The 136,711-nt window shown below is 49.3% G+C and overlaps 35 protein-coding genes across 40 annotated transcripts in view; 13 read left to right on the forward strand and 22 right to left on the reverse strand.

The window, feature by feature from the left end:
* The window catches only part of L3040_003124 (uncharacterized protein), a gene marked incomplete at both ends in the record, with an annotated part of 3,109 nt that extends 171 nt beyond the window's left edge, over nt 1-2,938 (forward strand). The window contains 2 exons of the mRNA XM_007293603.2: nt 3-545; nt 596-2,938. Of these exons, the coding sequence (XP_007293665.2) occupies nt 3-545; nt 596-2,938 (2,886 nt within the window). The remainder of the gene's footprint in view (nt 1-2; nt 546-595) is intronic.
* A 2,952-nt stretch (nt 2,939-5,890) lies between these two features.
* On the forward strand, nt 5,891-6,811 carry L3040_003125 (uncharacterized protein; the record flags this gene model as incomplete). The annotated part of the gene is made up of 2 exons (XM_007293604.1): nt 5,891-6,173; nt 6,234-6,811. The coding sequence occupies 2 exons, from the start codon at nt 5,891-5,893 to the stop codon at nt 6,809-6,811; spliced, it is 861 nt and encodes a 286-aa protein (XP_007293666.1).
* Nucleotides 6,812-9,168: 2,357 nt separating this feature from the next.
* On the reverse strand, nt 9,169-10,323 carry L3040_003126 (uncharacterized protein; the record flags this gene model as incomplete). Of its 2 annotated transcripts, XM_066154348.1 has the most annotated exons (2): nt 9,795-9,824; nt 9,877-10,323. In XM_066154348.1, the coding sequence occupies 2 exons, from the start codon at nt 10,321-10,323 to the stop codon at nt 9,795-9,797; spliced, it is 477 nt and encodes a 158-aa protein (XP_066012320.1). The 2 variants fall into 2 exon arrangements, with proteins under 2 accessions (XP_007293667.2, XP_066012320.1); XM_007293605.2 differs by having other exon boundaries at nt 9,169-10,323.
* A 3,740-nt stretch (nt 10,324-14,063) lies between these two features.
* Nucleotides 14,064-16,107, reverse strand: L3040_003127 (uncharacterized protein; the record flags this gene model as incomplete). Its single annotated transcript, XM_007293606.1, has 6 exons — nt 14,064-14,237; nt 14,305-14,682; nt 14,769-15,404; nt 15,527-15,557; nt 15,608-15,661; nt 15,716-16,107. 6 exons carry the CDS (start codon nt 16,105-16,107, stop codon nt 14,064-14,066), a joined length of 1,665 nt encoding a protein of 554 aa, XP_007293668.1.
* Nucleotides 16,108-18,112: 2,005 nt separating this feature from the next.
* On the forward strand, nt 18,113-19,525 carry L3040_003128 (uncharacterized protein; the record flags this gene model as incomplete). Of its 3 annotated transcripts, none has more annotated exons than XM_007293607.1 (1): nt 18,113-19,525. In XM_007293607.1, one exon carries the CDS (start codon nt 18,113-18,115, stop codon nt 19,523-19,525), a length of 1,413 nt encoding a protein of 470 aa, XP_007293669.1. The 3 variants fall into 3 exon arrangements, with proteins under 3 accessions (XP_007293669.1, XP_066012321.1, XP_066012322.1); XM_066154349.1 differs by having other exon boundaries at nt 18,242-19,525; XM_066154350.1 differs by having other exon boundaries at nt 18,554-19,525.
* A 105-nt stretch (nt 19,526-19,630) lies between these two features.
* Nucleotides 19,631-20,623, reverse strand: L3040_003129 (mitochondrial 54S ribosomal protein uL10m; the record flags this gene model as incomplete). The annotated part of the gene is made up of 1 exon (XM_007293608.1): nt 19,631-20,623. The coding sequence occupies one exon, from the start codon at nt 20,621-20,623 to the stop codon at nt 19,631-19,633; it is 993 nt and encodes a 330-aa protein (XP_007293670.1).
* Nucleotides 20,624-20,927: 304 nt separating this feature from the next.
* L3040_003130 (uncharacterized protein) lies at nt 20,928-22,231 on the forward strand (the record flags this gene model as incomplete). Its single annotated transcript, XM_007293609.1, has 2 exons — nt 20,928-21,254; nt 21,302-22,231. 2 exons carry the CDS (start codon nt 20,928-20,930, stop codon nt 22,229-22,231), a joined length of 1,257 nt encoding a protein of 418 aa, XP_007293671.1.
* Nucleotides 22,232-23,031: 800 nt separating this feature from the next.
* Nucleotides 23,032-24,494, forward strand: L3040_003131 (uncharacterized protein; the record flags this gene model as incomplete). The annotated part of the gene is made up of 5 exons (XM_007293610.1): nt 23,032-23,072; nt 23,194-23,411; nt 23,565-23,705; nt 23,816-24,078; nt 24,156-24,494. 5 exons carry the CDS (start codon nt 23,032-23,034, stop codon nt 24,492-24,494), a joined length of 1,002 nt encoding a protein of 333 aa, XP_007293672.1.
* A 988-nt stretch (nt 24,495-25,482) lies between these two features.
* On the reverse strand, nt 25,483-27,849 carry L3040_003132 (uncharacterized protein; the record flags this gene model as incomplete). Its single annotated transcript, XM_066154351.1, has 4 exons — nt 25,483-26,375; nt 26,526-26,883; nt 27,221-27,277; nt 27,349-27,849. 4 exons carry the CDS (start codon nt 27,847-27,849, stop codon nt 25,483-25,485), a joined length of 1,809 nt encoding a protein of 602 aa, XP_066012323.1.
* Nucleotides 27,850-30,356: 2,507 nt separating this feature from the next.
* On the reverse strand, nt 30,357-32,372 carry L3040_003133 (uncharacterized protein; the record flags this gene model as incomplete). The annotated part of the gene is made up of 1 exon (XM_007293612.1): nt 30,357-32,372. One exon carries the CDS (start codon nt 32,370-32,372, stop codon nt 30,357-30,359), a length of 2,016 nt encoding a protein of 671 aa, XP_007293674.1.
* A 181-nt stretch (nt 32,373-32,553) lies between these two features.
* On the forward strand, nt 32,554-33,897 carry L3040_003134 (uncharacterized protein; the record flags this gene model as incomplete). The annotated part of the gene is made up of 3 exons (XM_007293613.1): nt 32,554-32,617; nt 32,695-32,717; nt 32,809-33,897. 3 exons carry the CDS (start codon nt 32,554-32,556, stop codon nt 33,895-33,897), a joined length of 1,176 nt encoding a protein of 391 aa, XP_007293675.1.
* A 281-nt stretch (nt 33,898-34,178) lies between these two features.
* On the reverse strand, nt 34,179-34,466 carry L3040_003135 (uncharacterized protein; the record flags this gene model as incomplete). Its single annotated transcript, XM_007293614.1, has 2 exons — nt 34,179-34,203; nt 34,261-34,466. 2 exons carry the CDS (start codon nt 34,464-34,466, stop codon nt 34,179-34,181), a joined length of 231 nt encoding a protein of 76 aa, XP_007293676.1.
* Nucleotides 34,467-34,905: 439 nt separating this feature from the next.
* Nucleotides 34,906-37,107, reverse strand: L3040_003136 (uncharacterized protein; the record flags this gene model as incomplete). The annotated part of the gene is made up of 5 exons (XM_066154352.1): nt 34,906-35,161; nt 35,211-35,455; nt 35,552-36,704; nt 36,767-36,981; nt 37,075-37,107. 5 exons carry the CDS (start codon nt 37,105-37,107, stop codon nt 34,906-34,908), a joined length of 1,902 nt encoding a protein of 633 aa, XP_066012324.1.
* Nucleotides 37,108-38,076: 969 nt separating this feature from the next.
* L3040_003137 (uncharacterized protein) lies at nt 38,077-39,132 on the forward strand (the record flags this gene model as incomplete). The annotated part of the gene is made up of 1 exon (XM_007293616.1): nt 38,077-39,132. One exon carries the CDS (start codon nt 38,077-38,079, stop codon nt 39,130-39,132), a length of 1,056 nt encoding a protein of 351 aa, XP_007293678.1.
* A 3,309-nt stretch (nt 39,133-42,441) lies between these two features.
* On the forward strand, nt 42,442-43,449 carry L3040_003138 (uncharacterized protein; the record flags this gene model as incomplete). Its single annotated transcript, XM_007293617.2, has 3 exons — nt 42,442-42,564; nt 42,635-42,740; nt 42,803-43,449. The coding sequence occupies 3 exons, from the start codon at nt 42,442-42,444 to the stop codon at nt 43,447-43,449; spliced, it is 876 nt and encodes a 291-aa protein (XP_007293679.2).
* Nucleotides 43,450-43,737: 288 nt separating this feature from the next.
* Nucleotides 43,738-44,750, reverse strand: L3040_003139 (uncharacterized protein; the record flags this gene model as incomplete). Its single annotated transcript, XM_066154355.1, has 2 exons — nt 43,738-44,263; nt 44,314-44,750. The coding sequence occupies 2 exons, from the start codon at nt 44,748-44,750 to the stop codon at nt 43,738-43,740; spliced, it is 963 nt and encodes a 320-aa protein (XP_066012325.1).
* Nucleotides 44,751-45,707: 957 nt separating this feature from the next.
* Nucleotides 45,708-47,050, reverse strand: L3040_003140 (uncharacterized protein; the record flags this gene model as incomplete). The annotated part of the gene is made up of 5 exons (XM_066154356.1): nt 45,708-45,839; nt 45,980-46,225; nt 46,285-46,452; nt 46,502-46,846; nt 46,934-47,050. 5 exons carry the CDS (start codon nt 47,048-47,050, stop codon nt 45,708-45,710), a joined length of 1,008 nt encoding a protein of 335 aa, XP_066012326.1.
* A 720-nt stretch (nt 47,051-47,770) lies between these two features.
* Nucleotides 47,771-49,707, reverse strand: L3040_003141 (uncharacterized protein; the record flags this gene model as incomplete). The annotated part of the gene is made up of 2 exons (XM_007293619.1): nt 47,771-49,141; nt 49,198-49,707. 2 exons carry the CDS (start codon nt 49,705-49,707, stop codon nt 47,771-47,773), a joined length of 1,881 nt encoding a protein of 626 aa, XP_007293681.1.
* Nucleotides 49,708-52,744: 3,037 nt separating this feature from the next.
* Nucleotides 52,745-53,995, reverse strand: L3040_003142 (uncharacterized protein; the record flags this gene model as incomplete). 2 transcript variants are annotated; one of them, XM_066154357.1, is made up of 4 exons in its annotated part: nt 52,745-53,121; nt 53,187-53,460; nt 53,555-53,799; nt 53,989-53,995. In XM_066154357.1, 4 exons carry the CDS (start codon nt 53,993-53,995, stop codon nt 52,745-52,747), a joined length of 903 nt encoding a protein of 300 aa, XP_066012327.1. The 2 variants fall into 2 exon arrangements, with proteins under 2 accessions (XP_066012327.1, XP_066012328.1); XM_066154358.1 differs by having other exon boundaries at nt 53,555-53,802.
* Nucleotides 53,996-56,175: 2,180 nt separating this feature from the next.
* Nucleotides 56,176-56,610, reverse strand: L3040_003143 (uncharacterized protein; the record flags this gene model as incomplete). Its single annotated transcript, XM_007293621.1, has 1 exon — nt 56,176-56,610. The coding sequence occupies one exon, from the start codon at nt 56,608-56,610 to the stop codon at nt 56,176-56,178; it is 435 nt and encodes a 144-aa protein (XP_007293683.1).
* Nucleotides 56,611-59,220: 2,610 nt separating this feature from the next.
* Nucleotides 59,221-61,953, reverse strand: L3040_003144 (uncharacterized protein; the record flags this gene model as incomplete). Its single annotated transcript, XM_007293622.2, has 2 exons — nt 59,221-60,170; nt 60,219-61,953. 2 exons carry the CDS (start codon nt 61,951-61,953, stop codon nt 59,221-59,223), a joined length of 2,685 nt encoding a protein of 894 aa, XP_007293684.2.
* Nucleotides 61,954-63,723: 1,770 nt separating this feature from the next.
* On the reverse strand, nt 63,724-64,690 carry L3040_003145 (uncharacterized protein; the record flags this gene model as incomplete). Its single annotated transcript, XM_007293623.2, has 2 exons — nt 63,724-64,548; nt 64,670-64,690. 2 exons carry the CDS (start codon nt 64,688-64,690, stop codon nt 63,724-63,726), a joined length of 846 nt encoding a protein of 281 aa, XP_007293685.2.
* Nucleotides 64,691-65,661: 971 nt separating this feature from the next.
* On the forward strand, nt 65,662-67,470 carry L3040_003146 (uncharacterized protein; the record flags this gene model as incomplete). Its single annotated transcript, XM_007293624.2, has 2 exons — nt 65,662-67,314; nt 67,366-67,470. 2 exons carry the CDS (start codon nt 65,662-65,664, stop codon nt 67,468-67,470), a joined length of 1,758 nt encoding a protein of 585 aa, XP_007293686.2.
* Nucleotides 67,471-68,478: 1,008 nt separating this feature from the next.
* Nucleotides 68,479-69,129, reverse strand: L3040_003147 (uncharacterized protein; the record flags this gene model as incomplete). Its single annotated transcript, XM_007293625.1, has 1 exon — nt 68,479-69,129. One exon carries the CDS (start codon nt 69,127-69,129, stop codon nt 68,479-68,481), a length of 651 nt encoding a protein of 216 aa, XP_007293687.1.
* Nucleotides 69,130-70,059: 930 nt separating this feature from the next.
* Nucleotides 70,060-71,516, reverse strand: L3040_003148 (uncharacterized protein; the record flags this gene model as incomplete). The annotated part of the gene is made up of 4 exons (XM_066154359.1): nt 70,060-70,594; nt 70,777-71,299; nt 71,346-71,415; nt 71,466-71,516. The coding sequence occupies 4 exons, from the start codon at nt 71,514-71,516 to the stop codon at nt 70,060-70,062; spliced, it is 1,179 nt and encodes a 392-aa protein (XP_066012329.1).
* A 3,334-nt stretch (nt 71,517-74,850) lies between these two features.
* On the reverse strand, nt 74,851-77,294 carry L3040_003149 (uncharacterized protein; the record flags this gene model as incomplete). The annotated part of the gene is made up of 3 exons (XM_007293627.1): nt 74,851-76,236; nt 76,359-76,439; nt 76,491-77,294. 3 exons carry the CDS (start codon nt 77,292-77,294, stop codon nt 74,851-74,853), a joined length of 2,271 nt encoding a protein of 756 aa, XP_007293689.1.
* A 324-nt stretch (nt 77,295-77,618) lies between these two features.
* On the forward strand, nt 77,619-79,227 carry L3040_003150 (uncharacterized protein; the record flags this gene model as incomplete). Its single annotated transcript, XM_066154360.1, has 7 exons — nt 77,619-77,647; nt 77,701-77,716; nt 77,771-77,829; nt 77,889-78,006; nt 78,055-78,516; nt 78,724-78,782; nt 78,834-79,227. The coding sequence occupies 7 exons, from the start codon at nt 77,619-77,621 to the stop codon at nt 79,225-79,227; spliced, it is 1,137 nt and encodes a 378-aa protein (XP_066012330.1).
* Nucleotides 79,228-81,748: 2,521 nt separating this feature from the next.
* On the reverse strand, nt 81,749-83,303 carry L3040_003151 (uncharacterized protein; the record flags this gene model as incomplete). 2 transcript variants are annotated; one of them, XM_007293629.2, is made up of 5 exons in its annotated part: nt 81,749-82,061; nt 82,243-82,262; nt 82,510-82,696; nt 82,751-83,206; nt 83,260-83,303. In XM_007293629.2, the coding sequence occupies 5 exons, from the start codon at nt 83,301-83,303 to the stop codon at nt 81,749-81,751; spliced, it is 1,020 nt and encodes a 339-aa protein (XP_007293691.2). The 2 variants fall into 2 exon arrangements, with proteins under 2 accessions (XP_007293691.2, XP_066012331.1); XM_066154361.1 differs by lacking the exon at nt 82,243-82,262 and adding an exon at nt 82,364-82,398.
* Nucleotides 83,304-83,786: 483 nt separating this feature from the next.
* On the forward strand, nt 83,787-84,816 carry L3040_003152 (uncharacterized protein; the record flags this gene model as incomplete). The annotated part of the gene is made up of 3 exons (XM_007293630.1): nt 83,787-83,936; nt 83,994-84,041; nt 84,094-84,816. 3 exons carry the CDS (start codon nt 83,787-83,789, stop codon nt 84,814-84,816), a joined length of 921 nt encoding a protein of 306 aa, XP_007293692.1.
* A 1,329-nt stretch (nt 84,817-86,145) lies between these two features.
* Nucleotides 86,146-87,140, reverse strand: L3040_003153 (uncharacterized protein; the record flags this gene model as incomplete). The annotated part of the gene is made up of 3 exons (XM_007293631.2): nt 86,146-86,265; nt 86,354-86,910; nt 86,966-87,140. The coding sequence occupies 3 exons, from the start codon at nt 87,138-87,140 to the stop codon at nt 86,146-86,148; spliced, it is 852 nt and encodes a 283-aa protein (XP_007293693.2).
* A 3,924-nt stretch (nt 87,141-91,064) lies between these two features.
* Nucleotides 91,065-91,920, reverse strand: L3040_003154 (uncharacterized protein; the record flags this gene model as incomplete). Its single annotated transcript, XM_007293632.2, has 3 exons — nt 91,065-91,489; nt 91,615-91,702; nt 91,804-91,920. The coding sequence occupies 3 exons, from the start codon at nt 91,918-91,920 to the stop codon at nt 91,065-91,067; spliced, it is 630 nt and encodes a 209-aa protein (XP_007293694.2).
* Nucleotides 91,921-111,316: 19,396 nt separating this feature from the next.
* On the forward strand, nt 111,317-114,428 carry L3040_003155 (uncharacterized protein; the record flags this gene model as incomplete). Its single annotated transcript, XM_066154362.1, has 5 exons — nt 111,317-111,478; nt 111,731-112,141; nt 112,193-112,553; nt 112,604-112,911; nt 112,959-114,428. 5 exons carry the CDS (start codon nt 111,317-111,319, stop codon nt 114,426-114,428), a joined length of 2,712 nt encoding a protein of 903 aa, XP_066012332.1.
* Nucleotides 114,429-121,409: 6,981 nt separating this feature from the next.
* On the reverse strand, nt 121,410-121,805 carry L3040_003156 (uncharacterized protein; the record flags this gene model as incomplete). The annotated part of the gene is made up of 2 exons (XM_066154363.1): nt 121,410-121,717; nt 121,799-121,805. The coding sequence occupies 2 exons, from the start codon at nt 121,803-121,805 to the stop codon at nt 121,410-121,412; spliced, it is 315 nt and encodes a 104-aa protein (XP_066012333.1).
* A 1,665-nt stretch (nt 121,806-123,470) lies between these two features.
* On the forward strand, nt 123,471-127,079 carry L3040_003157 (uncharacterized protein; the record flags this gene model as incomplete). Its single annotated transcript, XM_066154364.1, has 2 exons — nt 123,471-123,488; nt 123,633-127,079. The coding sequence occupies 2 exons, from the start codon at nt 123,471-123,473 to the stop codon at nt 127,077-127,079; spliced, it is 3,465 nt and encodes a 1,154-aa protein (XP_066012334.1).
* Nucleotides 127,080-131,303: 4,224 nt separating this feature from the next.
* L3040_003158 (uncharacterized protein) lies at nt 131,304-134,430 on the reverse strand (the record flags this gene model as incomplete). The annotated part of the gene is made up of 3 exons (XM_007297623.1): nt 131,304-133,084; nt 133,174-133,432; nt 133,720-134,430. 3 exons carry the CDS (start codon nt 134,428-134,430, stop codon nt 131,304-131,306), a joined length of 2,751 nt encoding a protein of 916 aa, XP_007297685.1.
* Between the last annotated feature and the right edge of the window lie 2,281 nt (nt 134,431-136,711).

Here is a 136,711-nt window from a genome sequence, read left to right on the forward strand (position 1 = left end):
AGCTGGCCCAAAATTCCGTGTACGCCAGTTTGGGAACGTCAATTGGCTTCACTCTCCTCCTCGCCATTGGATTTTCCGCCCTCCGACCCTTCAATTCCATCGTATACGCGCCGAAGCTCAAGATCGCAGATGACAAGCATGCGCCGCCGCCGCTGGGGAAAGGCATGTTCTCCTGGGTGGCGCCCATTTTAAAGACGAGTGAGCAAGACCTGGTCGTCCTGATTGGTCTGGATGCCGTGGTGTTTATGCGGACCCTGAAGATGTGCCGGAATATCTTCCTGGTCATGACGGTTGTGGGATGTGGCATTTTGATCCCGGTGAACTTGGCCAAGGGGCAACAATTCTCCAGCTCGACTGCACTTGCGCGAGTGACGCCTGTCAATACCTTTGGAACTGCCAACTGGGGGATGACGATCTGTGCATGGATTTTCAACGCGATACTTGCGTTTTTCCTGTGGTTAAACTACAGAGCAATTCTGAGGCTGCGGAGGCAGTATTACGACAGTCCAGAGTACCGGGCTAGCTTGCACGCCAGGACACTCATGGTGAGAGAAGCACTGCATGATCTGACAGCAAACGGCTAATACAGGAACAGATCAATGACATCCCCAAGAATTTCTGTTCGGACGAAGGGATTGGAAGGTTGATTGATCAGGTCGTGCCCACGTCATCGTTCTCGAGAACAGCTATCGCACGAAACGTGAAGGAGTTGCCAGAGCTGATTGAGCAGCATGGCCAAACGGTGCGAAGTCTCGAAAGATACCTAGCGAAGTATCTCAAGGATCCGCACAACTTACCTCCCCGCCGACCAGTGTGCGGTCCCTCGAAGGATGATCCTAACTGGGGTACATATCCCAGGGGCCATAAGCTGGACGCTATCGAATACTTGACAGGTCGTATAAACCAGTTGGAGACGGAAATCAAGGAAGTGCGCCTCACTGTGGACAACCGAAACCCTCTGCCATACGGATTTGCCAGTTACGAGGAAATCACGGAGGCCCACAGCATTGCCTATGCGGCCAAGAAAAAGCATCCCCAGGGGACAACGATTGTATTGGCTCCTAGACCCACAGATATTATCTGGAAGAATATGCCCCTCACCAAGTCCCAAAGACGCTCGAGACGATTCATTAACAACCTCTGGGTCACCCTCTTGACTATAGCATGGATTGCGCCAAACGCTTTGATCTCGATTTTTGTTATCAGTCTGGCAAATCTTGGTCACGTCTGGCCCGCTTTCCAGACATCTCTAGAACGACACACAACGTGGTGGTCGATCGTCCAAGGTGTGGCTTCACCAGCTATCACGTCTTTGGTCTACTTGGTTTTGCCAATCATCTTCCGTCGTCTTGCTATCCGAGCAGGAGACCGAACGAAGACTGCTCGCGAGCGCCATGTTGCTGGCAAGCTTTATACCTTCTTCGTATTCAACTTCTTGATTGTCTTTTCAATGTTTAGTACCGTCTGGACGTTCGTGTCGACCGTCGTTGAAAATACAGCGAACGGTACAGATGCTTGGCAGGCTATTCAGGATGCCAACTTTGCGCAGGCACTTTTCATATCCCTTTGCAACATCTCGCCCTTCTGGATCACATGGCTACTGCAGCGAAATCTGGGAGCTGCTGTCGACTTGGCCCAGTTATGGACTCTGGTTTGGAGTTTCTGCGTTCGAAAATTCTCCAACCCGACTCCTAGGGAGATAATCGAATTGACGGCCCCGCAGGCATTTGACTACGCATCGTACTACAACTATTTCTTGTTTTACAGCACTGTAACGTTGTGCTTCGCGACAATACAGCCGCTGGCCATTCCAGCCTGTGCTCTGTACTTCATCATCGATGTTTTCCTGAAGAAGTACTTGCTTCTCTACATTTTCGTCACAAAGACCGAGTCCGGCGGCATGTTCTGGCGCATGTTTTTCAACCGGATGATTTTTGCTGCCTGCCTCTCAAACTTGGTAGTTTTCCTCTCAGTCTGGGTCCACGGAGACGGCTCCCACATGGAGGCATATTTGATAATTCCCCTTCCGTTGCTCATGTTGGCGTTTAAATGGCTCTGCAAGAAAACCTACGACGACAAGATCCACTACTTCGTCCAGGCCAACACGTCCAAAGACCCCGAAAACGAAAACTCCAAGATCTTCGATGCCAAGCGTGACAGACTCGCGGCCCGATTCGGCCATCCAGTGCTTTACAAACCACTAATCACACCCATGGTGCACGCCAAAGCACAGAACATTCTCGCTTCCGTCTATGGCGGTCGTCTCACAGACAGCAACGCAATCGGCGCCAGTGAATCAGCTTCCATTTCCGGATACACTGACACCTACACCCTCGATCCTATGCAAGCAGGGCATGCCGGCAAGAAATCTCATGCCGGCATTCCTGGTTTCGAACTGGTACCTGAGAACAGGCTCGACTTTGCGCATTTCAAGGGTCGTGCCGAGTTTGGCGAGGAGCACGGAGGCGGCGGTGGTCTCTATGGGAGAGCAGAGGATATGATCCGCTCTGACACACCCGGTAACTCGACCGCATACGGTGACTCGTTACCTGGGACGCCTCGGACGGCGACGTTCTCGAATTTCGGGGGCGCGCCTTCAACAACTGCTCGCGCTGACCGCCAGGCGTCGAGCGGGTCGTATGATGCGCGTAGTGATGCTGGGAGCAACTACAATTCTATGTATGGCCACCGGAACGAAAGCGAAACGAACCTCATGTCTGGAGCGGCGGAGCCCCCCGTCTCTCACGCGGGAGTGCCCAGTAGCGCCCGAGGTAGAGACCCGAGTCTAGAGCGGCGAGCACATGGGTTCCTGGGTGGCGGACCGCAGGGCTACGGGGGCCTCCCGCAGGAAGAAGAGGAGCACCACCAGGACCCGATGAACTATGATTATTTCCGCACCCGGAGGCAGAACGCCGGGTGGCAGGGCTGGGGCGCGTAGGCAGGGTTTCATGTGCAATACCTTTGAGGTGTTTTTATATATAGGATAGGGGTGTAGATAGGAAATCGGGGGGCGGGGGCTCATAAGGATACAGATGGAGTCGGTGCATTGGGTATGGAGTTTTTTAGATTGAAAGCCGAACGAGCTTGGGAAGTTCGAGGGCTTGGCCTGGAAAGGAATGGCATGACATGATTGATGACGAGAGTGGCTATACCTACCTAGCTACTTCCCTAATACTACACTTCAAGACAAGTTTTTCCTTGTGTATGTTTGCTTTTGTTTTTGTCTAGTTTGTGCTGAGCTGTCCTGCCCCCCTTCCCCTCCCCCCATTTGTGGATAAATGGCCGGTATTCATATTTGGTCTGAGAGGGAGTCCGGGAGCGATTGAATGGGGAGGGAGAGAAGGGGTTGAATCTGGATCTGGATTTGAGGCATAGACCGGTTTGTCAAGTATTTACTCAAATGCATCGTTCCCCCTCTATCCTTCTCCGTCGTGCTTCTCTGATACTTGAAACGCTCGTAATGATCTGCTAATTTTTTGTCTCTCCCCTATCCATATTTCTCCCCCCTATCCTTCTACTCCCCTTGGACACCTCCTCCAGTCCAGTACCCCGACCGTACTAGGCGCCGCGGGATCACGTGTATTTAGCGCGGACTCGTTGCCGTGGTTACCGCAGTCTCAGTTAACGGCCAGGATGCGGCCGTCCCCAACTTCAGGGTACTTCCCCAAGCCAACATCGGACGCGCTCTGATCTGGAGGATCTTGGATCCATTCCTGCATACTACCGGTATCCTCGATAATACTGTATCCTGGACCCGACCAAAGGTAAGCCCTGCCCCCAGCACTCTCTCCCTCTGTCAACACCTCCCAGCCTGTCACAACACTTCCACACGGTGATTTCGAACATTCAATTCAAGGCCTTTGTTCGAGGGTCCGTGCCGCACTGGGTAAGAAATTGGGTGTTCTCTTTGCGCCGACAGCTGGTGCACCAGCGGCCCTATTCCAAACTCTCCTACTCTGGTCGAGGGGGCTCGCACATCAGCCTGGGGACTCGCTGTGTGGAAAGTGTGAGAAGTTCCAATGTTCAGCATCACCTGTGCTACCCTCGGGTCACGGGTGCGTGTGCGCACCAGTGATGCCGCCCGGCCCCTCCTGGTTGCTCGATTGTGCTTGCAGTCTACACGTGATACCTAGCTGGGCCTACCCCCAGATTCGGAGCCTCTGCTGTGATTTGGATCTAACTAGTGATGCTGGTGTTGAGGAGGGGGGAGTGTGGTCTTACGCAGCCTCTTTGGCCGTACGCATTGAAGCTGACTTGGGGGCCCTACAGATACCGGTAGATCTACTTGTATGATCCATCGAATGTCTCTCGATCTGACGCTGTCTTTTGACACCCACGGTATGTATGCTCTCGAGTCTCTCCTCCCCATCAGTACGTTCATCGACTAACACCCCCAAACACAAGACCACATGGTAGAGCTGATACCATGGGTACGCACACTCGATAGCTAGGTAGGTAGGTAGGTAGGTAGGTATCTGCGACGTGAAATCAGTTCGCTTACGGGTTGTGCTCTATGGAGGGGGAGCGGTGAGGTATAATTCGACGGTATAAATTTCTTTGTGTTTACTTGGGTGCTGGATGTGTGGGGCGGCCCCTGGAACTATCTTTGTTACTATATATTGAAATTGGTGTTTTTGGTAGATACGGTTGGAAGGAAATATAGTATAGCTGTTCGTGATTGATTGGCTTCTGATGATAGTTTCGCCATATAGGGATATTCGCACTCAAGATACCTCGTTGATATACTTCTTTACCTAGGATCTTTTTTGAGCCCTGTTAATGAGGATAGAGTTATGTGTTTGGATAGGTATATCCTCAGATAAATGGAAACGGAGGAGGATTTACTGTGTAGAGTCACTCGTGCAGCCAGCATATCTGTCCCCATGCGTTGATCTATTTAAAGCGGAGAAAGCGTTTGCAACGCTCTGAATGGCTAGCTAAGCGCGAATTTAGTAGTAACAGTTGTAGATTGGATTTTATATTTAACATGATTTTCGCATGGGGACAGATATGCCCGCCTGACTCATCTCTCCCCTTTAAATAGCCAAATTCCATCCGTGCGGTCTTCGAGATCCGGCCTTCACAGAGTAATACAATGCACAATTTCACTGTACCACCACTAATATCCTGCATCCTTTATCTGGATGGCGGGGTAGCCTTTTTTTTTCGCCATGACCGAGATTCCTTATTTCCATTTATATATTTATATATGTATACATGTATTTACTTGTGTTTATTTCTCTCTTTACTACTATTTTGGTTCATCATCAGCAAATCTTAACCGAACTGTATCAAATTACTGTTCATCCTGTGATCAATTATAGCACCTCCAGCATCGCGCATATGCACCAATGAGGAGGGCCAAAGGTCCCCGGGGTGTTCGCTGTAAGGGAAACGCCATCAATCTCGAACGCGACCCGTCCTGTGCGACTGACTCTTGTCACCTTCATTTTCAGCTCTTCTTCATCCCTTCCAATCCCAACTTTTTTCGCTCTCTGCTTTTGCTTTCTCTGCCACCCTCCTGGTTTTTTTTTCTCTGCCTCTTCCCTTTGTTTTGCCATCCATTGGTCTCTATCCTATCTATCTATCTTCTTCAACTTAACTTGAACTTCTATTTCCAATTATCAAGTCGGCCGCGCCTGGCCCTATTTTCCCCAGACGAGAACGCGCATTCAATCATCCATCCGTTCGAAAAACCGGCGCAATACGCATTTGCGCTTCATTTCTGCTTCCCTTCTTCACGTCGTCTTCGGAATATGTATATGTTGTCGCGATACTGCAAATCCAACTACCGCTTTATAAACAGATCAGCGCGAACGGTCATTCTTTGACATTTGCACCCATCAATCTGTGATCATAATACCACGCTCATTACCAATATAACCTCAAGATGCTCCCAACATCGCTCCTAATGCTCACCGCGAGCCTTGTTACGCCCATCATTGCGGCGACCGCGCCATCTTGCGTCGCAGGCCCGGATGCGACAGGCTACGCAGCGCAAAAGCTGCCCTACCTGTACAACAACCTTTGCAAAGAGCTGTCTACAGCGAACTTTGGCACCAGGGAGAAGCTCTATGACGCGCCAGTGATCGCATTGAGCTTTAGTGCCCGCTCAGTAGGAGAATGCTCTCTCGCGAGCTGTCTCATTGGCTTCAAAACGCTGGTTGATGGCTGTGAGTTCTACTTTCCTCAGGTAGCGTGATGTCAACAGGACTGATGCTAACACCCCGCAGGCGACAGAGATGACAAGTCCATCTGGGGCAGCGGCAGCTTTGAGTCCAGCTGCGGCGTCTTCTCCTTCTCGGTCTGGGCACCCGAGGCGACAGCCTCTCTCGGGAAGCCCCGGGCGACACTCACCGCGGCGACGATGAAGACTTACGACATCGCTTCCCTGCTGGCGTCAACATCCACCTCTCGGCAAGCATCGACATCCAGCTCCCGGTCGAAACCGACGTCCTCCGCCTCAAGGTCCAGCTCCCGCCCAAGCAGTACCCCGTCCCCGACATCAACATCGTCCTCCGCACGCATGACTTCGTATTCAGCGCAGCCCCCGACCACCACCACGCACGCCACCCTGACGAGTACCTATGCTAAGTCGAACTCGACCTCGGGCCTCGCAGGCTACAACTCGACCGCGAGCGCGACCTCGACCTACATCGGCGTCATGGGAACCGGCAGCCAGACTGTGCCGGGGACGAAGCCCGACGTCGGCGACGGCACCGCGAACGTGGCGAAGAGCGGCGCGGGCATGATCCGCGTCAGCGGACTGAGCCTGGTCGCGGTCGCTAGTGTGTTTGGCGTCTTCCTCTAGAGGGGACAAGCGGCACCTACTACCCATCCATCTCCATCTCCCTTTCCACCATCGACCGGCAGGATATGCAAAAACTTGAATGTATGACGCCTTGATGCCTTGATGCCTTTCACCACAAGCTAGATATAAATGCTTTTTTGACGAATCGAGAAGGGGTCGGTTTGGCGCAAGCAATACCCGGCGCAAACCCGGCGCAATATGGGGGAGTCGTAGTGTGGGGTTGGTCACCCACCCCACTTTTTTGTTCCTTTTGTTCTCTTGGGTTTTTTATTTTTCCTTTTTGTCGAATTGATATTTCCTATCGTCAAACATTAGATTATATTTTTATCATTAAACACTAGACAGGAAAAAAACATATATAATATAATATGTCTCTCTTTCTCTATCTCTCTTTTTTTTTTTTTCCTTTCCTTTTTTTTTCTTCTCTTTCCCCAAATATCCATTTCAAATTTCAAAAGGGCCGCCAGCCAGTAGCAACGAACGAGGCTGGCAAGCGCGGATCTATTCTCATTTCATTTTATTTCATCTCATTTTATTTTGTTTCATTTTGTTTCATTTCTCATTTCATCTCACTTCACTTCATTTCATTTCATCTCACTTCATCTCATCTCATCTCATTTTATCTCATCTCATCTCATTTCATCTCATCTCATCTCATCTCATCTCATCTCATTTCATAAATGATTCCTCGTCGACGGCAATTCAGATGCCGGACTTGGGCATGGGATTGGGTCTAGGCTTTTCTGTATATATTATATATGCATAATATACGCATAACGTATATGTATAATTTTTTTTTTTTCAGATTCAGATTCATTTCATCTCACTTCATTTCATCTCACTTCATCTCATCTCATCTCATTTCATCTCATCTCATCTCATCTCATAAATGATTCCTCGTCGACGGCAATTCAGATGCCAGACTTGGGCATGGGATTGGGTCTAGGCTTTTCTGTATATATTATATATGCATAATATACGCATAACGTATATATTTTTTTTTTTTTTTTTTTTTTTTTTTTTCCTTTTCCAGATTCATATTTCTTCCTGGTATGCGCCTGCGGTTTAGACAAGTCCAATCGCAAGTCTGTATCTCAATTCGGGTTCGGTTTGGTTTTCCTTGCAGAGAGAGAGAGAGAGAGAGAGAGAGAGAGAGAGAGAGATCTACTGGGTATTGTGATGGGTGGGTAGATAGATAGATGGATAGATGGATAGATAGATTGATAGATAGATTGATCGACAGATTTGGTTAGTAGACTTACTCCGCGAGTAATTAGTTATTAACTTTGTTGATCTACCTAGGTACTTCGCACATAGATATATACTCTACGGAGGAAGTGAAATCTTTTTTCGGGAGATTCTTTTGAAGGGGAGGTAAGTATGTAGATGGGTGGATAGGTAGGTATTTGTTCTTTTCTATTTTATATGTTTTGTTATGTTATGTTACATCATGCTCTACTATACCGTTCATTGTTATCTTCATCGGTACTTACTTACCTATCTATTTATCTATCTACCTGGTATTGGATAAACAGGATATTTACTTCGTCTTCTCTCCTGATTTCCGCTTATCTGGTAGTGGATTATCTGCTAGTGGAAAAATTGGGATCGGAGGGGAGGAGGGGGACGATGACGATGGCGCTGCCTCTTGATGACTTTGCCGTGACACGATAATAATTTAGTATCGTCTTATCGTCCAGAGCTGAATCTGGGTTCGGATTTGGATTCGAATCTAATCTGGATTCGCGGTATGGATAAGTGAGAGGTGTGGTGTGAGCGCTGAGCATCACGTCGGAGTTCCCCAATTGAAATTGGGCTAGAATGGCACAAGAGAAAGATTCCGCATGCGCAGCGGAGCTTTCATTCTCTATCTAGATTGGCGGCATCTGGATTTCTTTCCATCGAAAATCAACGTAGCCATGTATTCCCAAAGAACGTAAACCACGAGTTGCTTTTCGCGAACAATGAGTGCCTGGCATCGAGGCTTTCTGGACCATGCGAGAAGTAGACCATGCGTAATGCAGTAGAGCAGAAAGGAGACCCACGAGATCACTCAGCAGCCGGTAACGCAAACGCCCAAAGACCATGCAATATGCAAAAGAGCAGGAAAACCAAACCCAAACGGCCCCCGGACATGCAAATACAACACCCCTGTTTGCGGGCTCATTTCCAAACCGAGTATTGAAATCTGCAAAGAACTCGCCTGTCGGGATTTGTCACAAAAACACCGGCGCTGAAGCAAGACAAAACGTACTGTGCCAAAAGCTTTGGGGATGTTGAGAATAGCCCGCCCGTCGAAAATAAACGTGAGCGCATCCAGTTGATGCCGTTACCAAGTGCAATCAGGTACTTCTGCCCTAAAGGCTCTTCTCTAATGCGACGAGCTCGCTGAAACTTTCCTTCCACTTGGCGCTCTCGTCGCTGGTCGGGCGCGGTAGGGGACTCCGTGCATATCCGCCGTAGCCCAGCCAGCTCTCCATGCCAGACTTGGTAGACACAATGCCACCCTGGATCGCCGCCCAGTCACCACGCGCAACAACCTCCTGCAACTTCTGCGCTTCGGCCAGCTTCCCCTCCCGATACAAGCGCAGGATCTCAATACAGGCCTTGGGCGCGATATTCGCGAGACCGGCAAGGATACCGTGACCGCCGCCAATCAGGCTCTGCAGGGTAAAGTCTGCACTTCCTCCCAGTACCAGGAACGACGGAGCAGCACTGAGCGAGTGGGGCTTGGCGGACTTGGTTGCTGCTACAATTCGGTTCAGCTTTCCCGTGTTACCGCAGGTCAGCTTGACACCGACAATGTTCGGGTGGGCCGAGAGCCGAATGATGAGATCCGAGGAGAGGTCCATTCCGGATACAGCGCCGGGGTAGTTGTAGATCAGGAGCGGGATGGGCGACTGATCTGCGACGGCGTGGAAGAATTCGATGACGCTGGCCGAAGAGGGGGAGAAGAGCGGGGCGTAGTAAGAAGGGGGAAGGATCAAAGCATAATCGCCGCCAGTGGCATATGCTTCCTGGCAGTACTGGATCGTTTCGCGAACCGATTGAGTACCGCAGCCTACAAGGATGGGGAGATGGGCGAAGCCTGCTGCATTCAGGGCAGAGCGCGTGGTTTGTGTGACGGTCTGGCGTTCGGAGTGGGTGAGGTGGACGGCTTCACCATTGGAGCCCTGGGTTGCGAGGCCGGTGACACCCGCTTTGGCCAGACGCACGGCATGCGTGCCTATGGTAGCGGTATCGAGGTCTTCGGTGACGGGATCGAAGAAGCAGACTGTCGGGACGTAGATGCCAGGGACCAACGGCCGGGATACTCCACGGTCGTCGGTGTCAAGAGAGGTACTGCTGTTGTAAGAGGAGCCTTTCTCATTTGTTGGAGCCTCGGAGTAGACGCTATTGTTGTTGCTACTCGAGCTCTGAAGGCCAGAGCCCGGTGCAACAGGGCGGAAAGACATGTTGAAAGATTGAGTAAAGCTTCTGGCGGGAGAAGGGGCGTCGCTGTGAGGAGACATGATGCTTGGTGGGCGTACCGCTCTATATACCGTAGCAGCTAGGAGGTATGTGAATGACGGTCGTACTAGTAGGATAGTGCAAGCCGATTCGAAACTAGGGTTGACTTTCCCAAGATCCGCCTTTGTAATGGATCGGAAGGGTTGAAATGAATGGGAGAAGATCTAGTGAAGATTGAAGTAGAATATATATAAGTAAGTCAGAAACAAGGTTAGCAAAAACAGAGCGAGCTTAAAGAGGCAGGCAAGGTAGTGATGAGTAAGGAGGCGGTTGTGTTGCCTTGTTGAACAGTTTTATTTTTGGCGGGGGATGGATGGGGAGGGGTTGACAATGGAGGGACGTCCTTAGGCTAAGATTAAGTATGAATACCATTGTCCCTAGGGTGGCGCATCTATGTATATGTAGCAGTAATATATATACATGTATATACGGAGCATATGTCCGAAAAAGTAAATAATATACATATATCTGTATATGTTTCGGCGAGTTACCGATGTGGTGAAGCCGGGAAGGGGCGAGACCATGATGCGTCGTTGTGTGGGGGTGGATTTGCCTCGCACCGACCGGACAACAAGACAACAGGAGAGGAGAGGAGGCCTCGTGGCATTGGGTTCAGCCGCCTGCAGCGCTTGTGCATTTCGCTTTGATGCCGGATCTGTGCGCAATAGGTATGGCGAGATTCGCTGGCGCGCGGAGCTGAGACCGGCAGCTGACCATTGGCAACGACGTTACACGTTACGTGGAAGCGTAATTGATGAATGGATGAATGAATGAATGAATGTTAGAGGCAGGCCAAAGAGGGAGAGGAAGTGTGCTCTGGTTGTGCATGGTGAGATGCGTGAGATGATGAAGATGCGATGATGGAAATGAGAAGATGAGAAGGGGAAGAAAAGAAAACAAAAGAAACTCCGAAAGAGAGAGCCAAGACCCGCCAATGCCAAGCTGACAGTCACGGGACTGCCGACCTAGCCCGCGTTGCCGCGTTGCGCTACGGTCGGTAGCCAACTACGTAGTACTGACTAAGTACTGTACAGGTAGTAAGTAGTACTACATGTAATATGTGGAGATCCGAACGACAACTCTCTTCTTCCCCAGACTTGGACTAATTCCGTGATACCCTCATCAATACCAACTCCTCCACAACTGAAGTCACTCTGGTCATTCTGCTCACTCTGCTCACTCTGCTCACACTGCTCACTCTGCTCACTCTGCTCACTCTGCTCACTCTGCTCACTCTGCTCACTCTGCTCACTCTGCTCACTCTGCTCACTCTGCTCACCCTGCTCACCCTGCTCACTCTACTCACTCTCGTCAATCTGGTCATTCCGCCCGTTGCAAGATTTCTTGTCACCCATTATTACATATTACATATTCCCTTTACCGTGTCAAACCGACCAACGAGGCGTGGGGGTTTGTTTTGCCTTCGCCGATCATCCCAGGGCAGGGCCCAGTATCATGGGGACAGAAATCCCACGCTCTCCAGAATCTTGGCCATGGCGTTCTCGACTTCCGGACTGAATACGCATGTTACTGTTACATCTGGCAGAGCTGCTTAAGAGGCGCTGCGGTATCCTTCGATCCTCCCACGCACGCACCTTCTTCTTCACTTGAAAGTACCCGCTCCTGTAGAGCTACCGTATATGCTGAATTTTGAGCATCCATTCTAACCTTCCGAACTAGACAACATCACCGAACATCACCGAACATCCACAATTTCTACTTCCGACAAGCTGACACCGACCGGGTCCGATGATGTTATTGAAGAAAGGAGATGATGCATGTGTCGTTTTTCAACCCCCTCTGCATTATAAGCGGATAGGTCAGCAAAAGATTACATCCGCCCCAACCAACCCAATAGCCCCTTCTCATGCGCCAGCTCTAAGCCTTGGCGTAACACCTCCGACCCTTGTTTTCCTCTGTGCACATAAGCAATACGCTCAGATTGGGTTTCGATGAAATACAAAGTATATTTGCGGCTTCTCAAAATTTTCTGCGTTTGATTTTTACGTTTGCTGCTTTCGTGACTACCCTTTTTTTCTCTTTGTTTTTCTTTCTTTCTTCTTTTTTTTGTTTCCAGTTTTTTCTTTTTTTCTTTTCTTTCTTTCCTTTTTTTTTCTTCCTTTTTTTTCTTCCTTTCTTTTTTCTTTTTTTTTTCTTTTTTCTTTTTTTTCTGTGCCGAGCTGAGATCATTTCTCTGGGGAAGCGTTCGCAATGTCCTCTTCTCTTCGTTAGACTCTTTGAATTTACGTGGGGGTCTATTACTCCAGATTCGGAGCTTCGCCGATATTCTCCTGTAGGGGATGTGGGGGGTCGAGAGGATTCTAGCGTGTATCGATCGGCTTGACCCACTGGCCTGCGCTTGTCGAACACACGAGAATTTCGAACTTGAAGCGGATAGCACGGCATCACCTAGATGGCAACGACCGATATGGATTCAACGTTGGGAACAAGTGGGCTGAATACATGCCTTCGGTGCGACTTCTCAATGGAAGTCCCCACTCTCGCCTCCAACACTCCACGCTTTGACATAGTCGCGAGACTACCTGTAGGAGGCTCTCTCGTTGTACTGTATCTGTACGTTATTGAAGTGCCCAGTGCGTATATCAACTTCAGTTCCCAACAGTTTCACCAAACAGCAAAAAGGGGCACCACCACCGACAATCTCAATCTACGCCTTGAAGACTGACTCGAATAGATTCAGCCTCTCATGGATATTGTCGTTGAATATCCTCTTTTCTTTTCTTTTCTAAGTCAATGCCGTTCACTAATCTGTAGATCCATTGCCAAGTACATCTGGAAGAGGACTTAGGCGAAACTCAAATCTTGCCAAGACTTCATCCCAACAAGAATGGTCTACTCTCAGCAACACGTCTTTCCACACTCTGGGTTTCGATTACGTCTGTCCGAAATATAATTCAACCTCGTAACAGCGCCTTCATCGCCTCTCTTTGTTGCTCACCCTGTTAAGCCCACATATCGCCCGCTTAGTCTAATTTCTAATAATTCGCTGCAGTTGCAACATGGCCAGTTGGCGACGTTCAACTCCATAGTATCAACAAACCCACGCTTACACAGAACTACAATGCACGAGAAGAAAAATTTACCATCATTATTTCAAGGGAAAATTCCACAAGTTTCTGCAGATAAACACTTTCCACCACCTCACGTTTCAACGAGCCATATTTGCCGATACATATTTGAATTCGCCTGAGCACTCAATTAGACAGGTACCGGTACCTTCTACGAAACATTCCCCGCCAGACGCATATCGTATCACACACGCTAGAAAATCAAACCCCCAAATTCTTTCCCTTATATGCATGCTGCTGTACAGCAATGTGATGAGCAAGGGGAAAGAGCAGCCGAGTTCGTACACCATTGTACGCTTGCGGGCTTCAGAACTGGACAAGCACTTGATCGTCGTGAGAGGGAGACTTCGGGACTATAGTTGCTCTGCTAGCGTCACTTTCAAAAAGCTTCTGCGTAACATGGAGTATGTGGTGTGTTGACTCGCTTCAAGACACCGATGCGTGAGTGAGATAAGAGGAGGCTGTTATGGCGGAAGCGAAGTGCGAGTACGGTACACAATATTGTCTTCTACGCCTGTATGGCACTAAAATAACCCACAGTTTCATGACCATGCTCTGAACGATTTAAAGACTTTGGAATGGGCATTTCATACAAACTTATGTTATAGCGGTGGAGGAGCTATCTTTAAACACTGTTTTTTTTTTTCAGACTTTTACCCTCTGCTTTTCTCCTCAGATCCCAAAGTGTTATTGCTCGTCGGCCCAGGAAGCTCGTCCTCCCCTTCAGCTTCGATGATCGGTCCGTTGTAGAACTTGCGACCGCTCACGTACCAGTAGATATTGGAAACGCCCAGGATGAGAGCCAAGAAAGCGGCAGCGTAGTTCATCTGTATAACGAGTTCAGTTTCTCGGTCACTGTGAGAGAGGTGTGGGTGGAGTGGAGCTCAGGCTTACGTTGAGAGCAGTCACTGGCCTGACAGTCGGCAAGATGAAGATGACGGTGACGAAGATCGTCCAGAGACAGGCGTAGGCGTTGACGAAGAGGCTCGCCTTGCCCATGTGCCAGGGTCCCGGCTCGAACTTTTCAAAGGCAAGCTTGCAGAAGATGGGGATGCAGTAGCTCCAGTCGAGCGCGATGGCGCAGACGTTGAAGACGCCGGCTATGGCAATATATGAGCCGAGGGCGATGAGGTTGATGGCGATGCACCAGAAGACCGAGATCCAGACTGCGTAGAGTGGGGTACCGGTCCTAGAGTTGAGCTTTGTCCACACGCGTGAGAAGGGAAGGAGGCGATCACGGGAGAAGGCGAAGACGGTCCGTCCGAGGGATTGCTGTGTGCACGTGTTGGCTTTGCAGAATAATACTTGGGCTTGTAGAGGAGGAGGGGGAGGAGGAGGAAGAGAGGTGGCTCGCCTACCATAGCCGTGAAGCAAACAAACTTGAGAATGATGAATCCGCAGACAGTGTAGAAAATACCGCCCGATTTTCCAAGACTGTTGTAGAATATTTGGCCGACAGGCTGGAAAGTGACAGTACCAAGGACATCTGCAGGCTCCCCCATACAGAAGCAAAGAACAATGTTGAAGAGGAATCCTGCGACATATGTGAACAGCATAGCAGCTGAGATGGCCCATGGTGCCTTCACCTCCGGCTCATCGATCTCCTCCGTGATGTGTGCAGTAGCATCGTAGTCCGTCATAACCCACGAGACGGACAGGAAGCCGAAGAGATAAGAGAAGCCAACAGGCGTCCATCCGGAAGTCGAATCGACGTGTGTGAATACATATTTGGCGGAGTGCTTGTTCTCGGTTTTGGCCAGCAAGGCGATGCAGCATGTGACCAGAACGAGAACGTGGAAAATAACGTAGGTCTTGGTCATCTTTTCCATCCACCAGGTGGACAACGAGTTCACTAGCCCAGTGAAGACGATCAGGGCTGCCATGACTCCGACGGTTGCATTCGTCGTAATCTCATACTTGAAATCCGAACCCATGGCGACCGCAGCCAACAGCATCTGAGCGGCGCCGTATTCCGAAGAAGCAACGCCCGCGACCTATAGAAGGAGTGAGCATTGCGATTGAAATATCTGATAGGAGACCAAGGAACTCAATATCCAAACTGGTAACGAAGCATAGATCAAAGCAGAATATACGATGCAATGACGAGGGCGCAAACCTGTCCAAGCAAGTTGATCCATCCCACCACCCTAGCCGATTTTAGCATTTTACTACGGTAAACCAGCTATGAAGTACTTACCACGAGACGGAAGGAACCCAGTCCTCAGGAGCTAGTCTAGATATGGTAAAGTACCTGGAAGTAAAGTCAGATCTCAACGCGATGACAATCGAGGATAGGGGGTCGTACAATCCCCCAGAAGTCGGATAGGCAGAGACTAGCTCAGCGACAGAGCAGGCGATACACATGCACCCAGCACCGGATATCAGCCAACACCAGATAGCGGCTGAAGATCCTCCAGCATATAGCGGATAGGAAAATGTAGTCATGATGGTTGCGAATAATCCACTGATACTGACAGCAAAGGAAAATGTCGACAGATAGCCGAATTCTCGTTTGAAGACAGGCTTATAGCCGAATTGCGCAGCGAGATGAGCATCGGATTCGTTCATTTCTGCAAGATTGGTGGATCTGCGTTGGCCATCGGGGCCAGTGATCTCGACAAGGCCGCCCTTCTTCCGGGAGTGAAGACCATCGTGGACACCCTGCGCAACTGCAGTATCATACTGTATTTCGGTCATGCTGTTAGTCTGGGATCAGGACTGTCGCGATTGTTTTGACGACAACTTAGTGACAACAAGTAAGTGCTGGAGAAGCCCAGGGACAGCAGAATTCGAGAAGGCGAGTGAGACGTGTTTTGTAGAACCTCAGAGCTGAAGTTGTACAGCCTGAAAGACATGGGTATGAATCTACTTTGAGATAAGAGCCTGTAAGGGCAGCGCAAGTCATCGGAACATGGGAGGAATACATCCTGGCTGAAGTCCCCTATCATCTATGATTCCTATCATCTACGATATCTTAGCTCGGGAGAGGGCTGACTTCTGGGAGGGACTGGGGAGATGGATTGGCAAGGAATCGGGGTAGAAGGTCGGGGTCTCGAATGGAAACCGTGAGTTGAGATAGGCAATTAAGCATATGCATGGACTGATAGCTCAGGTTGTACCAAATGATTAAGTTAAACCATAGCCAGTGGGAAGAAATTAGCAGCAGCCATTGACCAACCCCCACCGGCTTAGAATGTGGTAAGCTGGGAAGAAAGATGCCATTCAGTGAACATCAAAGCTTGTTTCAATCGATCAGATTAGGAGTATCTCGCATACCCTGAGTTCGAAGTTCTGTAGATGGGGGGACGTCGTCGTCGATGATACTAATACCTGGGGTAATGTCTAGCGTGCAGATGCGCCCTAGCGGAAGCTTGTGTGACAAGCGAGCTTTGCAAAGGTCTCTCTCTATTCTGATCCTTTAAATTTCATCTCTACCCCCTTCTACTCTCTTAATCGAGAACAGCTTGATCAGTTCGTGAAGTCACCTGTTGGCGACATGACATGATTTCTCACAAGATTCTTATTCTCGCAAGCGGAATCGTGAGAGATCGGCATCATAGCAATATTTTAATGGACTCTCTCTCGCCTACCAATTACTAAAGTTCGTTAACTCACTTGGATTTCCCAAAGGCCCCTATGGCGCATCAAGCTCCATAGCCTCTCCTGCACTCAAAAACGCAATCTATTCAGAATCCAGAATCGTATCCAACCCGTGCGCCATAGGAATAACTGTAAGATCCCCAAATCCCCTCCCAACAACCTCCCGCACCAACGGATCACTCTTCGGATCGACATTTCTCGTAGCCTCATCTAGCACGGTGCACCAGCTTACTCCTATTCGAAGTAGCTCTCGCAAGATATAAAAGCTGGCGTTGACCGTGTGGGTTTGTGACCAGTACGCCTTTAGAGACGATCCGCTATCAGCCCTTTTTCGGGTACGTTGAGAGAGTACTCATGGGAAGAACGATTGGAAGTCATCTGATTAACGATACTGTAAGTGCCAAGAGAGTCAGGACATTCGAAAACTTAAAAGAAGGAAAGGGAAGTATATAGCAAGATATTAGATATAGCCAATATATATATATATTTATATATTGACAAGGGACGGGGTTGAGACGGTGCCGAAGGTATAGTATGTGGTAGGTGAGATTGTATAGATGCACTCAGACAGGAATGACCAAGGGCTCAGAAATTGGAAAGTGCAGAATATTCGAAGATGTGAATGATATGTGAACTTTCATGATCATGATATAAGAAGTAGAATTTGCCAAAAGAGGTCCGACTGGCACAGCGAAGCTGCTCATTCAAGCCACATACTTGTAACTTGTACTACGTCGCAGGCGTAAGTATTACCCCTCGAGGGTAGGGAAAACAGGGGGTTTAAAGTGGAAACTAAACTTTTAAGGCACCCTCGAGGGGTAATACTTAGGCCTGTACCATGGTATTATTACCTTGTCCTGCAGCGCACTTGCTAGATGATCAATATCATCGGGTTGCCGTTATGTTGTCTGTGTTGATTCCGCCTGGTGACATGAGCTTTGACTCGGGTCGGCCCAACAACCGAGCCCGAGCCCAAGCTCGAGCCCGAGTCCAAGCTCCTCGGCCCAAGGACATATTTTAAGCTTTGAATCTGTCGACATGGCCGACGGGCATTGACAACAAGCCGGCAACGATTTAAACTATTATTGTACTGGATCCCAGGATGTCCGGCCCGCCTCTGACAATCCGAAATGTCACCGCCAATCCAATCGAGCTGAAGGTCGTGGAGCGCTTCCAAAGTGCTAACAATAGAGGAGGAGCTTCAAATATCACAAGAGTCCTCAGTGGGCTGATGAATAACTGCACGAGTCCGTCATCAGCCCAGCTTGTTGCAAAATCTGAAAGCTTCAGTACGCAAGACGTATCGATAACAATTGGCCCGTTCGAGAGCAAGACGACGGACATCCAGCCCAATGCCGACGAGGTCCTGCGGTTGACGATTGAGGCAGATGGACAGAGGTATAGGATCGACACACCGATTCTCTCCCAGCGGTCTACTATTCTGTCGCCGCTGTCGCCCGATCCGCGCCTCGAGTTCACAGGTGTTTACCTTCCATCGGCGTCTCATCTGGCGCTGTACTCGTCTGCCAAACTCGAGTCGTGGATGAGCACGCTCAGGGACGAGACACCTCTCTCAGCGCTCAGCATCCCAGGTACACACAACTCGCCCACCCACCATGCAGCCCTCCCCTCAGTCCGCTGTCAGGCGGTGAGCGTCAAGGAACAGCTAGAGAACGGGGTGCGCTTCCTCGATATCAGAGTGCAGCCGCAAAACCCCGGTGATCCCTCGAAAGATGGCCTCATCCTCGTGCATAGTGCATTCCCCGTATCGTTGACTGGCAATAAGTACTTCCGTGATCTGCTCAATGTAGTGCACTCCTTCCTCGACGCCCACCCCAGCGAAACAGTCATCATATCACTCAAGCGCGAGGGCACAGGAAATTCGACCGACCAGCAGCTCAGCAAGATCCTGCATACGCACTACGTCAGCAACGACGCCTCGCGCTGGTTCGCAGAGAACCGCATTCCTACCCTTGCCGAAACGAGGAGAAAGGTAGTGTTAATCCGGCGATTCGCGATTGACGACTCTCTGAAGGGGGAGCAGGGCGGCAGAGGCTGGGCTATAGACGCAGAAAGCTGGCCTGACAACTGCGCCGATGGGACTTGTACGAGCGGCGACTTGCGCATACAGGATTTCTACGAGGTTGGTCAGCATGAGAACATCACCAAGAAAATAACGTATTCGACGGATCAGCTGGAGAGAGCTGCGCAGACCGTGTGCGCGTGGCCGGGAGATGCGGATGCTGCTGCCGTAGAGGCGGCAAGTCAGCCATTCTTCATGAACTTTCTAAGCGCGTCCAACTTCTTCAGACCGAATTGCTGGCCTCACAGAATTGCTGCGAAGGTGAATCCTTCGGTTATCGAGTACTTGTGCAAACACCACAACTTGACTGAAGTTAGCAAGACGGGGGATGGGAGTACTGGTATCGTTGTTTGTGACTGGGTCGGACAGAATGGAGACTGGGATCTCATTCGCTGTATTGTAGGTATGAACGCCAAATTTCACTTGAGATAGATAGGACGCCTGGCGAGGTGGAATTATGTAGGATAGGTACCAGGTGTACTTTCAGCATATTCCATAGATTTACACATATTACATAGCCTTCACGGGCTTCCCCCATCATTCCGATTTCGTCTCCTCCTTCGCCGGCTCGGACACGCCCTTCGCTTCATCCTCTAGCATAGTCCGTCTACCTTCCACGGTAACGTACAAATTCTTCCCAGCACTCTCCAACGTATTCGTAAGACCAGCTCCAAACGCTTGCAGCATAGCCACAAGCTGCCCTTGTAATCCTTCTATTCCACCGTCAATACCTCCGACCCATTTCGCACCTTCAACATCAAACACCTTGCCCTCCACTCTAGCTCCCAGCAAAAGTAACTTTTGAAGCCCGCTCTGCACCGCAGGATCGTGCCATCCGGGATTAGCTCTCCGTGTTGGAGCTTTGAAGTCCGGTGAACTGGGCGAGAGAATCGACAACGCGACTTTCATGTGCTGCGGGGAGACATTGGGGAACGTCAATAGCATCAGCGGTCCAGACAGCAGCGGTGCCAAAGCATGCGCCGTCCTTCTGTCCACCACCGCCTCATGAGCAGCCTTCGACAACGTATGCGTCAGCCCAGCCTCGTCCTGAATCGGCGTCGCCTGTTGCTCCCCTGGCTTGTAGAACTCGACAACTCTCAACGCGGCAGCAAAGATTCCCGTCTGGATAATCTGGATCTTGATCCCGTCCGCCAGATTCTCGGCTGGGTGTCCAGCCGCTACCCGCGCCTCGTCCACTTTCTGCAGGGCTTTGGAAAGTTCGCGGCGAATGCTGACCCATTCCATCGATTTCAGGTTGTTGTGCTGGAAGAGGAGCATGAGGGGCGTGGAGCGCAGGAGGGAGGCGTACTGGCGGAGGAGCTGGGACTTGCGGAACTCGGGGGGCTTGTAGGAAGGTGGCTGCGTAGAGGGGTAGCGGGCTATGGGAAGGGGGGATCTAGTCATCTGCTCGTGAGAGGCCGCCGGGGTGATTGCTGCTGCCGTTGCATATTGGCGGTGGATTCCTAGAGGGCGTTTGGAGCGGAGGATGGACGCAATTGCCTTTGACGGCGGATGTATTCGGGGTGGCATTCTGAAGGTGGATGTTAGTTAGTAAGACTGGAGGTATATGCAGAGACGAGACGCGGGATTTTAATTGGGTAACTAACCTGGCGGAATAGGTGATGAAGAAATTCGGGACGTTGATTTTTAAGCCTCAAAATATCCGATCCACTACTGTAATATTCCTAAGAGGCTTAGCGCGATCGTCCTCCACATTGTTCACCAGGGTCTTCAACTTTGAATCACCACAGCTGGACACAAAGTCCCGATTCGTCATCTTCCGGTCTTCTGTCTCTATCATATTTGGACTCGGCTGACAGATAGGAACAAGACAATGGCTTCAGAAGGAGAGTCAGGTTCTCCTGAAAAAATCTCAATTACTCCTTTGCTCAAGCGATTGTGGCCTGAACCTGACCACAACAATGTCACGGCGGACGAGATCGCTTCGGCTATCTCTTACATATTCACAGACCAACTGTCTCCGGTTCAGACGGGAGCACTTTTGACGTGTCTGCATTTCACAGGCTGGGATCGGAGAGCGGATGTTATTGCGAAATGTGCTGCTGCTATGAGAGGAGCTGCTTCTCAGATTGACAGGGTGGCTTTGGATAAGGTTGTCAAGGCACAGGGGAGATCCGAGGGAGAGTATCATGGAGGCCTCGTGAGTTTCGTTGATATTCTGTAGAGAAATCTGCTGATTGATCCAAGTGTGATATTGTTGGCACGGGAGGCGATTCACATCACACCTTCAACATTTCCACAACTTCATCGATTCTGGCCTCCTCTTTACTCCTCATGAGTAAACATGGAAACAAAGCCTCCACTTCAAAGTCGGGATCAGCAGATCTACTCATGTCCACTCTTCCCACGGCCCCGAACCTGCATGCTGTCACTCCAGAAACACTCTCCAAGATCTACGAGAAGAGCAACTACTCTTTCCTTTACGCACCTGCCTTCCACCAAGGCATGAAATACGTAGCTCCAATCCGGAAAGAGCTCGGCTGGAGAACAATCTTTAACCTGCTCGGCCCCCTTGCCAACCCCGTCGAAGGCAACATCGAGGCTCGTCTTCTAGGAGTAGCTCGCCGAGACATCGGGCCTGTCTTTGCCGAGGCCTTGCAAATGAGCGGCGCTAGAAAGGCAATGGTCGTCTGCGGTGAAGAGGACCTTGACGAGATCAGTTGCGCAGGTCGGACGTACTGCTGGAGATTAGTCGATCGATCCACGTATTCGGATAAGGCTGCGTCCCCGAACGATATCGACATTCAAAGTTTCACAATATCAGCCTCTGATTTTGGCCTGCCAGCTCACGCTCTCAAAGACGTATCACCTGGGAAGGAGCCACATGAGAATGCAGTCATCTTGACCGACCTCCTTATGAACCGACTCGCTCCGGACAACCCGATTCTGGAGTTTGTTCTTATGAACACTGCAGCGTTATTTGTCATCTCTGGTATCTGTGAGGCAGATACTAGCGATATGGGCCATGGTGACGATGGGAAGGTCATCACGGAGCGCGGCCCCGGTGGTGGACGATGGAAGGAGGGCGTCCGGAGAGCTCGATGGGCCATCGAGAGTGGCGAGGCTTGGAGACAGTGGAGGAATTTCGTGGAAGCGAGTAATAGCTTCGGCCTCTAAAGAACGTGGTCTCGGTCAATAGAAGTCTTGATTTTCAAGGTAGGCTAAGTACGACTCGGCGTTATCGAAGTGGTGCTCTTTGTTACACTGTAGACCATCACATATTCGCCAGTGCAATCATGGATCCGAGATTGGCTTCTATTGAAAAGATGTAGAAATAAAACCAATAAAGATTCCAAGTTAGAAAGGCAACGCCGCAAGAGTGCCGACGATATAGGCTTGGCAAACTCCTCGCTTCGCTCATCATTAGTGTTGTTACCTCTCTCTGTCTCATTCACCAGACTGTACGGAGTACTCTCTGCTTCAAAGGCTGGAGGGATATTGCCCATGAACAACAGCATAGTAATATACTGGGCGTCTGTAGTCGTTCGCATACTTCTTTGTGCTGTTCGCTCATCTGTACTCTGCTGGACTTATCGCTCTGCAATTATATATAGGTAGCCACACCGTCTCAAGAAGGGCCCCCCAAAAGTGGCGAGGTCAACTCCCACGATGAAGTAATTTTACTCGCGAAGTACAGAGTAAGTAAAGTAAATATTTACAATCTCGGGCTTTGATGGCCCTGTGTCTGCCTCGCTAGTCTAAATCAAGGCATACTTTGCCACTTCCCAGCTCGAACAAGAACAAACGCGGGGCAGTTCTTACCCCACCATCAAGTAGAATACTTTCTACAACTCAACAACAAAAATAAACAACAACAAGCAGCACACGGTTCAGATGCACCGAACCGAAAAAGAAGAAGAAAGAAAGAAAGAAAGAAAAAGAAGAAGGAGAGACAGAAAAAAGAAAGAAAGAAAGACATGTCCAAGCCAACCGTCCTCCTCCTTGGAAAAATCGATCAGTACCTCTCTCCCAGATCCTCCCCCCTCCCCTTCATATCCCCCCCTTCCATCCTCTCCCAATAATCCCCCCACCCCTCCAATGTGAACGTACCGTCACTGATTCAGCTCTTAACAAAACAGCGCCCACGAGCAGTGGTCCACCTCCATAGAATCAATCGCCACAGTCCTCCTCCCCAAAGCGCGTTCCCGCCCAGAATTCATAGAAGAATGCAAGTCTGGCGCCTTCGACGCGGCGGTAGCCGCGTACAGGACGTTTGGAAGCGTCACTGTCACGGGGTTGATAGACGAGGAGCTGGTCGCCGCGTTGCCGAAGGGGTTGAAGTTCATCTGCCATAATGGTACGTCTAGATGAATGGAATTTTTTTTTTTTTCGGACTTTACATTGGACTGAATAGGAGAGGGACTTGTCGCGCGGGGGGGAAATGTGGGGAAGGAAACAGGAAAGATAGATGGATGTCTTGCTGACGAGGTTTGCTTTGCAATGAACAAAGGTGCGGGATACGATCAGATCGACGTACATGCCTGTACGGCAAAGGGAATCCGGGTTTCTAATGTTCCAACGGCGGTGGATGACGCAACGGCTGATACGAACATGTTTCTGATCCTGGGAGCGTTGAGGGGATTCAATACTTGTAAGCTTACTCTCTCATCTTTTGCCCCGTTGGGGCACCTTTCCCGAGGGTGTCTGTGGCATGTAATGTATGTATGTGTGTACTTAACTGACTCTTTCTCCTCCTCGCAGCAATGCTCGCCCTCCGCGAGGGCCACTTCAAAGGCTCGACCCCTCCCCCCTTGGGCCATGACCCGCAAGGCAAAGTCCTCGGGATCCTAGGCATGGGCGGCATCGGCCGAAACCTGATGAAGAAGGCCGCCGTCTTCGGAATGTCGACGCAGTACCACAACCGAACGCAGTTATCGGAGGAGCTGAGCGGAGGTGCCAAGTACGTGAGCTTTGAGGAGCTGTTGAAGACGAGTGATGTCCTCTCTCTGAACTTGCCTTTGAACGTAAGTTCCGTCCTCCTTTCCTTATCCTCACTCGGCATTGCTGCTGTATGGAACCCGAGGACTTACGAAAAAACCAGAAACAAACCCGCCACATCATCTCCACGAGAGAGTTTGCGTTGATGAAGCCCGGCGTGGTGATAGTCAACACCGCCCGAGGCGCCGTCATGGACGAAGACGCTCTCGTGAAGGCTTTAGAGGGAGGGCAGGTGTGGTCGTGCGGACTAGATGTCTACGAGGAAGAGCCAAAGGTGCACCCCGGTCTGATTGCAAACCCGAACGTGATGCTGCTGCCGCACATGGGGACTTGGACTGTGGAGACGCAAACGAAGATGGAGGTTTGGTGCTTGGATAATCTGAAGATGGCGGTGCAGGAGGGGAAGCTGGTCAGTCCCGTGTCCGAGCAGAAGGATATGTGAGCGTGAGAGGGAGCGAGGGAAGTGTGCTAGACCGGGTGGATGTACATACTACGGAAGGCGAAACCTGAACATACAAGATTGTATTTGGCTACATGCACGTTCTATTCTTTGCAGATTACGATTGTTGAATTAAAAGATTGCGCTCGGTAGAGGGGGGAAGGAAGGGGGGCGATGAAAAGACAGCTATTGACTACATGGATCAAGTAGCGAATAGTGTGGACTGCCTGGAGAATTGTTGCCAGGAGACGGAGGAAGCCGTCAGTGGATCACAGGAACCCAGACGGAAGGTAGGAGGGGGGTGGGAAAAAACAAGCCGATAAGCTGATCAATCAATTGCACTGGGGGAGTGAAAGCAAAGTCGAGTTCCGAGTTGAGGGCGGCATACTACACCCTATGAAGAGCTCTGAGCAGTGAGAGGCGATATCCTGGGGGCTCTTTTGCTCCTACGTACCCAAGGAAGCCCTCACAAATGGCACAAGAGCCCCACCCCCGGGAAGAAAACAAAGGTAGTCATTAGAATAAAAAAGAGAAAGGTAGACTGCAATTTGTTGTATTGGGATTCCTGAACTATCAGTTCGTGGCGTGTGTGCTAGAGTGCACAGCAGGTAAGCCAAGCAGGCCATCTCTGCAGACCCAATCTCCAGCCGACCTGTTTCTTCATCCATCCATCCTTCCTTCCTTCACTCCAAGTCGAGAAAGATCCTGTATGTCCATCCTAGGATTACATCTGGGCGCTCATCGTAATACGCCTTCCGAAGAAAAGAAAAAGTGGCAAATCACTCTTTCCGTACCTCCCAACCACCCCAAGTGTACGCTCTTGTAATCGTGCAGAAACGTGTGCCACCTCAAGATTGCGAGAGAATCAAATTAGACTCGTTTTGACGCCCTTTTTCCCATGCTATAAAGAACGAGAAGAAAAAAAGCAAAATCCATGCATGCAATGCGACGCCTAGGAACTCCGTTTGGATGAACGCCGGAATGAAAGAAATTAGTGCTTCGGCTCAGGAGAAGCAGTGCTATGTGCGGAAATAGGAGGGAGGGTGGGCATGGTCCATGAGCGAGTGGCAAGGTCACACAGGCGTCTAATGACGTTGGTGGTGCCCGATCCAGCAGCCTCGTCAGCGACAAACTTCTTGGCGACCAGCAGCCTGCTCTTGTTATCGGTCTCATCGAGATGAAGAGGAGTTTCGCTCTCGGTATACTCGGAGACTCGTTGGCCAAGACCTCGGATGACTGCAATCGAGTACAGAATATCGCGGTTCTCACGTCCATCAAGGAGGTTGCGGAGGGCGGAGAGGGTGTCATCGACTTGCTTGGCAAAGCTATTATCCTCGTATTGAAGAGTAACAAAGGTACCGAGGGTGTACCAGAACTGCAACTCACGAAGGCGGTGGTGATCGGTGCTGAGAGGAACCGGGCGGGTGAGTGGGTTGCCAGCAGCGACACGGCCAGTCAAGAGCGTCTCGAAGATGTCCAGGCGGTCGCCGGCTTCGTTGGCATCATCAGAGGCGGGGACAGTCTTATGCTCTCTGACACCGTTTTCGGCGGCACTGGTCTTGACCATTGTAGCTAGAGACCAGACGACTCGACCTTCAACGCTCGAAGTGTATGCGATCTCCTTAGGGTCATCTTGTTGCGTCTTGGCAAATTGGACGAGAAGAGAACCGAAGTCATCAAGATATTTTCGGCCAGTAAGAAGCTTCGTGAGTCCCTTGACGGAGAACCACTTTGACTCGAGGAAGTTCTCAAGACCAGGTGCATAGATGCTGAAGTACAGGTGCTTAATCTCATCGATGAGCTGGGGGTTGCCGGCGACGTCGGGACCTCCCTTGGGAGGAGCTTCACCACCGAGATCAAGAAGTTGCTCAACAGTTCGCTTGGCTGGAAAAATTGAATTAGTCAGGGTGTCACCGGAGTGTGAAAGGGTGCGAAGTAGGGGACTCTCAAAGTGCAGCAGCACCTTGGCCGCACCACCGGTGGCTGAGGTGACGGCTCCGTCTCTTGAATTCCCTCGGGTTTATATACACATACCTGGAGAAGTAGTCTCATATGCGGGTATGATTCTGTTCATTGCTGGGGGTGCAGCAGCCTCGGACAGCGATGGGTCGATGGCGGAAGCGTAGTCGTATTGATTGGGAGCTTGGGGGACACCGGACGAGAGAGCAGGATCGTAGGCGGGCATGTTGGGGTGAGCACCGTAGCCTTGGAGCATATGAGGTTGGTTGCCGTACGGGTTGGAGCTAGCGGGACTGCCACCCATAGAAGAACCAGAACTTGGGGCGGGTTGGATGGCAGCGGGACCTGGGCTCTGCTTAAAGATGGGGTCGTAGCCAAGGCACTCACGCTTAGACTTTTGGCAGTTGCGGCAAGCCGGGTGTTGTTCGTCGCACTGGTGAGAAAGTAATGGTCAGTAAAAATATCGAGATAGAGCAATCACGACATGGATCGACAACGAACGAGGTTGGTAGAGAGGGGAAGGGAGATGATGTTAATATTAGATGTGAGTGATGTGAAGGGTGAAATTCGGCAGTCGAGCGATCGAGGCCAGGTGGGTTTGAGCAAACGAGCACTCGTGAGCAGCTCGCCTACTTAGACCAACTCGCTTGATGTTTAACGAGAAGGGCTTTTTCGCTTTGGAGAAACGGGGGCGCAACGTCGTCCCGCATCCCCAACCATCGAGAAACGCGACCGCGAGAAACGAAAAGAAAAAAACACCCTGGACTAACCTTGATTCGGCGCTTGCGGCACGTCAGACAGCCCGTCTTGGTTCGACGCTTGATCTCCTATATGATATGCACACGTCAGTACTGCCAGAATCGAAATGGCGCCCGGTCGCAATCCCGGAACGCCTCACCTTCTTGTGTCGACCACCGCTCATGATGCGCGAGTCGCCGGATGTAGGCAGCGCATAGCGCATTCCTTGTCCTGATGGATCGGAGGTAACGTTGGCATATTGTGAGTGTTGGGGGTGTGGGAGGGCGGAGCCTTGATGGTGATAATAAGGGTTGCCCATCGGGACTTGTTGCTGGAGGTTCGCCATGTTGTGCTGTTGCTGCTGCTGTGGTGGCGGCGGTTGCATAGGATCAATTGATCGGATACCGGGGAGGGACATGGAGCCGTTGCTGCCTGTCGGGCTGGTGCGGTATTGTTGCTGGTCGGGGTCTTGGGGAGGAGGTTGAGGGTAGGCGTATTGCTGCGCTGGGGCGAGCGAGGGAGACGAGTAAGTTGGACTTGGGTAATTGGCAGGCCGAGTTGGAGCTCCTTGACCGTGAGTTTGATTTGCACCTTGACCTTGACCTTCAGGTTGGCTTGCTGGCTGCTGATGCTGTACTTGTACTTGTTGAATGCCCGACATATTTATTGTGCGGGTTGGGATGGGGGTGGAGGGGGGGGGGGGGAGTTTTGGTGGTGTTGATGGGGGATGAGGGATGGGAGAGATGGATTGGTTTTGAATCTGCTGCGGCGCTATGAGTGACGCTGACACTGACCGGTGAATACTCGAGGAACTCGATGACCGCGCGCACCAGAGATTGTGATTGCGTCCGCGTCCACGTCCAGGTCCGACGGGACAGCACGAGGGCGTGAACTTGGAGGATTATTGATGTATCTCACAGTCGCGTAATTTTCGAGGCTTCCTGATATCGCTTCCCCTTGATGTGCAGAAGCGAGTCGAGGCGAGAAATCGCCGGTGTTCGGTGTTCGCAGGTGGTGGAGAAAGGGAGGGATGTGAGTGGTGAGTGGTGAGTGGTGGGTGGTGTGTGGTGGGTGTGTGCGGTGTGTGCGGTGGAGATTTAATAAGGTCGGCAGAAAAAAAAGGCAAGGCAAAGGCATCCGGTAGCTAGTTGAGCAAAATTATTTCAATCAGGCGGAATCGGGACTAGCGCTTGGAAGTCGGTGGAAGCTGCACGTGCTCATGCACGCACCTCTAAAAAATATTCCATCTTCTTTAGGGGCCATCCTTCCCCCGTACGTGCAAAGGTGAGCGGCTGCGGGTTGGATACCAGCTTCTTCTTCTTCGTCTTCTTCTCCTTCTCCTACCGATACTTCTGCTGCTGCTTCTGCTTCGCCTAAGAGAAAGTCAACAGGGCAGGGAGGGCCACACGGACCTGGCATCCGTTTCTCGCCTGGATCCCTCCCGTAATAAGCGATGGAACGTCCGAAGAACATGGAGCATTAATCTTTCCGAAGAACATCTTCGCAGGCACAGGCACAGGCACAGGCATCGGCATTGGCATTGGCATTGGCATGGCACGGCACGGCACGGCTTGGATTGAATCGAACTGGATTAATGGTGACATGGGAGAAGTAGTACCTCAATATTCAGAATCGAACCCGAACATACCGCCACCAATCCGCCCGGCAAAACAAGCAGAGCCCGTTACTGTAAAGCCATAGATGATAATAATATTACCCATGGTGCTCATCGCTTCACCACTGCAGCTCGCCTCCAAAGCGAACTTCAGGGGTAGCGAGGACTCATCCCGATCGCCTAGATCCCTGAAACAAACTCAAGACGATTGATCCCGTTGATACAACATACACGCCCTCTACAGCACAGAATATACTCTACGTGCCTCACTTACTGCCGGTATCCATACCTACGGACTACCCGTGACTCTGAGCACCGCCTCGCGCAAGCTGTTCAGCTCACCTACCACTTCATTCCGACCTCAAAGTCAACAAACAATCCCTCTTCCACACAGACCCTTTTGCTTCCGCCCCTCCCCTCCCATCCAACCGTTTCGTATCAAGAAGGCTTTACCCGTCACTAAAAAAATAGAAACAACCTTAATTACAAGCGAGCGTCCCAACCCAGCACCGCCTATCGACTCCAGATCCTCCAGATCGCACACAAGAACTCATCCTTCTGCAGCAGCCAACCCAGCAAAGCTGAACTCGTACTCTATTGCTCCCTCTCCCGCTCTCGCCCATCGCTCTCCAGAACAGAGAATGCCTTTCTTTCTCATGCCAGATCGATCGTTCATTCATTCGTTCATTCGTTCATCCATTCATTCATACACCCATTCATTCATTCATACTTTCATTCTGCCACCCCGCATCGCATCCAATGGAAAACTTCGAGGCAGGAGATGCTTCACTTCTACCTCGCGGGTCTCGAATCACCGAAACGGGAATCAACCTGGCTCGGTCTCAAATACATACATCTGATTGCTAGCTTATGTTACTATACACTATTGACATCTATTGACAGGCAGCGGCCGGTAGGAAAGACCCAATTCCCGCCCAGCTACTACTGATACCTGCCTACCTACCTACCTACTCTCTTCGCATGAGATCGCTTATATATATATATGTATGTATGTATATATACATCCGTAGCTTACTTATCTATATGTGTGTACATCGAAGCTACTCTACTCTTCTCTACTCTACTCTACATAGCCGACTCAACATGCCAATATGCCAATCGAAGTATACTTTCGCCCGCTGTGGAATGAGGATTGCAGGTCGAGTCTGCGTCGACACGGTGGGGCTCTCCTGACTACAGCGAGGTAAGCCATGGACAGTGATGTCTCGTGGTGGGAGTGCTTGCTTTTACGTGACGCCTTTGCAGGAATCTGGACGACCGACCGGTTCCGCGGCTCAAAGGAAAGGTTTTCGGGTGGCTATGTTACGAGAGAGGATGACGGGCTTGATTTTCATTATAATTGGAGGAATTAGTCGTCGAACATTTGCAGAGAAGCTCGGATTCCTCGGGAAATTTCCAGCTGGAGCTCTGTTTTGAAACCCAGTGCTTTTTGCGGAAACATTTTGCAGAAACTGGGCTGAAAGAGCCATTTGCGGACTAATCCAGGACTCGAGAGAGGTAAGCCCACGTCTGCATTCCCTTCGCATTCTACCCTATCCATCTGTGAGAACTCGAGTCCAGTCAAACTTCCTCCAGCGCGCCCGGAACCCATCAAGTCTCCTGTCCCCTCTCGACCACCTCCCCTGCCTCTTGACAACATCCGGTTCAATATCGAGCATGCCACCAATAATCTCCCTCGCAAACAAATCACCCCTCGGCCACCGGTTCGAATCCTCCACGACATGGCCCAGCCCACCATCCAGGTTGAACCACACGTGGAAATAAGGCATCTCCTTGGCCAGTGTCCTTCGAAAAGCTGATTTGCCCAAACCCTCTCGTGCTCGCGCAGCGGTGTCGATCAGCTTCTTGTGCTGTGTCCACTCCTCATCAGATGACAAGATCGCTTCTTTGAAGAAGGCGGGTGCCGTCTCGCCGAGGCTGTAAGGCAACGGCACCACCTGCATGGCAGCGTGCATCCTTCGGTGCGGCGCAGCGGCGTTCTCGTAGAACACGACGTCGCGGCCTTGGTCGTGGTACATGCGAGTCAGGCTCTTCATGAAGTTGCGGATCTCCTCCCACTCATCGTCGTCGCACTCCAAGAGGTTCGTCCGATGTTGGATGGGCACAATGACTGCACCCCCTTCGCTGAGCTCCGGCTCGGTCGGTAGAGTTAGAAATACCCGCGTGCCTAACGATATAAGTGGAGCGACTGGGGCCTGGTTCTTGTCTTCCTGGTGACAGAGTTGGCAGGAATCCAAGATCTTGTTCATTTTCTGGAACTCGCTGACTGCCGTGTTCTTCAGGTTCGTTTCTGACTTCTGTACTCGCCTGGCGAGCTTGTTGGCGTTGTCGTCCATGTAGTCGAGACCGGTGTCAAATTTGGCGTCTTTGGCGATTCTCTCGGCCGCTCTCATGCCATCTCCACCAGCCTGCCCTCTGGTTCTACGCTCTTCGCGGACCATATCCTCAATGCTCATGTCTTCGTTCTCCTCAACGAGTCCTCTCTCTCGGCCTCGCTTGTTATCGATTGATTTGACCTCGCCACGAGTACCTGCTAACATTCGGTTGTCCATCATCCCTAACACTACTACGCCGTCTGAAGTATCTTGGGAGAAATTTGACATAGCTTCATCGTACTCCTTCTGAAGCCGCTCCGCATCCGGATTTTTCTTGAGCTTCGCTTTCATGAGTTGGGCCTTCATGCGATTCAAGGTAGTCTGGTCTAAGACAACAGTAGATCTAGGTGGTGGCTTTTCAGGCATAATCGTCCCCTGTGGCAAGTCTTTTGGCTCATCGTGTCCATCCACAGTGCCCCTTCGAATGCTCATTTCCATCTTCCGCTCCTGAAATAAGTCTCCACTCGGCTTTTCCTTGCCGATGTAGCCCTCCCCGTAAGTCCGTCGACGATCCAGCTCAGTCTTCTCTTCCCTAGCATCATCAAACTCTTTCAAACTCCCAAAACGTTCCGCAGCGATCTCGTCAACAGATCTCCCACTTGTCTCTGCCTGTGTGTATACATTTTTAAGCTTCGACATGCGCCATTGCGCCCCTGCGTCGCCAAACGTGTACTCCACTTCGTCCACCTCAATGTTCTCCAACTTCTTTCCCTCTGCCAGATCCTGAAGCTGTGTATTAAGCTCATTTTTATGAATTTTTAAATCGTAATCAGCCTTCGGAGGCGGCGCCTTGACTACTTTTTTGATTCCTTTCTGTGTGTAATCGAAATCCATAGCTGAGGGATCTTCCATCCACGAATCGCGTGTTGCTTTCGGTGCTTTGTTCGGAACCTCATCATCTGGGGTTGGCAGAGCCTCGTGAGGATCTGTAGTCTTTGGATGCTTAGAGCTCCTCCTCTCGCCCTCATCCTCTTCATCCCTTGACTTTCGCGATCTCTTGTGCCTATGCTCGTCCTTGCGTCGGTCGTGGTCTTGCCTATCGCGAGATTTATGGCCGGATCGATGGTGATGTCTATGTTTCCCTTCCTTGTCTCGGTTACTGTGCTTTTCTTCCCTCTCCCTAGCCTTCTTCTCCTCCGCAAGGGCTTTCTCAAATTCGTCGAGTCCGTCCATTTTGTTTGTGTTGATCGGTTTCTTGTTTGCGAGAAGCGAAGGGTCGGTAGAAAGCCTCGGGAGCTAGTTAAGCTTGGACCTTCGAAATTTCAACAGCCCACCTCGAGGTTGTCGACCCCACCAATATCTTCCTTTCGATTCGGCACAACTAAATTCAAGACCTCAACTCTCCACATTCAAGATGGCTTCTACCCAAGCTCCATCTGCCTCTCCGCCGACGGTCATCGTCTGCGTCGGTATGGCCGGTAAGTGCTGTGATCTTGGAAGCTCTGTTTGCCATTGCAAATTATATTTTGATCTCTACTGACGAAGGCGTTCACAGGCTCAGGGAAAACTACTTTTATGGTACTATCGCTCTCTCACCCTGCTCTTCTCACAAGACGCTCCTCCGCCTCCGGATATTTTTGAAGACGGACACTGATACGTACATCTATAGCAACGCATAAACTCCCATCTTCACGCAAAAAAAGAACCTCCATATGTCATCAATCTCGATCCCGCAGTTCGCAATGTTCCATTCGACAGTAACATCGATATCCGCGATTCGGTCAACTATAAAGAGGTCATGAAGTCATACAATCTTGGACCCAATGGTGGAATCATCACTTCTCTCAACCTCTTCGCCACAAAGATAGATCAAATTCTCGGACTCCTGGAAAAGCGTACATCTCCTGATCCCGCAAAGCCAGACGCAAAACCCATAAAGAACATCTTGGTAGACACTCCCGGCCAAATCGAAGTCTTCGTATGGAGTGCCTCGGGAGCCATTCTGTTGGATTCTCTGGCATCTACATTCCCAACTGTCATCGCATATATCATCGATACTCCGCGGACGGCATCTACTAGTACTTTCATGAGCAATATGCTGTATGCTTGCAGTATCTTGTACAAGACCAAGCTGCCCATGATTTTGGTTTTCAACAAGACGGATGTCAAGGATGCGGAGTTTGCGAAGGAGTGGATGACCGACTTTGAGGCTTTCCAGGCTGCTCTGAAAACGGAAGAGGACGCCGGTAGTTTTGGGGGTGTTGAGGGTGGTGATATGGGTGGTGGCAGTGGTTACATGGGATCTTTGCTTAACAGCATGAGCATGATGCTGGAGGAATTCTACAGCCATTTGAGTGTGGTTGGTGTTAGTTCCATGACCGGAGCAGGTATCGACGAGTTCTTTGAAGCAGTGGGAGACAAGACTAAAGAGTTCGAGCAAGACTACAAGCCCGAATTAGAGCGGAGGATAAAGCTGAGAGAAGAAGAGAAGAAGGAGAACCGGGAGAAAGAATTGGGCAAGCTGATGAGGGATATGGATGTCTCTGGGGAGCCTTCTACAAAGAAGTCATCTTCAGCAAACCCCGACATGGATACCTTGAGTGACATGGAGGATTCTGGAGAAGACGAGGGCGATGACGGAGAAGGCTTAACGTCGAGGTATAAGCAAGCTTTGGAAGATGAAACTGGAGGACCGCCGACCAACGACGACCACAGCTTTACCAGATACCTTCGCACCAGCCAAATGAACATGGGATAGAGACCAGACAGGGAGGGAAAATAATATGGCGTTGGATGGTGGCATTTGCAGAAGCGCTTTTTGATACCAGGCGAATGGATATTAATTATTTTTTCAGATTGTCAATCAGGACATGGATTGACTTCGTTCTGAATAGAATTCCGGATTGTCCCTTGCTCATGATCACCATGTGGAGAAACCCCGTACGCCCCAGCTATGCCCGAAATCCTAAGCCCGCCGCACTCGTCCCTCCCTCGTCCATCCCTATCGTAGCAACACCATCCCCCTCCGATCCTCTCAGATCATCTCGCCTCGAACTGAACCATTCTAAGCCCAGAGTTAGCCCATGCTCCTTCCTGGCTCCGACGCACACCCCAAACCTACCTCTTCGTCCGCTCCTTGTAGAGAACACGATGTCCACACTCCTTGCAACGAATGGGGTCACCTCTCTTGAGAGGCACCTTCGCGCTGCAGTCGCCGCACGTGTAGAGGATGGCTGGGCCGTGGCCTTGGCCTTCGAGACCACCGCCGTAGGCATCGCGGCCTGGGGTGGGCACTGCCGTGGGAACTTGGTAGGCTTCACGAGACATGTTTGTTTTGTTTGGTAGAGGTTTATTTGTGGTTTCGGATTGTTGATGTTGTTGTAGTTTTGTTGTGGGAGGTTTGGCCGTGTCTGATTGTTGGGGGAGGGGAGTTTCTTGAAGGTCGAGGCTGATTCTTATTGAAATTTTGGCGGGGAACATCGGGACTCGGCTAAACTATTCTTCCACTAGTATGACATCCCGCTTCGATGCTTTCTCATGTTCACTTGCTCACTCTGTCCCATACTTGATCAGCGCTCTGAGATACATCTATTGTACAATTGGTCATTTTTTGGTATTGAAAGAGCTTTTCGAACTCTGATCGTGCAATCTCTTTGAATCATCCTTCGTAATTTGAGAATCTGAGAACTTGAACCTCTATTATCACGACGCATCAAATAATCGGATATCGTTCGGGGAAGATTCGAATTTCCACAAACTGTCTCGATCATAGTTTGCTGCCCGCAACTTGCAACAAACCAGCCCCCCCGAAGATCAAACTTCTGGCTACTCCCCTCAAATACGTCTTCAGCCCGAGACCATTCTGCTTCTGCTGGGAAAAACCAGAGAGCAAGGCCAAGAAAATAAAAGCTTTCAAAACCCTCTTAGCATATTTTTTGAAGATCGCTTTGCGCGTATACTTGATATCCCAATCGCTCCAAGTTGGGAACATACACCTGAGGGTGAACCGTATTTGGGTATACCTTTACTCAAGTCAGCATTCGTAAGCGAGGAATTTGCGACATGGCGTACGGATAGACAGTCGAATTCCAGCCTTTCTCATCTTTGTACCAACTCCCGCAACCTCCCGTTGTCCAGATTCGTTTTTTCAATGCGCTCTGCGTGTCTCTTGCCCATTCGAGCTCTGCACTTTTCTTGATTTCTGCAGTCGAGACGTCTCCGTTCAGGATCGGTCCGATGAACTTTAAGCTCATGTTGACCATGTTCTCGGAAGCTAGCACGACAGAGGAGTGACCTGTTGCTGTATTTGGCCCGAACTAGAGACGGTTAACCATGAACTGTGTTTACTCGTTGGGGAAATGGAAGAAACTCAACAAAGTCAGAACTGAATTTAAACGACGGAAACCACATACGATTGTGAAGAAGTTGGGAAATCCGTCCATGGCTGTACCCATGTACATCTGTGCGCCACCTCTCTCGTCGAATACATCGTGAAGCTTCTTGCCGTCACGACCGGTGACATCGAGAGGGTGAAGCCATTTGGTGGTTTCAAACCCATTTGCAAGAATGATGATATCGGCTGGGGTAGTCAGCTCATGTGATGGAGCATTGCTAGTCGTTACGCTCATGTCAGGATACGAACGGCCGGGTCCCAGCGTAACAGTCTTTTCCCCGATGCTGCGAAGCGGAAGCGTTGTCAACTCAATCGCCGGATCATTGAGACTAGGAAGCCAAGCAGCGTCGAATATGCGGCGCTTACAGCCAACTCCGTAGTTCGGTGTTAGTATCTCGTGGTACTTTTCAGGTACTGTCTTCCTCATGTGGGCGAGAAGCCGAGTTTCCACTTTCCTCCGTTCCTTCTCGTGGTATGAGTCTGACCCGAACAGCCTCCAATCGTACTCTGCTGCACATGCCACTATGAATCTTATCATTTTGCCGAATCCTGGGACATATGTGGTCAACCGTGGTGACCACTTCCCCCATGCTTCATTACCACCCGGAGGAACGATTCGCGGAACCACCCATGGGGGCGATCGCATCAATTGGGTAACTGACTTTGCCCCGTACTCCTTGGTCAAACGAGGGACGAACTGTGCAGCACTACATCCAGTACCAAGCACAATCACATCCTTGTCCCTGAAATCTATATCATATCTCCATCTAGCAGAATGGAAGATCTCGCCCTCGAAGTTTTCGTTGCCAGGGATGTTCTCAGGCCACGTCTTTGGCTCCACGAGTCCGCCAACACCGCTCACCAGCACCTTGCACCTTATCTTCTCCTGGGACACATAGACGGTTTCTCTACCATGCTCCTGGATCTTCTTCGCTCGGTCATACTCTGAAAGGTCGCCAACTCCTGTCATAAGGTGCTGGAGTTTGACTTCCCAGACTTGCTCTGTTTCCAGCCAGCGACACTCTCTGACATCTGTGTTGAGCTGTATCTTGTCCACGATCTGGTACGTATCGCAAACGCCTTGCAAGTACTTTACAATTTCTGGTCCTTCGGGGTAGAGTGCACTCCATTTTGAGTTCGGGCAGAAAGAGAAGGAGTAGAAGACCGCAGGTCTGCATTCCAAATCTTTGTCAGTAGTGATTCGGACTTTGGAAGACGGTCTGGATTCACTTACACATCACACGCCACGCCCGGGTATCGATTGATCCACCAAGTCCCACCAATGCCACTCTGTCGGTCGAAGATTCGGAATTGATCACAGCCAAGAACCTGCTTCAATCTACACCCCATAGCAATACCGCTCTCGCCCGCTCCAATGATCGCCACAGGATAGTAAGTGTATGAGTTGACATCATAGCCGTTATCCTTGCGTATCGAGTTCCCGTAAATCTTGAAAACACAATCCTTATTAGGCCATCATCGAAAAATGTTTCAGGCAATATAAGCAAGAGAAATAAAGAGGCAGGATAGTAGTAGACTCACAACTTTCGGACGGTCTTCCAAGAACCGAGACATGTCGAGCAACCTTTAATTGCTGAATCGTCTATATTGGATGGAAGCTTCACTCCAGTGCGGAGAGAAGAGAGGTTGACAGCTCGAGCTGCGTGGGACCCGGGCTTATCTATCATTACGAAGTACAGGTGATACAACCTTAGACATTCCGATGCTACTCCAGACTTCTCCCCACATTTTGGGACGGATATGAATCATGACGGGGATGCCGAGGCACTTGAAATGGAAGGTTTGCCGGGGCTAGTATTTCCTGCGCACAGTGACCGGACTCAGTGCTTGTTTCGAGCCTCCATATCCAGTAGTCAACAACCAAGATATCTTACAAGATCGCTTGGAGTTCTCGAGCATCACTTAAAGCCGTTAGAGATCGGGCGCCATTATACGAAAGGCATACCCTAGAGCTACTTCACGAGAAGCAGCTGAGAGCAGTGATATTTGCTTACTCCTACCTGCAAATCGTTCGTATCAGCTATCCTTTTATTACTGTTAATTCAGGAGAATGGAGTGGAGTATTTAGGTGGTTCTCAGTTGGTGCAAGCCATGTGGATTCCCCGATCGGCTCTTAGCCGACCGAATTGAAAGACTCTCCCCATATTTCAACCATATTCTTCGAAACCGCGAGTTGGGAATTAGCGCCTGCTGTAGTTGTGTAGATGTATTTACAGAGTAGAGTAATAACTCGATTCGCGAAAACAAGAGTAATGCAAATCAAGCCCAGCTCGGAGGTAAACCACTTGTGTCGAGAATTCAGAATATGGTTCTTCGAGAAAAAATGAGGCTGCGAGTTTTATTTTAACTTACTGTCAACTTGAGTATATATAAGAATGATCAATTGAAAGAACGTGGGAAGAGTCAAGGTTTCTTAACGGAATCGGGGTAGAAGCTTGGTCGCCATGTCGATCCAGGCCTTCAGCCGAGCCCCAGAAACCTTGTCGGCAAACCTGCATCTCGAGCTTAAAAACACAAAACGTCATGATCCGAATAACAACAAACGTCACGGGAGGGTCTCGACACATCCGACGGTTTTACAGCTCCCACCATGGCCTTACACCCGTTCATACTATCTCCGGGCCACTTGCCTCCGTCGACGTCAAAGAATTCCGCGAGAAAGCCTTCGATGCTCAGCAACCCCTCCTGATAGCCGCACCCAATGCACTAAGACCAGATATAGAAGCACCACCGCACTCTATACCAGCGGCAGACAAGTGGTTTACGCATGAAAGAGCCAGCCATGGTGACCAATTCCCACAAAACTCCCGGCGAACAGTCCTGAATCAACCGTACCTCTCCCAATTCGGCGACACCGTCCTGCCCTACGAGCTCGTAACCGCAAGTCCCGTCATCACCGACACCCCTCCCCACAAAAGCTCCCGCCTCATCAGCGCATGGCTTGAGAAACAGCTTCAGCAATCGAGTGGGATAACCTTCCATCGCTTCACCGCGCCCCTTTCCCTCTTCCTGCACGCCGCATGCATTACGCCTGTCCCCTGGCCCCCAGCTCTGTACATCGCGCAAGCCCAAGTCATCGACCTCCCGCCCGCGTTAAGGGCTGACCTTCCAACGCCCCATCTCGTGCTCAAGGCAGGAAAAGGCGATGTGTATGACAGCAATATCTGGCTTGGCATCCCGCCGACGTATACCCCGCTGCACCGCGATCCCAACCCCAACCTCTTCGTGCAGCTCGCGTCTCGGAAACGGGTGCGGGTCTTTAGACCGCAGGTCGGGGATCGTATCTTCCGGAAGGTCAGGCAGATGGTGGGTGTGGGGAGAGGAGGGGGCAGTGCGTCGATGAGGGGGGAGGAGATGATGGAAGGGCCGGAGAGCGATTTGTTGCAGGTGGCTGTCTGGGGAGATTGCGTTCACAGAGGAGGGGTGACAAGCGAGCGTGATATGGATGTTCTTGAAGAAGAGGGCTTTGAGGCTGTTGTGAGGCCCGGAGATGCGTTATTTATTCCGAAGGGATGGTGGCATAGCTTTATGAGTGAGGGGGGTGATGTTACGGGCTCGGTTAACTGGTGGTTTAGGTGATGGGTATATAGATAGTACTTATTGGCCATGCACTTACTCGCACTGTGATTTGTTTGTAAGATGTTGTAGATACAGTTGCGGAGTAAGGTAATAAGAAGATGGTGAATCTTTGGCAGAGCGCCGAATCTGATAACACGATATTGACCGACACGCTTTCACTAATTACATTACGATGCTAATGATATGCATCCTTCAACTATGTACAGGACAGCAAAACTTATATCTTGTCATCGCCCCCTAGTATAGATCCCACACCTCCTTCAGCCATGAACCACCATAACAGGAACGCATCTATCTATGCACGGGACATGTACCTACTAGCAGCACCATTCCCAGGTGACGGAACCCAACTCGCCCTATAACAACTCACAAACCCCTCACTCTATCGATCTGATTCTCCTCCTCCGTCACTATCTAGCTTTGCCACTGATCCGCCTTATATCGTGAACAGGTCCAAGTCGCTTTAAAACCAATAACAGCACTCCGCACTTTGACTGAATGCCATTTCATATCTCTTCTCTCCTCTCCTGAAGCTGTTAAATATAAATGTATAAATATATACATATATGAATAATTCCGGGAATGAAATATTTCAAGTAATTTTCTGTGGCCTTGAAATTCAATGTTGACTTCACAAGGGGCCCTGGATACTTACATCAAAACACTTATTAAACTACAACTACTAATATACGTAGTAAGCCGTAGAAAATGATATCCACATGCTCAGAAACCATTGCTACATAAACGTGCATCGTAGATATAAAGATGCAACTACTTTTAGCAATTTTTTTTTCTTTGAAAAAAAAAAGGGAAAAAACCCATTCCCACCCCCCCCTCCCCCCCCCTTTTCTATATGACCAAATTCACTTGTCCGTTTAAATATCTCAACAACCACAACTTTGATTAAAAGAAATCCCATTTTATAGATCGATAGAAAATAATCGAATGTATTAGGTCATGAAATGAAATAACTATTAAATTAGAAGTTGATGGTATGAAAATGTATCCTTAATGGTTTTTGATAAAAGTTTGCTTTTCGCATGCATCGCTTATTCTAATATGTACACGACAGATCTGATATACGTAGTATACGCTTAGTAGAATAGGCTGCTGCAACCTTTGCATCGCAGCCGGGTTCGCTTAGTTAGCGCACGTACTTATATCATGAAGAAGTATACAGTAGCAAAAGGTACTATTTTTATTACCTTACTTAATTAATACAGCCAGTACATTACCTTAAAGGGGAATGCAAGAGCATTTAGACGGTCAGCTGATCGTCCGATAACCATCTCTTTTAGGGACGATTTTAATAAGTTAGCATGGCTAGTAGATCACTTTAGGCCGATTCTTAAGATTAAATAGAATTTGAAAACAAAAACGATTTAAATTATTTAAATCGTAGCTAAAGTAAAACTATTTTATTCGATTAAATCGTCTTTTTTAAATACTCGTCTTTTCGTATAAAAACCGTTTTAGGACCGTCTTCGAGCGTTTTAAGACCGTCCTATGGCCGTCCTATGGCCCGTCCCTGAGCTTAAAACCGCCCCTGAGAACGTGAATTAGTAAGCAAATACTTTTTCTGTTGCTTGCTGGCCTACCCTTTACTACCTGAACCACCCCCCCCCCCTTATCATGCAATGGCTGTCAAGGCGGTCGTCGTGAGCGGGTAGACTTTTGCTGAATCGATCGATTTCGAGTATAAAAAAATTAAAGCGTTGATATACAAGCCGTAGCAGCGATACCGAGAAATATCTTAGCGTCGAACTTCTTAAATTATTATTAAAACAATTTTATTTAAAAAATAATTTTTATCTATGACTATATCTTCTTCAAAATAATCATCGAACTATTTCAATTTTTTAAAACGAGCTTATTAATAAGCCTGTTTTAAAAATATAGACGGGGACGGCTATAGGACGGCCACAAAACGGTCTCTTTCAATAGGACGGTCTTTTCGATAAACTATTCTTGAAAAGAGCTTAGTACTGAATTTAAGCGGTCCAATGGCCGTCTCTTATAAAAGAGGATCAGAGGACCATTTAAATGACCCCCTACCACCCTTTAAGGTAATAGAATAGTGACAAATGGTTAGAATTATATTAGTTAATTAATTTTGAGCTTCATACGCTGCATACTACTATTTTCATGTAACACTATCTACGATATGATCGGGAGTTGTTTTTCATGTCGAAGGTACGGAATCAGGACAGAATTACTACTAAGTGTTCCGGGTCTCTTGGTCCCCTGGTGCCGACCTGGCGCAGACTTTCTCATGGATAAAATTCAAGGTAACCGGAGATTACGGCAAATTGATGCTGAGGGCTTTTTTGAACCCAGAGGGTACCTTGAGCAGGTCGATATGTTTATCTATGCTGATCATACATATAATTAGATGGAGTCGTACTAAGATAAGATAGGGGTATCTGACTTCTAATCAGTGAAGATATACCGGTACTATCCCCCCCCCCCCCCCCCCCCCCCCCCCCCCCCCCCCTTGAATAAGTGTCGTAAAAATAATTTTGCAAAAGATCTTACCAAGGCTTAAACTTACTACGTACCATAATCCAGCCTTGAAAAGTATCTTTAGGTCGGTATTTAGTCTGTGCAATTGAGTTGACAGGGCTTTGAGCCATGCAGAAACCACTGCTCTGCGATTCATGGGCCTAAACTGGGTCGGTCCGACGTGTACTTATGCATAGGGGATAGTGTCGATTGTGGCTCCACGTACTACGTACGTAGTAGTACTACGGTACGTTGTAGATTCGAGATCAATTTGCCCTTGGCGCAATTAACGCACCGATCAACTACTGTACTTCGTCCCAGGCGTAAGTATTATCCCTCGAGGGTAGGGTAACCAGGGGGTTTAAAGCGGAAACTGAACTTTTAAGGCACCCTCGAGGGGTAATACTTAGGCCTGTACCGTGGTAGTAGTACTTATTTACTACTACGTACGTAATTAAACAGAGAGTAGACGTTATTGGCAGCCCGGGCGCCAAGTTTTGAAGAACTCTGCTGCTCCTGCGCGATTATTTATAGTCGACGTGGGGATTTCACATGCGGTTACTAATATTAGTAGAATGAATATACTACGTAATATCAGACAAGATTAGTTAAAGAATTGTATTATAAAAGAGAGATGCAGATCCCTTTTGGCACTGCGTTGCTTGCCGTCACTTTCCTTACCATCACTTTCCTTGTCATCACTTTCCTCATGATCATCGCCTTCCTTTGCCAGCTTATTCCGTTTCGTCAGCTCGCATTATCGAAAGACTTATAAACCTTGGGGCACCATTTTGGTATTTTCAAATCATGCTACCATCGCAACCTATCTGCTCGGTCTTGCTAGCCTTAAGCTTTCTATTCAGCAGAGCTCATGGGGAGGAAGAAAAAGAACGAATAAAAGAACTTTTAGGTTTTGTAGCGGTTTCCGGAGTAAGTTTCACTTGTTTTATACGTAGTAGTATGGTATCGTATAAGCTTATATTAATTACGCGAATTATAGGATGAAGCCCAATATATCAATAGTCTTCACAAGCCCTGGATTCATGAGGAAGTATTCTACGATGAAGTACCAGTCTACCAACCATTGGGAAAAGGCTATTATCTGTGTAAGTTGATTTACCTTCATAAATCGTCAATTACTTATGACGCGGCATTAATATTTGAATAGCAAGCGACCCTACTGGTTTGGTGTATGAAGATGGCGACTGGTTTTGTGCTTTCACAGTGGATCGAGAGAGGCTTCTAACAATGGAGAAAGCGTGGATCCCAAAATATGACCCGGTACCAAGAGGTACTACATGGCCAATTCCATTATGGGACCAAGACGAAAGCATTATTGCGGAGTATATGAGAACTTTGGGAGTGCGAGACCCGGATAGGGCATTACGCTTTTCGAATATTGCAGGGGCCCCTGGGAAGAAGCAAGTGCTTATTCCAAGCGAAGTGGTAAACGACGATGAGTTAAATATCTATGGTGCATGTTCGGACAATGAAATGTACACGAGAGCTCTTCCTGGACCTCGTTGGCAGTATTATGGCATTGCTGGAGACCCTGGACCGGAAGACGGAAATCCTCCAAGCCTTACATTAGAGCAGCTAATGAGTGGGGCTGATGCATTTTTTGACCAATTCCCGACCCACTGGAGCCAGCAGAGACCGTGGATCGGGTGGAGCAGCCTGTGGGGTCAGCGGATTCAGCGGGTTGGGCGGGGTCGGTATCAGGTGGGCCAAGACCAGCAGGGCCAGCAGGGCCAGTCGGACCAGCAGGGCCAGTCGAACCACCAGGAGCTTTCTGTTTCAGATTATACGGTCTAGATTTCTCAACAGGTAGTCTCAGATTGAGACTTTAATCCAGCGACGCAGCCTGAGATTGTCGGGCCTCATATTTCCAACAGAAGTATCTAGTCGACAAATAAGATCAGGTCAACGCGCCCCAACGAACCGCATTTGTCTGCCTCCGTTCTCCTTTTATATACAGGATAAAGACAGGCTCAATCGAGATATTCGAGAGCGTTCCCAAGAACGCCTAGTCATGCAAAGTTTTCCCTGTTCTAAAATCCTGAACGCCAAATCCATCCGGCTTGTTGTCGCGTGCTTTGGAGATCATATACGAGCAGCACTTGCTTCGTCATGGCTGAAGAGATGCACAAGCCCCATGGCTGAACCAGCAGCCACACTACCGACGACCACCATTTGCACGCCGCCCCAGCATCCTTTCCGGATGTTCCTCACGCCATCCCATCCTACCACCACACAGGTCTTCACGTATCCGAATGCAAAGAGCGCGATGACCATGACCCCGATCGATATGTAGAGACCCTCGTACACTTGGTTCTTTGCGACGAAGAAATAGGGGATAAGAGGAAGCAAACCACCAAGGAAATATGCAAGGGCAATTGTCATGGCTGATGTAAAGGCGCGAGACGAAGCTGGCGGCGATTCGCAGTGCTGGAACTGCATGACAAAGTCGACCAGGTGGGGAGAGTCTCCGAGATGCTGTGTCAGATCCTCTAGCGTTGTCTTGGGCAGCTCGAAGGGCTCGAAGACTTCCGTGATGCCTTGGATTACGGCTCGAGGGTCGGTTGCTACCTGCATCTCGGTCTCTGCTCTTTGCGCATGGTATGAGGCCCTTGGGAATGTTAGCAGATGCTGACGGGCTAGATCTTGTGAGAAAATTACGCTTCGCTCTTGGCTCCAAGATATCCTCCGAGTCCCATTGAAATCGCTCCAGCGATCAGCTCGGCGAATCCTCCATAGATAACTACGTTGGTGTTTCCAAGCGCAGACAGGCCGGCCGTGAGAGCGAACGGAACCGTCAAGCCATCCGAGAGTCCAATGGTGGCATCGGAGATAACTCTGGCGTCGATTCTGAATCCACGCCTCGAGTTTGCCTTCTCAATGTTGGAGTCTGCATCCTGCTGCGACTCGACATCGGTATCGGAACCTCTGGATAGTCTCCGTTGCAGGTTCTCCTCGGATGGACCGCTCGTTGTCTGGCTCAATAGCGGTTGCTGTGATCCATCGCTAGAAGCTGTGCCATAGTTGGTCTTGTTGCGGACTGGGACTGCAGTAATGGTTTGGCGGAAGAAGAGGTTTTTTAATCCCACGAGAGACATGGCTCCAATCGGTGATGGGTCTGGCTCTGGACGTTGTCTGCGAACAACCAACTGTTCTACTTATGAGGATTTTGGGTTGGGGAAGAGGCAATGCTGCTGTCCTCGGCGTTCAATTATTCGGAGAGTGTTGAGTGTGTGTGTATGTTAATTGGCCATCAAGGTTTCTGGAGGCCATGCTGCTGTTATAGTAGTGAGTACGGATGCACCGTTTGTTTAGTTCCGAGCCCAGTCCATGTCGCTACTACGGATATCGCTACAGATGCTCCGGGGGGGGAGTTGGGGGTTGAAGTTTGCTGACCTCTGTGTATATTCTGATTGGCCAAGGGGGGGGGGGGGGGGGGGGGGGGTATGCTTCTGTACTGTATGGGCTTATGGGGCACCTCTGACCGACTGGGCAGCGAGCCAATTATGATGGATGGCCGTGAAACAAGCTTTATCCATGTGGATGTCCAAACTCAACTCACCGTTGTCTTTCAGTACAGTAAGAACACTTGACGAGCGTTGTCTGGGATCTGCATCTTTTCTTACGACTTGGGGTGAATAATACCCATTCACTGATTGGCTACTTGAGAACGCCAGCCTCCGTTGACTAAAACGCGGCTTGCAAATGCCCGTGTTTTCATTGGTCTGTTTTGCCCTGTTGGCCTGCTTAGTGGCATGGCCAGTTGCACTTCACTTCGTACTCTGGGAAAACGCGTGCTACAGACATGGTCAGGATTCTGTGCATCGACCGTAACCCCAGAGTGGGGAGGGATACTACAGCACTGCTATCAACTCCGTAAGAGATCGTGGGACCATGGGTTTGATAGGAGTACATGCTTGGAATATACAGCAAGCCTTTCGTTGCTGAACTCATCTCCAGACTCTCTCTATCCGTATACGCTCGATGCTTATAAGCAATGCATGTCAACCATAACTTCTGGCTATCATACTTGACCACTTCTCATCAAAGCCGCGTCAAACCTTGTACTCCGCCATCTGAGTTTCAACCATTTCTTGGGCGGTTCTCCAGCTATCTTCCAATGTGCAATTGGCCTTCTTACAGAATTTTCTCCAGACCACGCTTTGAAGACTTGCATACGACATCGTCTACGATATCAAGTTTTGTGTAAGCATGCCTCCATTTTTATGTTCCAGAAGCAAGCAGAGAGAGACATGTTGAGACATGGGCTGGAGCATACTGCTAAGACAGCCCGAAACAAGTCACAAAGTTATGGAGTTGTACTTACATAGCCCATCTCGAATGCGTTCATATTGTCCAGACCCTGCTGTAGCATCGAACGGGTCCAAAGATCCGGGCGTCGCGGAGCATCCCTGGACTTTTCAAGAAAAGCGTATGCAAAGTACGGTCCATATCTCTGAACCAGGTCTTCGAACACGCACATACACTCCTGGAGCCAGTGGTCATTATGTAGGTCTTCGACATGAGTGGAGGTTGGTGTGAATAGCCGAGGGTCACTTGTAAGTTGCGTAGGCTGCAGGAGTCAGCTGTCACTGCTATCAGTCTGGGTAATGAGGTCCAGGGGATCCTCACAATGTTGTTCAGAAGCCCAGATCTATGCAAGTCACCTTTGGTCATCGTGAAAAAACCTTCTCCGATAACCTCAACCAATACGCCTATACTCGCCAGATCGATCGAGGAAAGACCGTCGAGAAATTCAGCTTGCCGAGATCTCACAACATTTATCTCGGTCAGTCCTGCCTGGTTTCGGGTAAGCATCCATTCAGCTCATCTGGGGACCAATACATACCGTATAATCCACTAACTTGTACAAAAGCAGCAAAGCTGACTTCTTGAACTTCGTCAAATAATTCCCCAGATCAGCGTTGGGAAGATCAAGGGTTGGCCAATTTTTCCTGTAATCCGACATTTCGGTGATTTCGTGCCCTACCAAAAAGTCGATGGTCTTCACTCGAGATTTCATTTCCAAAACCCAGGGAAATGTGAGTACCGAAACGATAGCGTTACCCGGTGGCGTTCGCGAGGACAGTATTTCGGCTTGTTGAGAATTCGCATAGGCAAATTTGTCTTTGTTGATCTTCAGCAGAGACCTGGATATCGATCGTTCGTACGCTGTGAGGAGCGAGTAGAACTCCTATTTGACGTTAGAAAGTCCCACAGTCAGAGACCGAGAGCGCCCCCTTTCTCTGCAGATGATTTGGCATATTGGACGGCTTCTGACCTTTGAGAGACATAGAAGAGACCTTATGGCTTTGGGATCCGAATCAATGAGGGCGGTGGCAATGTCGAGGCACACTTCTGGTCCTAAGACAAGGCCTCTATCGCTTCGGAGGGCCATTGCAGCGATGGGAGAGGAGCGAAGGAATGCTATCTGCCAGCAGTCAGCACCCCCAAAGCACGTCGAGATGGTCCAGCACTTACATCTTAGACCTACAGAGTTATCCAGAAACGGGGGATTAGGGGAATGAAATGTTCGTAAGTGATACCAGTTCGGAGCAACAACCAGGTGGGTGGATGGTGATTGTGGGGGGGATGGTTAAAGAGCAAGGCAGATGAACATGGTGGAATGAAGGGAAGGGGCAGACCGAGACAGCGCGGGCAGCTCTTTATCTTTTAGAGTGCGAGCCATGATCCCTCAAGGTGGCAGGAGCCCTGAAGAGAAGAAGGATGTGGATGTGGATGTGGATGTGGAAAGGCGCGAGGCTGATGAGCCTTGCTGCGAGGCGCGGGGTACTAGTAGCTAGTAGCCATCAAGGTGTGCGGGCAGCTTGGAAGGTTGTGTGTGAACTTGACGTGACTCGCTGGGGCCCTGGGATTGACTCGCGGTCGAACTATGTTCTGTTATTTGGTTCACGGCCGCATGACTGAGCACCTGGTGCGGAGCGAGAGAGATGTTTACTCCAAACAATCACTTGATGAGATCAGCTTCCAGAGTAAGGATGCTCGATTACCTCTTACACGATACAGTACTAAAATTACACTCATCGCAGATCACCCACCCGTTTCCAAACCAAACCAAACCAAACCAAACCGTCATCGCCCGGCCAAGTCGAATCGTTCAGATGTCATGTCTAGCTCTCTTGGAGTGATGTCTGATCTTCTCGCCGTACTTGTATAGAACGAAGGGGATCGGAATGAAAAGAATTGACAAGAACCCCAACAACGAACTGGCCCAGTCGGTCCCCAGTCTGCGATACATTGCTCCCGAGAAGAGGGGAAACCCAGCACCGAAGGACGAGCGGAAGAAATCGTTGCCAGCCAGGACCGAGGCGGCATAAGCGGGATAAGCATCTCCAAGGTAATTGAGTACCGAGTTGAACATGAGGAAAGCACCCACCGTGAAGAAGGAGGACCCGATGATGGGCACGATCCAGTGGATGGACTCGCGTGCCGTCCAGCCAAACCAGAACATGCAGATAGGGATACAGAAGGCTCCTACGAAGGCTGGCTGCAGACGTATTTCAGGCTTGATCTCCCCTTCCTCGTTGAAATGCGGCTCCTGGATATATTTAAGGTAAAGCAGGAAGCAAGGGAGCGTAACGATGCCGCCGACGAGGATTCCCCCGTAGGATAACCCTAGCTCGCCGAGGTTAAAACCGTACATTCCTTGGAAGACTATGGCGAAAGATTCGAACCATGCGTATAGGAGCCCATAAATCAGAGCAATGTACGCATTCAGGAGAAGCAAGACAGGCTCCAGGATCATCAGCGAGAAAGGCCTGACCAGTGTCATCATGGCAATCTCATTAACGGACATCTGCTCGCTTGCAAGCTCAGGCTCGCACTTGAGATCCGACCTGCCGGTCAGCTTGCGAAGTCGGCGACTGCGGCGATAGAGGATATTTGCCGAGCTTGTCTCAGGCAAGAAGAGTATCATCATGATGAGGGCGAAGCCACTGAGCCATAGGAGTTCCCAGATGGCCCATTGCCAATTCTTATGTTGTACGGCAAAGCCACCGATCAGTGGACCTAGAACGGGGCCGCAGAGAGCAGCCGTGCCCCAAATTGCTATCCCGTACGCACGCTTCTGTGGCGCATACATATCGGAGATCGAGGCACCTCCGGTGGCCAATACGGGAGAACCGAAAAATCCGGTCAAGAATCGGAAGGCGAGAAGCATACCGAAGTTCTTCGCGTAGATAACGGCGAATTGAAAGAAGACGAACACGATGAGCGTACTGACGTAGACCGGATTTCTTCCAAACTGGGGAATCTCAGACATCGGGGACCAGATCATGGGGCCGACACCATAGCCTGCTACGAAAAGGGTGAGGCCTAGGGTGGCAGCGACCTGTGAAACACCGAACCTTTCCATGACCCCCTGAGTACCTGCAGAGTAGATCGCGGATCCGATATAGATGGAGAAAGTCAACAGGCAGATCATGCCAGTGACAAATGCTTTTTTGCCACTTGACCAGTTTTGCGGATTCTACCATGGATCAGCGAAGTTCTGTTAAGACCTTACTACGCAAGAAAGATACTTACCTCGGGATCATTCTCCCCATACCAGTCAACAATAGAGACATCCCGCCCCTTCTCCGGGTCAATAGCCACTCCACTGACTTCATTCGTCTGCCTATCCTCACCATCTCCAACTGTGGCATCTGAGCTCTTCCTTCCGATTCCGCTTTCTCTCTGTCGTGCATCTGCCCTCGTGCGCGGATAGTGCGATTCATTGGTACCGGTTCCAGTTGGCCTCATATCAGACTGGCCTCCGTTTCCTGCGTTCGTATCCAGGTCTCTGTCCTCCCCTTTTGGAAATCCCCTCTCTACATAGCCACTGCCGACATCGTCACCATTCGCATTGCCCTCTTTCCCCTCTGCCTGATTCTCCTCCTCGGTAGTGCCGTGATGCGCCATACGCCCACTCTTTGCGGAGTCAACATATCGCCTCCACAGCGCCGGATCCCTTTCCTCTGGATATTGCATAAGCCGGCCTCGGGTGCTCACACGAAGGAGTTTCCCAAGAGTTGTATCCCGAAAAGTATCTGCCATGATTCAGAATCCAGGTCTCTTTGTTTCGAAAGAAAAGAAGAAGAGGAGGAGGAAGAGGAGGAAGAAGAAAAAGAAGAAGAAGAAGAAGAAGAAGAAGAATGCTCGTACGAATACTAATTCCTTCTACTAGGCAGGCAGCCTCAGAGGAAAGAGGAACACAATGGCAATTTGTACACCAAACGCATCCAGCACTTACCGCATCATCGTCCTGCGGACTAACAAACGCTCACTCCTCATGACGAAGCGAACCAAGTCCAAAGCATATCTGCTTGCACATCTGTTCTCGGCCTTCGGCTGATTCACTCCAAACTCCGGCGGTCGATCAAAGCTTATGATCTCCCTAGCCCGGGAGATCAGGAAATAATCCATGTCTATGCAGATCGTCCCGGAAGCGGCAGCTGGCTGCTGCAGAGAAGCTGTAAAGAGCTTAGCGAGGAGCGGCTCTTTGATGACGTTGATGACTTCGGACTTTGGGGAGGTTGTTTTTGTCAGCCGTTAATCTTTCCATTAATCGTCGGCTCGATTAGGTGGCCCTCCTTACATCCTTACTATCGAGATCAGTCCATGGAAGTGGCAAGAGAAGTGCTATGAGTTACTACTATAAGTGGTCCTCCTGGGCAGGAATTCTAATCGTACCTAAAAGGGACTTGGGATATTCCAATGAAAGCGACTTGAAAAGCTAGCTATTCTCGCGCAATAACAGAAGGACCAAATGGAAAGTAAGAGAAAGAGTCGCAAATGGTTCCATCCATCATACCGATGGTTTGATATTTGAAATTGGCTAACAGTTCGCTCTTCAGCAACAAGCCAAAGAAGATCTCGAAGCTTTTTCAAAACAACGAATAATTTACAAGTTGTGAAGGGAAGAAAAGAACCTTGAGTATCGCAAAGAGTTTTCCTTTACCCAAAGCCGAGCGCAAGCGCAAAAGGGCTATACGAGAACGCCTTGCTGCAGGCTTGATTATTGAAGATGACGATCCAATACTCATCATTCCTATCCCTGATTCGAAAGAGTCTTGATAGTCTCAACAACCTCTTGACCGTCAGCTTTTACGGCGCCGTGAAAAAGGTGTCCCTAACTTAAGCCAATTCTCCTTGCACCCGAATTACTCGGTGACGATGATATTGCATTTAGGTATAACCGATACTACAGGAGACCCTTTCTTCAAAGCAAAGGGGTTTTTGGGGGGGGGGGGGCTTTTCCTACCCTTTGAAATCGAGAGGGATGGCTTCAACTCTGACAACAGTACTTCGTAGAGATTCAAAAGATTCCTTGCGAAAAGGTAGGAGACGAGTCAGATTCTAATGAAGAGAATCCCGATCGGTGGCCCGGACCCGGAGCAATTCGTCGAATACCCAGCCAGTACTACTCGGTCCAATGAATTCCTCGATATCAGATAGCAACCAGCTCTCTTCTCCGTACTCTTCAAATCCTCGAGACACAGAAGTACTTTAGCTTTTGTATCGAAGAGCAGGCTCTCTCTCTCTCTTCCCTCTCTCTCTCTCTCTTCTTTCTTTGATGTATATGTATGTGGGTCTTAGTGTGCTACCTAGATCGCTACACTTGACAGCCTAGACCCGATCAGGGTAAGCAGCAGCGGTAGTATGTACCTATGTGTGTATGTAAACAAGTAAATAATAGTCAGTGCACTGACTTTGTGAACCTGCGGGCTCTCGGTCACAGTCAGGACAAGCAAGTGTCCCAGGTCAAGCAAGTGTCCCATTTCAATTATTTCAACTTGTATTAGAAATAACTTAGCAACGAATATTGCTATAATATTCAAAACTAGATGCATAGATCGGCGTAATCGAGATCTTTAAAAGTCTAACCAAGTATAAAATCTTTTTATTAACAATTTAATAATTAATAGAATAAATAATGTTTGATTATCGATTGAATTTGATTGAAAATCAAATATTTTGTATTAAAATTTTTATATTTTTCAACATTAATCGTCTTTTGAATTGAGTTTTAATATAAAAGTTTGATATTTAAAAAACTCTTAATCAAGTGGACTCGTACCATTTGTTTTTCATTATTATAACTTTTATAATTATTATTTTATTTAAGTTACAAATATAGTCGAAAAGTTGATGTTCTTGAATTTTCGCTAAATTGTCCGAGCTTTTTTCGCTGTTACAATTGTAATTTTGCGTAATAAATATTATTTTACTTATCTTGATAATGAAAAATATATAATATATTTTATAGGTAAAGTATAATTCACTTATCTCGATTCGTATATCTAATTTTTATTGTTGTATCTTTTTTTGTTATTGACTTATTCTTAATACAAATCGCGATTTTCGATTCTTTTCGATAAAGAATCAAAAACCTTTTTTTTTTTTACGATTTGCAACTTAAATTACTTGATAATAAAAAGAGCTATATTGATAAAATTGAATGCATCAATCGGCGGAATCGAGCTCTTTAAAAGTATTAAATTTTTAATATCATAGCTTTATTCGTTATTAAGTTATTTCTAATACAAGTTGAAATAATTGAAATGGGACACTTGCTTGTCCTGACTGTGACCGAGAGCCCGCAGGTCACAAAGTCAGTGCACTGACTATTACACATCTAGCTATCCAGAGATCAGAATATGGTCAATAGATATGCATACGCCTACATGTATCTAGCAGAATGATCAGATAACAATGCATGCCCCCCTCCCGCCCCCCCCTCCCCACCTCGTCGAAACCAAGAACTGGAATATTGAGAAACGACGAACCCTCCTTTCACTAACAATCGATCGATTCCTCCATCTCGGATAACCACTGTCTATTCAATAGTGCAGATACAGGCCGCGATTGGTATTCCGTTCCCAGCAACCAACCATCCAGCCAACATACACATTAACAAGTAACGCACTCACTTCCAGCCAAAGAAAAACGAAAAAAGAGAGAAGAAAATTAGAACGCCTTCGCAAGTGCATGCGATCCTATCCAGGTCCCAAACGCCCCACAAAATGTTGCGCCCACCACCTCTTGCTTCATACACTTATCCCATCTCGCAAGGTTTCCAGACAGAGGTATATCATCTTCTCAAGCCATGCCCATTCACCTTCTCCTCCGTCTTTTCCACCTGCTTCTCGTCCTCCTTACTGTCCCCAATCGGCCTGATCTTCACCTCCGCCATCCTCTTCCCCCCAAGGTCCCTCACCCTGTCAATTAAGGTCCCACCCGAGTCCAACTCCGCAACCTCGTCTCCGCCTCCAATCGATACCCCGTTGATCAACACATTCGGTACCGTCTTCCTGCCTGTAAGCTCCGCGAGCTTGGCTTGGAGCTGCGGGCCGAGGTCGTGCTGATTGAGCTCTACCACGTAGGGCTGGGGTTCGATGAGGTACTTCTCCAGGAGGATAGTTTTGGCGCGTTTCGAGTGCGGACAGAATGATTTCGAAAAGATGATTACTGCATTCCGCCCATCAGCAAAATCCACCACGCCAGTCCAACCCGGAAGTAGCGGAAGGACTTACTCGGCGACTTCCTCAAGATACTGTTCAGCTCCGCCTGCACCTCCTGCTCTTGCTGGGTCGGCTTCTCCTCCTGGATAGGCTCCTGCGCCTCCTCGCCTCCTACAGCATACTTCTTCCTGCCCGCGACGCCCTTCCCCGCGCCGTCTGCTGCGCTGCCCACGCCGACAATCTTGCTCGGCGCATCCGGCTTCGGGGATTTGGCATTCGCGTTGTCCTTAGCCACCTGCGCGGCCTCCTTCAGCCTCTCACTCATGGCCCTCGCAACCTCCCCGTCCTATTTCCTACCATCAGCAGAAGGTCCCATTTCAACCTCACGCCGTATCACGCCTCAGAGGGCCCCAAAGAATGAAATGTGATGGGAAGCCTACCTCTTTACTGACGGCCCCGGCCATCGTCGACCCACCTCCAATCGGCGCCCTCTCCATTGCAATCTTCGTCTTCTGGTAAAAGTCCCCCATATTCCCCATATCACCCCCGTCCCGCGCTCCTTTAGTGAAGAATAGGATTGTGACCACAAAGGCCAGGACGACGAGGCCGAAGACCTTGATGCGGCGCATGGACGGCATGGTGCTCTTGCTAGGGGGCTGCCGCGCGAAAATGGGAGTGCTTTGAACTGCTTCGAAAAAGTAGTAGTAATGTTAGTCCTGGATGGAAGCTCGGAGTCTTGAAGAGTTGGGGAGAAAAACAAATTCGCGATGATGGGGGATTGATGAATTAGAGCGGGGTGGGAATTTGAGCGACAGATAGAGGGATATGTATCGCCAGCGGGGTTGACCAAGCAAGAAATCTGTCAAGGACTCACGACGCATCTGGTCAGCTTTTCGCAGCCTGAACCTGGGCCTAGGATGCCGCTTCCCGAATCAATACGATTAAAAAGTTGATGGTGTTGACGATCTGCTCCTCCTCTTCTCCTGGTGACCAGCGAGCAGCTCTATCGGTTCCCAGGATAGGTAGTTCGGGCTCGTATTTGGTTGTTTTGTCGGGCGTTGATAAGATATTCTCGTCAATCCTGGAGATCACTCTCAACCCAAGAGTTATCCGAAAAGGAAAGAAAACAGTTGGTCGCAAGAAGGGTGATCTCGACGATACGAAGGGGTTTCGAAGGGATTTCTTCGGTCCTTTGATTAAAGGGACACACACTTCAACGCACATTAGCCACAGCCCACAGCCCAGAAGCCCCCACCGCCTCCCCACCGGGACCCGCGAAAATCACTTCCCGAAGCCAAGTGGGTCCTATGTAGCCGTGCCTCCGCTCCCGGAACGTACTACTAGTACCTCTGTAAACACACATCTTGTCGCATCTACCGGTACTGTAGTACTTAGGCCTGTACCGTGGATAATTGGGTGCTGCCGAGAGCTTTTTGACGCCTCGACAGAGGGGTGTTGTGATGGCCTGAGGCTACTAGGCCTCTTAAGCGCACGTGCGCGCTAAGGGAGTACCGGTACATACTAAGGTACCGTACGTACATAGACTTCTCCCACCAAGGAGAACTTGGAAATATCACCCTCTTTACACACAAGCTCTCCCCCTGCACTATTGAAGTGGTGTGTTGCTAAGTAAAGTGGAAGAAGAGCTACAACCTCGCCCCAATTCCTAGTTCTAGAAAATACAAGTCAATCAACCATAACCACACTCATCAAAAGCTTCCTCCTATGACCTAGTATTATTACTAGATAAGTACTAGCAATAATAGTTATCGAAATTCCATATAGATAAAGACACATCACTTTGAGAATCGATTTATCGATATTATGTTTTTATTTTATCAATAATCAAGTCCTTAATATCTTGTAATAAAGAGAGACTTAGTTTCTATCCACTAACCTCCCTCTTTCTCTTCGAAATACTACGTACATTGAGCTCAACGCTATTATCAAAAAAGATAAGAGGAGCGGTCCAACTGCCCAATAGATCTCAGCTCTAGAAAAGAGTCCAACCCACAATCTAATACGTCGCCAATAGGGGGCTACGATTCTTTACCTGTACGAGGTGCCTCTTACGAACCTTCAGCTCTCTTTCTCTCTTTTTCTTGCGGTAGAGAGATGGAGTGTTTGGAGAGCCGAAATTGAATAATCGATATGCGACGTCTTTTCGAGGAGATCTTCCATTACCGACGGTTCCGAACCTCCCTCCTCCCTCTTCTCGAACACCACGCCGACTACGATCTACACTGTGACGACACGCCAGGTCTCCTGGGCGTATCCCCACATGCGCCAAGTTACCTCCTTCCTTTTTCCTTTTCCCTTGCATTCTCTCGTATTCTCTCTTATTCTCTCGTTCCCCTCTTTTGACCCATGAGCCATGGTTCGCGAGTCCTTGGCGCTTCCTACCTTCGTGTATATAAACCTCAGCTTCCTTCATCCTCTACACTCGGTAGTTGTTGATTCTAAGTTATTACTTTGAGGTCTTCCTGAAGCTCCCATGTGAACCCCCCGCGCTCCCGTGAGTTCCTTCAGGTAACCGCTTAAGGTCGTCATATATACCTGACGGTCATACCGACTGAAAAGACCAAGATGATTTGCGATAAAAGGGGAACGGGTGTAAGAGATGGGAAGGGCTTAGTTCGACTGATCTAAAACACGGTATTGCGCCTTCGAAAGAGCGTTTTGCAAACACACCGGCTCTATCTAAGGGCTACGAACGCGAGCCTTTTTAGCTCCACGACGAAGGAAAACGATGTTTTATTAAACGGATCGAGGCCGCCCGTAGGACCACACGCATTCGATAGTTATCAAGAGAAAACTCGACGCAGAGCACTATGAATTGCTTTTAAAAGGGTTTTATGTAGTGTTCGACTTTATATATAATTCCTCTACTTATCACGTCGCCGCACCCTATAAGAGGTCCCCAGGGTCCAAGAGTGGCGTTTTGGGTACCCGCCCAACGTTGATAAATACAACAATAACAACAACATTCCGGCGCCGATCCTATGCCTATCATAGCCCCGCAGTAGGCAAAGCGAGCGAGCGGATGAGGCCTTTATTGTAGCTAGTTGAAAGGGCAAGGAACTTCGAGGACCATGCCAGGGGCGAGGTTCGTATTGGCAAGGTCGGGATTTAATTTTGCAAGATTGCGGGTATCTGTGCAGAAGTCTATCGAAATATCTGATAGGTAGTCGCCTTCGACGACCGTATAGTATCCATTTTCATTGGTCGGAATCCTAGAGCAATCGCGCTTTCGAATTTTGCAAGGAACTCTGAAAATGTCTCCTGCTTTGGAAGGGAATTCGGGGTTCATGACTCGCAGCTCTGGTACAGTGGTGCAAAAGTCAGTCGCGACATCCCGATCAAGGTCGGTTGCTGTCTTGGTATAAAAGCCGGTGCCTCGGACATCGCCAGTGAGGTCGGGCCTGCAAGTTCGACGGAAAGCGGTTGCGGCGCCGAGGAAGGAGGCGAGCAAGAAGAGGTTGTTATTGAAACGCATGATGGAATTGGTAGATAGAAGTGATCGATCGTTTTGACGAATTGAGCTTCTGAGAAGATTGTAAAGCACTGTGATGAGACTGTAGGATAAGAATGAAAGTACGAAGAGGAATGGCTCATCTTATATAGTTGTGACTGCGAAGTGGCTCGGCAATTTCGTATATATACTTTTTATCGCTAGTATCAAAAGTACGAGCATTACGAAAACGTCGGCTCGCTTAGGTGGGCCTCCTTACATCCTTTCAATCTTACTGTACTGTAAAGGATATACTTCGTCCCAGGCGTAAGTACGTAGTACTACGTACGTAGTACGGTAGTACCACGGTACAGGCCTAAGTATTACCCCTCGAGGGTGCCTTAAAAGTTTAGTTTCCACTTTAAACCCCCTGTTTTCCTTACCCTCGAGGGGTAATACTTACGCCTGCGACGTAGTACTACTACGTAGTATTACCCTTCGAGGGTAGGGTAACCAGGGGGTTTAAAGTGTAAACTAAACTTTTGAGGCACCCTCGAGGGGTAATACTTAGGCCTGTACCGTGGTATGTGCGTCCACGTCTTCCGCTCTGTTAAAACCCTACTTGATAGCAATCCAGAACGGAAGTTCTAGTAACGATGTATAGCCAACGTGCATAAATATAAATGGATATTCAGAGATCAGCCAGGCCAGCCTTACGGAGAGCAATTCTTTTTTTCTTATATACCAGTGATTCCAGGATATACTAGCCATGGCTAGCTAAGCGTAAATAGGAATATTTTAATTACAGATATATTTAGAATGATTTTCGATTCAAAGAGGGCCAAGTGAAACGGAATCTCAAGTGAAACAAACATATTACGTACACCGCCCCTTTACTATAAGAGTCTAGAAGTCTAGGTACTATCCCCTTCTATAAATACATGTCGAAAGTATCATTTCGCAAGGTATTATCTTACCAGAGCTTAAACTAATAATCAACTTACTACGTATAAGAATCCAGCCTTGAAAAGTATATTTAAGTCAGTTTTTAGTCTGTATAATGAAGTTGACAGGGCTTTGAGCCATTCAAAAACCACCGCTCTATGATTTATAGGCCTAGACTAGATCCGACATGTATTCATGGGGGAGGATAGTACTTAGTACTTGCCTTCTACCTATCTACTACCTCGTACGTTTTATCCGATGCAATCGGACTAAGTATGAAAGATGCAATCCAATTACATAGATATCATACTTTGTTCCTATAGTATCCCAGACCATACCATGCAGAGGTCTAACGATCCGTCTCTTCAAATCTAAAATCTTAAATTAGAAGTACAAGTTCGTACTTCGTATCTCTTCGCGAGTCCAGTTCCCAACCCACAGCAGTCGCCCTGAGTGGAATTTGGAATTTGGAATTCTGCCAATGTCACTCTACATAAGACCGAATTTGGGTATAGCGCAAGGCACAGCCTCTCTTGGCTTTGGAAAAGAGACGGGACGAGGAGTTTTGGCATGCCAAGTTATCAAAATATACTACCACCGGTACTTAATCGTCGGCTCGCTTAGGTGGGCCTCCTTACATCCTTTAAGTCTTAAGTCGGCATAAGTGATTGCGGATCGGAAGCGAATGCGGATTTTTCTAGTATACTGGAAATTATTTTATACGATAGCAATTACTAGTACTATAACCAAAAAAATATTTACTTGAATAATTGATCTACGAGTATACTTTTTTCCGAAACATCCAAAATCGTATTATCCGATGAAACATCTGACCATCGATCACTATGTTTATCAGAATCTGACTCGTCTTTTACCTTCCGCAACGAATCGTTTGAATCTCTACTATTATTAGAATTAAAGCCATCTACTACGTATCAGGAAAAAGAAAAATATCTTTCTTTAGAAGAAGGTTCTTTGACAGTATCAATTGTAATTATTAAATCATCGTTACCGAGAAAAGGTTCAGGTTGAGAGAGAGTTGGTCGAGGAACACCTTTTTTTACAAGGCCGCAAAATTTGACGCTGGTTGTTGCAACTACCAAATCTTTTCCGAATCGAGAATTGGAATAAGCATTGCATCGTCATCTTTAATAATTAGGCTTGCAGCAAAGCGTTCTTGTATAATCCTTTTACGCTTGCACTCAGCTTTGCGTGCAGGCCCTAAAGTTTGTCAACGCCAAGAAGTACAGCTGATCACCTATTTTATCCTATTTCGTACCCACTGCCGTCTCCATGTGCTTGCAATCTTCGGAATAAGTTTGTTTTGCAAGGGATCGGTCGGATAAAAAGGGGGACGGTGATGGAGACGATACAAGTATGAGTTGGTGAATGTTTCGATCGCGCTGTAAGCAATCAAGGCAAGTCCCCTCCCCTCCCTCTTCCCCTGGCCTTGAAAAATCCTCTGGGTTGGAGTATATGAAACCAGCTATTATTATCGTAACAGCAGCATGCTAAAGCTGTTGCTGCATCGCGTGCGGGCCCTATCGTACAGATAAGCCCTCGCTCTCGAAAGCTCATTAATTTTACAAAACATGGATCAGCGAGCAGCACCCGGCCCGCCTTCCATTTTGAAGCCCCCCCCCCCCCCCCAACGCCAAAGCTCAAGGCGCATGTTACCTCTCGCCGTCCCATTTTCCTTAGGCTGCTTGCTCATCTGAAGGCTCCAGCGCTAGCCTTCTCCTTCAAAGTCCTGGCCCGACTCTCAACCTTCCCATTACCTGCCGCATTCGAGACTTTCACCCAATCGTCCCACTCTCTGGCAATCTCCATCAATACCCCTCCCATTACAGCCGCCGAAGCCATGAGTCCGTGTCCTTCTCCCTCGAGCACCCTTACTTCGCACTTTTTCATCGTCTTCCCCAACCACCTGACATTCTCTACCGGCACTCTCGTATCTTTGCTGCCGTGATGGATGACCACTGCTCGGGTAATATCAACATATCTGAAGCCAATCGTATGACGGCGCTCCAAGCAGACCAGGAGGTCAACTGCGGGATTAGCTCCAGAAGTAGCCAAGTCCCAAATTGCGTGCGTAAGTCTCGCGTCGTAGGCCATTTGGCGTTTCTTGTCTGCAAGCGTGTTCGCTGCCGCGGCTATCATGGCATCTTCATGGTTTTGATCTGTCGGGTCCATAGCTGCTCGCTTCAAGGCTCCTGGCTCGGAGGGATCTGGATAAATCGTCGAATGTCTGCCATGAATCTCTTTGTCTAGTCCTAGGGCGACTGGATTTCGGCCTAAAGTTGCAGGGGCATCACGACTAGTTGACTTGCGCTTGTTACGCTTCTGCTTGGGCAGGCTACTTGTTATTGAACTACTCGTTGCATTCATAAAACTTGAGTTCGCAGCCTTGAGAAATGGAGTGGGGAGGGCACGCAAAAGACGCTGCGAAGCTGGAATAGAATTCGCTGGTGGTGAAGCTACTTGGGCTCCAAAGACGCTCAGTTGAGACGGTGGGATCCATGGAGCAAGAAGATGAATCCGACCACGGATATGCTGAGGCATCCGAAGCGCTGTCGCAAGGGCGTAGATCGCACCTGCGGAGTGAGCCAGTATCGAGAATTTGGTAATTTTTAGCGATTGACATATTGCGTAAACATCGTCTAATAATGATTAATTCGGCACATGTAATTTAGGAGGATGAGGCATACCAGGCCAGCTGAGTGGCGTTGCTGTTCCATCGTTATATGGCTCGCTATCTCCAACACCTGGGCGATCTGGAGTGATCAGACGTAATTTAAGAGTCAAGGCAAGCTCGTCATAGAAAGCCGTGATGTATCTTGTCAAGCCCATGCCGACACAACAAAAGACAGCGAATCCCTCCGAGTCGCCAACCTCGGAGAAGGAGATGGTTCTACCAGTCTGCGGATGTCGAATCTTCTGTGTTAACCTTGGAGAGCAGAGGTATGCGTCCACAGCATCATCGATAGAATCAGCACTATTTGGTCGATCGTCCGCTGATGCTTGCGGCTTGAATGGCTCGGGCGGGCCAGCCTTCGAAAAGTAACTACTGGCCCTGGATTCTTTTTCCGACCGAGGAGTGAGGGGTGTAGATAACCTCTTAAGCCGCAAGCTGCTTCGCTTGAGCTTCTCCGGATCCGGAGGTTCAGGGTGCTCCTTTCCGGATCGCCCATTCTGGCTTGATGATCGGGTACCGTGTTCAGGACTTTGTCTGGGTTTTCGTTGATTCACAGTTGGTGCGGGAGCCACTCCTTCAACATTTTCTGGTACGCTCAAACAATCCCTGGAACCATCAGAATGATGCTTGTTTGTAGCGGAGCGCGGCATTTCCAGACTGTCCAAAGCTTCAGTCATCTTGGATGTCGCTTCACTGGCCTTTGAGTCTCGATTGCTTCGTTCGCGCTTGCGATCCTGCTGTTGTTCGTCTAGCTCCTCAATGGTGTTGTTTTTGCTCTCCTTATGTCGTCGGCTCAACCGCCGAGTTGAACGTTTTTTCTTGGCTGAAGCTGGCTTCCGCAAAGAGGAGTCCCGTGAAGGTATGAGCCGCCCCGAGTCAATTCCACCGCCCCCTCCGCCCATGGCTGGACTTGAGTCGCGCAACGGAGCTGCTCTGTCCTCCTTGTTCGGTGTCTCTTCAGGTTCTTCTCCAATGACGTTCTCAGCCATGAACGAGTCGCCGTTGAACTCTGGCAGGGTTACGCCGAGACCTGTCCCACTCCCTCCCGTTGGCCCGTTCGTCCTCTTCTTCTCCTGCTCCCTTTCCCGTAATCTTTCCTTGGAACTCATATACATTAAGCCGCGCTGATTCCGACCTTGTTTTTTCCCCCAGCTTTCACCGGACGACTTCCTTCGAAGTTCGTGGACTGGCGTCTGACCTGGTTCGATGGATAAATTACCTATGCTGCTGGTGTCATCTTTCGATGCAATCGATCCTTTGGACGATGGTCTTGAGCCACCTCGCAGAAATGTCTTGAAGGGGTTCGGATCCACTGGCGACGGTGCAGTGAGCGGGGAGAAGCCAGAGGGTGGTTTGGAAGTACGGACGACAGGAGTCGGGGCTGCAAGCTCGTCCAGGTCTTCTTCCATGTCTTGTGCAGTCAGATTGCGCAGGGAAGGTTGCTCGAACGCGCCGTAATCTATCCCAAAGCTTCCACCTGATGATCTCGGCCCATTGCTAGATCCTGTCTGTCCAAATGTATGAAATTTGCCGTTCGTTCCAGCTAGGGCAGCCGTCGACGCGTCAGGGGCATTTTCGAACAGTTGACTCGCCGGGGATGATATGATGGAAAGCGACGTGATCAAGGACGATATGACTTCCGGCGAGGCAGGTTGTATTTTCACACGGTTAGCAGCCTGGGGTGACTTGCGTCTGGCCTGCAGGCGGGTGCGATGGGGTATTGGGGGAGGGGTGATGTAGCCGTCCATGACTGCCCCAGACGGGAGAAGTATGTATGTAGTTAGCCAGCTAGCCAGCCAGCTATTGCGCTTAGGCCGAATCGGAATCTGGTCGCCACCAAACACAGTAAGTATTTCCCGAGCACCGGCGCTGCGGGTTTCTGGGGCGGTGTGTTTTTTGGCTTTGGTTTTTTTGCGGGTATGCAGTAGGTATGCGACCAGTATGGTATGGAGGAGGCTGAGCAGCGCAGCGTAGTGCAGCGCAGCTCGGTGGATGGATGCACACTGACTGGCCTTCCGAAACCACCGGCAGGCAAAACGGGAGGATTCAGGTGGAGCGCACCGACCGACCGTGGGGGATTGGTTGATGGGGGATGGTATGGGTCGGTATCTTCAGCTCTAGCTCTATGAGGTAGGTAGGTGGACCGTAGGAGGAAAGTGACTGGGTACTAAGTCAGGACTGCGCGAATCCTCTTGTCAGCATCGATGGCCCATGGCGGTGGGATAGAAATAGATACTGTAGGTAGTCGTATGCAGGTAGCCGACGGGAGAAAGTTCTCCTGAAATAGACTGATGGCCAAGGGACGTGCAAAGGGGAGGGAAGGGGAGAGACGATGAGACGATGAGACGATGAGACGATGAGACGATGAGACGATGAGGGTAATTAGGGACTCGGTCGACGCCAGGTTGGGCTACCGTACCGATCGCGGTCGCGCAGGAGGGCAGATGAAGAGAAAGAGAAGGTTTCATTTTGAGAAGCATCGAGAAGCAAGACGCAGTTACTAGGTACCTACAACAGGTACGCTGCTGCACGCTTTGATTTGCATTTCTTTTGGCTTTGCTGGGAGCAATATACACTTCTCGCTAAGGTACGCCCGGCCTCCGTATACAGTTCCGATGGGCACTGGGCAAGCAGGTCTCGGACGTGACAACAAAGAAGAGTACGGAGCTCTGGCAAGTAAACAAAATCGTCCCAGCGTTGAAACAGCAAAAAGGTAGATAGATTCTTCTCTCGTCTAAACGTAGTAGTATGTACCTGAGGTAAGGTATGTATCTATTTGTAGTACGAGCATGTACAGAGAGTAGTACAGTACTTCTTCGTTCGGACTTTCGTTTTGCTTTTGTAAAAGTCCATTTGACTTCAAGCTTCAGAAAAATACTACTATGCGCCGTACCAATTACGTAGTACTACGTACAACTACAACTAGTAAAACTACTACGTCCAACTACTACTACTACGTAGGTAGTACCACTACTAGTCGTAAACTATCAACTAGGTAACACAACAAGGTAGTATATCGCAGCTGGTACGTACTATTACGGTATTACTACGTAAATCTGGGAGACCCTTTAGCTCCCTCCGACACCATTTTTTAAACTTAGCCGATATTCGATCTGCATTGCATTACATCCCATGCCCATGCTCATCCCATCCACGCGTGCCGGGGATCAGCCCTGAAATCCACTGACATCATGATAGCGAGTAGGGTACCGGTAGAGCAAAGCAGAATTGTTCATCCAGAGTACATCTGGCGACAAAAAGAGAACTTCAATCTCTCGCGCTTAGTCATTTGCGCAGTTCTAACAATCTGCTACCGTTACAAACTTCAACAGTGACACTCAGACTCAGACCCGTTTTCAGCCTCTCTATACCTGAACAACCCCCTCCAAAAGTCAATACAAGACTACTCGCAACATTGCAGCAGCTATGGGCGCAATGCTCTCTCTGCCCGTCCTAGGGTATCTCTTCAGGGCGTGAGAGAATGGGAAGGAGGGAGACTATCGGCGTCCATAGTCTCCCTACCAGCCCGTATGTGTCTCTGGATCTCTAAGCTCCAGCTTGCCGCCAACACGCACAGTCTTTCCAAACATTTCCTTGATCATCGGCATGTAACTCGGATCTTCACTGCAGAGAAGCTTGCTGCAGAGACCGTAGATGATCAAAGACTTCAAGTTCAGCCCTTGCATTCTCATTGCGCCCTCTCGGATGTTCACGTTCGCCGTCTTTTTGAGGTCCTCTGGAGAGGATGTATCCATCAGGAGCGTGCAGATTCTGAGGTCCAAGACAAGGTGCTCGAGACTTGGCAGCGATTTCCAGTCGACTTTCAAAGGTCGCGTCCAGTCAACACTATTCCAGTCTAGAAACGACCACTCCTTTGGGCCTGCGCCGCGGAAGACGATGCTTCTTATTTGGTGGCGGTACTTATCGACTTGTTGGTATGCCTCAGGATCATCGCATTCCTGCTGGAACTGCTCCGAGCCTATGCCTGTCCATTCGGGGTGGTCAATGGTGTCGAGGAGGCGCGACGCGACGGGGTATGTGTAGCTGTAGAGAACCCTGGATTGGTCGCTAATTGACCCATCTCCTTCGATTGTGAATCTTTCTTGAGTGAGACGTAGTGTCAATTCTTGCCTTGACTTCTCGCTTAAGGCATCGAAGACAAAGGTATGGTTCCGGAAGAACTGTAAATAGCCTTCATCGTGGATGAAAGGGCTTATGAATGTGAGAGCCGGGCATGGTAGATGGACGACGGAGTACTCCGCGGTGCCTTCTTTTGTGGCTTGATGCGATCCATCTTTGCATAACCACGGTTCCCAGCACTCATCGATGATATGATTCTCGCACTAGGAAGTTAGCATTGCCCTGTCAAAGATGCCCACAGCTTAGAAGCGACATCCCGGCTCCCAGGGCATCTGTTCAAAGCCGAGTCTCGATATACTGAAAGAAACGCGTGTCGGCACGTACCACTTTCTGGGGGGTGATCATACGCCTAATGATGATAAGTTTTAAATCGTCGGGGAACTTTTCGAAGAATAATTTTATGAGACAGCAATGTGTAGGCGGGAGCGCTTTGGCCGGGCACTGGGAGCAATGATGATCAGACATCGAGCCGTGGGCCTAAGTAAAGATGTTGTCGATTAGGAAGAAATAATAATGCTTGAGACTTCTCGAGTTTCTCTTGAGGTTCAGACCAGCTGAGATCGAATTGACGACTGATCTGAACATAATCAGGGAAGTAAGGAACAGTTTGGAATTAAGAAAAATATTCTTAAGGACAGGCACGATCATTAGCCCATACGCTATGCAGTGGTGACATAGAGAGTAGAAAAATTAGATATACGCCATCATATTAGGTCCTAAAAAATGGAGTGTGGAGCCTTGAGTAGGTCCGCCTTAACTAGGTCTTGAAGAATAGAGTCTAGAGCTACCGTAGTCATTATCGCAATGTGTGTGACTATGGCACATGCCAAGTCCATCGTCCGAGAGCTATTGAAAGATCGCGTGAAAGAAGATATGCCTTGTACTTTGTGAAAAAAGAATTGTTGTTCGCACCAGCGAGTATTTGGAAAATAGTCAAGGAAGGAATTCCAAAAAAAAAAAGAAAAAAAAAGTTGCCTCGAGTGGAAGGCTCGGTAAAACCTCGGGGTCACTAAGAAGCTCTAGCGTAGATGGCTAAATCTTCGTGACGAGAGCGCGCCGGCCTCACAACCATGCCAGCCAATCCAAGAGACGAGGTACGTCTTTCAAACTCTCAACAACAACACCAGGACTTCGAATCGATTGCCCTATGTGTGCAAAGCTTCTTGGTGCGATCGCGCTTTTTTGCCCTTTTCGAAAAGCGTTTCTGAGCATCGCGCCAGCGCCAGACGCTCCCCGCGCGTCGCGCCTCCCTGTGCATCTCAGCAGTCCCTGGATCCAAACTTCTCGACTGAGGAAATTGAGCCTCCCTGGCCATCATGAAGCAGCCTGATGCGGATCCGCAGGCCTTCATCTCTAGCTATGCCCCTCGATTGCGCACCTATGCCAATTCACTTCTCACCCCGGTAATTCAACCTGCGACAGCTCTCGCGGCACCCTTATCAAGAACAACCAAGAGAGGAACGACGGCGATCAACTATGCCGAGGACGGCTATGATTATGATGATGACGACGATGATGATAGCAGGAGAAGACCGACTGGCTTGAGGAGCATACGAAAGGAAGATCTGGCCGCGGCGAAACAGGACATTGGCGACAAGGTTGGAAAGGTAGCCTCAGAACCGGTCGAGGTCCAAGGTGTATGGAGAGAATGGATGGGAAAGATGCGGAACGCGAGGTCGGACCTACAGAACTACGCCCAAGCTTCTCTGCCGTTGACTCTGATCCCCATCCGAATCGACCTTGACATCCCCGCGTTCATTCCTCCTTCTGCCCTTCCACCTCCGGTAAACATTCCGTACGGCACGAACATCAATCTTAACAACCCAGAATACAAGTCACAAGAGATGACGGTACCGTATCGCCTGAAGGATATCTTCCTGTGGAATCTGCACGAGACCTTGATTACGACAGATCAGTTTGCTCAAACTCTGGTGCAGGATCTTGATCTTCCCAATCGTGCCAACACGGCAGCTGATATCAGCAAACAAATCCGGACACAGCTAGAGGAATATGCTGGTGTTGCTCTGCACCCCCTCTTCCACACCCAGGAGACGGCCAATGAGGACGGCATCGTTGAGACGACCATAAAGCCAGCCCTTATTTCAACAGAGGCCTCATCAACGCCAGCCAGTGGAAACGATATACCTTTGCAAAATGGTAACAGCAAACCAAACAGAGTAAACACAGAGCCAAAGCCGGAAGACGTCACAGCTTCCGCGGCTCCTATAACCCCAGATTCCGATGACTTCAACCCGGATGACACATATCGATGCATCATCAATTTGAACATCAACCTGTCGGAGTGGCTCTATACGGACAAGTTTGAGTGGTCGCTGTTGCACCCCCCTGGAACAGCCGAGATATTTGCCAAGCAAACGTGCGCTGATATTGGTCTGCCCGCAGAGTGGATTCCAGCCATGGCTCATGCCATCTACGAAGCTGTTCTGAGATTGAAGAAGGACGCTTGCGAGAGTGGAGGTCTTGTCGTTGGATTTGGTGTTGACATACCCAACGAAGCAGCTCACGCAGCAGAGGCTGGCTGGAGATATGATAACGAGCATCTGGCAGGTGACTGGGCACCAAAAATCGAAATGCTGTCCAAGGATGAGATGGAGAAGCGCGAAGGAGACCGAGAGCGGCAGATTAGAAGATTGAGACGCGAGACAGCTCGATTCTCGTCCACAGCTATGATGATCGGAGGCAACCCGCAAGCTGAGGCTAAAGGTTACCTCGACCCCGAGCCATCCGAAGATCGTATGGGTAGAGGCGAGCGCAACAAGAAGAAGCGGAGGTTCAGAAGTTTGAGTCCGATGAGGTCTGGAGGAAGAGGCACCCCCGATGCTGGAGCGCAGAGTTACGGCGGGGGTGGGTCTCTCTCGGACTTTGAGCGACAGTCATGGAGATGTAGGCATTGTCAGATCTGGGGTACTTCGGTCTGGGGGATTCGGGACGGTCCGCTTGGCCCTAAGGTTTGAGTCTTCCATCCTTTAGAGAATATTCTGCTAACATGCATCGGCCAGACTCTGTGTAACAATTGCGGTTTCGTCTTCGAGCGTGATCGCAAGCTCCCAAAATGGGCGAAGGATCTGCATAGAAGCGATTTAAAACCTTCTGATTACCGATGAGCGACGGCTTTTTTTGATCCATTCTGCGCGGTCGCTCGAGGTCTTTTTTCCGGGTTGAGATGTTGCGTACCTCAGGAAGGAAGGGCTTTTCAGTACATGAAGACTTGAGGAAGGAGTAATCTGGAGTTAAGACTGGGCAGGGGCGGGGGCCGGGGGGGGGGGGGGGGGGAGGCAGGGGGCGCATATCACCTCGTCTGTCATATGCAATCAAGGGAGCAAAGCACATTGTGCGTGCGGTTTTATAGTGTAAGATAGCCAAGTCCACAGCTGAATGGCAGGGCCTCGAATCATTAGAGCAGATAACTTCTCAGCAGCAGGCTTTACTGCAGCACATTGTCGTTTGACCAGGCAGGCAGTGCCAAACTGCCAAATTCTCCTCCTAGCGCAAAACTGCCTTCAGGCTCCTCTCGCCGTTGTTGTGTAATTTTGCTACCTACAGAAAATGGCGACCTCGCTGGGTAACATCAGCCAAGTAAGTCTTTTCACCAAAGACGTACATAGCTACCTAGTCTCTGCACGAAGGCGTGAGTAGGTATGCAAAGCCACTGAGACCACACTTCTCGATATGTCGAGCTTCAAGTTGAATATTCAAACGCGCTTCTCGGAGACTGCTTATTAGTTAGTCATTTGCCACTTGGCTCTTTTTCCCCATCACCGGAACCATGCCTCCTTGACAATTGTCTTCCGGGCTGGCTGCCCATATCTCCATCCTGCGATAGCAGATAGCAGGCAGAGTAAGTTACGTTACAAATTTAAAACTGAGAATGTGGAAATCAGTGGTTCTGACTGTACTGTAGAGCGAAACGCCCCGACAAAGTTGTTCTGCTGATCTAATGTTGACAGGTCCACAGCGAAGCAGCTTTCCCAACTGCTTATGCTACGCAAAAGCAAGATTGGTTCCTTTCCCTAAAGGAACACCAGCCATGTACACTCCTCCAGATTACCACCATCTCCCCGTCTTCCACGTGCATGCTGCACAGCTGAGCTGAGATGGGACGGAACCGTCGCTCAACCCCTCCGCGTACGCTTGGTCGGCTCCTCAACCTCGCTCTCCTCGTCCGCAGCCCTACCCCGGTCCCGCTCCCGCTTCTTCAGCGCCTGTCCCAGATTCAAGCTCGTGACCTGCTGATTGCCCTTCGTGGCCAGCTCCGGCGCAATTCTCTGCATGACGGCTCTTTCGCCGACCAGATTCTTCGAGCCCTCGACCACCGTGCCTGCCGTAACCTTGATCGTGATCGGTCTCGGGCGGCCCTCTTCGTCGGTCATGGAGAAGCCGTGCTCGAGCCGCATCTGCTGCAGCGCCTGCACCATGCCCATGGCGATGCGGTTGGCGGTCACGCTGGGCTCGATGGCGATCAGGTTGCCCTCGCCCCGGATGTGCAGCGGCGTGTTGATCTCGAGCGTGATCAGAGACGCGGGTTCCTCGTCGGGGATGTCGTCTTCAGAGTCGTCGTCATCCGGTGGGTTGTAGGTGGTCATCAGGGCTCGGGCTGAGGCCGAAGCGGCAGCGGTACCAGCCACGCCCATTCCTAAGCCCACGGCTGGTCTGGGATGGGTGCCCGGGGGGCCTCGACCTGGGGGAGGGTGGACGGGGGCGAAGCTGCCGGATCCGAGGTTTGGAGCTGGAGGTGGACCGGTGGAGGGGTTTGTTGGTGCCATTTTGTTGGTGTTTGGGGGTCTCTTGCAAGGACGAAGGTGTGAAGATGTTTGTCGTCGTTGCGGAGAGAGAGCAACGATTCGGTGCTTGAGGGTATCGAAAGACGACGTTGGTGAAGCGGAGTGGTGACTTGTTAATAATCTTCTAAGTTCTTGATGCTGTAGAAGGAGGATGGATGTGGTGCTTTGGACCCTTTGAGTCTTGAAGATGCTCGAAGGTGGTGATGGATGGTTGTGCTTGTGCTTGTGCAGGAAAGAAAGAGATGGGAGGTTCTCCGCGAAGGTTGCACCCTTATGTAGGAGAAATGGGAAGAGTCATGGCGGTAAAATCTACAATAGTAGTCCATTTCACTTGTGCTTTCTATTGTTGATCTTCACAATGGTAAGCGGACCCACCTTTCCTTTCGCCGACAATAGGAAGAACCACGCTAGGGAGCACGGGCCATACGGCAGCGAGCTTCTCCGTCAGCCAATCAGAGAGCCTGGACTAGGCTCACGACCAGTCGACCAGTCGACCAGTCAGTCACCTCGCTGGCTGCTTACCTACTTCACCTCCCAATAGTCGTCTCTGCAGCTTTAGTTGTTGGTATTGTCCTTTGAAATTGAGGCCAAGGGACCGACCCGCCTTTGATCAAATCTGCCACAATGTCCCAAGGACAATAGCAAGGCTTAAATCCACCACCACCACAGATGATCCGAGTTGCTGCATCACGTGTGAGGAGTTGAGGGGTCCGGTGTGGTATGGTATGTACGGCATGGTTCACTACCGGTAGTTTGGCACATTTGTGAGAGGATTGGGCAAGGAGGATATATCGATTATACAGTGATACAGCAGCTCCTGTCCTGCTGGGCTGGATGGAGACTGACTGACTAGACTGTGGCAAAAGAACTAAGAGCTATGAGCTATGAGCTATGTCAGTCTGTCTACCCTACCTATTTCTTCTCAATGGTATTCTTCACGCCTTCAATAAAAGCTTCCACAGCATCCCCGCCGCCAAGAGGCATACTGCCACCCCTCACCAATCCCCCATGCTGTAACTTGATTCCCAAAGCTTCGGCAATACTGGGCAAGCCACCATCCCGAATCGCCATCGTCAGACTTCCTAGGCTTTGGTGAAATTGGGGACTTCTCAGGACCCGCTTCAGGACAGCTTTCTTCTGGCCGATGCTGAGGGCTTCGATGGCGGCGGATGCAGTCTCGGCGTTGGGCTCTACCATGCCATCGATCGCTGAGGCGGACTCTTGAGCGATGAGAAGAATGGTCGGTGGGAGGTAGGTGAGTAGGTTGTCGATTTGTGCGGGGGTGGCGGTCTCGATCGTGGGTATCGTTATCGAAGTAGGGAGGAGATCAGGTAACGTGGTGTATGCTTGACCTTGAGCCTGTTGTTGCATGCCGCCCTGTCCACCTTTCAACGAATCGAGGAAGTTTTGAACGAGAATGGCGGTATCTGCTGGCCCTGAACCGGCACTGGGCACAACATTAGCCGCAGTCCCTAGGCACGTTCTTGAAATTCTGAGATTCATTCGGGTCGTATCAAACTAGCAGTACATGAACGAGGTTCTCGGCTCGTCTTCCCATCGTTTAAAAACGCCTTGGTTGTAAATGCTCGAGCAATTTTTGGTTCTTCGTTGCGATGGAATGTGACCTACGCTCGTCCACCGTCCATTCCGCCCTCTCGCGCACTTGATCCCTCCTCTCTGATATCACCTCCGGTAGCCCCAGGTCCAGCGCCTCCACTGCCTCCCCGGCCGTGTTCTTCTTTATCTCCGTGGCCCTCAACATCCTCCATCGTCTCGTCGTCGTCGTCATCGTTTGCACCGGGTCCTACGTGGGAGCCATTTCCGTCACTCATTACTTGTGCGATCTCTTCCTCCACGTTGACTTCTTCGCCCTGCAAAAGCCGCTCGACGATCTCACCGATCTTCAGGTCCCGGGGGCTGTGCCAGCCGGGGGCACCAGTATCTGATTGAGAGTGTGATTGGAGCCAGAATAGCTCCCGGCGCGAGGAAGAGGAGAATTTGAGAGCGTAGATGCGGCCGTTGACTTTGGAGGGAAGCGATGGGTCGTGTGCGTAGGGCTGGAATTGGCAGTCGCCGGGGAATGTAACGAGGTCGATGTTCTCTTCATCGTTGATGGGCTTGCTTCGCTCTCGCCAGCAGAAGTGAACAAGGTCTTGTGAAGTTAGCTATGCTCCACGCCTGGTAGACCAGAAACATACCCTCTTCAGTGTAAAGGTAGATGTAACCTCGGGTAGGGTCTGCGGTGACTTTGGGTGGCTTGGTGGATGTCTATTTGTTTGTCAGTCTGAGATCTGCGTAAGAAGTTGATGAGACCATACGTCAATCTGACATTTGCCCGCCTTGAAGGTGATTAATGGACGGATGGACATTTTGGTGATGTCGTTGAGCTGCTGTTGGAGATTGAAAGGCGTTGCAGCTCCAGCTCCTTGGTTGATCGCGCGCCGGGTATCTATGCCCCACTATTATTATAGCTTCAAAACAGGGGCGATTATCGGCTTTCGGGAACTCTCATCCCGTTGACCTCACCTCATCTACCCAGGAGTACGCATATCATGTCAACCAGACTGGATCTTCGAATTCATACTTGATTCTTCTTTTTTTCATGAAATGCAGTCACTTCTGCACTATGTACCGTTCCTTGACTTCTGCTGCCCGTCCCGTATTGACAGAATGACAGAACAGCTCTCGACCTCCTCGTCCTCCTTTCAGCAACTTTGACATCATAAAGCCTTTCCCAATATCTGTTTCAACTCTTGCCACTATATGAATCAGCAATGATGAACTACTCGGTTTCCTAAACGTAACCCCCTCCTTTCACCTATACTCCTCAGCATCGTAGAAAGCAAACACGAGAATGCCACCAACCCAGCCGCGGATAGATCCAGCCAAATCTGCTGAATATGAATGTACGTCTTAGAATGATACACCATACCCTCGAAATCCTTTACCAAATGTGGATGTCTTGCTTCATTGATACAGGTAGTCATGGCTATTGCCAAAGGGCTGATCTGGAATGACCAGTCTGACGTACCCTTCAGCGTTTGAACCTCGTGGTGATCCATCAAGCTTTGTCCACATCACCGAGGCCGAGGCTTAGTCGCATTTGAACTCTTCCTTCCTTTTCGTAAAGTATATGGCAAGCGCAGATTCCGTAGCGGTGTTGTTGATCCTGTATCGAGCCATCTGAACTCTCTCTCTCGAATTCACTTACCACTTCCGATCCGAGATAGTGCCTCCCGCCAAGAGAATTTTACTTGGTTGATATGCGCAAACTTGACGGCGATATTCTATCAACTGGCGGAACTTGGGGCGATGGCTCAGTGGCTTGGCGTCACGTTCCTGTCCAGTTGGTGTAGATTCGCGTGACCCAATCGGAAAACCTATTCAATTAGGTTTGTAGACTGGAACCTCATATCATCATCCCCTATCCGTTGATATGAGCTTCCAGTTGAGTTTTGCAGTTTTGGCTCTTTTTTTTGGTTTGTTTTAAAAGTTCAGATACCACCTATCCGAAGCAAAATCACGATGGCATTTGAGAGCCATTTATAGCGGTTGAGTCGTAGTATATTGATATTAATAAGTAGATAGCGGTTATTAGAAGTGGTCTTTGAAATATTTTATGATATTAGATCGTACAGCTTACATACTGAATGAAGTCCTTCAAGATGAGCGGGCTTGTAGTTGATCATTATATTTTCTCCTACCTTCAATAAAATTACTGCAGAACACCAGAGAATCGAAAGGAGGTGATGCACAATTCTCTCCTAAGCTGAGATAGAACCCTGGATGAATTTCAACTATCAAAATATGCTAGCACTTTCTATAATCATCTGTCAGATGTAGTAGCTGGTCAAGACCCGACACGGATCCGGCGCGGGACCACGTTTGAGCGTTCCCTTTTCTCCGGTATCCTAAGGGAAGGAAGGGAAAGGGCAAAGGGTCATCGATCGGGTGGAAGAGGTGGAAGGTGTGACGACGATCAAATGGAAGTATATACGACTACACTAGCATCCTGAGCTCTTGACTTGACTCCTCGCTGCCATCACCGCCAATATTGACATCCAATCCATCTGACTCGATCTCATCTTATGCCGCCCATATAAGCGCGCCTCTGAGAATCAACAGCAAGCCCGGCATTGTATATGACAGCCCTCCTCATGCTAATCTTCCCAACATCCATCTCCCGCTGTCTGCGCGCAACAACCTGCTGCTCGAAGGACTCCATGATCAACACCGTCACTGCAGACTCTAAAGCATCTAGAAATGCAATTTTGCTTCTGGCCTGTAAAAAAGTTTAAAAATTCTCAGCCGCTTTCGAATTTTAATCATCAGAAATCTAGAGATAGAGCAGAGCTCTATTGGTTATCGAAACCACAGCTATAAAAGTTCTGTACAATATGGACTTCGCGGCTGCAGAGAGCGTAGAAGCTTTCGCCGCAGTAGCAGTAGCGAGGAACATAACTTAGATATCGATTGTGATATCAAGTCTCAAATCAAAGAATCGCATATTTGCCAATGAGTTTGTAAGGGGAAGAGGATGGCAAGACTGACCATGACAGTTAATCAGCAGAACCACCAGTTGAACAAGAAGATGAGAAAACCCCCATATACATAGTCATTTCCGAGCTAACGGCGACACCTCGGGTATTTTCGTATCTATTTTATATATCCCAAAACCAACTTCCTCTACCATCCAGTGGCGGGATGGCTTGGCAGGCAAGTCGTCTTTAGATCAATCTGGACGGGATCGATTGGGCCCCCGGGATCCGGGAACGAAAAACCTATTCAGTTAGGTTTGATATCTAGAACCTCATATATCGGTATATGGGCTTCTGGAGAATTTTTGGTGTTTTTTCGAGATTTTTCATCTTATTTTTTTTGTTGTTGTTGGTTGCTTCGTAGAGGAGAAGTAGAGCGTCTGCTTATTTAGCGAATTCTTCGATCAAAGCGATCGGGTGCATTTATACAGCAGCCTTATCTTGGATGGTATCTTATATCATAAAAAATAATCGCGAAGTACGTTTGTTTACGAGGCTGGCGTGGGGTACATCAGAGGTGTTCGAGTTGTACTCAGTCGTGGATGATGGGCTCAAATGAGGCCTTCCTTGCTCTTTCTTAGGGAGTGGCGGTCCTTTGAAATGATAGTAGTTTTGGAATTGGAATCCAGAGGACTGCCCGCTATGAATAGAGCGACCCGAAGAGCGGGCCGGCTGGATTTCACGGAATATAGTTTGAGGACAGTCAGTACGCGCTCGTCGTGGATACTTCAAATTATTTAAAAGGATTAAGCTCACCGCGAAGGCTTGGAACCGTAGGCCAGGAAAACTGACATTTCCATCACTTGGCCATAAGCAAGAATTCTCTTACGATTGCAATAAGAAGGTATCATTCGTTCAAGCTTAATCTGCATTATATTTAAGTGCAAAACTTCTAGGGTTGTCATACTCAACCGATTGATTGTCTTCCCGCCTCAAATTACGATAGTGGACTAGCAATTCTCCTGCCCAAGTTCATAGGGTCGCTAAGGTGGAGGCCGGGCACCAAAAAGTTTCGCGTCACAATACATCGCTCGGCTGGCCGACTTAAAATGTTGGATTGACTGGACGGCAACAGAAACCTTTAGATACTTGAATAGCAATAACAAGGAATTGAGGCATGCGAGAAACTATGCCGTGAGTCATTTTATCATTTCGAGAATATGCTCTAATGAGCTGCCGCAACACCTGAAGCATCTGCCTGCGCAGTGATTCTCTTCTTATACGCCTGTACATCTCCTGGGAACTTCTCAACAGTTCCACCGTCGCAAACCCATAAACTGGTGCACACCGACTGCAACATCGTGACGTCGTGACTAACCATGAGAACACCACCTTGAAACTTTTGAAGCGCCGAACTCAAGGCATCCATGGCCTCGATATCCAAATGGTTGGAAGGTTCGTCAAGAACCAGAATATGAGGGTTGGTCAAAGACAGACATGCAAATGCGACACGAGACTTTTGACCCCCGGATAGCAACTCCATCTTCTGAAGACCAGTCATTCCGGTGATACCAAAGGCACCGAGATGTCGGCGGTATTCTTCATCCTGCTTTCCTGGGTATTGCTTTGCCATGAAGCTTACGGCACTGGCGTTCAAGTCGAGGGCATCGACGTGATGTTGAGCAAAGAATCCGACCCGAAGACGAGGATTCTGAGAGATGAGCCCGGATGTAGGAGTCAATTTGCCGACGAGCAGTTTGAGCACTGTCGTTTTTCCTGCACCGTTGGGGCCAACGATACCGATTCGAGAGTCAAGTTGCACATCTAAATCTACGTTCTTTAGCAATAACTTGTCTTTCGTGTACCCAAAAGACACGTCGGTCATTTGCACAATAGGAGGAGACATCTTCTCGACATCTGGAAACTTGAAGTGGACAGTGTACTCGCTCTCCGGAGCTTCGAGAACAGGCATCTTTTCGAGTTTCTTGATTCTGGATTGAGCCTCGGAAGACTTGGCAGCGTTGTAACGGAATTTGTCGATGAAAGCTTGGAGATGGGCTCGCTGGGCCATTTGTGTCTCGTATTCTCTCTTGGCAGTCTTTCTTCGCTCCTCTTTGGTGGCATAGAAAGACTCGAAATTGGCACCCTTGTAGTAGTCAAGACGTTCCGAGTGCTGGTGCACAATATCTGTGGCAACTTCGTTCAGGAAAGCTCTGTCGTGAGAGACTACGAGCACAGTACTGGGGTAGCCCTGTAGGTAGTTGGCCAAGAAAGTAATGGAAGGGACGTCCAACATGTTAGAAGGCTCGTCAAGAAGTAGAAGATCGGGCTCGCAGAAGAGGGCCCGTGCAAGAGCCAAACGCATACGCCAACCACCAGAGAAAGTCTTGGTTGCAAATTGTTGTCGTTCTGGGGAGAAACCGAGACCGGCAAGAATAGTGGCAGCTCTCGATTCGGCTTTGTCGGATTCCATCTCCGCCAATTTACCCTGAACATCTCCTAGAGTCTGATCCAGACCTTCACGCTCGCGATCAAGTCTTTCTGCATCAACGGAAGTATCGGCCATAGACGATCTTTCTGCTTCAATTTCTGCAAGCTGCTTTCCGAGTTTCTACATAAGGGTCAGCCTGGTACTGCAGACTTAAATATCGAGTGAGATATCAAGTGAGGTGATTATCAAGCGAGACTGAAAATCAAGTGCGACTGAAAATCGAAGGTGGCAAGGGAACTTACGACTTGCTCTGCCAGCAAATGCTTTCGCCAGACGTCTGCGTCTAATACGGCCTGCAAGGCTGGCGTATCGTCTCCAGAGATCTTTGATCTTCGTCAGCATGAGTAGCAAATGCAAATAAGGTGATCTCTGACCTCTTGTTCAACATGGAGAATGGAAATGTGTGTAGGAATAGCGAGTTCTCTGCGCGCGAGTGCTCTCAAAAGCGTAGATTTACCAATACCGTTTTGACCAACCAAGCCATATCTTCGTCCATAGGCCAGAGTCAAGTTGGTGTCTGTCAAAATCCTCAAGCCTCCAATAGACACATCAATACTGTCCAATTTGATATCCTTGCTCTTCGTTTGTCCTTGGGCATTTGATCCAAGCTGGAGAGGGTTTACAGCCATGAAGAACTCCTCGTATGACTGCGCATCGTCAGGTTGATTGATCAGTTTCGAAGCTTCATATTCGACATTCTTAAAAGTCTTCTTATTCTGCTTGGCGGCAATTTTCCGTTCGGCCTTCTCTAGCTTTTTCTTGTCGACCTTCGACTCAAGCTTCCTCGTGTTTGCTGACTCCAAATCAACACCCGTAGTCGAGATGCCTAAGGTAGATGACATGTTTCTCTGAGCTCCCACTTGAATAGCCTGGTCCAATCTCTTTGCAGCGGAAGACAGCTGGGTACGTTGGCCACTGGCCGCCTGAGAGGCGGTGAACTTGTCCACCCATTTCTGGACTATCTGACTGATTTTGATCTGGTTCTCAGAGGAAGGATCACCAGAAGCCGAGAGCAGCAGCTCGGTAATGGATGTAGCTGCTTCGGCCAGAGGAGACGGCCCTGTGCTCTCTACTGCATCTGGAACATATGCATTTGATGCATGGGTTAAGTAGCCGTTGGCATATTCTGTGAGGATCGGGTCGATGCCCGGGATAAAGCCCTTGATTTCTGATTCCATGACGTCTGGGTATGGCGAGTTGTCGAACGCAATATCTGGAATTGCTTCCGAGCGACAATTGCAAGTCGAGATTCAATAAGTCACATTTCGATTCTTGCCTTGATTTTCAGGCCTCAAGTCGGTACTAGGGCTAGCGCGGTGCACGGCCAGTAAACAGAGCTAGGGCAGGGGTGGGCGCGATCGCGACTCCTTTTCCTTTACCGCTCCTTTCTCCTGCTCAACATCATCTCGACGACCTCAATTCCTCGACAGCTCGCTCCATCACCTTCGCAACCCAACCCAACTCATTACCATCTCCAGTCCCGAAACCTTAAAACCTTCACAATGCGCGAGATTGTTCACTTGCAGACCGGGTGAGCACCCCCATCCTTTACTCACACACGGGCAATTACTGATTTTTCAATAGCCAGTGTGGTAACCAGGCAAGCAGAATCCCTTTTTTTCAGAGTAATTGGAGATGCTAACCAGCAGGACAGATTGGTGCTGCTTTCTGGCAAACGATTTCTGGCGAGCATGGCCTCGACGGCTCTGGCGTGTAAGGTTCCTCTGCTGCTCTGGGAAGAGGGGTTCAGACCAGGCTGACAATATGTGCAGCTACAACGGTACATCCGACCTCCAACTCGAGCGCCTGAACGTCTACTTCAATGAGGCTTCCGGCAACAAGTATGTTCCCCGTGCCGTCCTCGTTGATTTGGAGCCGGGTACCATGGATGTAAGTTCCCCGGCCCCCTTCCTGCCGCGACTGATCTAATCGTGCCAGGCTGTCCGCGCCGGTCCCTTCGGTCAACTCTTCCGCCCCGATAACTTCGTCTTCGGTCAATCTGGAGCTGGAAACAACTGGGCTAAGGGACATTACACTGAGGGTGCCGAGCTTGTCGACCAGGTCCTCGATGTCGTTCGTCGTGAGGCCGAAGGCTGCGACTGCCTCCAGGGTTTCCAAATTACCCACTCTCTCGGTGGTGGAACTGGTGCCGGTATGGGCACGCTTTTGATCTCCAAGATCCGTGAGGAGTTCCCCGATCGTATGATGGCCACCTTCTCTGTTGTCCCATCTCCCAAGGTCTCCGACACCGTTGTCGAACCATACAACGCTACCCTCTCCATCCATCAGCTGGTCGAGAACTCTGACGAAACCTTCTGTATCGATAACGAGGCTCTCTATGACATCTGCATGAGAACCCTCAAGCTCTCCAACCCGTCTTATGGAGATCTCAACCATCTGGTCTCTGCCGTCATGTCCGGTGTCACCACCTGTCTCCGTTTCCCTGGTCAACTCAACTCCGATCTCCGAAAGTTGGCTGTCAACATGGTCCCATTTCCTCGTCTCCATTTCTTCATGGTTGGATTTGCTCCTCTCACTAGCCGGGGTGCTCACTCCTTCCGTGCTGTTACCGTCCCAGAGTTGACCCAACAAATGTTTGACCCAAAGAACATGATGGCTGCCTCTGACTTCCGCAACGGTCGCTACTTGACCTGCTCCGCTATCTTGTAAGCTCACCAAAATTATGAAGTGAAATCTGCATTACTAACTTTTTGAAGCCGTGGTAAGGTGTCCATGAAGGAAGTTGAGGATCAAATGCGCAACGTTCAGAACAAGAACTCTTCATACTTCGTTGAGTGGATTCCCAACAACGTCCAGACCGCTCTCTGCTCCATTCCACCTCGTGGTCTCAAGATGTCCTCCACCTTCGTTGGTAACTCCACTTCGATCCAAGAGCTGTTCAAGCGTATCGGTGACCAGTTCACTGCCATGTTCCGAAGAAAGGCTTTCTTGCATTGGTACACTGGTGAGGGTATGGATGAGATGGAATTCACCGAGGCTGAGTCTAACATGAACGATTTGGTTTCCGAGTACCAACAATACCAGGATGCCTCCATCTCCGAGGGCGAGGAGGAGTATGAGGAAGAGGCACCTCTAGAGCAAGAGGAGTAAATTTCTGCTTTGCTATCCCAATGCGACAGCGTGGGCTTTTGAACACGTTGCGGTATTCTTATGGCAAGATGAAAATTTCTCAAAGTGGTTGTTTTTTTAATCTGTTAATTTGACAGCGAGGGGGTCTTTCCATGAAGGATTCACAGGGGAATACCTCTTTGGCTTGGAGTGGCTCATAGCCGACCGAGTAATTCAGAACAATTTGGTCGACACTGTGCACGCGTGAAACGACGAGCCCTGATGAGGCCAATCTGAGACTGTTATCACTTGCCGATTGTACCTCGTGCTCAATTGCCTTCGACAGTAAGTCTTGCCTTTCTACACTGGTTTCAAGCTCTTTCCCCAGATGTCAGGCTCAAGCTATTGAGTAGTGCTCGTGTAGGGATGGATGGCTTAGAAGCACTTTCTTTCAATCATGACACTCTTATACCTGGGTGGGTCTTCGTTATTTCTGTTGTAGTACACTGGGTCAAGGCAATGCTGCTTTTGCAATGTTTCCAACCCGCTCTTTTTGTGATGGCCACGTTCTGTCATGCTGGCAAAATGCTTTTGATGGAGAACATCACTCAAGTGACCATCAGTCACCCTATATGGAGTGTAGTAATGTTTTTGCTCCCCATCCAAGGTTTCCTTTTTTTTTTTCCCCTTGTCTACCCGGGACACTCTTCTCATTCTCAACATCAACATCACAGGTATCAATCATCACACCACCTACCCATCTTCGTCCCAGATGCAACGGAAAGAAGTCCTCCGGGTCCCGGACGGACCGATATGGCCAGATTCCCGCCCACGAACACCATGACACAACAACTGGAGGGAGCTGCGGGCCTAGAGCTAGAGCCAGAGCCAGAGCCAGAGAGAAGGGGTGGTTTCTTCCGCGCCGTCTACGTATCTCGGGGCTTCCGAATCGCAAGATAGATCGATCGTACTACGCCGAAGGAGAAAGAATAAAGTTTCGTGGGCTTGGCAATGGCATGCATAATCGATCTTGGATTTATTATTTTTGGGTTTAGAGGGAGGGCGCCGAGCTGTGAGAAGGGTGGGTGGAGTGTAGATGGTGATATCTCTCTCAGTATTTACTGCGAAAAAAATTTTCCCTGGGGGATTTGAGCTGTGAGGCGGTTTGGTTCAGCATTTGATATATTATGGATGAAGGGATGGGGCGTCTGATGTTGCAGCAAGCAGCAGCAGCAACGATACTAGATGTTTCGAATCCGAACCCGTTCTAGAGCACCGAGCGAGACTCGAGTAGTACCAAAAGCATTTTGGAAAGAAGACGCAATCACTGGAATAATCTACTTCTTGAAGCACTGGAAAAACGTTCCAGTGCTAATCAAGCTGGGGGTGCCATAGACGGTAAAAATGGACTGTGATTACCCCCAAAGAGTCAAGGTATAGTAAGATATGCTACGGCTTCTGCGTCGCTCATCGGGTCTGTTCTACTCCGTATACGTCGATGTCACGAGACATTGGATCTCTCATGAAGTATGAAAGGGAAAGGTTAGCGATAAGCGATTCTCGCTTGAAGACAAGAAACATCGGATGACATCTGATGAAGGTAAATCTATGTACCTATGCCCTTTCTTGATCCCAATTCGCCAAAACCGCTGCCGCTTTGGCCTACTTTAAAGATGAGGTGTTGATTAAATAATACCAACGTCTAGCTCAAGACAGGTGCAAGAAAGACACAACTGTGTTGCCTACAATCGCGATCCCAAATGACGGCGAGAGAGACACGTCGCTCAAGGAGCTCGCTGACTGCATGCTCGGAAGAGAAACAAGAAAGAAAGAAAAAATTGAGGTCATAGACGAGAAACGTCTTACCTATACACACGGCCGTACGCCTTTATACCCGGGGGCCGGAGCGGGCGACGAAGCAAACCGGAGGGATCTCCACGGCCACAAGACAATCTTATAAGGCAGCCACGCCCGACACAAAATCTGCAACGGAAGTAGCATGGCTTGGACCCTTATTCTTGGTACCCGTCGAATGAAGGGAGGGGAAGGATTTTTTCGTGGAAAAAAAAGAAGGGGTTGGACCCCGGATCTGAGATTCAAGAAGAGAGGCAGCATAGTTGCTGCATGTGGACAACCCTTTCCCGCACCTGCCAGGGAGAGACCTGCACACACACTCGGCTACATAGGACATTGAAGGAAGCATGTGCCCGTTTCCGTTGCAACTTATTGGATTGCCGGTACTGCTTTGTTGTGGTGTGAGGTAGGTATGAGGTATGGGCGCTGTCATGCACTCATCCGATGCTGTGACTGGCAGCTTCCTTTCTTGGTTGCCGGGCTGTAATTTACGTACCCGGTGACTTGATGTCTTGGATGCATGGTAAAGAGGTAGTCAAATGCGCATTTCAAAGACTTCGTCATGATTCAACGATACTTATCAATAGAGTCACTATGGTTGTCTCGATGATGCCAGTGGAAAGGATAGTTCGTTCCCTGGAGAACCCGGGTCCGCCAAAACCGGAGGCGAGGAAGCTCGATATAGCATGCTGGATGTTGGCTACCCAGGTCATAGGACTATAAATCCAGGGTAAATAATGTGGTCATCGTCAGCATAATCGTTGTTAGTGGTACCTTCGGGGCCGTGGTGATGCTCGATGTCGTAGTGCATCCACCGTGCCCAGTACAAATTTGTGATGACGACCATGGTATGTTTACCCGCCTCGTGATCGGTGTATTGATTATGATTGAGAGACTTGTAGTGACTTGTAAGTAAGGTTTGGAGATTCGTAATCCGGGCCTGGGAGGTTCTGGTGGGTGATTGGAGGTTTAAGCGAACCTGCGGAAGGACGAGAGTCATCGCGCATGCATGTTTATGATGCCTACGAGCCCTCGTCAGTCTGGTTGCGGTGGAAGGGAGAGAAGAAGCTCCGTCTTGTATGCCACAGGGCTGATGCTGACAGCTGCAAACACGGTCGAGACGGTCAAGCGTAACATGGGCCACAATAGCTAGCTGGGTAGGGAGTATAACACAAGGGTATCTGTCGAGGGCAGGGTACCTACCAAAGTGAACTAGGTGCCGACTGACAGAAGCATCATTGGGATCGGGAAGTGAGATTCGGCAGAGTAGTTGAACAGGTAATAAGCAGATAGGCTTTCCTATCCCTAGAAACTCACAACTTACAATTTTAAGAGCTTGTAGGGTCGGTCGAGATGAGCCTGGAGATTTGGGGTATATGCAGGGAAGCTCTGATTCGATTTGTAATTCACACCGAGAGGCCGGAAGACATTAAACCAAGGCAAGTACAGCTGTGGCACTCATGATGCTACGCAAGATGAAAACATCCAGTTGAACCATCCTTGGGTGCCACCACCGGAAGTGCCGTTCGCTGAGTTGGATGTCGCTCTATGCTTTAAGCCATTATGCAACTGCTCTCCTGTTGCCTTGTCATGCTTGGAGAAAGCCGACAGCGAATTAATGGATAACGAGAAATCGCCCTCTTGAGTAGCAAAAAAACTAAAGACATTAGCTTCATTTCTTGTCGAAGGGGGGGGGGAATGGTAGTGTTACCTGCGCATCATGAAGCTGATTCTTTTCACATGCTGCAAGTCCAAAGGCTTTGCATCCTTCTTATCTCGTCCCCGGTACGTAGGCTTGAATTCGTCCCATTGGATGAATATCTTTCCCCCATGTGGGTTTGCCTTAAAATCATATTCCCAGCTCACGGTACTTTGGTCCCTGCCGTTTGGCATTTTGGGCAGCAGCTCGTCCTTCAATGTCAAGGTATATTTCTTCTCGTCTGACTTGGCAATGTCAAGGACTAGACCATCATACTTGGAGAGATCCCAGTTTCGGTCCTCTCCGGTTGTTCGCTGTGAGGCAAAGCCTGCGCCACCTAGTGTTTTGGTGTCGAGGTTGCCGTGGAAGATGGCGGTAGGTGAGAGAGGGTTGCAAGCGAGTTCTGAGATAGAGGAGCCGCCGCGAACTCGGTCGTCTGAAGATGTCCAGTCAAGAGGTGACCATGGCCTGCGATTGAGATGAGCGTGACTTCTCGAAGAGCTTGGGATACTGGAAGTCACCTGTCACCACCGAATATAGACGTTTTCTTGAGAAGGGAAGTCATCGTGGAAATGATCTCGGGTTGATGATGGTTGACTGTTAGACCAGTTGCTTGGAGCCGGAGAACCCGAGGAAAAGTAGTATGAAGTCACCTAGAATATCCCTGAAGCGATGAAAATCAATGGCTCAATTATCGCAACTGAATAGCAATAGAGCAGTTCAATTGCCCTTTCACTGCAAGGACCTTTGGGCAAGATGACCTCATTACTCAAGATCAGCCACACCGACCTATCGCGCTTAGTCGCGTCTAAGTCCGAGTCTAGCATGCATATTACCCCAGACAGAAACCGGATAATCGTTTATGCGTGAGTCCTTTCTAGTTACTCGTCGGTTTAATTATAGCCATTATCACGTGATATCAGCAAAGCCAAGACAACAAAACCTCTTGCCTCTTCGCGTTGAATGCTTAACTTTCGTCAAAGGCATACTACCATTGCGACAACGACAACCTCGACACTTACGAAATCAACATAACTCATAACACGCAATGGCAGAAACCGCAATAACTTGGACTACCCTTAGGGGTCTCCCGAAGATCGCCGAAGGAAAAGTCCGCGACTTATATGAAGTTGACTCAAAGACCCTCTTGTTCGTCGCATCGGATCGCATCTCAGCCTACGACGTAATCATGGAAAACGTAGGCGCCCCGTCTTCTTCATAAAATTTCTTCTGTATTTCAGCTAACCTAATCCAGGGTATCCCTTCTAAAGGTCCCCTCTTGAATTTGCTCTCTACACACTGGGTAAATTGAAAGCTGCCTTATCTCCGCCGTTCTCTACTGACCACTCTCACAGTTCCGCATCCTCTCCAGCCTAATCCCTGACCTGCGCACGCATTTTATCACCCTCGACCTACCTTCCTCAATCCCCGAAGCTGATCGTCCGCAAATGAAGAACCGCTCAATGCAAGTCCGCCGACTCAAGATCTTCCCCATCGAAGCCATTGTCCGAGGCTACATCACCGGTTCCGCGTGGAAAGAGTACCAGAGCACCGGCACTGTCCACGGCATACCGATCGCGCCTGGGCTGAAAGAATGCGAGATTTTCCCTCAAGGTGCCATCTACACACCCAGCACCAAAGCCGAGGCGGGAAAAAACGACGAGAACATCTCCGTTGCCCAAGCCGCGGAAATAGTCGGGCCGAAATACGCCGAGAGGATCGAGGAATTGGCCCTTAAGCTCTACACGACTGCCAGAGATTACGCCCGAGCCCGGGGTATCATCATTGCGGATACGAAGTTCGAATTCGGACTGGATGAGGAGACGGATGAGATTGTGCTTGTGGACGAAGTCTTGACTCCGGATTCGAGTCGGTTCTGGCCAGCGGATAAGTATGCGGTTGGTCGCGATCAAGACTCGTACGACAAGCAATACTTGAGAAACTGGCTCACCACTCACGGACTAAAGGGGAAGCCGAGCGTAGTGATGCCGGAGGATATCGTCAAGAACACCGCCGATAAATACCGAGAAGCGTTTGAGAAATTGACTGGGAAGAAGTGGTTAGAAGCTATTGAGTAGTAGTAGTCGCAATATACCCCTCTCCAATCGCATCGCATCGCAATGCGTGCAACTGCGTTTTGTATCCCTCCCTCACTGTCACTGCCTCTCTCTTCTCTCCTCTCTCAGATCCAGGGTCTCCAACCCCTCTCTCTCTCCTTCTTCTCCTTCATCTCCTTCTTCTCCTTCTTCTTCTCCTTCATCTCCTCCTCCTTCATCTCCTCCTCCTTCTTCTCCTCCTCCTTCTTCTCCTCCTCCTTCTCCTCCTCCTCCCTCTTCATCATCATCACGAAAATCCCTCCCCTCCCCTCCTCTCTCCCTCCCCCTCCCCCTCTCTCCCACCCTCTCACTCCCCCACCCACCCGACACAAACAAGAACACAAACAAGAACACAAACAAGAACACAAACAAGAACACAAACAAGACCAAAAAAAACCAAGGGGTCCGTCCAAGCTCGCAAGACACGCTTCTGCACCCGATCAAGTCAAGTCAAGTCAAGCTAGGTTAAACAAGCGAAAAATATATATATATATATATTACCAACACCGTCATCCCACCCCTTGCCCCGCCCCCCAACCGCCGCCTCCGCCGCCTCCTCACAGCAACAAGCAACAACGTACGTGTACCTACGTCTCCGAAAAGACAACCGTTAGAGCCTGAGACGACGGAGAGTACCGTAGGTACCGTAGGTAGCCAGCCAGCCGATAGCCGAACGACCAGCTTTGCCTCTCTCTGTTGGCTAGCGCACGGGTGGGTCATCGTCATCGTCATCCTGTTGTATCCTATCCTACCGGTATCCATACCCCTTCGCTCGGATGTGATGTGGCTACGTATCGCGAAAGAAAAAAAAAAAAAGACCTACTTGCTTCGTCTCTCTTTTTCTTTGTCTCGAATTTGCTACTTACTTATCAAGATCCAACATATATATTCCCCACACTGAAAGCGGGCAGTTAAGCCAAGGCGTTTTTGAGACGTTGACATTGGAAAAACAATCAAATCAATCGACCTAGAACGTGATTGTAGGTAGGCGGCCGGGAGAGTACAGAAAGACTTGAGAAAGTCAAGAAAGGAGAAATCAAACAACCCCCCTCCACCCCCTTCCCTCGCTCCCCCCAACCCCCGCTGAACTCCAAACGGCCTTGCTTCCCATTTCTTTTGCTTTCAAAGCCAGTTTCGGAAGAAGAAGTAAAAAAAAAAAAAAAAAAACCCCCTCCAAACCCCCACACCCCCACACCCCCATACCCCCATCTCTAGAATGAGTGTCGAGCACTTCGAACTCTGGTTTTGCTATCCCTCAAGTTAAGAAAAGAAAAAGAAAAGATGTTGTGCTTGCGACCCCGGCCAGCTAGCTTATAACAACTGTGATAGCATTCGGGGAGAGGGGGGCATCGAGAGGGGTGTGGATGGGTACTGATAGCCAGACTCGGAACAAGTTGTCGAGTGCTCGTATGAACTCGAGAGAGGAGGAGTCTAGCAGGCAGGCAGGCGGCTGTTAGTGTTTGGATTCGCTGCTGGGCTGGGGGGGGGGGGGGGGGTGTTTTGAGAGCTTTGCACTTACGAGAGGGTTTGACGAATCTTCAAATTCTTGCTGGCCGCTGAAATTGCTGATGGCTCCAGGCAGACCCTGATAACTCATGTTGAAGGGGTTCATGGTGTCGTCCTCGCGCTTCATGATGGCTTCGTGGAAGTGCATCATGGGCGGCAGCGTGACGGGGACCGGGGCGAGGTAGTCCGCGTACTCGGAAGACGAGACGGGGCGGTATGATGGCTGCGATGGAAGAGGGTATGGTGCGTACACGAGGTCCTCGGGAGCTGGGTACGAGTGGTATGCGAAGAGAGGTGGGGTCCCGGATCCCTCGCGCTCGAAGCCGTGCGAGAACATCAGGTTGTCTTCCATCGGTGGCGTGAACTGGCACTGGGAGAACCTGGGAGACGGCTGGGGTTGCAGGATCTCGGGGCTTGTCTTGTACTGCTGCTGGCCAGCCTTGCCCACACGATGCTGCTGCTGCTGCTGCTGCGGCTGCTGTTGGAGCTCGGCGTGGATCTGCGGCGGCGAGGCCGAGGAGGATCCGGCGCGTCTCTCGAGGTCTTCGAGACGTCTCTTTAGCTTCTTGCCTGGAGGTGTGTGTCAGTGCCGGTTCCCCGGAGATATGGCTCTGGATTTACTCACGGTAGTTGCGTTGGGCAATTCGGTTCTGGATCCTCCTCCGCTCCGCCAAGTCGGAGATCTTGGTCCAGTCTTCATCTGGGTTTGCTGAGCTGCTGAAGGCACTGCTGGTGCCGTGGCCGGTGGTCTGCCTGGAGGCCGTCGCACTCGAGAATGAGTAGCTGTGTTGTCTGGACATGTTGGGTTATGCTGATCAAGTGTGGTCCTGGTCTTGTTACTTGTGTGAGAGAAGAAAGTGTTCAGCTGTTGAAGTTGCTGCTGAAGTTGTTATTAAAGATGTGGTTGAAGTTGTGGTTGAAGTTGTGATTACAGTTGTGGTTGGTGGTGGTGGTGGTGGTGGTGGTGATGGTGTTGATATTGGATGGGAACTTATGGTCTGGGATGTGATGCTTCTCTGCGTCGGGGGGAGGAGACTGGCCGAGTATATTTATATGCGAATCTGCGAATGCGGGCACGACACATGCGATCGATCAACATACATACGGACTTGACCACCGACAGCCATCTCCTCCTCCTTCGAATCCTTGTACGGCACCACCAGCGCAGCGCAGCGCAGCGCAGCTCAGCTCAGCTCCAAGACGGACGGACGAACGAGGTGAAGATCAGAAAGAAAAATCCAAGACAAAGGACAGGACCCTTGGGAGAACAGACAGCAGACCAGCACTGCAGCACAAGCCCCGGCTCCACATCCCCCCACCACTGCCTGCGGGTGCGGGTGCGGGTGCAAAGTCAGCCAGGCTGCCGGGGCCGACTTTCTGCACCTCAACTCCCTACAGTAGGTACTACTAGGTATCTATCATACAGTAGTATCTAGCTCCGGGCACTAACACTAGATCAAGTGGCACTCCGCCACGCCATGCCGCATTCTATAATGAATTGTTCGCTAATTCGCAGCTGTTGTTATTTATTTATTTATTTATTTATTTTTCCCCTTTATTCTGGTTTGGTTGGTTGGTTGGTTGGTTGGTTGGTTGGCTGCCTTCGTCCCGTAAGGTAGTAAGGTACGGAGACGGAGTAAGGGCAGCGTCGACTCAACAGCTGGTCTGATTCCCCCACGCCCACCTCCTTCCCCCCGAAATAGAATTCATCGGCGTGAGTCCTGGGAGCTTGACCGAGTTGGCAATCCTTGATTTATTCCCTTGGCTTGCGGCTCGACGCTTGGATCGATGCTTGGGTCACCGGGTAGGGGTAGGGCAGGGGTAGGGCAGGGGTTTGGGTAGGGGTAGGGGCATGGATGTGAGTACGTACGTAGGGGTATGATGGGTATGGGTAGAAGGAAAAGTACCCTACTACCATTACGTGATCATGATCGAGCTTCATCCCGACCTATTCCCAGGTAGGAGGTATCTAGGTATCTTACTTATCCTACCCATCATTCGTGTATCATTCATGAATTAACTGGTAAACTAGTTCTTCTCTTTGGTCTCTTCTCTGGACCTCCTGTCCGGCCTACAATATCCGGCCCCGATGCCATGCTACCGTAGCGAGCTAGACCATGCGGGCAGATGTATTCCTCCAGGCCGACGCTCGGAATATGGATCGAGATCTCTCTGTCTCTCTGTCTCTCTCTATCACTCTCTCTCCCTATCACTCTCTCACTCTCTCACTCGACCCAGCCTTGTCATGGGTTTATTTTTGGTATGAACGGCTTTGTCACCAGCCTCTGGTGGTAAAGATCCGCCAGTCACAACCCTCACCGCCGTCCAGGGCGTACAAGACCACCCCCCAGGGGACATTCCGCCAATCACCATGGCCGTGTCGTACTGGAGATACATTCCCGCCATCTTTTTCGCGGTGAAGCTTCATCTCCTCTACCGATATCTCCTTCGTCTCCTCCCCCCTCTCCCGTACCCCACCCAACCACGAGGTACTGACTGCCGAGGGCCTGAGTGCCTGAGTGCCTGAGTGCCTGAGTGCCTGAGTGCCTGAGTGCCTGAGTGCCTGAAAGGGCCCCTTCGCTGCCGTTTCACTCATTCCACTTGCACACCCACACAAGCGAACGGTCCGACTGAATCGCATACTCACTCTACCTACCCGGCGCATTTGGCACCACTACCACTACCACCACCACCACCACCACCACCACCACCGCTGGCATGATTATCATCATCATCCTGAGCCCATCTCCCATCTCCCATGATTCCCCTAAACTCAGCCCTACCCCGCCGGCCTCTGTGTTCCCTGGCCGTTTCGTCGTCCCAAGATTGTATGACCGACCGCCCAACTACGGTCAGCCCCAGGGGTCACTGATGCCTTCGACCGTCATCGGTTGAGACATCCATACACGGTACCCTACCCTACCCTACCCATGTGCCATACAGAAGCTGCGACGGTTGCACTCGAAGTTTGCGAGCTGCCATCGGTGCCGCCTGGCGCTCCGCCGAGATCGCGATTCTGAGGCGTGGCAGCGTGGATGTGCCGGGCCATCTAAAATTCAAGGGCAACCTCTCGATTTGCTGACATGTTCACACTCATCTTGCGGTGAAGGGGTTTCGATTTCTTGGAGCGAATTAAGCGAACGCCGATCCGGAGATGGCTATCATCTTTAGTCACGATGGGATGGGATTATCTTCAGTCTCCTAAATCCGGACTCTGCTCGCCGCTCGCCTATCATACTAACTGACTCCCCATATAGTGCATTCGTCACGCGCTACTCTACCTTCGTCTGTCATGTCCTGGAATAGAGTCACAGTATCTCGTCGAATCATGTTGCCTGTCTCCTTATCCTCGGTGATAACTACCGGCCCTCGCTCAGCCCGTCTCGAATAGGTCGGTCCAGAGAGGATCGAAGGAATACGTGGAGGCAGTGAACAGCACCACGTTCTTCATCGGTACATTCATGCTGATAGATCCATTATGATTCCGTGGTTTCCTCCGGGACGGTGATTGGAGACGTCCTCGCGGCCTATCAGAGACCGGGAATGCTCACTCCTGCTTCTATTCTGGAACGAAGTGCCGTGCCATCATCACCTCCGGACATACCTAGACAGGCTCCGAAGGAGATGGCACCTTTGCTCCGCCGCTATACGCAGCCTGCAGTCAGCCACGGATTGGACCTGCATCAAGTTTCTAGCTGGGGCACCTTGAGGGATTTGATCGTTGATCCAAGTCAGGAAGATGATGGAACATTGCGGTCTTCCTTTCGCAGGAAACTCTCATGACGGATAAGTACCTGGTCCATCGATCCGACAGGAGGATATCAGATTCCTTCAAGTTCGCTTGGTATCTCTGCCTCTTGATATTATGCTTTCGTCACTTGCCACTGCAACCTACACCCGGCGTTCGGGTCAACAGCCTCTTAGCGTACATTTGAAACGCTAAATCTCCCTCCCGTGCCTCGATCGTCTGTCATCACGGATCTTTCTACGTAAGGAATCTCACCGAAGTCATGACCCACACCGGGCTCGGGCTCGGGTCGCCAAATGGATCGAGCATACACACAGCCCTGAGAGAATCACGGTTCACGGAAGTATTCTCATCATGCAAGTCCGACATACTGGTCGAGCTGCAGGTCCAAGCACATGAACTCTTGTTTATCTGCTTCCCCTTTGGAGCTTTCCAGGGGTAGATAAGGTGCCACCCCCCCCCCCCCCCCCCCCCCCCCCCCCTGACGCTCCCACGGGTTGTGTTTCCAACGGCATATAGACGACCTAGGGCATAATATGCATATGAGGTAGGATTGAAAGATGCAACCTCATGAGAGGGATTTTGGGGCCGAGCTAACTCAACTTGCGCAACTCCCGAGTTAACCCCACTTTTAGTTAAGCGAGTTAATTTTCACAACGGGATTTCGCAAGGTCACTTAGTACTTAGTGAATGATCGTTATCTCTTCAAACGGTCCACCGTACTAACCTCTTGGCTGTGGCGCCGACTTGATATTTAGGATAACCCAGTGAGTTACTCGGCAGCGAAAATCGCTCCATGCACTTACCCCGTAGCCTGCGAAGGGCCGGGCCGAAGGCTAGAAATTCATCTCACATCCTCAGCCGAGTCGGCGGAATCAATAGGTAGTCAGAATTGCAGCAGATATTGGTATGTACATGAGTTCTCATCCAACGTGTCATTAACGCGCCCCCTCCCTTCCCTTCTGATTATGCCACCCTAATTCAGCCAGCCCTTCTGTCCACGATCTCCTGTAATCTTCCACGTGTCCCACCTGATCACCTCCTTCGAAAACTCCGCCAGCTCCCGCTCGGTCTCGAAGCACTCAGCATACAAATACAAGCTCTTCTCGTCACTGAGTAACTTCGCCGGGATGGCCATCTGCAGCTCCCCTTCGAGGCCCATAATCCACGCGAAGCGCAGCGCCTTCTCGGGCGGCGTGATCAGGGCCCTCGTCTGGATATACTCCTCGATGACCTTTTCGTCCCTGGCCCACAGTCTCTGGGTCCGGACACCACGCGGCGTCATCTTGTCGTAGGTCTCGGGGATGTTGACCTTGGCGATACGTCGCACCTTCCACTTCCGCGCCTGGACCGCACAGTAGCGACTCCCGGCTCGACTCATCAGGTTCTCAATTTTGTTGACTGGGCACCCACCACGTTAGCTCTCTCCGCGTCGGAAAGGAGGTGCGAACGACGATGTCACACACGTGTCGATACGTGTCTCAAAAAAAAAAAAAAAAAAAAATTAATAGGGGGGATCAACTCACCCAGATAAAAGCCAGGTCCTAATTGAGGAGTGTACGAGAATTCCTGTAAGCCCAACTTGTGATCCTGATTAATGCGCGCAGCCTGCTCCTGTAATCTCGCGCGTGATCAGTATAGTACACACGAGCTTTAAGTATATGATATCATATATCAATATACACCACGCAGACGGACTCGAGAGCAGGACGTACCTCGGAAACGATGGCGTAGCCGATGACTATCCTGCTGCGCCAGAACCACGCCTGTGCCCCGTTGAAGAAGAAGCTCAGGGCTAGCAAGGCCGCGAAGATGGATCTCGACTGCAGCATCGTGGTTGGTAAATTATTCGGAAGGAAATATGTGTGTGTATATATATATATATAAACAGGAAAAAAAGAGAAAAAGAGTGTGTGTGTGGGAAATGAATGGGCTTGCGATCGGGGAGGGGGAGGAATTAAGATATAAGAGAGAGAGAGAGAGAGAAAAGGTGTGATGTGATGTGATGCGATGCGAGCTGGCGAAAGGGAAGGAAGGCAGGCAGGCAAGCAGGCAGAGGAGAGGAGAGGAGAGGAGAGGGTGGTGAGGGTGGTGAGTGGGAAGAGACCGAATAAGAAGGTAGGTAGGTAGGTGCGAGAAGGGAAATATATACAACCCTCTTTCCCCTTTCCCTTACCCTTACCCCTTTCCTGCTATATTCTATTCTATTTTATTTTATTATATATATATATATATATCTATCTGATCTCTCTCTCTCTCTCTCTCTCGCTCTCGCAAATCCCGTTTTATTGTTTTTTATTTTTTATTTACACGTCGCTCGGCGGGCTATAAATAAGCTGTGCGCGGAATTGGGGAATTGGAATTGGAATTGGATCTGGAATTGGATCTGGAATTGGATCTGGAATTGGATCTTGATTGGGGAAGTGCATTAACATTAACATTAACAAGAAGAATAGTAATAGTAATAATAATAATCATAAATAAAATGATGATTGCAGATCTCGAGCGGCAGGCGGCGCACGGACTTTTACCTTTACTTTACTTTTTTATTTTTTTACTTTTTTACCTTATTTTACTTACACCCGGCCGGCCCTTTTTTCTATTACTGTATGACGGACGGACGGACGGATCCTGGGATGTAGCCTGCCTACTACTACTACGTATCTTGGAGAAGGGGAGGGGGAAGGCTATTTTTAGGTACGTGGGTAGGGTAGGGTATGCGGTAGTACGGTAGCTATTTTCTCGCGTAGAATTTTTTTTGGGGGGGGGGGAAGGGGGGAAAGGGTAGGTACGTAGTAGTTGGTAGTAGCGTTAGTTACTCTTTACGAACTTCGAGTACGGTAGAGGGAGGGGTCTTGGGGGGGCCAGACTAGACTCAACAGCCTCGCTCATCCTCATCTTACGGACGGACGGACCGTTTGCCTTTGCCTTTGTGGCCCCTGCGCACCCTGGAGAGGCTGCGGACGAGCAAGTCGGGAAATAAGTAGGTATAGGTACCGTATCCTCTGGTTTAAATGAGACCTTGGCAAGCCGTGCGTGGTGGAGACGGGCACCGGCGACAAGTGACCGATTGGCAGGAATTGATGACTCAGAAATGCCAAGTATCAAAATCTATAGCATTTGAGCCGCCAAAATGAATAGAATTGCATTGCTATTACATCTTGATATGCCAACATGTCTTTGCCCACCTTTGAAATTCCACCGAAACCGCCAGAACCACCAGATCTACTCTCAGCAAATACCTCTTTTAGCTCTCAAGCTAGTTCTAGTTCTATAAGAAGCGTTAAAAGCGTTTTAAAAAGAAAATGGAGCAACGATAAGCTTGTTCCTAAAGTAGCACGAATGGGAAAGAAATCTATGACAATAGATAAGCTACAAACTCATATCGGACCAAATATACACGTATATTCAGACGGGATCGAGCCTGAAGAAGATGAAAACGCTGGTCCAGCTCCAAAAATAGGGCCAATAATAAAGAAGCTTAATCCGACTCGAGAAGAAAAGCTAGTAGTAATTAAGTTCTTTTTAAAATACAGGTATATATTTCTATTTTAAAAAAAAAAAGATAATAATAATTAATTTTTTAAAATATAGATATAGATATTATAATCTTAATAAAGAACAAATAGAATGGAAAAAACCGACGAAAGAGCAACTTAAAATACAATTCCCTCAATACGGAGAATCTACTATGATGAAATGGTGCACTTTAAACGGCGCACAAAAGATTTTAGCTGCTCCGAAAGGCTCTCGAAGAGTTTCTGAATATTGGACGCCGTATTGGCCAGAAATGGAAGAAAAACTTCTTAACGAATTCCTCGAAAAAAGATCGACGAATATTGTTATAAAACAATGGTGGTTTAGAGAGCAAGCTACTAGACTTTTCACTGAAATATACCCTGATTATGCATCAGTATTTCTTTTTTCAAGTGGCTGGTTTCAAGGTTTTTTAAAAAGAAATAACCTTACTTTACGTTGTATTACAAAAATCGTACGTATATTTATTATTTTTTAATATAATCAATTATTAATATTAATAAAAATAGGCTCAAAAATTACCTGTCGATACGGAAAGATACGTATTAAATTTTCTTCGCCGTATTCGTAAGGTTTCGCAACCATCGATTTCTAACGAATACGAGCCTCGATTATTAAATAAATTCAAACCTTCTATGTGTTTAAATTTCGACGAAACTCCGATTCCATTTGAATATTTAGATGGTCGCACTTATAATATAAAAGGTGCACATACCGTAGGAGGTAAATCAGACCGAAGTGGATGGAATAAACGCTAAGCTACTCTTATTTTATATATATTCGCAGACGGTATCGGACGATTAAAACCGAAATTAATTTTCCACGGAAAAGAATCCGAATTAGGAGGAGAGATTGAAAAATCAGAAGGAATACAATATAATCCTGGAGTTACTATCGAATTCAACAAATCAGCATATAATAACGAAAAGTTATTATTAAAATGGATCGAAGAAGAGCTAGTCCCTCAAACAGCAGTTACTAAAGACAATCCTTTATTAGTTGCTTTAGATTGTGCTGCTTTTCATAAAACGACAGAAATCAAAAAGCTTTTTCGAAAAAATAATATCGAAATAGCGATGATACCTCCGGGGATGACGGGAATTTGCTAGCCTCTCGATACTCATATCAACAAAACTTTTAAAAATCACCTTCGAGAGCTTACCGATAAATATATTTGGCAATAGGAAGCAAATAAACCAACCGATACCAAATGGACTGTTAGTGATAAGAGAATTATGCTTACTCACGTGGTCGCGCAAGCTTGGGATCGTATTTGCAATACAAACGACCTCGTTATTAAATCTTTTCGCGATACCGGTATATATTTAGCCGCCGACGGCAGCGAAGATCACCTTTTAAATATTAAAAATCTACCTGATTTAATAATAGGAGATTGGAATATTCGAGATAAAGCGATAGAAGGATACGAATATCGCGTAATCGACGATACTCAAGATAACGATTGGAATATAGATTCCGAATGGGTAGAATGCGACGAATACGAGCGATTGCAGAGAAAAGATCTAATAGATCTAATAAAAGAACGCAATATTCGAGGCTTTTCTACAAAGAAAAACTCCGAATTAATCGATATGCTAAGATCGTTTGATAAAGCTCGTAAAGAGAGCGAAAACGATACTAAAGTTGAGGAAAAAAGGGTAGCACAAGAGCAAAATTTGCTTATAAAAAAGCACGAAGCAATTGCAAAAGAAATCGTATACGTAGACGAAGATGGAACCGAATATGGAAATTGGTCGAAAGTAATGGAAAGTATAGATTTAACTGCAATTGATATTTAATTATATCTATTAAAATAAATTTATATTAAAATAAATTTAAAAAAGGATCGAAAATATTAAAATTCGCTTGATTCTGACCTTTACCAACTTTTCGACGTTGAATACTGTCAGCTGAGTAATCCATTTTTCTCGCTTCTCTACTTGGCTGACTCCACCCCGCACGGCTTGCCAAGGTCTCATTTAAACCAGAGGATACGGTAGGTAACTGGACTCCCGACTAGGTACTTAGTACTGTACCATACTGTAATAATAGTAGGAGGGAGGGAGGTGGTCGCCGCAGCAGGAGGAGTTATTTACGTCCGGGCGTGCTGTGCTGTGCTGTGCTGTGCTGTTGCTCGCTCCTTGAAACGCGACGTTTAAGTAGATACTATAGTACGTAGATAGTACCGTAGTAGGTAGATCTCCAGGACCCCCCCTACGCACGGTACGTACGGGTAGTAGCAGGATAATCTCGCCCGGTGGCGGCGGCCGTGCCTATACCGAGTACCTACTGAAAAGGAATGGCATACCGGTACCTAAGGTACCTACCGTACGCGACGATCCTCCCCCGTCCAATCGAGATGGAAGAGGAATCGAGATGGAAGAGGAATCGAGCTCTCTCGCTCTCTCTGCCTTGCACAGCCACGGGTGATTTTTTTTTTTTTTTGAGTATTATTATTCTTATTCTGATTATTCTGATTCTTCTGACTCTTCTGATTCTTCTGATTCTTCTGATTCTTCTGATTCTTCTGATTATTCTTATTATTCTTATTATTCTTATTATTCTTATTATTCTTATTATTCTTATCATCATTCTTATTCTTATCCCTCCTATTACTTTCCTTTGCTCCCGCACTCATGGCGAAAAACTCCTTCCTTCCTCTGCAGACCTCCTCTTCTAAAAGCATTTCCAAGAGGATCTCTCACGTCGGGGGGAGGAGGGGGGGGGGGGGTTGGTCGTCTCTCGTCGATGACTACCTGCCTACCTACCTACCTTACTTACAGGGGAAGGCTCGCGGTCTCAGCACCCCGTGTCGAATCGGTCGGTAGGTTGATACCAAGCGCTCTTTCGCGAAGGCTCTCGGAGAGCCTTGTTTTTTTTTTTCCTTTTTTGGTTTTTTTATGAGATCGAGCGGATCAAGCCAGCCAGGCCCCTCGTATCTCTCCTCCCCGTTCCTCGCTCGGTCGCAGATCCGCGTGGTCTTGCTCTCCCATCGAGTACGCCCGTCGGGTATACATCGTGGTCGGCGGGGGAGGCGAGAAAGGAAACGGAGGGGAGAGGTGTGGAATTGCCGGTGAAAAGGGGGGGAAAAAAAAAAAAAAAATGAAAAAATGAAAAAAAAAAAAAAAAAAAAAAAAAAAAAAAAAAAAAAAGAAAAAAAAGAAAAGAAAAGAAAAGAAAAGAAAAGAAAAAGGTCTTCGAGGAGGCGCCGCATGTCGATGATTCGATTTCGGCTGCTGGGACTGACTCTCTGCCGCGAGAGAGAGCTGGAGGGGTCGTGAAAAGCGCCTCGTACGGGTACAAGGTAGAGAGAATCATAGCCTCCTCCCCAGGTTAGGGGGGTGGGGAGGGATACAATGACGGATAGATATCCGAACTTGTCTGTTGACTTGATTGATTCTATTATGCAGCTTCTACTGGTACACGGCCTGATCACTGTAATGTCGTGTGGTGCGATGTGGTGTGTCTACATCTATATATATATATATATCTATATATATCTATTAATATCCATGAATATATTCATATGTCTATGAGTATATTTATACATCTATGAGTAATCGTCGGTTTCCTCAAACCTAATTCGAAAAGAATGGACCGACTTGCTGTAGCGCCAGGTCGGAATCTTTTTTTACAAATTGAAGTTCAAGGTAACCCGACGAGTATAGTTCTATATCTATGAGTTTATATATATATATATATATATATATATATATATTAACACGAGGGATATGGTGAAGCGCACGTGGAGATTGTGATACTCAAGTACCTAGGTACTTACTTACTTGCTTGCTGTACTATGGAGGTAAGTAACGGGCCGGCCGATATCAGTGCAACGCAACGCAGCGCAACGCAGCATTAACGCAGCGTGACACTTCCCTCACTTACACACACACACACACACACACACACACACACACACACACACACACCGCCGCCCCATCACCGATTTTGTACGTGGACGCGCGCAACCGTCCAGTGAGCGCTCCGCAACTCGCGGTGTTGTTATTGTTTCCACCATATACCATACACATACACATAGTGAGCCCATCAATCGGGGCCTCCGATCCCCCGCGGGCACGACGCATGATAGTCGGCGAAGGGGAAGGGGGGTGGGGGAGGGGGGGCTGCAAGTAGATAGTGTAGGTACCGTATGTAAGGCTGAATTTGATGAAGCGCACATGTGTGTGTATGCTGGGTATTGGCCGCGATGACGCGACGGCTACTGATTGATGCGACAGCCTTTTCTCTCTCTCTCTCTCTCTCTCTCTCTCTCTTTCTCTCTCTTCTTTTCGACCGGGTATGTGCAGAAAGTCGGCTTTCGTAGTTTATACCTACAGTTAGAAGGGGAAGGAAGACAAAGAGGGGAGAGGGAAAAGGGGGCGTCGATTCTGAGGAGGTGATGATGATGATGATGATGATGATGCAGTTCATTTCTCTCTCTTTTCTTGACCGCGGCGCAGACGAAGCGCAAGCGACGGCGATCTTTTTTTAAAAAAAATTCTTTTATTTTTTATTCATCGAGCTTCAGTCATATCTGATATCAGCAGATGAAAGAAAGAAAGAAAACAGAAATGCGATGCCTAGACTTCGTTGAGGGTCGATATATCCGTCCGTATATGAGCTCCACGATCAGTCTAACCTCTTCAAGTGCAATTAACGGCAATCTTTCATCGCTATCCCAGCATACCCACGACCCACGACCCATGACCCAGCCCTACGAGTAGCGGGCGTCGGCGAGCCCACCCGTCGGCCGGCTAGTTTGCTTTCGGCCAGAAACGAGAGGAGCCCGGAGAGCCTTTGCACGGGTCTCCAAACAAGTACCTACCTACCTACCTTACATGTGTATCTCCACTTCACCCCATGATGCTTGAACTGATGGATGGGTACGCTGTAAGTACTTCAAATTTCCCAGCCGAAGCACGATGGTTCAGATGCAGGGATTCCCGATGTCTGGGAGCGGATCCATCTGATTGGTCCATGATACGACGTCGATAGGAAGCCCGGACATGAGCAGTCGTGGCCCTCAAGAATGGTTTGTCCCCCCGCGTAGTACTTGCTCGTCGGGTCGTCTGTGGATTCGGGACGGACTCCCGCCTTTGCGGATTGGATTGCTGCCTGCCAGCTCGGCTCACCCACAGGAGGAATTCCCTCCCCTTCCTGGAGTCCGCGGCAGATGATCGATAGGTGGGTGGGTGGGTGGGTAGGAGCTCGATGAAGACGAAGGGGGGTAGGCTCGACTGACTCACTAGTGATGATCACAGAGCGGGCTTGGTTGGCCATGGCTCCTGGCGCAATGCGCGAGAAGAAAGAATGGAACCTAAAATATTGCTCCTGGTTTGAGTGGTGTTGGTATATCGTTTGTCAATAGATGAAAGGCACTAGGAATAAACATCTCGCTTATCATCTATCTACCTACCTACCTACCTATCTACCCGAACCCGATATCAGATACTAAGAGGACTTTTATCTCATCTTCGAATTTCTCCTCTCCGCGGAAGTTCTCTCTGCTTCCCGACTGATAATCCCACAGGGCAAGGACTCTGGAATTAACCCAACCGAGATAATATATAATCGTAGAGCAAGCAGTCCTGCCAGCAAGATCCACAAACACAACCGCTTCAACGTCCAGCACATCAACATCGCTACCTAACTCGTAGCCTAGAAACCAAACACAGCACACATCATCCATTCGCCGGCTTCCCATTAGCCTCCAAGACCCCAAGGCCGTCATCATCTCAAGCAGGTCGAAATCCCAAATCCGAATCCGCTCATCCGCACAGAACATTTTCCTGGACGCTTCTCCTTCCACGCCCTGTTCCACAGGCACAGGACTTACTTCGCTGGCTAGCTATCTGCCCCCTCCGCCGTGGCACCTACAGCAATATAGTGTAGCTAGACGCGAGACCGTTAGTGAATCCTGCCTGCTGCAGGCACGACATCGGAACACACACACACACACACACACACACAGTCACGACAGTCGTCGTCGGTCAATCGATCCCGAATCGGCGCACAAGAGAGAAGGGGGGGAGGGGGGGCTGTAAGTGTCTTTCCCACTGCTCCTCGATCTCCCGTCTACTGTGTTCGCGAACACTTACAAGTCGGCTCTTCCGAAGAGCTCGTCGTGGTGGGGAGGGGGCGGGAGAGGGACGGGTCGATTTCCTTCCTTCACCGTATGTACGTGGCTCTCTGCGCCTCGCAAGCCATTCCCCATTCCTCACGTGCCGTGCCGTGCCGTTTTCTTCTCGTACCATATAGGTACCATACACAGCCTCCCTCGATCGCAATATCTACGAGCCAGCCAGCCTTATCAGCGCGGCCAGCAAATCAAGTTCACGCATGCGCAAGCAAGCAAGCTAGCTTTGAAATTGGAAATGATCGCCCATTTATATATATATATATATATATATATATATATATATACTTCGTATATCTTCTTTAGGTATTCCTTACGTGCCGCGCATGCATGCGCCAGGCACTTTTTCCGTCAGGAATTGGGGGCTGGGCTCTTCGTCGGCTGGTGCTTTCTCCTGCCAGACGGTCTATACATATATATATATATATATATATATATTGGGCGCTTACATCGCTTCCATGGCGGCTCTGGCAAACATCGTTGATTCCATGACGGCCATGTCTGCTCTGCTGCAGGGAAGTGTGAAATCGGATTCCGGACGAGAAAAATGCCTCATTCATTGGCTGCGTCGTAAAGCGGACAAATAGCCGTTCGTGCATACAGCTAGCTGCAAGTGCGTGTGCGGCACAGCAAATCTGGAAAGTCCCGGTTGGTAGACAGATCTGCACGACGACGGGCCGCTTTTCTCTTCTGGGCCTTCCTCCTCTCTGCCTTTCTTCTGCAGAGAAACGGTTCATGGGGAGCGATCGATGGGGGTCTGCATGCCTTTTCGCCGAAGAGGCCTATAGGAAGAGAGGAGAAGAGAGATGGGGGAAATAGATCGAACGACGGACGGTGGCTTGTTGAGCCGTGCCCGTCCTTGTCCCCGGTTCTTTTTTGTCACCGAGTAGAGTTGCCCGGGCACACGACCGGGCTGCGTTGCAGCGCTCCGAAATGGGATGGCGGAGCTCGGTGATGGGTTAATTACGCGAATCTGCGGATGAGGAAAAATCATGGCCTCCTCTCTCGTCGGAGGGGAAGAGGCACAGCAAGCAGGACTAGGACAGCAGGAATTCGTCACAGGCTTGAATGAAGGAAGTTGGCTGCGTTGTGTTATTTTTGGTATCGCATCTCGATCCGCGTGATGATAGCCGCGATTTCCAGGCTGACTAGGAGCCGCCGACCTGTTTGGGGAACGTGGATTCAAACAGGGCGGCGAGTCGTGCGCGAGGGTAGCGAAAGAAGGATTGCGGCGGAGGCTAGCTCTGCGGATATAAGTAGGTGATTTCTGGAGGCTGGAACGGATGTGCAGCCGCGGATGAAGGCAAGGGGACCATTCAGTTCTTCTGCTCGACGCCATTTGAGGCAGTGAAAGGAGGACCACGGCGCCAATGTTCGTGGCAGTGAGGAGGGATGATAGGCGTGGTCGACCAAGTGATTTCGAACCGGTGCTGGGTGTAGTATGTCCTCGAATGTTTTAAGCGTCCTGAACCTGGAACGTCGCACTCACTGTCTGGCCATGCTGCATCTCGTCGAACTCTTTCCTGCACAACACATTCTATTAGCGATTTGTTTTCCCTTCATGTTTTCCTACCGCATCCTTTCGCAAGTTGTTCTATTTATTCCTTTCCAGCACAGCCTAGACTGACTTTGCCACTTTTTCTGCTCCTTCTACTCTTCGCTTCGACCCCGAGACTACCATACACAAGGCCTTTCCTTGTGACTCTTTCTCTTTCTCACGACCCCCAAACTCACTTCCACAGTTCTAAATCCTGACTGGACGATCAGAATGGTCCTGATCTGATTCCGTCTGCGTCGGTGCGAAGGTGTTTAAACACAACATGCCTCCCTAAAGATCGGAGTCGCAAACCCACAAAGTCAATGACCAAGGCCCGACGCACTCGCGTAGTATAAACAACCCTCGCAGGCTTCTCCTTCTATCCGTATTGCTTTGGTTGTCGGAAATCCCTTGCTGTAATCGAGGTCTCGCAGAGTCTCGAAAAGGAGTCTGTGGGTATTTATGACTATTTGCCTCTCGATAATCAGGAGAGTGTCAGCTTATATCGCGCCGACACTGGCACCCAGCCTGCTTATGTTTCTGGCTTGGCACATGCGTAAGCTCATCTCATTGCTACCAAGACGACTTTGGCGACGACAGAGGCTGGAAGCTAAAAGCTTGCCCGATCACGCCTTCTACTCCATGTTGAATATCAGGAGGAGCGACTGCTTGATTGATCACTGTTGAATATAGCTACTTAGTATACAGCTTCAATGGCTTCTACCTATATGCAGGCTGCTCAATGCCACTCTTCCTAAAACTTTCCAGTTGCCAATCAATGCAATCAGGAAGGGCTCTGCTCGCGAGTGGGCGTGCATGCTCGCTGGAAGATCTATCTGATCGAGACTCAGGATCCGCAATGCCACAGAACTGTTCCTGTATGTAAGCACATGCATTCGATCCTTCGATCCCTCCTGCCTGCCGCTTTGGTGCCAGGTGTGTTTCCAAACCTGGCCTCAGAAGCCATGGCCGGCACGCCGCCAGCAATTACCTCCTGGGATATAGGGTCTGATGAAGGGCGATTCGGAAGAATCAAGGATATGAAATAGTACGAATTACGTACACGACACGGGGAGAGCAAGAGACGGGTATTGAGGGAGAAGGAAGAGGAGAAGCGCAGGTGGTCTGAGGGGCGACGTGTATGTCCGATCGATCTTGAACGAGGGGTTGTAGCAAGAAGAGCTCTAGTTCTCTTTCGTCTTTATTCTCTTATTCCTCCTTTCCGACTTTACATGGTGCTGAAGAAAATTAAGCATCCCAACTTCTAATGATGCTAGATAGGTTTTAAGGCAGGCCGCAAGATCGCTTGATTGATACAGTATGTACATGATAGGAACGAATAGTGCGGAGTGAATTAATTACACGGGGATGGAATACGCGTATACTATTAAAGAGAGAAGAAGAAGAGCCGTATTGGAGAAGGTGGAGTGTATGGACGTACGTTAACAGAGGAAATAAAGTTGGCAGCTCAAGTTAACAAGTGTCAACGACCCAGAAGCCTCCCATCAAACCCCCCTCCGCCTCTTTTCAGGTCTAAGAATCAAGAAGAAGGAGAAGAGAATAAGGTCCAAGAATTAGAATCATAGGCATCGCAAGAATAGGATCTGGCCCCTCTTTCCTAACTCGGTTGCGAAGAGATCAAATCCCAAACCGAGGTTTCGATTCCCGAAAATCCTCTTGTCAGACGCTCTTCGTTTGAATCAGTAACTGGAAGTGGCTCGGAAACGGCTCTCCATTGAGCGAAGGCAAAATGAAATATATATATACATGAACATTCGTCGTGGAAATGGGTGTTACGCGATTCGATTACAGTTACAGCGAACCAAGCGAAAATGTATGCTCGTGTCTTCACCTGTCGATTTCTTGGGAGATCAAGACAGCAGCTCATAGGAAACAGGTACTTCTCTTCTCTTAAAAGAAAAGGAGGTTTCGACTTCGATTTCTGCAGTGAGCTGGCAGGTCGACGGGGGCTTGTTTACGCCCAAGAGGCGCGCTTATCAATATATCTCGAGTGCATCGCTGAGCTCGAGAGGACAGCGCTTCGGGACGAGGAAGCACCGTATCAGGTCTGTTGAATACTGTAGAAGCACCAAGAAAGAGCTGTCGTATAGAAGCCCGACAACAAGGCTAGACCTCATGGTCCTCACAAAGAAGTGCAAAACAGATGGGTGGAAAGCTCGTTGCTTGTTCTAGCTACTGGGTGTGTGCCCTCCTCTAGAAGTTGGGCCCTGTCGAGTGCGGCCCCAATGGCTCTGGCAGGAAGCACGGCAAGCAGGGTGTTTACAATACCCTGGTGTCAACCTGCAAGTGGCTTATCGTTTCTCCGGTCACAAATATCACAATGAAAGGGGAACTCGGTGTAGAGAACGGCTCTCGGTATTGGTAGAGACACTCTGGGCTTAGCTTGCCGAGCGTTTCCTCTGTTCTGGCTAGCTGCTTTGCTAGAACCAGAAATAATCTATTCGCCTTGAATAAGCCAGCTCTGGGAGGGAACCAGCAGAAAATCAAGGCCAAGCTTCGCCCTCAGCTACGCACCTTGACCTTAGAGTCAAGGGCAAACAAACTGACTAACAAAATAACTAAAAAGCAAGGGACAGTGTGTGTGCCCGCATAAATCTTTGTTATGGAGGTTTGATGACTTGAGGTGATGGACCAGACGCGGTTCACACTTAATATCAAGGGGAATCGAATCGATTCGCCTAGCTCCAATATTCACCTACAAACCGGTTCATTTCAGAGAGCTCAAGAGTCCAGAAGAACGATTTTAGCCACACGTCTGAAAGGGAGCGAAACCTATCCGCAACGGGCAGCACCATGCCACGTCTGTGGGTCTGTCGATAGTTTGTCGATTCCGCCTCGTCAGACTGAGATGTATTATCCGCACTTGCTCGGACGCGATTCCAATCCATGTTACTCGATCACCGTGTATCGGAATCCGATTCCTCTTGTCCTAGAGCCTAAGAATAGTATGGCGAAGAAGCTTTCCTTTCCGTGGTCTGAGATGCAGATCACGAGAGCACTTCAGCATAGAAGCAACCTGAACAGAGACTGATAAGGTGGACGTGGTCAAAGAAGTCCGCGCTGAGGCTATAAAGCCTGTACTCCTTAATTCAGATAAGTTCAGCAGCACGACGAGAGAGTGCGCTAAGTTGCAACAGGTCTAGGAGAGGTGTTCCATAGTAGCGGGAATCGCATATCGAAAATGTAACAGAAGAGAGGGCTGCAAGATTGACAGCCGCTGCGGAGGTGTGATTTCCGCTCGGCCCTAGCCTCCTATCGTGATATGGAAAGGCTAGCATAGGAGAGTAGAGGATGAAAGGAGCTTGCACAAATAGATTTGGTTTTGGAGTGTAATACTGCAGGGTCTTTAACCGGGTAGGTAATGCTCTGTGATTTGCATTCCACGATAGAAGTCCCAAATATACCTTAGAAATAACGTGGACACTGCGCTAGTAGGAATACTCTATCTATTATGCGTTTATCGCCGGTCCGTAGCCGACTCATTGCACCGACTAGAAAAGACGATGCCATTTAACTATGCGTCGTAGAGCGTCACAAGCGGAAATTCCTTGGCTCGAGGACGTCCCGCGTTGAGCCGTCAGTGATCGACGCCCACTTGGGTTTGGATCTGTAGGGTTTCCATCGAAGAAATCTCTGGCCAACGTAAGGCAGTATCGATCTCGCCATCGGCGCAGCCTGAACGAAGAGGGCTCCCGATATAACCCCCTTTGAAGTATCAGATGTCCCTGCGTAGAGATTCCGCAAGCTTAAAAGTACATCGGAAAAAGTTTTCGGGAATGCGTTTCATCAAAATTTGGTTCGGGTGCAACTTGATAGATCAGAGATATGCTTGCAGCGAAAGGTCAAGGTGGCAGGAAAGAAAATAAGGCGGAGTCACAGGGTGTCTGTCGCTCGGTGCGGAATAATCCGGATTTTGAATCCGCATCTGCCTCGAGATATTATCTTTCGTCTGATTGCAATATGTGGTAGTAGTATTCGTTTAACGTCCGCGGTTCGCTTAAGGCTAGTCCTATGACCTCCCGAGAAGTATGTAGACGTGCAGCTAGCTCCTACGTAAATACATAGAAACACAAGACGCATATGGCGTACAAAGTAAGAGCAAATCGAGAGTGGACGGGTGTTTAAAGTGGAGGTTTAAACCTTTGAGCCATCCTCATGCGGTAATTATTAAGCCTGTACAGTGATATTTACCTTCTGAAACCTTTCTTCAGAAATTAAGTCAGCTAACTAATTGTAGGGATTACTCAGTAGTCACGCATGTTAGTAGTAAGTTATCTCGGCTCCGAAACTTTTCTACTGAAAACTTCAATCTGTTTATAAATATATAATATTTCTACTATTACCATACGTAGTAGTAGCGTACAAACTCGACAACGTGGCGCGCGGGGCTGCTACTAACGTATAATCTCTGTCTCTTAACTGATCAGTGCGCTGACTGCGCAAAAAGCCAATTGACCTAGATAAATCAGAGTTTAGAAAAGAAAAAAAAAAAAAAGTAAGAGAAGTATGGAAAAGACTGGTGGGCAGCCCTCGATCTCCAAAATCGCCCCTGGTAAGCTTCAAACCTTCAAGAGAATCTCGGGTAGACCAATTAGCCCTCCGTGCAGTCAACGCACTGATCAGCTAGGAAATAAAGATTATACGTTTTGAACAGCCCCGCGCGCCAATTTGTCGAGTTTCGTACGGTACAGCCCCAATAATTACCGCCTGAGGGTGGCCCAAAAGTTTAAATCTCCACTCTAAGCGCTCTGCTTTCCTAGCCCTCAGGCGGTAATTATTGCGCATATGAGGTAGTACAGAGTGTCTTTTACCTTTAATCCCATCGACTGTCAATACACCGCTTTTTCGAGTGGGGACGCTATCCAACCTCCACCCAACGTCTCGACGCGTAAAATAGAATCACAACCAACTCTTTTCAGACTCTTTGGAAACTTTTGAAGGAAGAGGCGATGACCTATATACACTATTATTGAACTATACGTTTATAGTAAATCATTCGTGGTAGGCCCGCAGATAAGACGCCCGCTTTAAAGTTTCAATGTATCTACTCAGAATCATTAAAGAACAATCTTTACGCGTAGTTTAGTATGATAGGCGTTTCCTCAATTGTGAAAAAGACCTATCAGTATCATTTCTCATCCCTCTCTTTTCTTCCTTCTCTATAGCTCCTTATATAGCTCCTCGCGATTGGGATGGCAACATGAAGCCTGGCTGGAAGTATTGAAAAGTACGGAAGATTTGCCTTGCTTGCAACTTGACACTTTGCAACGATCCTTTCAAAGTATACTATAAAACCTATTATCACTCAAACGGAGTTAAGATAGAGGAAGATGTTTCTCGCATTTTGATATTAGAATTTTGTATTTTTGTACTACGTACTTGTATTTTGATAAAGGACTTCGTTAGGTTTTAAGATATGCCGAAGCATTACCGAAGATCCACGGGCTTTGCGCACGCGTTTGAAACAGCATAAGCGAGACCCATACGAAAAAGCGGTGTATTGATAGTCGGTGGGATATTGATATATTATTTGAGATCTGGAAGCTACTCGAGCGGCCAGTAAGTACCACGCGTACAGGCCTAAGTGTTACAGCCTGAGGGTAGGTTCTCGCTGTTTTTATAAGCTTTTGTTCTACCAGGCTATACTCGATGACGTCTAAACAACTCTGTCTTATCGTTCTAATTAAAGCAACAACTTTATCCTTTTCGATCGAATCCTACGCTTCGCGAACAACTCTTCTTAGTCGAAGATACTTTTGATAAACCTTGAGATATTTCTTATGAATATACTCACGATTTTTTTTTTATCGCGGACAGACTCCACAATTCCCTTGGAAAAGGCCAGGGCTGCGGCATTCAGAAAGTTACATGTTGACATTTGTCTGTGCTTTAGGATAGCGCAGGGCTTTAAGGTTCTGTTTCATTGAGACCGAGCCACTCAGAAGGCGGACCCAAGCTTGTCCAATGGAATTGTGGAGTTGGTCCACGATAGGAGAAAAATCTCAAGTAATCCTTTATCTGATTCCAAATCGTTTCGATCGGGAGATAAAGCAGGCTATCCGATCGGCTCGTTACTATTCGGGTTTTACCAGAAGTCTGAACCACGGGAAGAGAAATGGAGTCATCTTGGCGGTAATTTCTCCATTTATTATCATAAGATCTCAGCTCTTTCGTTGGTTGCTATCCCCTGTCAAACTGACCCTCTTTTTCCGTGTTTCAGACTTCTGGAAAAACCGAGTACAAGCTTCCAAAACATCTACGGAGTATGAACCGAGCAGCGTGTCTTCTAGCCTTATCTTGCTGAAACTCTACTTCGGGTAATCGCACAGAATCTTATTGACGATTAGCGTAATACTCTTCTCGAATACTACGTAATTTCTACAATTAATCAATTCTAGTCTTTTTCTTCAAACAACCTTGGCACTCGATCGAATCTTCCGCAAATTCCCTTTCAAAACATCTATCCGATGTTCCGTTGATCTCGACGAGTTACGCAATCGGGGTGCCAACGTTCACTACGTACTACTAGCTCGACGAGCCACATAAACTTTCCGATGCTTTCCTAGCTAAGCCCGGGTCTCGTCGGTAAATGATATCTTATCTTATTGATCGTCGGTCCAATTAACGTGCTCGCAGGCTTACGTTATCCTATCGGTAGCATGATCGGGTGTTGAAAAGAGTTGTCTTTGCTAAAGTCGGCGAGCAAAACCCTTTTCATTTCAGGTTGTTCGAATAGCCTTTTCCCCCGCAATTTAGACCTGTTAAAGCAGGGATCTGATTCTGCGGCGTTTCTCGATTAGTTAGTGGTGTTAAAACCCAATCGATACGACGTTTTCTTGGTGGTGTTTCGAGTACAATAAAGAGTTTTGGCAGGATTTTGCAGGTGGATTTCTGCAGGTTTTTTGCAAGTGGCTTTGCGCATTACGAAAGAACCATTGCAAGGGGGTTTCCACTGCACCGATCATAGTAATATACTCTTATTCGCGCTCGCACTTGAAAATGCCGAAATGTCTTAAAACCGGGGTTTCTTGCTTCAATAGCAATATAAATCGGTGACGTTCCAACTTACAAATCATCAATTAATAGCAGATGGATCGGCACATATTGATGAGGAAGAAGATCGATATTAGCATTATCGCTTAATATATTTTGTACAGAAACATGATGCTGCTCTCGATTTCAAGCTATAAAATTTTGATTTTGCTGATCAATTCGCGATACGATGTTTGTATCTTTTATAGCGCAGTGTAATTAAAAGTATTAGTAATTATTTGCGAACTCTACTCGGTATACGTAGTACAGCCTCCTACTATGCAACCTTATTATGCAACCCTTTATCAACTGACGTTCAAAGCCAAAAGCCTCTGTACCTTGTACATAAATCAGTGGAGCGAGCTAAGCTACTTTGAAGATGGATTTCAACCTGCCAGTGGTTTGCATAACCTGCAGACCACGAGTAAGATTCAGCTCTGCTAAGTAGAGAACTTGCAGACCACGAACCGGTTTCGGCTCTTTTGGAACTAGCTTACGGAGGTATAGCGATCGAGTAATTCCTTTTGTTTTGATTTACGACGCAAAACAGCTTAATCGAGCAATACTTTTGCGATCCTTCGCTTCGTATCGCTGAGCGCGATAATACAGTCTATATTCGAGAGAGATGAGAAACAGGTTATTCTAACATTTTTCGAGTTTCCTATCAGCCTCGGTCACAGCCCGATAACTGTAAGGTCCACAATGATAGGGAATCACTATTCGAGGTTCCGATGAGGCTCCGTTGATATCCAGACTGATCTCTAGCCTTCTAAACTCCTGAACTCCAGGGGATTCTTAAAGAAATGAGACCTGTGTGGGCAGGTGACCGAGCCGAGCCCGCAGAGCCTCCGACTACCTCCGAGTGGGTTCTGCTCCTGACATAATCGATCATTTCGAGTAAGATCGGAAGCTCTAAAAGCTCCAAAAGAATCTGCGCCAGGTCGGGATTTTTTACAAATTAAATTCAAGGTAACCGATGATTACTTATCGATTAAAATTGGAGTCCATTCGGTAAACTTTTGCTACTACGTATGTTTAAGACGATTGCGACATGGGAATATACGTAGTACCTACTGGCCGCACGAGTAATAAGCATTGCTATCTATTTTTAGAAAACGCAAAACTTTCGGGAAAATCTAAAAAAAATTAGCAAAAAGACCTGTAAGGGCGAAAGATGTCAAGTCAAGTCTTGACAGCTTTTCTGGGGGGGGGTTTTTTTCTCGTTTTTTTCCACGTCAAAAAGCGTGTCGGCAGGGGCGTAAATCCATTTGCGTAGTAGATTGATTAAGGTGGACCAGGGTACCTTAATATTGGAGTGGACGGATCTATTAATATGTTTTTTTGGGAAGAAAACAGGTGGGAAAGCTGGAGCTGTCAGCTATGCTAAATCCCTCTAGTACCGAGGTATCAGCTCGGGGTCAATACTTGACTGTAGGCAAGCTTTCTGTTAGCTAGGCAAAAGAGGGGTTGACTCTTGGCTTGCGGAAGGTACAATAGCCTACGGGGGGAAACAATATGGATGAGAACATCGCGACCTACTCCGTATACGTCGCTGATTCCATTGTTCTTTCGCTTGACCTTGAAAATGCTCGCATCTCTTTTCGTTCATTATTCTTCACACTTCACGCTTGAACGGTGGTGAAAGGTCCGCCTTTAGGTTCCGTTCCGCCGGGCCAAGGGAGAGTATAAATCGTGGGGGTTGGTACAAATGGCTATCCTCCGGGCCCTTTAGGGTTTGGCTCTTGAGTTTACTCTTGAGCCGATTCCAAAGTACTGTACAACGTACTACTACTACTACTTACTACGTAGTATACTGCAGCTCTTGCATGCATGAGAACTTAGTTGCAGAAGAGCAAGCCATGTCCAGAATTGTGTCGACGCCTCCAGCCCCTCAAAGAGACAAGCTGGGAAGCAGATGACTGACTTCCCAAGCCCCCTTCACGAGTCGATCCTTCCACCCAGCACCCGTTCCAGAGCGGAGATTCTCCTCGACCTGAGGTCTTCTGATGCCGCCACATGTGAATGAAATCCCTGAAGCTTTTCGTCGCCTTCGGGGGTGAAGGCGAATGCGAACGTGACCAAAGTTCCAAACAACATTTGTATGGGAAGATGCGGACGAGTCAAGGAATGCCTGCACCATTGCGTTTCTAGCGCCAATGCTTGCCCAGACCAGACAAAGCCTTGAGCCTCGAGCCTTGAGCCTCGAGCCTTGAGCAAGCACGGCATGCCTAGCATGGCATGGCATGCACACCTATTATCTCACATTCCGTACATCTTTCTCTCTCTCCGCCTCTTTGTTCAAAGAACACGGCCAATGAGTTCTACCGAACATATTAAATGATCAAGACACCAACGTGGCAAAGGAGTGGGTGTACCACATGATGGAAAAGTTGTCTGGATTGGCCAACGTCGGGGTGGAAACCCAATCCGCTATTGCAGTGCAGTGTAGTATAGCGTGTTGTATTGTAGTACGGTATGATTGATGTATTGCCATGGATAGATTGGGCGTTCCGACAAAAGAAGCTACGTAGTATAGGTATTACTATAGTACAGTACCGTACCGGTATGTACAGGAGTTCCGTATGCACGTCCTTACGGAAGTAAAAGTGTTAGCGTCTCCCAAGGGTTCCCCTCGCCATCGAGATCCACTCCACCTGACCTGTGTACCATCTACTACCCTCGGCCAAGATGCTCAGCGCGACGCCGCGTCCTCTTGTACTCTTTCCGTCTGACCTGCGCTGACATTAGACTCGCCATCCGTCTTGTACATATATAATACATGTCCTCTTTCAAACTTCCCGTTTCTTTCATCCCTTTTTCGCCCCTTCTCTCTCCTCTCTCTCTCCCTCTCCATACTGTTCTGGCGTAACCAACATCCCGGACACAGACGCTCTCCCACGGCGCGCAAGCAACGCAAAGCGAGGCAGAGCAAAGCAGAGCAAATAAGCTTCAGTCTGCCATCATGTCCTCTTCACTCGCGGCCTCGGCGTCGAGGACAGCCTCCGCCGCAGCCTCTGCTACGGCTACCGGTGGCAATCGTGCGGCCCCGCAAGGAGGAATCCTCGAGGGACTCGATCCGACTGTCTACAGTCCCAAAAGCCCTTATGTCCTGTTTATCATCCAGGTAAAGATCATTCCTCGCCTTGTTCCTGCAATTGGGGCAGGTTTGGCCCATGGGTAAATCCCGCCGCGCCGGGACATGGCTGCAGGTACCCTACTGATTCGGAGAATACCGGATCGGTTGGTGTTGCTCGAGTCCTCGCGTTTCGCAGTTGCGGCGACTTTCTGCAGCATCAGGGCTATCAACGTCTTTCGCAAGTCATTTGTGCTTTGCCACAATGAAAAAATGTAAGCAAGCAGCTAACATGCTCCCAAGGCAGGAATTATCATTATCTTCTGCCGTATCCTCCATTACCCGCTCCAAAAGCTTCGACAACCCAGAGTCATTGCGGAAGTCATTGGTGGAGTCATACTTGGCCCTTCCGTGTTGATGAGGATCCCGGGATTCGAAGAGCACATCTTTCCGCCCGAATCTATGCCGGGCCTGACCCTAGTCGCCAATCTGGGCTTGATATTGTTCCTCTTCTTGGTCGGGCTGGAAGTCAACATGCGAATGTTCCTCTCCAATTGGCGCGTGGCGTTAAGTGTGGGTTTCGCCGGAATGGTATTACCTTTTGGGCTGGGCTGCGCCATCGCATATGGTCTGTACCACGATTTCAGAAGTGACCCTGGAATTGTGCATGTTAGTTTTGGTGTCTACGCTTTGTTCATCGGAACAGCCTTATCTGTAAGAACTGTGTTGCAAGCCTTGGACGGCAAGTAGCTGATGCACTTCTAGATCACAGCTTTTCCAGTCCTATGCCGTATCCTTACGGAGCTCAATATCCTTCACACCTCCGTTGGCATCACAGTTCTGGCTGCCGGTGTTGGAAACGACGTTGTCGGCTGGATTTTACTCGCCCTGTGCGTGGCACTAGTCAACAATGGTTCGGGAATCGTAGCACTCTACGTTCTGCTATGTGCCATTGGGTGGATTCTTTTCCTCGTCTTCGCAGTTCGCCCCGTCTTTTTGATCTACCTGCGACGCTCGGGAAGTCTTCAAAATGGTCCGTCGCAAGGCGTGATGGCTGTTACTATCCTTATGGTTCTGGCATCAGCCTTCTTTACCCAAAGCATTGGAATCCATGCCATTTTTGGATGTGAGTTGCTTAAACCTGGGACGTTCCATCAGAAACTAACGATTTTCTAGCTTTCATTGTCGGGCTCATCTGTCCTCATGAAGGTGGATTCGCCATTAAACTTACCGAGAAACTTGAAGACCTCATTTCGGTTCTGTTTTTACCCCTATATTTTGCGCTGTCTGGACTTGGGACCAACTTGGGACTGCTAGATGATGCTCAGACTTGGGGCTATGTCATTGGAGTAATTGCGATTGCTTTTGCTGCGAAGATCATCGGTGGAACCTTAGCTGCTAGAGCCAACAAGCTCATGTGGCGTGAAAGTCTCACTATCGGATGTTTGATGAGTTGCAAGGGTCTTGTCGAACTAATTGTTCTCGTAAGTGATACTAACATATCCAAATTGTCAAGGTGCTGACGACACAGAATATCGGTCTTCAAGCCAAGATTCTTTCGACGAGAACATTTACGATGTTTGTTGTAATGGCCCTTGTCACCACTGTTGCAACGACACCGCTTGTTATAGCACTCTTCCCACCCTGGTACCAGAAGAAGCTTGAGGCGTGGAAGAGAGGAGAGATCGACTGGGATGGAAATCGCTTGCTTCATGGCGGATCCAGCGGCGCCAGTCCCCAAGAATCTCTCGACAAGTTTCGTAGTACAGAGGTCCGGAAGCTGCTTGTCTACCTCAGACTTGACAGCCTGCCCAGCCTGTTCACGTTCATCACTCTACTGGCCAATGACAGAGCCACTGTCCGCACAAAGGTCCACAAGTCGAAAACCTCTGGGCTTTCCACAGTGCCCGAGGGTGAAACTGCTGATGGCTCCACTATGCCATCGTCCAAGCGTCCTTTCGAGGTCCATGGTGTACGCATCTTGGAATTGACAGAGCGGACGTCTTCGGTCATGCAGAGCTCAGAGCTGGATGATTACCAAGACCCCGTTGTCAATGCATTCCGAACTTTTGCACAGCTGAATAATGTTGCTGTCTCTGGAGACGTGTCTGTCGTACCTGAGGACTCCTACGCGGAGAGTTTGACCAGTCAGGCGGCGGATCATTCCCCGGACCTTGTTCTCATTCCATGGAACGATGTGGACAACTCGGCAGAGTTCGGCCTGCAGCACGATTCTCTTCCTTCAGGAAGTCAAGACGCTTTCATTCAAAAAGCGCTTGAGACCGCTACTTGCAATACAGCAGTCTTCTACAACCGTGGCTTCGGTGGCCCAACATCAGGTCAAGAGCCCCCTAAGCTCACCCGAACTTTCAGCAACCATAGTAAGCGAAGCCACCGCGAGCCAGCTGCTGCACCTGTTGTCGATCGAAGCCATCATATATTCTTCCCATTCCTTGGCGGGAAGGACGACCGCGTGGCCCTACGCTTTGTGCTCCAGCTTGCACAGAACAGCAATATCACAGTTACCATCGCCCACTTCAACAGCCCGATTAAATCCGAATCTTTCAAAGAGCCAGAAGTTACGAGCAGTGACGTTTCCTCCGACCTTCATGCCAATTCTTCAAAACTCACCATTCACGAGACAATTGACACCGAGACCTTGTACGCTACAGCTGCTCAAGACAAAGCGCTCCTGCACACGCTCCGCGATTCTCTATCCTCGGACCTGGCTAGCCGTGTTGTGTTTGTGGATGTAGCTACTACTACTCATATTACGGACTGCCTCAGCCATGCTAGACAGGAAATCGGGCAATCTCCTAACAACGCTGGTGATTTGGTTGTCGTCGGCAGACGTAGCCATGTGCGCATCACCGAAGCCTTTCAGACCCACAATCCGGAGATGCGAAAGACGCTTGGTCCTATTGCTGAAGCTATCATTTCTGGTGGTGTTAGGGCCAGCGTGTTGGTTCTTAAAGCCGGTGATCGCGGTCTCGACTCGTAGGTACTAGCTAATCATCTGGACGGGCATTTAGGGCGTTGAATATTTGGATTGCATCGAATTCAAGCGCCATGGGATAATTTACGAAGGTCATGATATACCAGAATTGCATAACACGATTTTTGGATTTATGCATCATTGTGCTGCAGAGGTTAGCAGTCGGGAGTTGGACGGGAATATTCGTGTTTTGAAGCAATTTATGAGATAGCTACATATATAGCTAGACAGCATGATGTTGGTTTATCAATGCATGCATTGTACTGATCTACGAGACGGAGGTGCGCCAAACATAGCGCCGTGAGGTCCTTTGGTAGTTGCTTTAAGCCGACCTGCACCCTCTTGCGGTCGTTTCTCCGTGCACTTTACTGCTTTTGTCATTGCGAGAATTTGCATGATTAGAGGTCAAAACCAAAAACTCGGACACATGATTGGAGAAGATGGAGCGGAATCGAGAATACCGCTATGATTGATTACCTCTGGTCTCTGTCTCGCTCTGCTTACATTTGCCTATATCCTCAAACAGAACTCATCTCATCCTCATCTCTTCGTCCTCATCTCCTCATCCTCTTCATCCCTTCATCCCTTCATCTCCTCATCTCCCCATCCTCCTCACATCCATCCTCACCATCCCCTGGAGCTCAAAGTCGAGAAGCGAGTAAAAGTAAAAGTAAAAGTAAAAGCTAAAGTCTGTCATCAAGTCTTAAGCGCCTCCCTCGCGCTTCGCATACCTACTCCTCCTCGATCCTCTCCTCGTATAACCGATTGGCTACTGCTGGTGCTGGTGCTGGTGCTGGCGCTGGTGCGTGGTTGTTTTGGGTCTGGGTCTGGGTCTGGGTCTGGGCTGTGTTGGTGGGAGAGGTGGTGGAGGAGGTGGTGGGTTTGGAGGGTTTGGAGGGTGGCATTTTTTTGTATTTCTAAAAAAAAGAGAAAAAAAAAATTATGGAAAAAATGGAAAAAAAATGGAATAAAGAGAGGAGAGGAGAGGTGAGGTGAAGAGAGGAATGGAAGGGATTAAGGAGGTTTGAGAATTGAGGTTTTGAAGTCGAGGTTGAGGTTTGGAATGAAGTAGGTGGGTGATTCTGCGAGGGAGGTATGGTGAAGGAGCTTGTATGTGTTGTTTTGGGGGGGGGGGGGGGGGTGATGGATCAGATTTTTTGGAAGTATATGATGAATAGCTTCGTAGACGAGTTTTTATGACACGTGAAGGGGTGGGAAGGGAAGAGAAGAGGAGACGGGATGGGTTGATGAGAGGAGAGGAGAGGAGGAAGTTTTCTTTACACGCGCCACGGGTGGCGAGGGAGCGAAGGGGCTATGGCCGCCGGCGTGGTGTATCAGCGAGCGAGCGAGCGAACAGCAGCTAGGTACATATGATGGACATCTACTTATCTGCTACACCATCTACTGCCTTATATCTGTCTTTCTTTCTTTCACCGATCGCAAACGAGTGAACGTATATCAGTTAGTGCAAGATCTCGTGAGAGAAATCTATCTAGCAGGTTGTGCGGTTACTACTATACTGTACTGATATTACGGCTGCTAGGTTTAGCTTTAGCTCCTTCCTCCCTTCCTTGGCTATTCTTAGACTCCAAATACGAATATGAATACCGTTAGAGAGATGATGCAAAATGCAAAAAATTGTGTCGGCCGGTGGGATGGGATAGGGCGAAGAGGGTTGGTTGGGTTGGTGAGTAGGATGTGTTCCACTCGTGTCTGTTGCCGGTAGTAGTGATATACGTAGTACTACCAGGGCCAAATCCAAATCCGAATCCAAATCCAAAGACCAACACCGATACCGATACCGATACTGATACCAATACCAATACCAATGCCAATACCGTATAGTCCCTACACGATCAGCGCGCCCCACCACGGTTGGGTTTCCAGCGTGTCGTACAGCCTTAACGCCGAAATAGGAAGCTGATTTAGGCGCTGTTTCCGTGATCGCGCCTTCCTGCGCCTGAGCACTGATCAGTTGGTACTCAGAAATTAAACGCGCATCCTGGAGATCAGTGGATTTATTGGGTGGGTGGTGGGGTGCGCTTATCGTGTAAGACCCTACGGTGTTGGCATTGGTATTGGTATTGGCATTGGTATTGGTATTTGAATTTGGATTTGGACTTGGACTTGGATTTGGTACAGAGAGCTTACTTACTTACTAGCTCACTTGCTTGACGAAAAGAAGTAGGTAAGTAAGTAGGTACTCCGTCCGTTTTGTTTGCATGAGATGAGCGCACATGCTGCCTAGAAAATTATTGGAGGAGACAGGGAAGGGGGGGGGGGGGCGATCGAGCGCATCGAGTCAAGGAATGTTATTGTTATTTGTTATTATGCCCGATCTACTGTAACAGAGTGCTGTACTATTCTCTGCTGGGTAAGGTAAGGTATCCATACATATAGTTAGTTATATGTGTTTGGGAGCTTGGCGTTAGTGTACTTGCCATCTCTGCTTCTTACGTAGTAGTATATCGGGGATTCCTTTTGTAAAGATATTTTGTTTTAAAAATACAATGATAGGAATGCTTGTTTCTTCGAAGTATATTTACGTATGGTCTTTGTTCTTAGTTGACAGAGCTCAACTTATTTGGATGTTGCTGTGAAGTAATCTATTCATAACGTAAAGCTGGCACAATGAGCTTCCTTCCGTACGCGCCTGGCTTATGGGGTGTAAGAACTATGCTGTATATGTACAGTGCGGCTCGATCCGCCACCAAACCCTCTTTTGTGGTTGGTTATATACATGTGAGATGTTTGGTCGTAAAGTAGGTTTTATTCAACTTAGGTTTAATCCGGCGGATATATATATTTTCGAAGAAGTGTGCACTGTGCTGACATTGAGAAGTAGACTGCAGAATTTTGGACTTTGTCATTTACGGAAGAGACAGAGACTATGAGTCTATAGTAGGTAGATCCGATAATTAAGTCCAACGAGGAAATCACGCAGATGCCTTACATCTCAGACTCCCTGTATCGGAGAGAATATCGTGATATCCTTATCATGCGAATCGTCGACTGCGATCTAGACACCTCCGGCTCGTGGGAGACTGGAGATAGGATTGGTACTCTTTTTTGTATATGCAGATCGGAAAAAAGGGGTCTGCTTAACGACGGCTCTAGGAAATTTGTTCCTGGCCTGAAATATCTGGCACGTATAGTCTTCCCAGCGCAGAACCACGGTGACTCTTTTGAGATCTCTTAAAAAATCCATCTATGAGTGGAGCGAACGCATTTGCTCCCAAATAGAATAGGTGTACCTTCACCCTCGCTGCTAGATGTCAGTGGCAGCCCTATGCACCAGTCCCAGGCCTGAAGCGCTCCAGCCCGAGGCAATCGGCCATCTCTCCCAAGGCCAGTGTGTAAATGAGACAAGTCACCTACTTGCCGCTGTCATCCCCTTCCTTTCAGTTCGCAGGCCGTTATGTGAATGGAGCGTTCGGCGTAGCTGTCGGATACAACTTCTCCAACTTCGACACCGCCTTGGCGCAGTTTGAGATCATAGCTTGCAATATCATCCATCGTCCACTCACTATTCAAGTGATGCAGCTCCAGCGGGTGGAACCACCGCTAAAATTATCAGCATTATGTGCGGACATGTACACCTTCGGAAACCCCACGGCCGTTGGTTTCGGTGCGAAATATTGGTTTGTGGATGCACCGCTCGCTGCCTCTCTTATTACTCGGTAAGATCATCAACGTGTACCGCCAACTTGGTATGGGCAGTGGGGAGTCCGAGTGTTCTAGCTTGCGTCAGGAAGAGCAGGTCCTTATTGATCGCCGGCAGTATTCACCATCATCGGCAGCTTCATCACCATGCTGCTCGGCGGCAATCCTTCTCATGGACTTCCTCGGATTCCGCCTCTGAAGAGACTCACTCGGGCGCCTTTCTCCGAGCTCTCTACCGCGGAACCAGGCAGCCCAGGTCGCTACTTACTCGGCATGCTGTTATGCTTTTTGATACAAGCATCGTTTACCATTCATTGCTGGACCTGACTACGTGCCGATGGCAGCTGGCGAGGCGAAGTAAAACCCCTTCAGCGGCAGCGACTCCTAGCTACGGTCAGACGGGCTCTCCGCCGAAGACATCCTCATTCCGCATGACGGTCGACCCAACACTCAAAGCCGCTTTCTCTCCCTGTCTGCCTGCCAGGAGTGGCCACCTTCCGGTAGGAGGTCCGTCGGAAACACACGTGACATAGTTATCAGCGGCCCAGTATCATAACAAAAATAGACGCCGAAGCATAAACTATCTCAAGACTGAAAGGATGAAAGGAAGCCCATCTAAGCGAGCCGACGATGAATTCCATACGGCTTATCTTACCGCTAGAGTGAACACTTACTGTGAAAAGAAAGTGACTACCGGTATTCGGCTGTGCTTTCTCCAAACAGAAGAAAAAAAAAACTTTCGATAGAGCTAAAAAGGGAGGAAGAACCTAGCAATATCTATAGGCAAGGGAGAGATCCATTGGCACGGGTTCCGCCGCAAGGGGAAATAGTAGCGAAAGCCGACTTGCAGTTTTTATTTTCTTTTTATTCATAAAAAAGGAATTCATGAAGGACTCCGCTTAATTGACAGAGCAACATAGCAGTATGAAGTGTCAACAAAGAGAGGTACGCGCTATTGTATTATACATCTGTCATTATTGTACATCCAGAACAGCATGACCTGTTACGTCAGCCGATTTTAGCAATGTGGCCCGTCGCACGGATTTTCATTCCACGTTTTGTGCACTGGTCCGTTCCCTCCTTCCTAATGTCTCACTTCGTAGGACCCTTGAGTAGAAAAGTAGAAAAGTGAAAAAAAAAAAAAAAATCATCACGTAGGGTTGACTAGCTCTACACATCTCATGATAAACCGATAATCAACGAGAAAGAGAACCGAATTGAAACCTGCATCCGAAAACCGAGATTTGGGAAAAAGAAGAAAAAAAAAAAAGAGTAGAAAAAAAGAAGAAAAAAGAAGAAAAAATACTGCCCCGGAAAAAGAAATGGATTAATCAAGCACCAATAAACCAATACGAGGCTTTTGTTCCGTCGTAGCCCCTCCTCCATACATACATATACGCACGCGAGGATAGCTAGCTAGCTAGCTAGTAGCTAGTAGCTAGTACCTAGGTCCCGAACACACAGAAGTACGATTGATTTTTCTTTTCGTCCTGCATACTGCATACTTGCATATTTCCACGGGAGATGAATTGAGGTTGATAATTATACTTTGGGAAGAGAGGAGCCGGTATGCAGGTACGCGTGCGAGGCAGACGGGCGATTGGCGGAACGGGAACTGCGAAAGCGGGCTTTTCCCCCTCTCGAGTTTCGTATCACCGGGGTGTTTTTATTGGTTTTCGTTTCTTCTTCTTCTTGTCCTGATTCTTCTCTATTTTTCTTCTGTCTTTGGGTAACACGTGGGGGGAAGAAGTGGAGGATGTGAGTTTCGTACTGTATGTGTGTATATATATATGTATGTATGTGTATATTTGTATTGTAAGTACAAGTCTTATGTACTGTGCATACCTACCTATGCGTTATATGTGAGTGTAGGGCTTAGATGAGGTTATGGTGAGATTCACGTGATCTCAATCAAATGCGATCCAATCGAACTTTCAAGTCAAGATCCCTTGGCGCCGGCGCCGGCGATGGTGGTGGTGGATCCCCGCCGAGGGAGGGGTCCGAGGGATTGAAATTGAAGGGACTGAGCGTGGCATGGTCGCCATGGTGACGGGTGAACTTGATCGGTTTCAACTTTCTACTACTACTAGCTGAAGAGACCGATCGATAGGTATGTCAAGAAGATGGACGTCACGTTCTGAGTTGGGGATGGGGGCGCTTGTGAGGTAGGTAAAGTCCGACAATACCATAATATCCGAGACTTCAAACACAGTCGGGGTATATTCCGTAATCTAAATATACTTCCAGCTGGTGAGTGATGTGATCCCGATAAGTAAGCATCAGTAGGTACCGGTATCAGCATGTACGTAGTATCTCCCTTGCGTCCCCTTCCTTCACAAGTTGCGCCACCTGCGTCGCACAGCCTTGATTGGGCAACAGCTGCTTGGTGGTATTGGTTTTGGGGCGCTTGGTGGTGGCGCGTGGAGAATGTTCGGCTTGCTGCTGGGCAATCGGACATTGTACAGTAGCTACAACTAGAGTAGCTACCGTAGTACAACTAGTTGTAGCTGTGCCTAGGTACTTCTTGGTCTCATTTAGTTTTCCACCATATTTACTTCTAATAAGACGAAGACCCTTTATTGTTCCTGCAGTGTCATGGCTCCTACCATTCTCGGGCGGGCAGGCAAGCGGTGAGGAGAAGATAGGGTTCAGTGAAGTACGCTGTCGCCGTAGCCGAATCGGATATTTATGCTCGGTTTTTCTTAACTATCACTTCGTTACTTTTCAGCACCGGCCGGGACTGACTGAGAGTCAGCCCCAGTGCTCATCGCATTAAATTAGACGCAAGGGAAGTCTCGTTGTGCTAGTCCATATCAGATCCTGAGATTCGATCATGAGGAGTACAAGACTGCGTTGTCCGTATGTACTGATGATTGGCGAATTGATTTGAATTTTTCGTCCAATCCACCCGAAAACCGGATTTGTAAGGACGGACGTTCATGTGGTGTTTGGTTTGGCGGCGGCTGTTGTGCCCTAAACGGAGCATAGCTCTTCTCCGGACTGTGGATGGATTCCGAATTGACTTATTATTACAGCAGCAAAGTTTGCAAGCCGAAATTGATACCCTCTACGTCATACAGAACAAAAACAAAAACAAAGACAAAAACAAAAACAAAAACAAAAACAAAAACAAAAATAAAAATAAAAACATCACCACTTCGTATATTTTACCTGTGCTCGCTTGGCAGATCAATCTCGCGGAGAAATTCTTCGTGCCGCCGTTTAGGCAGGACGCATGCAACGTCTGAGCGTAGGAAAAGCAGATCGATCCAGCAGGATGTTGTTCCGAATATACCTGACGAAAGCTACGTAGTACCTAACTTCCTAGCCCATCGTCGTCGACTTGCCAAATGGATAGATCAATTGCGAATCGACGAGGCGCCTTGGCTTGTATATGCAGGCCATGGGCCGGGCAGGGAAGACGGCCGATCGTGGAATTGATTGGGCTCGGGGATACGATAGGCAACTCGGCGTGATTCCTGATGACAACAACGGGGAACTGCTTCCAAACAATGAGCATTGTCGTGCGGCCCTCAACACCTCGTCTGTCGACGGCGATCCGACGCCATCCCCACTTTCCTCCTCCTCGCTGGAGCTGTACTTCGTAGACGGATTGATATCAGACTTGGAATCTGGGAACCGGGTCAAAGTATACTAGTTAGTGGACTGGGCGGCGGCTGGGTACCCGTCGCGGCGGGATGTCAAATGCTTACTGGACATTCAGTAGTGCGGCTGGAGATGTGTGGAGATGGCTGAGTTGGTTAGTCAGTTGGTTTTACTTAATTACCTTGCGGCCGTGGGATGGAGAAGGATGAGCGAGATGAGGCTGATGACATGAAACTTGTGCTTCGAGGAATGCTGTTAGTCATCCGGATATGAGCCTGAAGGAAGGAGATTTTGATGGATGGAAGAAGCATTGGGCCCTCGTGTCCAAGCCTTGTGTATATACCGTACTTACCGGTAGTAGATACCTAGGTACATGGACAAGGTCACTACCATTAACTTGTGTTTACTAAAACCATCTCCGCGTACTGATTGGATCGTGGCTGCTGGGACGGGGTACTCGAGTCCTGGCGTCTGAAACACAGAGACATACTACTCTCTACAACTGGCTGATCTAACCGGTGATCATCCAGCCTGTGTCCGTAAAATCAGATCTTGCACTTCTATAGCAAGCAAACATATGATCACATACGGACGGATCTCGCGGTTCCACAGCAAGGAGAGGCAAGCAGCTCAGATCTCGTCGCCTGTCCTGTCCTGTAAAACGACCGTCATGAAGGAAGGCTGACAGTTGGTCAACGGGATGTTGGCAGTGACACGGCGTCTAATATCTGACTCCGGACAGAGATAGGACGAACAGATGAGTGGCGTCTGCGCGTCGCCATTTCTCCACAGGATCTTTGTACTGCGCTGGGGCCGTGTGTCTGGCTTGTTTTGATGCCGGATGTCTGTCCGAGAAGAGGAGTGGAGAGCAGAGGAGGAGACATATTCGGCCGGGGTTCCACGAATATGGATATGCGGTGGCCCTCACCCTCCTACGTAGACCGAATCGTGCCAGATGTATAGTAGTAGTTGTAAGTCAAATATATCCCTTAACAGGTCGGCCAGCATTATCCTGGTCTGGCTCTCTACGGAGTGCGGTAGATAGGTAGTCAGTCTTTTTGCGAGACACAATTGCAAGAGTGGGAGAGGCTTCCGTGGATACCCAACTACTCTACCGTACGGAAGTAGTACATCAGCACGAGAACAGGCCTGCATAAGTACAGTACCGGTACCGTATATGTATGTAATGTACGGATCCGGAGTATGTCCTGTACCGAGCCTGTCGGTATGCATGCCCGGTCTGATTACTATTACTTGCTTTATTCACTCTCAACGTGGGTCGTGGGTCGTCGTAGTTCGTGGCTTGCCCATGTTGTTGGGGAGGGATGTTTTATGCTGTGGCGTATCACAGGCGCTAGAGATTGCTACTTGAAGTTTGTCTGTTTACACGTGACTTGTCCTGGGCCTGTCCATTCCTAACTTCGACCTCTCTCGTCCCCCTCTGCCACCACGCCAGCCTCACCTTACCTCCCTCTTCGTTACCTCTCCTCTTCTTCTTCCCTCCTCCTCCCCCCCCCCCCAATTCACCGAAACCGATCAAATCATCTTGCAGACCCTCCCAAACATACCGGACTCGACTTGACTCGACGCTGTGGATCGGAAACCTGGTGTTTACTTTCTCCTGCGCACCACCTCCACCCTCATTCCTCCGTCTACCGACGTCGAGAACAGTTGGCATGGACCGCCCTCTATCATGCTCTTGAGTTTCCTCGCCATCACGGTATTCTTCGGTCTTTCCTTTCCCTTCGGCCGGCGTGCCAGAGGGGACTGTCGTCCATCATGAAGACGGTTCCTAGCGTGAGTCCCAACCAAACAAACCCTTCCCGGAAAAGATATCACCACAATTTCTCTCAACACATAAACCCGCTGCCTTTTCAATTTGCCTCTATCAAAGGAATTGCGCCGATGAGCTCTCTGAAAGGCCTCTGCTAATTCTTGCAGCTCGTTGCCTCAAGTACAGTTGGGATTGCTGCCATCGGGTTGGCATTGGGAAAGCCAGAACGTTCAAGCCCAACACGCCCCTCGTCGAAGAAAAGAAAGGTCGGGGATGTTTCTGGCGCTCTCCTCCATAATAATTCCGGCCCAGCGTCACTAAATTCGAGGCCAGCTACGAGCAATGCTGTCAGAGACCGTGGTGCAACACCCATAATCGAATCTCCCTCAAATCCGCCCCCAAGTCTCCGATCACGCCCTCCCAGCACAAGAACAAGAGCGGAATTACAACACTATAATCGTGGACGGAAGCTTTCGATCTTCAAGCACGAAGAAACGTCGCTACATTCGGAGGAGGACACGCGCAGGGAATCTATATCTTCCAGAGGGTCTTGGATAAGGAAATTTTCAATCGCACCTAATTCTCACAGTAGCAGTCCGAGGTCTAGTATCGGTCCGGACTCTTCGTCCCTCGCTCTCCCATCCGACTCGGCTGGTTCCATACTGTCCAATCCAGCAGACTTCCCTGCCCAATTGCCCCCGAATAAGCTCGTCAAGAAGAATACATCTGGGAGGGCAACAAGTGGGCCAGTGTCGAAGAGTGGATCACAGATCCCCACACTCCGCAGGCCAGCTACTAGCCATCAACGTTCCGTCACGCTGCAGCAGCAGTTTAGGATCGACTTTTTAAGCATGCAGGAGCCACTACAATCTAGCCCCTCGCCTCGAGTGCACGTTGCACCACCATCCAGTAAAAACAGTACACCTGACTCTCGGCGTCCATGGCGCCTTTACTTTGAATCTCGACCGACGAAAATTTCGAAGGAACGGGCGTCTGGAAGATCAAGCGACGCAGGGCTGCCGAATCAACCTTCGACGTCGAGGAGGATCATCCCTGACGACAGCGCTAGGCCGACTCTGGTGAAACCTGGATCAATCATACCTTTGACGAAGAACGCTATGGTTTATTACGACGAAAGCTTCGAGCTTGACGACGATGAGGTGGACGATGGGGAAGAGACGCCTCTACCTTCCGTCGAGGTCACTGAGGAATCACACAAGCGGGCCCGGCGGTCCTTGTCGATGCACTTTAGCTCACCAAGCTCATGGATCCCAAGATCTGGGAGTCTAAGAGGCAACAAGAGGAGTGCTGCTGGCAGAAGTGGAGGCAAGCGCTATTCATCCGCACCGCTTCCTACCCTGCCTGGTCGAAACATTTCCACGGCACACGGTATCACAGCTAGCGGGCACCGTCCTATCCTGGACCAGAGCGTTTTTCAAAGAGAATCGCTGTCGCTCTCGGAAGAGTCTTCCTCGAATGATTCTTTTGCCGGTAATCTTCCAAGACGGAGCCGCAACAGCTCATCGCCCTTGCCGCCTCTTTCCCGGCTTTCAAGCTTCAATATTGATCTAGCTCGGCTAGGGTTGTCCTCCTCTTCTTCGTCGTCAGCCCCTTGCCGATCTCCAAACTCTCCTGTCATACAGACCCAGGCAACATTAACATCTGTGCCATTCACAAGCCATGCATCGCCGGTGTCTACATCCTTTGTCAGTTCTTCGAACTCGAAGCCGCCCCGATTTTCGGAGCTCACAGATCGAACCTCTACCCTCGTTGGATCGGATAACGATATGCGAGGGTTCATCTCCGGTGACGATGATGACATGGATTTCCAGAGCGAGACCGTCTTTGATTCTCTGAGGTCTGGAGCCACTGGTAGTATATGTTCCCACAAAGCACCACTGGATTCCATGTTCGACGAGTCTCCACCAAGCGTGAACGGCAACGTCAAAAGCAAGCGACTTTCGATCCACGAGATGCTAGCCAATGGGGGGTTTCAAGAGGGCCACAGCAGAATTGTGGAAGAAGATGAAGGAACGTCGACTCCAGTAAGAGGAGGGAGATCTTCTCAAGATGATGTCTTGGAAACACCTGTCCGGAAGGAAGTTGTGGATTCGGAAGGCATAAATTTCCCATCATCTCCGCCAAGCTTCTGCCTCGCTACAAAGGATTTTGGGCGTATGTCCTTGGATGATGAGGACGAGGATGAGGACTGGACCAGAGATGACGAGAACTTGGATGTCAGCAATCAGCTATCCCCTCCATCGAGCTCATTGAACTCCAAGAAGGCCAGTCCCAGTTTCCGAGCTGCACTAGCAGACGTGGCGCACACTGGAATTACGTATGGAAACAACGAGCTTTTAGAGGAACGACCTAGGAGCACGCTCTTCGATTGGTCCGAGCAACCCTCTACGGATAAGGTAGACTTAAAGGGAAACTCTTCACGGCCCAAAACTGCGCATGGCAAGCAAATGGCCGATGGTAGAGGTGGGCGCGTTGTTGGACGGAGGGGCTCAAGTGCGCTTCACATCCGAAGTCAAAGTGTGCCAGTGGTTCCCGATGTAGCCGGCCAGCGCGAACACTCGAAACTGATCCCGAAATTTGGAACATGGGGCCTTGGCGGAAAGGGTGTCAGCGAGGATTGGGACGGCGATTTTGAGTTTGATGAGAGTTATGAGCTTGAAGATGCCAAGGATGGGGATATAAAGATGGAGAACAGTGGCATGCTGGTCCCGCCAGCGATTCAAGCCAGCCAAGCGAGCGTGGTAGGGCACGTAGGACAGATTCGAGAAGTGTGTTTACTGGTTGAAGACCTGAAAAGGTTACGGTTGCTGGCGAAGGAAAAGGATTTACTGAACGGGCCATCATCAACGCTCTGGAAAGAGGCGGAAGGGATTATCGCTCTGGCAGTTCCAGATGAAGAGGACCAAGATCTACCACCACCTCATTCTCCCGTCCCCGACGCTTTTGACCAGGAAATATCGGAAGACGACGACTATTATGAGAGCGGGCTCGACGCGGAAGACTTGTCAACCTCTGGTACTCCGTTCGATGTCTTGAATCGACACGGTCGGCCGACTGGATTCATTTATGATGGTAACACTGTCCGGCGACGCTCCGTGTTTTCCCCGGAAGATGATATTTTTGGAGCTGGCCTTGTGGATAGTCCTGTCAGAGACCATTTACGACCGCCATCGACATCGCCTCGCCATTCAAGCATGAAGACCTCTTCTGACATCGCTCGATCTGTGATGGAGACCATGCACCAGCACCGTTCAACATCAGACCCCCTAATCCAGGGCTTAGCAAGCCATTCGCCAAATAAGATGCCATTCGATACTACAAGCCTCCGTGATCTCGTCCACCGTGCGAATGTGCTCAGTCGTACCCTGGCTGACCTGATTCGCAAAGCCGATGGCAACGCTCAAACTCCCGAGGTCACTCCGCACCGAGATTCAAGTCCGGCGTTTACTAGGGTTTTCACGGATCCGAGCGTGAGCCCGCCGAAGCATCTTCTTCGAAGTCAGAGCAACAACTCGATTATCGTTAGCGGGTCCTTGGACAGCTCCCCAACCCGCAGTCTTGGCAACCGGATGCATATGTTGACCGTAGTGTGATTATCGCAAGGCTACGTCGAAAGACTTTCTTCTTGTTAATCTGGAAATCTGTATTTTCTTTTCTTGCATAGCGACAGGGGTTTGCTTCAGCTACGGCACGGAACAATGTTTTTTTACTCTTAATGACCTTTGGCTCCTCCTAAACAGATTAGAGAGTGTTGCTATTGGTATTTGCAGCGATCATTTCATCTGCATGCGCCTCTGAATTATGCACAGGAGGTGCGGCCCTCCTGTTCTTTTGAGAGGGAGCACTTCTCGAAGATACACGGATGGGGAAATGGGTGGTCCTCAGCAACAGGACCGCAAAAATGTGTAATGTTGGCACGATTCTTTTCTTTGTTACGCGGTTCTGCATGGTGGTTGCATTTTCAATTCGGGGCGCTGGTACATGAATTCAAAAGCAACGATGCACTGGCACTTGTGACTTTAGAGAGAGAGGAAGCGGCGTGGCATTTTGTAAGTAGTTCACCATTGTGTGGCTGGGCATCGACTAGAGATGCGGAGGAGAGCGAGCAAAAAGGCCTTCACTGAAGATAGCAGAGATGGCTCTATTCCAAGATACCAGAGTGTATTCGATCTGCCATCAGATGGCTGGGTGGTGATGGGACGGACAGCGGATTCGCTGGCTGGCTTCTCTTCTCCTCGTAAGCTGGTGGATGGGAATGATCATGAGCTTCATGCTAGATGACTAGAAGGAATGAAGAAATGGCTTCACGCTATAGACAACTCGCTCAGTCTCCACGTGTGAATGTCTAGAAAGCCCGTTCTTGTTTATCATTCGCTAGATGGATGAGTGGCTCTTCAAACCAAAGTCTAACCAGACAGGCTGACTGACCAACTGCTTGTTTATAATGTGAACTAAATCATCGACTTGCGGCAACCTCCTCGAAGAGATTTTCCCTTTACCAGTCGGCGCTCCCGAACCTCCTCCCTCCTCTTTCTTTCTCAAACACCCCGCCGACTACGATTCTACACCTGATAAGCAGCACACCGATTGAAAAAGACCCAGAGGATCTGCCATAGAAAGAAAACGGGTACAAAAGACAAGATAAGATGAGGAAAAAAAAAAAAGAAAGGCTTAGGTAGGTAGTTCGAACTGATCGAAAACAACGAAAACGCGGTACCGTACTGGCCTGCGCCTTCGCTGTATTGTAAATATAACAAGAGGAGAGCGCTTTTGCAGATATTGCTGGTGCACCCACCGACTCGACTCGGCTCGGCTCGGCTCGGTTCCATATGATATGATATGATATGATACGATACGATACGATACGATGCAAGCAAGCAAGCAAGGCAAGGGAGGGAAGGAAGGGGGGGAGGGAGGGGAAGGCGACCCTACCAACGCGGCGAGCCCTTTACTGTATAGCCCTTTACTGTATAGCCTCTGTAACCAGCCAGCTAGCCAGCTCTACGATGACAAGGAGAAGGAGAACGAGAACGAGAACGATGTTTCTTCTCTTTTATACGTACGGGTCGAGGCCGGCTTGCACGGACGGTACGGTGGGGCTACTTACGTTGCGTTTGAGATGGCTGTGGAGAGATGAATGAGTCCGTACAATTTCTAATTGTTTTTTTGAGGGCAGGGGGGGGGTTGCTTTTAAGTAGAAAAAAAAGGGGGTTAAGAAAGAGATAGAGAGAGAGAGAGTCTGCGAAGACGGCGGGGTCAGAAATCCCCCGAGGGCTGATATCTGGGAATGAAAGAGGTGGGGGGGTTTTTCTTTCATTTTCTTTTGCCTGATGTGATTTGATGGTTTTTAGGCTCGGTTGGATGGATGGATGGATGGATGGATGGTGTTTTGTGGATGGTTCTTTTACTTAGTAGGTCGTCGCCACCGTACTTTATAAGGGGGGAGAGGTCTGAAGGTGCGGCGAGCGTTGGGCTTTGGATACCTAGTCTGTTGAGGAAAATGAATGAGTGTTGGTATTATTATTATTACTACTACTACTACTACTACTACTACTACGCAAGCGAAGTCTTCTTTCCAACTGTCCCTCAGCTCAGCTCAGCTAAGCCATTCTTTCTTTCTCTCTTTCTCTCTCTCTTTCTTTCCTTCTTTCCTTCTTTCCTTCTTTCACGTCACGTCACGTTGATCCTCCTCCTCCCCCTCCTCCCCATCTGACATCTCAAGAAAAGCCAGCTAGCTCTCTTCGATGACCTCCCCCCCTCCGAGTTCTATTGAAGCTAACCCCTTGAAAGCAACCTGCCAGCCTTACATTTTTTGCCCTTTCTCTCTCCCTCTTCCTCCTTCTTCCCCTTCTTTCCTTTCCCTCTCGAACGTGTTTGATTTTTGATCTTTGATCTTTGATCTGGCTTGAGCATAAGCAAGCAAGCAAGCAAGCAAGCAAGCAAATACGTATGAGAGGTCGTGCGTGGATATTCTCTACATTCTCAACGTATGTGCGTACGTACTCGCGCTAGGGAGGAAGGGGACGGTGTGTCGTGTCGTGGCACGTCATCCTGGGGTGGGTGGCAGCGCTAGCAGAAACAGCGACTTGCGAACTCGAGCACACGGCTCCGACGACGACGGGCTAGTGTGGTTGTGATTGTGGTTGTGGTTGGGAGGGAGGCAGGGAGCGAGGGAGGCCAGGCTGAGTGAGGGGTCGTGTCGCTTAAGCTACGGTAGGAGGTCTGTCTGTCTGTCTGTCTGTCTTACTTACTTAGCGAAGCGAAGCGAGGCCTGGGTTTGGAGTAAGGAGTAGTAGGTATCTATCTAGTTTTGTTGAGAGTGAGTGAGTGAGTGAGTGAGTGAGTGAGTGAGTGAGTGAGTGAGTGAGTGGGAAGGAAGGAAGGAAGGAACGAACGAAGGAAGGAAGGAAGGAAGCTGCTGCTTCTGTTATCCAGTCTGAACTCTGGAGCCGTCTTGCTTACTCCACCTCTACCTACTTGGCTTTTTTGAGGATGGGGGGAGTGGGGGGAGGGGGAGGAGGGGGTATATACATGTTTGGATATTAAAAGTCAAGACGTAAACGAAAAAAAAAAAAAAAAAAAAAAAAAAAAAACCTCTTTTGATCAACTCTCCGTACTGATGTATATACTGTATGTAAATAGTATCCTCATTTCCATCTGCATCTCACTTCTCATCCATCGCATCATCGCCTTTCAGATTATCAGTCGTTAGTCGGTGGTAGGTAGGTAGGTACATAACTGACGATGGCGCACGCACGATTGAGTCGTGATTCCGGAGTGATGCCTTCTTCAGAGACGCCAGCAAGAGTGTCGGCGCGAGAAAGAATTGCCGCGTCGGGGATGCACGCATGCTATCGGCGGTTTTGTTGTCTAGAGCTACTCCTATCCATCGACCTATATCCATCGACCTATCTATCGATCTCATGACTACAGGAACTTGGAGAGCCCTGCAGAGCCTTGGTGGAGCTGTCAAGTAGAAAAGAACGATTGTACCAAGGAATAGACAAGCCAGCGTCTCGACCACACCGCGGCGAGTAAGTAATCCTTTCCTGCCTGGATAATGAATACAAGGAGTTCAACATGTAAATTTAGTACTACTAGATTACTAAAAGACCTGGTATGTATGTATGTTTATCCATATTTCTCAACGACAAAAGAATCCCAGACAAATTTCTTTGCTCTGAATTTGTCTTGCGGGCAGCCGCCCGTGTACACACATCTACTTCCACATCGGCGAGTAAGCATGATGAACAACAAACAAAGTGACGCTCATTGACATACATCTAGGCGAATCTCACTCGCTTATATTTTCCAGCCTCTTGGCTTTCATATACCCCCCTTCTCTCTCTGTACAATTCCTGTACCATCTCTTCTCACCCACGTCAGCGGGTGCGAGGAAAGAAAGAGTCTTGAGAGCAAATGATGATCATCACTTTTAGGCTGTCGCAGCAAGTATCTGGGTGTATCAAAAGGCAATGTCACTCCTTCATTCCCATTCCACCAATCCTTTTATCGTAACGACCAAAATACACACTCCACAGGCAGGCGGGCAGACCACAGAGCCGTAAGGTCATCCTCCATCCCTAAACACCAGAACCCAAACGCCGGTGGCATCCGGGAGCAAGAGCCACCTGATGGGAAAAAAGCAAATATACATCAAAGAGATGGGGTGAGCAAAAGGCAGTAGCGAGGTCCACCTCCAGCCACGAGATAACAAAGGAAAACGGAGGTATACATCGAACAGATGGGGTGAGCAAGAGGCAGCAGCGTGGTCGATCTCGAGCCACGGAATAAGAAAAGAATGCCTGAGGAGACTTTCAGCAACTCTCGTCATCATCTTCATCGCTCATCGTCTCGTAGCCAGCGTCCTGCAGGAGAACGGTGCGCTTCAGGATGCTCGAACACGTGTCGATCATATCTCTCTTGGCTTCCTTGTCCAAGACAGCTGTAATTTCGTTCTTGCCACCGATCCAGATGCGGAGGTCACCAGCCAGCTTCTCAAGTGGTTGGCTGCAGGAAGCAGCGACCAGATCGTGGCCGTTTATTCGCTCCATGAGCTTGAAAGCGGCAGTGAAACCAAGAAGAGTCAGGGTGTTGCTGGGAGAGATGGAGCGAATGATGCGAGAAGCCATTACAGGATTAGAAGGTGCTGGGAAGCGTTCGATGAAAGCAGTGGCCATGGCGCACCGTAGAGCCATCTTGGCGTCGGGAAGGCCAGCAAGGAAAATACTGCTGCTGCTGGGGAGGCCGGGAGCACGCTCGCCACCCGCTTTCTCCAGCGGATCCAGGGCCTTTATGGAGTCTGCAATGCTAGCTCCACGCTTCTCCCTGACCAGAACAGCACGGGCGACGAGGGATCTGACGTGGGCACGAGAACCAGTAGGCGCAGTCTTGATTGCTGTCGAAATATCGTCGACGATAGAATTCTGTGCCGCAAGGTCGTCGGAGGGTGACTGAAGGCTCTTGACCAGAGCTCGTTGTAGGACGAGGCTTGAGTACCAGGCTGCAACGGCTTCAAGGGGACTGCGAATGGCAAAATCGTCAACAACGCCATCCATGCCGTCGCTTGATCCTTCGATGTTATTAGTCGTGGGCAGGTTCCAAGCCAGATTGTAAGCGCGCTGAGAAATGCTGTTGACAAGGACATCATCGCATTCCTTCTCCAGTAGGGCAAGAAGGTAATCTGGAAGCTCATCATCTTGCTTTTCCAAGGTGTGAGATAACAGGCGGTGCAATTGCTTGGCCTCATTCCACTTCCAGCGAGCCAGTTTAGCAGCCACTTCGTGAAAGAGATAGAAGCCATTGAAACCAGCGTTTCCCACCTCCCATAGTAACACACGGATATGCAATGCCTTGAGCATGAGGCGGGCGGGAGTATCAGGTAGAGTACCGGAGGCAAGCAAGGTCAATGTGAGTCGGCTCTTGCTTACCTCGACGTCTCCACCGGTGAGTTGGGCGTCAAGGGCGATAGTCCAAGCCTTGATCCTAGCTGCCTCTTGTTCTGGAGTGATACCGGTGAGCACAGTGTAGCTCTGTGCACCTATGACATTCCGCATGCTCAGCTTTACCATCTTCAACAGCAGGGCGCATGCTTCCAGGAGGAATTGGTGGCGTGGGACCCAGACTGTCTGAATGGCAGTCAACCAAGCTTGTCGCCGAACCGAGATGGAGGATGCCAGGGAAGGTGCTGCGGAGAGCAACGCAATCTTAGGCTTGGTCCCCGGTTTAGGCTTCGGGGAGAATAGTGATGATAGGCAAACGAAGACAACTGCGCCAAGCATGAAGAAAAGCTTCATATATCCCAACGTCTCTGCCGCGGGAACATGGTAGCCAAGTGCACTGACGTCGAGTGAAGAGTGAAGTGTTGAGCTCAGGGACTTGAGAAGTTGTAAAGGGAGAGCTGATAAACCTCGCGCTCCAGGAGAGTCATCTGCTTGCTCGCCGTGGCTGAAGCCTTCCAGAATCATGAGGCCTGCGAGGGATCCAACCATAAGCTTGCCAAAGTAACCACTATTCCACCCGTTAGGGCCCATGGCTTGTTGGCGATAGGGCGTCTCTTGGGGGCCGGAGAATGCCTGTTGACCCATTTGACCTGCACCTGCTCGAGTCAGTAATTGGAGGAAGAAGACCACCTCAAGGACTCTCTTGTCGAGAACGGAACAACATGAGGAAAGGATGGTGGCTCACTCTGGTGTCTTCGAATGCCGTCTGGGATTGAGATCAGCCCTTGGGGCTCCATGCCTGGAGTTGGTGGGCCTGTACTGCTGTAGTCTGGTGTGAACTGGAAAGTGCTGTTCATGGGGTGGGCTTGATTGAAGCCCATGGATCCGGATCGGAACAGTGTTTCGAATGCAGCGAGGCGAGCCTTTTGCTCGGCATTCTCAGCTTCTAATCGCTTGCAGCGTTTCTCTAAGTGGTTAATGTACTCGGTTGCCTTGCTCAGGACCTAGACGATGAATCAGCCCCAGTCCGCACGCACCGATCACGAAGCCATTTGAGAGGGTTAACGTGGGAAGCAGTGGATGGTCAGGATGATGTCGACTGCAATGTCGGGACGAGAGGTATCGCGAATGAAGACAGCGGTTCCAAAGGAGCGACTGGCACGCGAAACCCGCCCGGGAAACAACATCACGGTGGGCACAGGAGATAGATGAGACTCCAAACCGATGAGGCCAATCCTCAAATCGCGGCCCCAGAACTGTGGGAACAGAATGCAAACGCGGCAGTACTCACTGTCGCCTTGTTCAACTTATGAGCCGGAGTCAAGCCTTGAAGCTCCTCCCGATCATCGGCGGTATCTTCGCCCCTCGCGCTCTTGGTCATGATCCGTAGACTCGGTACACTGTCCCGCAGCGCAGCAATCTTGTCGTTCAAGTTTGTGCGATATCTCTTCTCGATCATATTATGGGCAGTCTTCTTGATGGGCGGGTTCGAATCATCGTCCTCCTCGCCCTCTGCGTCTGTGGAAGACTTGCGTTTTATGCCGCGGTCATTGTGGCTATCGGGGGAGGATATGGAGTGGCTCTTGGAGCTCGCGGTCGACTGTGGGCTGTGTAGGCCCCGGTATTGGAGGTGGAGAGGCATGGCAATGTTGCGGAGTTTCTCTTGCTGCGCCGGGGTGAGCGAGTTCATTGTCGTGTATCGCGCCGACGGAACTGGCTCGATCTTGGGCTCAACCTTGGGCTCGACCCTATGCTCTGAGGGACGCGCCCAGCTGAGGGGCGTCACGTAGAGGTTTCCGTCGTATGGCGGCGACTCTTGGTCCCAGTCCGCTGGGAAGATAAGATCCTGATCCTGATCCTGCCGCTGATGTTGACTTTGGTCCAGTGCCAGTGTGTCGGTGAAGCGTACGGTCTCGGTCTCGGTCTCGTCGAAGCTGTTGAAGTCGAAGCCGGCGGGGAGAGCAGAGATGGCGAACGGATCAAACGAGTCCCTCGAATCCATGATTGCGGACGGCAGAAGGCAGAGGGTCAAGGCAGAGTTGGCGCCAGGTGAGTGCCTGCTGCTGCTGCTGCTGCTGCTGCTGCCACTGCGGGCCGGGTGTCATTCAAGATGAGCTGATAGATCTCTGACGAGCAAAGGGATGGGACGGGATCATTTGGGGGATGGGATGAGATGAGGTGGGGATGATGCGGTGCGGTGCGGTGCGGAGCGGTGCGGTGCGGTGCGGTGCAGTGCGGGTGTCGTGACCGGGATAAATCACGCGATGAGAAAGACCTGAGAGACCTGAGAGACTTGAGAGACTTGTCGAGAGGGGGAGCGGGAAAGAGAGGGAAAGGGAGAGAGAGAGGGGAGCTGGGAGCTGAAAGGAGAGTGAGAGATGGAGTGACAGTGTTGGTTGGTATGGTCGGTTCTGATCTGATTTGGTCTGGTGTGGTCGCTCTGGTGTGGTCGGTCTAGTTGTTCTTTTGGCATCCGACCGAACATCGTACGATGTGGGAAACATGATAGGTCGGGGCTTGTCCGATACGACCGGGGAGCCCAGGGTCCTTTCCGGGATAAGCTTTCCCCGCGAGAACCATGGTAGAATACAGTACGGAATAGTTCCAGTATCTTTTGATAAATAGATTTGGATGACCACTTCTCAGACTGTCTATCATCCGAAGTATCAAACGGTATTTTTTTTTCCATCTATCCATCTATCCATCCCGTCTATTCATCCATTCTTCATCCATCCGTCCACTCATCCGTCCACCTATCCACGCACCCCCCCCCACCCCCTTCCCCCCACCCCACCCCCCCTCCCCCCCAAAAAAAAACATCCCGACCCCAACAGACCCTTCCCTACGATTGGCTTTTTTGGAATATCCTCAAGATCATGCCAAGAGCCAAGCCTTCCCTTCAGATCGAAACTCTGAAAAAGACTTATCGAACCTTCAATCGTCATGTCCCTGGATGTGAGTGAGCATTTCCGTATTCATACCAAGTACCGGTAGGATAGCACCAGGTGGGATGCGTGCTCGCTCGTGTTCGTCCAAGGTCGGTGATAGGTAATAGAGCAGTACGGTGAAGGCTTTCCGACGCTTGCTACGGATTCCTACGAAGAGGCATTCTAGCAATAAGAAATATATCGCGTAATGCATGATGCGATGTACGTAGTACAACATGCGAAATGTGGAAAGTGGAAAGATGTGCAGCATTACTCCGAGCCCCTTGAGCAACCAATCTTGCCTTTCTTGAACGACCATGGGCCACCACACGTAGGTACGTACTACCTACGTATGTACTACTAGAGAAGGAGAAGAAGAAGAAGAACAAGAAGAAGAAGAAGAAGAAGAAGAAGAAGAAAGGAAACCCCCAGGGAAAACATGAAAAGCCCGGCCGCACTACCGCTAGGCCTTCGCCAGTATTTTCACATCCACCAAGAGAGCTACTAGCCAAGCCAAACCGAGCATTCAGTTTCGCGAAGTTGATACCTACCGGTAGTGTTGTCGACTTGCCGTCGAGACGAGCCGCCGCTAGCTCCGCGCTGTAGCAGCAAAGCGTTCACGGCGAGAACGAAATTCTGCATCTTGTGCATCTTTCCCCTCCTCCTCCTGTTGCAAAACGATATGAGCCGAGCTACAACATTCTGTCATGTCTCTGCTTTGCCGGGGTAGTTTTGTTTACGTAGTAGTAGTATATTCTCAGGATCAAATGGATGCGAGGCGAGTCATCCGGGACGACATTGGTCCGGGCCGGGCCAGGGCTTGGCGAGTGCAAATCTTCCTTTCCCTGCGGCTTCGGCTCGCTATGACAAATTCCCCAATTCCAACTCCAACTCCAACTCCAACTCCAACTCCAACTCCGTACACACGGCTTAGGATTCTTGTTCTCACGACGCTGATTCTCATACCAGAAACACCATTGCTGTCAATCGAATTGACTCTGTCTCATCCTTGATGCGGCGATGGTTAAGCTATAAATCTCCTTCGTGGTCTGCAGAACTCGACGATGGTGTACGAAACCCTGCTGGTTTCGGTCGAAACAAGCCTCCGCAAGAGGATCACGCACCGGACAAGTTACAACACTCATCCTAGCCTCGATGTCCAGTTGATATCGTCTCCGAAACGGGTGGTCTGTCAAAATCTGTAGCATGCGGCAATACCGCCGCTTGTCAATGTCGCAGACATTGTTCCAGCTTCGGGTCACGTTATACCTTTCACTACCGGACTCAATTGAGTCTTTCGCCATGCCCGGTCCGCTGTTTGAGTCTTGACAAGGCGATGTTGACGGGTGGGCGTCC

Source organism: Drepanopeziza brunnea (genome assembly GCF_022702325.1).
Source record: "Drepanopeziza brunnea f. sp. 'multigermtubi' strain 214-2 chromosome Unknown ctg4, whole genome shotgun sequence".
NCBI classification, from domain to species: Eukaryota; Fungi; Ascomycota; class Leotiomycetes; order Helotiales; family Drepanopezizaceae; genus Drepanopeziza; species Drepanopeziza brunnea.